The following is a 144,179-nucleotide window of genomic DNA, read 5'->3' on the forward strand; positions in this document are numbered from 1 at the left end:
GTTTGTATGGAGAGAGTTCCGAGGCCTAGACGGGAGGGGGCAGAAGGTAGAGCGGGCGCAGCTCTGTTTTTCTTTCTGAGGTCTCTTGTAGCTCCGGAGCACCTGCCACCTATCAATTTCGGGTAGTTCCCCAAAAACTTTTGACCTCTGAAATATTCTCACAGAGCGCGCCCCCCATGCAAGACAAAACGTAGCCTATCATATGAGTTGCATTTCGAAAGAGCTTATAATTTGGACAAACAATGGGCAAAATGCGTTAGCATGTATATCAATTCTGATATATTCTGATATATTAAATGCTAGTAAAAAACACTATTTTATTTAGCTTTAGAAAGATGGAAACTGAGACTTATTTTTCAACTGAATTAAAGCAAATTTACATTTCACAAGAGGAGCATATGCAAGGTTTCAAAACGTTTAACCCTTACCTACTAAGAAATGAATCAAGGCCAATATTAGAGATCATTTTAGATACATTGTGGTCTACACTTTCAGTGTTATTGTCAAGGTACACAGGCTAGGCCTAATAGATGTATGTTTCATTCAGATACGGGCATGCATTACGGCTATGGTTATAGTAACGGAGTGCACTCTTATCTGGAACATAATTTTGAGTTTATAAGGCCAGATGTGACAGATCATCATCATAATCATCATCATCATCATCTTCATTAATAATGAAGTAAACTTTTAACATGAGTCTATTTATTTTACCCTGGTCAATACAAGTTTAACCACACAGTTACCTAAATCATGTTAACGGACTTACCGAGTATCCTAAAACTTTGGTCAATAACTTTAGAGTAATTTGCTGGTAAAGTTTGAGTTTGTGAGGTAGCCTGGCCTGGCAGTTTCAGACTATCAACCCTAATACAACAATGTATAGGCTACGTTATTGATTGATAGTTCAAACAAGGGTAATCTACTAATTTGCTTGCCTACTGCACATGCTGTCATAACAGAAACAACCACGACATTTGGAGTTGTACTGAGAGACTATCCTAATTGCACTTACATGAAATCCCGGTCTGGTTAAATTAATCCCCCGAAAAGGCAAGCTTGATGTGGGTTAATGGTTGTCCGAATGAGATGCTGCTGACATGAAGAAAGTTCCTCTGGCTGTAAAGTAAAAAATCGTCAGTTTCCCTCTTTCAATGCTGTCAGACATGAAGGCAGTCGAAGAGTGAAAGCTTGATCCCCATACAGCGGGGGGACTGACTTTATGCTAAATATCTTGTGCGACAGGTCCACTACAGAAAGGACTGCCCACTTCACCGCTTTTACTTGCCTGGTACCAACTTCACAGTGCGCGCTCGTGCGCAAGCAACCCGCACACACATACGCACACACACACACACACACACACACACACACACACACACACACACTCGCTCTCCCTTTCTCTCTCTCCCTCTATCTTGCAGCCATGCACTCTCACATGAATGCGTCCTCTCCCCGCCACTTTTCTCTGTAGCCTCGGCTTGCGTTGCTTTTCGCTTCGCTTTGTCCAGCTGATATCGATGTCCAGCTGATATAGATCTGAGTCAAAATAGCCAATAATTGTATTGTATTTCAATTTCAACATTACAACAAACGCATGGCGACAATTACTTTAGAATAATGAAGTCTTTCTTGGATGTATCATTATTGATATGTGAATAAGGTCCCGTGTAGCTCAGTTGGTAGAGCATGGCGTTTGCAACGCCAGGGTTGTGGGTTCGATTCCCACCGGGGGCCAGTATGAAAAAATAATGTATGCACTCACTAGCTGTAAGTCGCTCTGGATAAGAGCTTCTGCTAAATTGCAAATGAATAACCTGTAGGCTATAACGTGACAGTTACGTGTAGGCTAAACAGGTATTGAGGGTTGTCAACCATCCACGCACTGAAGAACGCCCAACTCAGGTTATTAACACTGGGGTTATTTTACACCACTGAGTGTTCATTTAACTCTTACACAGTTAATGTAACTCCTGAATGAAAACTAGAAATGTTACACTGAAAAATCAACACTAGTTAACACTGGCCAATTTGCTGTGTGTGTCCTTTGTCATTATTTATTTATTTATTTATTTATTTATTTCACCTTTATTTAACCAGGTAAGCCAGTTGAGAACAAGTTCTCATTTACAACTGCGACCTGGCCAAGATAAAGCAAAGCAGTGCGATAAAAACAACAACAACACAGAGTTACATATGGAGTAAACAAAACTGCTCTGACAACTGATGCTTAAAGTTAATGAGGGAGAGTCTCCAGCTTCAGAGATTTTTGCCCAATGGCATTCCAAACTATATAGAAGGCGTACCTTGTACATATTCATCATTTTATGTCAATTAGCCAATATTGATGAATCAAGGTGTCTCACCATATGATTTAGTCACTGGCGAAAGCTAATGGATTTGAAGGTCCATCACCATTTTACAACGAGTATTGTTTTCAGAAATCCCAATCTGTCTTTAGCTTGTAGTCACAAATCCCTTTAATAATAGCCTAAGCTATATACTGTTTCTTATTACAACACCTATAGGCTTACTGTGCCTTAAACCTGATTTTGTCAGATTTCTTACAACCGCCTGGCAGGCAAGGCTACTGTAGGCCTATGCCGAACTCCATCAAATGAGGCCACCAGCAAACGGCTGCCTTAAAATGAAGACATAATCAAAACACATGAGTTAGATTCAATCGCCTGAGAAATATGACATCAAAGGAATCCTATAACTAACTCTGCAATGGAAAACATCCTAGGTTTCATTGTCAACTGATTCCAAATGTTTGCATTAGTTTTAGCAGTCTGTAATAGTGTAACTATGAATAATGCTTAGTATTACGTACATAACATATGACATTTAGCAGACGCTTTTACCCAAAGCGACTTACAGTCATGCGTGCATACATTGGGAATCGAACCCAATACCCTGGCGTTACAAGCGCCATGCTCTACCAACTGAGCTACAAAGGACCACTTCCCAGATATCTTGAGTAAATATTTGCAGTTTGGATGAAGTAAATGTAATCAAAAGAAATCCAGATGTTTCACATAGTGTGGAGAAGAAGTGTGGAAACAGAATGACGGGGACATTCAGTCAAAACATATCACACTATGGGTCAGATGAGGACACATCATATTACACAGATAGCGCAACATACCATCATAAATTATCATTCAATAGCCTACTTCTTTCACATTGTCGTCCATTATTATGGAAGAATGATTCTGCTGTTTGATGAATAAATCAACACATTGTTTCAATGTGCAAACTGTTGAACAATTTTAGTTTTGTTGATGAAATACGATCATCTAAAAGGTTCCAGGTTTTTATTTGTACTAATTTGACAGATGTTCACTACAATTTGTACAAAATATAACCATACACCTGTACATACCACAAATGTCATGTAGGTACAGGTGTATGACTGACATCCATAAAGACATCTGTCTTGTTATTGCTTCAGTGGGGTTGGCGTGTATATGACGTGCATTTATTTGCAGATGAAATGTTGCAATTACAAACCTCACAGGTGATCAAACACTTAGCAAAAAAGCAAATAGAGGGCTTTTGATTGTAAGGAGTTGCTGCTGCATGTTTGAAACAGAAAGTAATACTTTCAGGTTAGAAACGGGCCACTGACTTCACACAGCGAGATAAGGGTTTTGATATACTGTACATTCCATTTGGATAAATTATAGAAAACCCTACAAAATCTTTACACGGCACATAGAAACATAAATGCTTTCATTTTCCAAAAACAATCGATTTATGCTGCACTGTAGCCTAACGTTACATTTTATTTTGAATATTTTTACATTAAGTTGTCCTTCCCTACACGGTTAATAGGCCTATCTATTGATTAATCAACCATTATGGAAATAACTACAGTGCCTACATTTTCTAATGCTAAAGAATAGCACAGCCATAAATGCATAAGGAAGCATTGGCTCCAGAAATAATTTTGTATGATAATTTCATCATAATGGGCCACCAACAGAATCAATCAACCAAAACCTTCATACATGTGTATGAACAGATGAACCAACCATATAAATCAAATCAAATAAGTATTGGGAACATAGGCTACAATTACAGTTTGTGTTGTTGTTAATATCAGATTACAAAAACGTAGCCTAGTGCTGCAGTCTTTTGCAATGCCAAGGATGCTGACCATAATGCTTTAGTCATCACGAACACTCAATCAACCTTGCTTACGGTTAGTCCCGCCCATTTAGATTCCTTGATTTCAGGTAGCTAGAAAACATTCGCTTATGGATAAGTCAACAGAAGTTTATGTAGCTAGTTATGATAAATGTAAAAAAAACTTCCGTCTTCTAGTGATTGGAGATATTTTTCCCAATAAGAATTATATTTCATCGGCTTAGAGAGCTGTCAAACATAACAGGCGATTGGCTTAGTTAGAGAGCTGTCAAAGGGTCTAACCATCCCAGTGCAGCAAGCTTGGTTGTGAAGACCCAGGTTTTCCACGTCAGTGTGTTTACCAAGAACAGATTGACAGCCGGTTTATGTGTTTCATTTATCCATATTAGGAACAATTTAGCTTTTGAATCAATAGTTGTGGGTTTTAATGTGTCTCACGTACTGGGATGTCAAAATATTTTAATTGTCCTATATGTTGTAATTGATTTTTGGTCACCACTGTTGGCCAGTTAGCTTGCTAGCTAACTAGCAGTTGAAATTGTACAGGACTCCATCTTGGAACTGCAAACATACAGGTAGGCTATTTTCGCAGTTCAGTTTGGACTACACAGTTTTGTGCAATGTTAGTTTGCTAGTTGATGAGTCATAAATCTAGTAACAGCTAAATTCACACAGTCATTGTTTCACCCCGACTGTGTGTTGTCAACAATGTAAACTACGGCAGAACTAGCTAGCCGACCTGTCAAATTTGTGACTTAGCCTAGCTAGCTAGCTACGTTAACTTGATAGCTAACGTTAGCTAGCTTGTTGTCACACCAAGTTAATGTTAGTTTAATCGTTGGCCGTGAAATATCTAACGTTGGGTAGGTAGCTAGCTAATATAAAGCATATCGATAGCTGTTTAAAATGATTCCCCAAGCCACTTATCGATGTAACTAGTTAGTTATGTAGCTAGCTAGAATGTAACATTGGTGTCAAGCCAATTACCCTAGTTAGTTAGCTACTTAACTAGCTAGCTAACTTGTATGACCATCACATGATTGGTGATCAAAACTAAATTCACTGCAGCATTAGGAATATTCTTTGTTGTAAATTAGCAGTTCATGTTGAAAATGAAGATAATCCCAACATGTAAACAAGCCTTTATTAATTCTCAGGCAACTAACTAGCTGGGCTAGCCTAATCATCGTAGCTATGTCAGGCCTGTAAATTACCAGGCTAGCTGAGTAGCTAGCTTGCTAGTGAGACTAATGTTAGGTTATCAATCCATCCACAGTTGACACAGTAACATAGTTATCAAAATGACAGGTAGCCAGCCACGCGGATGTGTGTTACTGTTACTGAGTCTAAAACGTGGGGATTTTCATGTAACTAACTAATTTCAGTTGAGAAGTGAGCTAGCTAACTACACTGCACCAAATACCCTAGTTTCAGACTCATAATTATCCTTACCTCTGAAGACTCTAGCCACTTCCATGCCAGTCAGAAGAACTTAGGTGTTTTATCTCTGAACACTCAAGCTGGTTTCTCCACCGACTGTTGGATAAGGGGAACCATGGGGCGTTAACAACACTCGGTGGAGACTAGAGATCCTGACTGCCAATGTGTCCAGCCCGAGACATGCCATGTAGTTATCCTGACACTCACACCTCACCATTGTCACACACACACACACACCAATGGTTGCTAATTCAGTCAGTGTGGTGTATTAGCAATGGTTATATGCATCAAAATCCTTCAGAAAATTGTAAGCTGTAGAACTATGTTACAGTCAGTCCATGTCTTTCTGGGACTACTCACCTTCAAACTCTGCCATGCTCCACTCTCCATCTGTGTACCTTAATCTCAGCTGGCTGACCAACAGACAGTACACAGGTGTTGTGAGGACTGTTTTTCCTGAGACATGACAAAGAAAAAACCTAAAATGAAGTTTATGCATGAAATTCGCACCACTATTTAATGTAACATATTTGAGAATGCTAAGATAGCCATCATACAACAACCTACCCTGCATTGCTTGGTTGGACTTTTTTTTTGGTCAAATTCAAAGTCATAAACAAATACAAATTTGTCCTTACTTTTCTTGAGGCATATATTTGTCCTTGCCAGCATAATGTGTAGATCCCTTACTGCCCACTATTAAAACACCATCATTAGCAAATTTACAGGATTCAAATATTCAACATTAGCTACCACCAATGTGCAAATTGTAGAAGTAAACATTGAACTTACGGATAGCTCATTCCGTCTTGCCCGACAAATGCCCGTTCTGGGGCAGTCACTGGAGAAGAGCTCTGCTGTAGCTGCTGTTGTTGTTGGAATAGTTTAGCTACTTGTGTTAGCATTTCGTTCATATCAGCCACTGTGTTGTAGACCGGCATCTGATTCAACCTGGCCATGAGTTGTTGGAAATCCATGCCCTCGTTTGATGATGCATCGTTCCCTCGCACTAAGAGATTCCTGGTGGGTCCCACAAGCTAATTGTATCAATGAAAAAAATTAACGGTCAATAGCCGCTTGTCTCCTTTGCTGTATTTTACTAGGCTTGGTTAGCTAGCTAACATTAATTAGCTAGCTACCAAGCTATCTGTGGGGTAGCTAACATTAGCCAACTATGTTTTGGTAGCTAGCTAGCAAACTTTGCTTGCCAGCTAACATTACCCCCTAAAAAATATAAAAATAATGTAACAATTGCTTAACACTATGGGCTACTGTATGTTTAAGCTTAAACTCTATTGGACCAGTTAGGTTTGCTACTGGAGCAGTAGGTAGAAATGAAAACAGAACAACTGAATAATTTAGGAAAAGAATGCCGGCTTGTATTTTGTAAATAAAAATACTTACAAAAAAATGAATCACCTTGAGTAAAAATGGATATGTGAAATTTGTACAATGAGCTCCAATATGAATTCAATACATCAACAGTACAATGAGCTCAATATGTTTTCAATACATCAACAGTACAATAGACTTGAATATCGGCCATATATCCCGCCTATAGTTTATTAGGGTGCACCCAACTCTATTTTAATCTGAGGGTATCTCGGCGTTCAATGTCCAATGCAAATACAATAAACATGAATCCACAGGAAAACACAACCCAATTCACAAATACTGACTTATAAAACACAATGAGATGGAATCAAATGTGAGTGACTGTGCATATCAATAAACACTGTAAGGTGTTTAAATGTGGTATGTGCTTATGACAGTTCCACTACAATGTATGGCGCTATGATGTCTTGCAACAAAGATTCTACCACACCATGGTAGGGCAGTGCAAATTCAGTATCCTCTAAGGAAAAGGAAAAATAAATCTTTGCGTGCAAATATTTGTATGGATGTCCTGGGTTCGGGTGGCTCACCATCCTTGGTGGAACTGAATCCATACAAAAAAAACCTGACCTGTTTTACAAACAGGATCACACAATATATATACCATGAGTATCTTTCATATAAACATTAATATAGCTCTTAGCTTTAATTTCTTACAGGAATAAGAAAATAAAACTTAGTCAAAATGCTTTACACTTTAACTACAGCACCAGGCTCACATGGACTAAACAATAAACTAGCCTGGGCAATGCAAAGGACTTTACACAACTACAGCACCGAGCTCACGTGGACTGAACAATAAACTAGCCTGGGCAATGCAAAGGACTTTACACAACTACAGCACCGAGCTCACGTGGACTAAACAATAAACTAGCCTGGGCAATGCAAAGGACTTTACACAACTACAGCACCGAGCTCACGTGGACTAAACAATAAACTAGCCTGGGCAATGCAAAGGACTTTACACAACTACAGCACCGAGCTCACGTGGACTAAACAATAAACTAGCCTGGGCAATGCAAAGGACTTTACACAACTACAGCACCGAGCTCACGTGGACTGAACAATAGACTAGCCTGGGCAAATGGAAAGTACTAGTGCTTACACCTATACACCATTTCTTATAAAGTAATCTTACACCATTTCTTATAAAGTAATCTAAAACATAACTGTGTACCCAAATGGATTATGATAATAGCTAATCACATTTTATAAAAGTAGCATGATCACTAATGTTTGCTATTTCAATTGATCGAAAGCTAAGCTAGCCTAAATGTTAACAGCTTGTGCATATGCTTGGTTCAATATGAACACGCACAAAATGCTAGCAATAGCTTAGCTAGCCTAATTGCTAGCGGCTCGTTCTCCTTATGAGAACTCGTCAATCTTTCCCTCAACCACTTCACAGCACGTTCGGATAGATAAGTGAGTTATTATCAGTTTTTCTCTTTTTAGTTCAGTGTTATACAACGATTTGGAACAGTTTTTCTTCCATAGAATGGCGGTAGCTCTTCATGTTCCGTTCTAGCTCCTTTTTAACATGTTGGCACCCACTGGTGTAGAATGTGAAGTTAGGAGAGGCACTAAGAATATTGAGTTTTGATTGGCTCAACATATACTGCTCGTCATGCAGCTTCTGACAGCTGATTTGTAATAGCTGTCAACTTTTAAACATATCACAATATAATATAATTGGTTACTGGAATCTCACTAGTAACAATAAGTATTCAACATTAGTTGACCTGCGGTACAATTAGCTAGCTTGTTTTTTGGTCAAAACAACATGCAATTTCTTACTCTTATAACTAAAATCCATGTAACATGATCCTGTTAACTACAAAGTTTAACTAGCTAGTAACGTTAGTTATTGACTATATTGGCTGTAGTCATTTAACTTAGTGATCTAGCTGGATTGCTTTGTTGACAAATAATAGGACTGCTTCTTACCTTGTTGCGGATTCGGAAGGTTGTGGGTGTGGGGGGTAGAGTATTGCTGACTCTGAGTACCGTTATAAACATTATCCGTAACCATTTCCTTGGCTTGGGGTGACGAGTAAAAATTCCAGGAGGAGTTCATGATTTAAAATGACCGCCAGTATAAAACATCCCCAAGGAAGTGGTATGGCAGAGCTTTTAAATAGTGTTTATTTGATTGGGCATTTTCAACCATCACGTCCTCACTTCTGGTTTTGTTTGTTTGATTGGAATATTTACCTTTCAATCACTACGCCACTCCCTTTTATTACTGTGCATTTGATTGGCTGAGTTTGTGCCGGTGTTTCATGAAACTACACTTCCTGTCCCATCAAAACAGAACCTCTGATACAAGTGCGTTGCTCACAATGACTTTATATTGTCACTCCAGCAGAGACGGAAGAGGAAGCGAGACATCTCACTGGCTAATTTTTCCTGGTTCATATACAAGTAGACCAGACCCAGCTACTATCGCAGTGGTGTCTATGGGAGAACCACCCCTTAAGTATACCGAAACTGTGACACATTTGTTTTTCAGTGGTAAATGGCCTGAGTAAGACATTTTTAATTTATCCACCATCTTTGGGTCTAGGTGCTCAGATCCACAAGACTTCGCTCAAAGCCAGTATCGGTAGTTCTACGTACAGTTGAAGTCGGAAGTTTACATACACTTAGGTTGGAGTCATTAAAACTTTTTCAACCACTCCACAAATGTCTTGTTAACAAACTATAGTTTTGGCAAGTCGGTTAGGACATCTACTTTGTGCATGACACAAGTAATTTTTCCAACAATTGTTTACAGACAGATTATTTCACTTATAATTCACTGTATCACAATTCCAGTGGGTCAGAAGTTTACATACACTAAGTTGACTGTGCCTTTAAACAGCTTGGAAAATTCCAGAAAATGTCATGGCTTTAGAAGCTTTGGATAGGCTAATTGACATAATTTGAGTCAATTGGAGGTGTACCTGTGGATGTATTTCAAGGCCTACCTTCAAACTCAGTGCCTCTTTGCTTGACATCATGGGAAAATCAAAATAAATCAGCCAAAAATTGTAGACCTCCACAAGTCTGGTTCATTCTTGGGAGCAATTTCCAAACACCTGAAGGTACCACGTTCATCTGTACAAACAATAGTACGCAAGTATAAACACCATGGGACCACGCAGCCGTCATACTGCTCAGGAAGGAGACGCGTTCTGTCTCCTAGAGATGAACGTACTTTGGTGCGAAAAGTGCAAATCAATCCCAGAACAACAGCAAAGGACCTTGTGAAGATGCTGGAGGAAACAGGTACAACATTTTCTATATCCACAGTAAAACGAGTCCTATCTCGACATAACCTGAAAGGCCACTCAGCAAGGAAGAAGCAAGGAACCGCCATAAAAAGCCAGACTACGGTTTGCAACTGCACATTGGGACAAAGATTGTACTTTTTGGAGAAATGTCCTCTGGTCTGATGAAACAAAAATAAAACGGTTTGGCCATAATGACCATCGTTATGTTTGGAGGAAAAAGGGGGCTGCTTGCAAGCCGAAGAACATCATCTCTTCTGTGAAGCACGGGGGTGGCAGCATCATGCTGTGGGGGTGCTTTGCTGCAGGAGGGACTGGTGCACTTCACAAATAGATGGCATCATGAGGAAGGAAAATTATGTGGATATATTGAAGCAACATCTCAAGACATCAGTCAGGAAGTTAAAGCTAGGTCGCAAATGGGTCTTCCAAATGGACAATGACCCCAAGCATACTTCCAAAGTTGTTGCAAAATGGCTTAAGGACAACAAAGTCAAGGTATTGGAGTGGCCATCACAAAGCCCTGACCTCAATCCTGTAGAAAATTTGTGGGCAGAACTGAAAAAGCGTCTGAGAGAAAGGAGGCCTACAAACCTGACTCAGTTACACCAGCTCTGTCAGGAGGAATGGGCCAAAATGCACCCAACTTATTGTGGGAAGCTTGTGTAAGGCTACCCAAAACGTTTGACCCAAGTTAAACAATTTAAAGGCAATGCTACCAAATACTAATTGAGTGTATATAAACTTCTGACCCACTGGGAATGTGATGAAAGAAATAAAAGCTGAAATAATTCTCGCTACTATTATTCTGACAATTCACATTCTTAAAATAAAGTGGTGATCCTAACTGACCTAAGACAGGGAATTTTTACTAGGATTAAATGTCAGGAATTGTGAAAAACTGAGTTGAAATGTATTTGGCTAAGGTGTATGTAAACTTCGACTTCAACTGTATATCTCTGCCTCACATATTATTTATTGATGATTGGCTGTAAAAATGGTTTTAGTGTCACTATCATGTCAAAGCGCAAGGCAGATGATCTAAAACCCAGGACGGCCCATGAAAGTGTGTCCACTGCCACAGACTTTTGGGAAAGACGGCATACTGTGAACATAATGCTAAGTTCTATGATAAATTCACTCATCAATGGACAGTTGAACGGCAAAACACAGACTCCTTTCCCGAGGAATTGTCATTGTAGCAAGAACGGACGCAGGACCTATTTTGGCAGGATGAACATGGTACGTGTGTGTTTATTATTACGGAGTTGGTTGTGTCTCCTCTGTAAAAGCATTCATAATCTTGTCTCCCAGTAGCTTATTCTCCAACTAACAACTAGTGTACATTGATAACATATCATAATTTATAAAGTTGTCTACTTTATTGCCGGGCCTTTCAGGCCCCTGTTTATTTTCAATGTCATTCTATTATAAACTTTTATTAGAAACGTTTTTTTGTTAGTGTAATGTTTTTAACTTTCATGTAGCCTACTTGGGATTTCACCATCTTTTTATCTGTTCAACAACACAGATCCAGGTCCGGCTCACACAGGTTGCAACAAGTGGCTACAGACATGTCCATGGAAATGGGGTGAAAAAGCTGATTACTTCATCATGCACTGGACAGACAACCATGTACTGCAACGTCAGAAGGAAGTTTACAAAATGCAAGGCACTATGTGGACACAGGCGAAGACCAAGGCAGAGAGGAAAACAATAAAGACTGAAACTGGGGCCAGATTCTCTGAGCTATTTAAATTGCCATATTTCAAGCCCATAGACATGGCTGTAGTAGACCCTATGCATAATCTTTCACCGGGGAGAGCAAAACACTTTTTTACCATCTGGAAGAATATTGGTGTGCTGGATGATGGAATACTAAGAAATATTCCTTAAAATGGATGCTCTGAAAGCACCTGCAGACATACGCCAACTACACGCTAAAATCTCATCAGGATTTTCTTATTTCAATGTACACGAATGGAGAAATTGGACATTATTATTTACTCCTTATTTGCTCTTAAGGGACTTGGAGGATGCCCATTATGATTGCTGGGCCCATTTTGTCAAAGCCTGTACCGTCTTATGTACAAGATAACAATGGAGCGATTTGAAGAGGCTCATTGCCACTTGCACCAGTTCTGTGTGAGCTTTGCAAGGTTCCATAGCCACTTGAAGAAATGTGTTTTGAACTATGGTCCAGTATATGGTTTCTGGTGCTTTCCATTTGAGCGAGCAAATGGTTTCATAGGTAACAAAAGACCAACAATCATAGCATCTGAGTTCAGTTAATGAGAGGTTTTAACTGCCCAAGAGGTTAAGAGCATGTTCTGGCCAACTGACTTTAATGATATGAGAAACATGTTAGCAGGCGGTGATGAGAGATATGACAGTGCATTCGGAAAGTATTCAGACCCCTTTACTTTTTCCTGATTTTGTTACGTTACATTCTAAAATGGATTAAATGTTTTTTTCCCCCCTCATTAATCAACACACAATTACCCCATAATGACAAAGCAAAAACAGGTTTTAAGTAATCTTCGCAAATGTATTAAAAATAAAAAATCAGATCACTTTTCCATAAGTATTCAGACCCTTTACTCAGCACCTTTTGGCAGTGATTACAGCCTTGAGTCTTGGGTATGATGCTACAAGTTTGGCACACCTGTATTTGGGAAGTTTATCCCATTCTTCTTTGCAGATCCTCTCAAGCTCTGTCATGTTGGATGGGGAGCGTCGCTGCACAGCTATTTTCAGGTCTCTCAAGATGTTCGATCGGGTTCAAGTCTGTGCTCTGGCTGGGCCACTCAAGGACATTCAGAGACTTAGCCCGAAGCCACTCCTGGGTTCTCTTGGCTGTGTGCTTAGGGTCGTTGTCCTGTTGGAAGGTGAACCTTCGCCCCAGTCTGAGGTCTTGAGTGCTCTGGAGCAGGTTTTTATCAAGGATCTCTCTGTACTTTTCTCCGTTCATCTTTCCCTCGATCCTGACTAGTCTCCCAGTCCCTGCCGCTGAAAAACATCCCCACAGCATGATGCTGCCACCACCATGCTTCACCGTAGGGATGGTATTGGCCAGGTGATGAGCGATGCCTGGTTTCCTCAAGACGTGATGCTTGGCATTCAGGCCAATGAGTTCAATCTTGGTTTCATTAGACCAGAGAATCTTGTTTGTCATGGTCTGAGAGTCCTTTAGGTGCCTTTTGGCAAACTCCAAGCGGGCTGTCTTGTGCCTTTTTACTGAGGAGTGGCTTCCGTTTGGCCACTCTACAATTAAGGCCTGATTGGTGGAGTGCTGCAGAGATGGTTGTCCTTTTGGAACGTTTTCCCATCTCTACAGAGGAACTCTGGAGCTCTGTCAGAGTGACCATCGGGTTCTTGGTCACCTCCCTGACCAAGGCCCTTCTCCCCCATTTGCTCAGTTTGGCCGGGCGGCCAGTTCTAGGAAGAGTCTTGGTGGTTCCAAACTTCTTCCGTTTAAGAATGATGTAGGCCACTGTGTTCTTGGGGACCTTCAATGCTGCAGAAATGTTTTTGTACCCTTTCCCAGATCTACGGGCAATTCCTTTGACCTCATGGCATGGTTTTTGCTCTGACATGGACTGTCAGCTGTGGGACCTTTATATTGACAGGTGTGTGCCTTTTCCAAATCATGTCCATTCAATTGAATTTACCACAGGTGGACTCCAATCAAGTTGTAGAAACATCTCAAGGATGATCAATGGAAACGGGATGCACCTGAACTCAATTTCGAGTCTCATAGCAAAGGGTCTGAATACTTTACGTTTTTTATTTGTAATAAAAATTTGCAAAACATTTCTAAACCTGTTTTCGCTTTGTCATTATGGGGTATCGTGTGTAGATTGAGAAAAAAATATTTACTCAATTTTAGAATAAGGCTGTAACGTAACAAAATGTGGAAAAAGTGAATACTTTCCGAATGCACTGTACATGTAGGTCCTGATGGTACCAAGTACTTTGATCAGAGTGAGAATAAGAATCGGACCAGTGTTGAATTTGCATTGAGCTCAGACATGATTTGCCTGCCCCCTAAACAGCTGTTTGTTATAGCAAGTGAACATAGGCATTTGAATGATCTGAATATAGTGTCTTCACATTAATGTATCCAAACAAGGTTCTCACCATTGTGCAGCTGACAGTACAACATAAGGTAGACATGCTCAGTGATTTTATAAGCACTGATCAAAGTAGACGTTTTCGCTCATCATGTCTACTTGCAAAGTGGTTCACCACTGACAGACGGGCCTACCACACATTCAACCAGATGCAGAGCTAACACCAGGCATAGTAACACAGTTGTTCTTTGCTGATTTGCTTGTTTGGTCCAGCACACGAAAACACACACATTTCTCATGTCATGGCTCGTGTAAATCGGTTCCAGAAACATCCGCCTCCTGTTGGAATCTGGAGTCTGGAGGCACAGTTTATTCCAGTTCAGAGAATTATGAAGCGCTGTGCATATTGCCGGTATAAAGTGCAGTTTGCCAGGACTACAGAGACAGTAACTGTGGTAGTACCAGTTTCAAACAGGGCTGCTTTTTGGGCGTTAGGCTATTTGGAGGTGAAACAATGAGAAATCAAGGGGCCTAGCATTGGGAATTTGAGAGCAAAGGTACTGTTTATTTCTTAAATTCTAACGGAAAAAACGTTTGAAAATTCATCATTGTGTTTATTTGATAAAACAAAAGTATGAAACTATCAGTTTTTTTATATGGAACTTTGCATTGTACTGTGAAACTGCTTGAGGTCTTAAAATCCCATTTGTCAACCAGCCTTTTTAGCTTGGCCTTTAATCAATCACATTTATTTATAAAGCGCTTTTTACATCAGCAGATGCCACAAAGTGCTATACAGAAATCAGTGACGCCTTGACTTAATGTTCTTTAATAACATTTGACCTCATTTGTTGCCGTGCTTGTTTTTTCAATGTATTGATTTAAGTGTGTTGCTATTTTAAATGCACTTCAAATCATTTTAATTGAAGTTTTATTTGATATTGGATCTTTGATTTTACTAATATAAACTCCATTAACTTTATAGTCTATCGTTCTTATTAAGACGTTTTTTTAAATGTAATGAACTAGGTTATAGGCCTACTAAATAAATGTTTGGAGTAGATTGCCTGCTGAGCTGGGGTGTGATATGAGACAATAGGCAAGGTGTTGTCTCATATTAGCATGTATAAAGATCATTGACCTTCCAGAGCAGACTAATCAAGACTGGTCAAGCTCTGTTTTTATTCTGATTTCTCAATACTGAGCTTCTAATTCTATTCATTAAAGATATTCTGACTTAAATGTACACACTCGGAAACAAGCCATTTTACCCAGTGCTAGCTAACATTGAGCCGCCCACAGACGAATCCACTTCAGGTCAAAACTGAAGAAAGGTAGGCCTAGAATAGCTAGCTAGCTAACCTATTTTTAAATCTGTATGATATGAGCCAGCCCACAGGTAAAACATTTGTAAGTGGTAGCTGCTTTTTATACCTCAATGGGGGGACCTTCACTCAGATTTAGGCTATTTGGCTAGCTATAGCCTATGTGCTTTATGGTTTTGCATCAATTACAATTTTCATTAATTTATAAGTTGTCAGTGGCTAATATAAATTAATTTTGTGAGTTAGCCAAATAGTAATACAAGAGAAGGCCTAAGCCCAAATATCAATAGTAACTGTACACTGTATTTTTACTATATTTAACATTTCAATTCATGAATGTAGCTAGCTACATTCTTATAACTTAAGGCCCAGATTTGTATTAAAGCAATAGCACTGTGTGAATTGAAATGAGACTTGGAGGATCACAGCAAATCTTATGGTCTTCTACAGAGTTGCACAATTTTCTACATGCTCACTAAATGTGTTGTGGCAGAGGGTTAACACTATTTAAAACAAGTGTGAATACATTTCTGTTGATGCAGTTAAGTCAACTGAGTCTAAAGCCTTGTTCACACTGGCAGTTTTATTTTTTTCTGCGGTCTGAACAGCCAAAAAGCACATGGAATCGGATATTTCAAGCTACTTACAAATCTGATTCCTGGCCATGCGATTTGTCTGAACGGTGAAATCTAATGTATTTGCCATCAAGGTTTTTTAAACTGTTATTTGGCATATCGTGTTGCTTAATAGCTACTCTGTTGACAGTTTGACAAGAACATGTGGTAGCTAACTAGCTTGTTAATTGTTTACAAACAAATTAGTGAATGTGTTAGAACGCTATACCTAGCTAGTTAGTTGACTGCTGTGGCTAGCCAAAAAGGACTTATCCTTTTGAGGCTTTATTAAACATTTTCTTACACTATAATTTTGAACATTGAAAGCAACTGGGAAACGTCCATGGCTTTCATTGTTCTCAGCTTAGCTTGCTACATAACTTCTGAGTGATCGGAAGCACGAGCACCACCACCAATCAGCCTACACCACTGCGCACACGCACCGTTACTATGACAACTAGCGTAGCCATATCAGCTAATGACTACTGTCTGAACACACACACATTCGATTTGGCCACTTGTAACTTGCTGTTTTGGACAGTCAGTATTCTAAAACAGATTTGGAAGAAAAAAAAACTGATTTGAGCATTAAGGCCTGCAGTGTGAACAAGGCTTAAGTCCATAATTCAAAGCTTGCATTTCAGCACTCCTACCCCCCTGTACCAATAACATCTCCATGCAAAGACAGGGTATTATCTTTCTACAGTACCTTTCTCTGGCCGGCTTAAAGGTTAATTCAACCGTTTTGAGGTACATGGGGAAACTGCTTCTCAAATATTTACATACGTCAATCTGATAATGTTCCGCTTGCTTGATTTTTGTCTTGAGGTGGTGTCCAGAGAACCTCTGCTTTATGCTGATTTAGCTGTAGGATCAAATAGTTACATTAATTCATTTTCTTGCTTTAGAGTAAGAAGTAGGCCTATTGCAAATTGATATCAAATTTTGTATTTTTTATGTTTGTCTTCTCAGATATCAGGATGGTCGACAAGAATATATACATTGTCCAAGGGGAGATTTGTACTGTTGTAAGTTCCATCAAGAGGAATTCAAGGTGGAATACCCACACTCCTTTGGTAAGTTGATTTGTCTTGGTAAAGAAAAATGGAGTAACACAATGATATTTACCAATCTAGGCTTAGTTTGACATAAGACAACAGTTTAGTTTATTTTTAATTGATGAACTACCGCTCCAGGAAGTAATGTAACAGACTTGGTACAAAAGAAAGAAAGATTAAAAAGAAGATGAGAGATGGGGAAAATTGTTTTCATAATGTGTCATGGATGTGTTTGTTTGTGTAGTGTTAAGGCCTAATCTTCATTTAAAAAAAACTACTGAAGCTCTATACATATGAACATACTCTGAGTAGAAGACAGCCAATGTATTACAATTGTAGGCAGTGTGTTCATTTGGTCAAATCTGCAGCGTTTGAATGGAGTTTCACTTTGAATTTCAAAGTCCTCTCATAAATGTTTGTTGGTGCTGATATTGTTTATTGTTTTACCTTTGTACAGGATGAAGAACAAGATCCATTGCTTAACAGCTTCAGCCACCTGAAGGAGACTCTCAACAATATAAAAGGTAATTACGTCATAATGACAAGCACAATACATCACATGTGTTGTTGTGTTTTGGAATTTTTTTCTATAGAACTACAGAATATTAGTGTATATCTAAGGTAAGTACCTATCTCCAAATTGTCATGCCACAGACAGATACCTGCAGCGAAGTCTCCTTTACTAATTCCTGACTAGCCCTCTTCTCTGCAAATCTTCTCTGTATAGTTAACCCATGAGGTCACCATTTCCTCCCTAACAGCATTTCATACAATGAATATTATACAGAGATACAGAGGATATGATAACACATGAAAGTGTATAACAATTATTCAATATACCAATTGTCATTGTCCATGGAAGCGGACAAGCTTAAAACAAAAGCCATATTTTCATTTTCAATTTTCCCTTCGCCAATACGTTACATGGATAAACCTCAGTCAGTCGGGACCTTGGGGCTAAACACATTCAGATTGTTATCACAAAGTACCTTCTCCAGCCTGAAGAGTAAGAGCATATTTAATCAGGTGTGCAGCAGATTTCCACAGAGAAATAGGCTGGCCTTTCACGTTTGTCAATATTATCTCTCACAATGTCTTACTGGGGGGACTACTCGGCTTAATAATTTTAAGAAGTCCCATTGAAACGATATCACTGTTTGTTAATCTTTTATCCAAATTCCTCATTATGAACAAGACGGCGAAGGTAAATGTTACGCCGAGTTGTGCAAGTGTTCTCCTCTGCACAAAGACGGGAAGATGTGTGCAACTATGAGGTGATGCACAACTCTTCAAGACACTCTGTTACCTTGGAGCTCTTCTCACAACATGCAATTCAGTAAAAAAAATATAATATACTGTATATCAATTTGATTTCCCTGCATTTCTTAATTTTCTTGTCAAGAATTCCTTGATGGGTTTTGGTTGTGACAATACTTGGTTCTTAATATGTACTACTTCTATCAACTAGATTTCCTCTGCAGGGCAACCTTCTCCTTGTACTCAGACATATGAATATTCTATTCTTTATACTTACTTAGTCCACTTATTCCGGGGTGGATATAATGCCCTGTCCCATGAGACGCCTCTCTTCCAGTTCAGCCACCACTGTCCATCGCCAAATTATATTTGGCCTGCCTCGCTTGTGCTTTCCCGTAGATGTCCATCCGACGTAGACATTTTCTTGAGGCTTCCTCAGCAGTGCACGTATCTGCGCCGTCGTATCCTGCCCGTCTTGATCTATACTATGCTGGTGGAATAAACCTTTTATAGGCCTACTGAGTTTGCAAAACTATCCTCCATGTTGGCAACATTCGATGATGTCACTTTGCATTCTTTGCAGAATGGTTGGCAACATGATGCATTTGACAATTTTAAATCTCATACAGTTTGCTGAGCAAAAGAGGTTTAGTTGTTTCACATTACTTGGTTGGTTAGTCTACCTAGTCTACTACAGTGACATACAGTGCCGTCAGAAAGTATTCATACCCCTTGATTTTGTTGCCTGATTTCAAAATGGGTTAAATCGTTTTTTTTCCTCACCCATCTACACACAGTACCCTATAAGGACGAAGTGAAAACATGTTTATTTTTTATCAAATGTATTGAAAATAAAATATCTAATTTACATAAGGATTCACATCCCTGAGTCAATACATGTTAGAATCACTTTAGGCAGCGATTACAACTGAGTCTTTCTGGGTAAGTCTCTAGGAGCTTTGCACACCTGAATTGTACAATATTTGCACATTTTAAAGCTCTGTCAAGTTGGTGGTTGATTGTTGCTAGACAGCCATTTTAATGCCGATTTTAAGTCAAAACTGTAACTAGGCCACTCAGGAACATTCAATGTCATCTTGGTAAGCATCTCCAGTGTATATTTGGCCTTGTGTTTTAAATCAAATCAAATAACATTTTATTTGTCACATGCGCCGAATACAACAGGTGTAGACATTAAAGTGAAATGCTTACTTACAAGCCCTTAACCAACAATGCAGTTTTTTAAAATAAAAAGTAAAATAAAATAAAAAGATAAAAGTGTTAAGTAAAAAAATACAAGTAGGGAGGCTATTTACAGGGGGGTACCGGTACAGAGTCAATGTGCGGGGGCACCGGCTAGTCGAGGTAAGGGTAATTGAGGTAATATGTACATGTGGGTAGAGTTCAAGTGACTATGCATAAATAATAAACAGAGTAGCAGCAGTGTAAAAAGATGGGGTGGGGGGCAGGGCAAATAGTCTGGGTAGCCATGATTAGCTGTTCAGGAGTCTTATGGCTTGGGGGTAGAAGCCTTTTGGACCTAGACTTGGCGCTCCGGTACCGCTTGCCGTGCGGTAGCAGAGAGAAGGTTTTAGTTTATTGTCCTGCTGGAAGGTGAATTTGTCTCCCAAGTTTTCCTCTAGGATTTTGCCTGTGCTTGGCTCTATTCTGTTTCCTAAAAAAAACTCCCTAGTCCTTGCCGATGACAAGCATACCCATAACATGATGCAGCCACCACCATGCTTGAAACTATGAAGAGTGGTACTCCGTGATGTGTTGGATTTGCCACAAACATAACGCTTTGTAATCAGGACATTAAAGTAAATTTCTTTGCCACATTCTTTGCAGTTTTACTTTAGTGCCTTATTACAAACAGGATGCATGTTTTGGAATATTTTTTATTCTGTACAGGCTTCCTTCTTTTCACTCTGTCATTTACAGTGAGGGAAAAAAGTATTTGATCCCTTGCTGATTTTGTACGTTTGCCCACTGACAAAGAAATGATCAATCTATCATTTTAATGGTAGATTTATTTGAACAGTGAAAGACAGAATAAATAAAAAAAATTCAGAAAAACACATGTCAAAAATGTTATAAATTGATTTGCATTTTAATGAGGGAAATAAGTATACGTACTGTAGTTCTTAGCAGAATTACAGTACGCTAACTTCATCCGATTGTTTTCTGGTCAGAATCTTAAAATGTCCCTTTCATTTTGCCAACTAAGTTATCCTAGTGTAAATTCACATCAAATTCAAGAGTTGATCTGATTATCAAAAAAGCAAGCATGTTTTGAACCCTTGTTTTACCATGTAAGTTGATTAGGAACATATTATACTTTTCATATTTGTTTTACAAATATGTTGGGAGAAGGATGGAAAATGTTGCATGAAGTCATATTTTCAAAGTGCCATTCCAGATGGTCTACAAGAGATTGTATCTTCACAGGTGTGTTTGGATTGCCCTTCTCATAGATATTCATGGGTAAGGTCAGCAGGTGGTAGCCATGTGGGTATATGTTCAAGCAATCAGCTTAGACTGTGAGTGGTGTATGTATGGCTTTGCTCATATCCGTCATCTTGGGGCTATAGTTTGGAAATGCTAGACTTAAAGAAGACTAGGAATCTGGTTATTTTGGCTGTCCTGAGTTCACTTGTTTCCAGCAGTGATTTTGTTTTCCCTACTCTACTGATCAGTCGATCAATTAACTGTAAGGCATGGGATGGCAAGTTGCTTTCAAGTTATACAAACGCTTATGGTAACTAGTCAATGGCATCTCTATTAAACGGGTATCTCTAGTGCCATATAGGGTTCACATGCAACAACTCCATTAGAACCCCTGACCCCCATTCTCTGTCTCTCTATCAACATCTGTAATGATTGATCATTTGGAGTGGCTGTGTTGTGTGTATTAATGGAGTGGTGCTAGCTGATGGTCTCCGGTGAGCCAACTCTGCAGTCAAGCCTTTGTGTCGTCATGCCTTTGCAATGGGAGTCCTGGCAGCTCCACAGCCCCAGCCGCAGCAGCAGTAGTAGCAGCTAGTGGAGAGACAGAACACATGGAGCCTGCGGCCACGGTCTCAGCCCCCTCCAGGCATAGCGCTTCCTCAAGGGAATGCCACTGCCTCGAGATGGACAGGCACGGCTGCGCCAGAGGCCTGGGAGGAATCCGCCACGCTTTTTCATCCTCCTCCTCCAACCCCCCCCCCGAACACCAAAGGCCTTGTTAGTGCTCCACAGCTATCATTGGCAAGTGTTATATTATGTTCAGCTACTTTGATTCTACAGAGGTAGCTGCTCTAGTCTCTTGGTTGCCGGTTAGATTAGTTTACAGAAGTTCAGCCCAAGTTGCCATTCTTAAAACAATTTTTGGGAAACTTCTGACAATGCTGGAATATTATTCTAATGGTTGAATATTTTTTTCTTATCCCATGTCGTGACTTCCATTTTTGTTTGAGCAGACTGACTTAATTGTACAGTATTTGTTATTCCATCTTGTTTTGTGGTTCTAATGTGGTTTGATATGAAATTTGCAATGGACAAACAGTAGGGGGGTTAAGAGATGTTATTGCCTATTTAACCCCCAATCTCGTGCGTATTTGGCTCTTACACGGTATGTCCTTGTCCTGGTGAGAGATGAAAGCCTGAAAAAGCAGATCAAATAACCAGGCCAAAGCCCAACTCTGTGTTTGACAGACTGATCAATTTGTTTTTGTTTCTGTGTGAATTCTTCTGGGTGGGCTGTGTAGTGGTGCTCTGAGGCTGCAGTGGCCCAGCTGTCTGCTTATTGAAAGCCCAGTAATTCCATTCACACTGTGTATCTTAGCTCCTCTAACAACAAAAGCAACCAGCGAAGGAAATGTGGATTAGTCCCGAAAGGTTTCTCAGCCACTTTCTCCCTGTTAAAGGTTCTGTTCTCCTTCCTCTGTTCTGCCAGCGTGATTGGCAGGGCCATGTGCCATGGCACAGTGCAGCTGGAAGTATATCATCTGCAATTTTAGTTGGGTAAATATAGCAGGGAGTCTTGTCAAGCACAGAGATGAATTGTTCTGGGAAAGGAAGTGTTGTCTCTCTTTTTGAAAAAATAAGAAGTTTCCTACAACTTCTGGAAGGAGGGTTTCTCTTTATTTCAAACAAAGAGGATACAGTTATGGAGCCTGGGCCAGTGGGGAAGCATTTGCCATGCCACCCCCCTCCACCCCACCTCACCCTGTCACCCCACCTTCTCACCCCCCCCCCCCCCCTTCCCTAGAGGATGTAGGCCCAATATCCTCTTTGGATGGGATGTTTTGGATTGCTCCAAATGCTTAATCTTCCATCACTAAGCTCATTCAACCCATATAATTTAGTGCTTTCCACAGATTTATGATCTGCATCTGCGTCCTTTAGATTTGAACTGCTTGTTTGCAAACAATGAAAGGGTAGACTTTCCCCCTTTGTCTCATAGGATATGTCTTATAAAAATTAATAAAACACAGCATGACCTGTTGAATCTAGAGTTTCTAGGAGGGTAATGATTTGTGCTTGAGTATCTCAATAAGGACTCTATATTTAACCAATGTCTTTCCAAACTGGCCCTGCTTACTATTCAAAATGTCATTCATTATATATCATGTAAAAAAATTATGAAAGGCAGCAGTTTCAGTCTCTACTGAAACACTGTCACTACCGCAAGAAAATACAATTTTGTGTTGGCATTGACTGTTTTGGGTATGACATTTTATGTCTCTCCAGTGGTCATTGTAGATCATATTTGCATGTTAAATTGGAATGTTCTATATTCACTCCAAAGCCTGGTTTGGGATCTTGTCTGCCTTAATGCCTATGAGATGTAGCTATGGTTTGCCAGTGCTGTCCACTAATCATTGAACTTCTGGGTAAGTAAGTGGACCAGTGATGACAGGGATAACCATGAGGACGTGTTGGGTAATCCCGGCACTACACTGGAATTACAAACAAACAACTAATAGTGACAAATTGGCATTGTGACATATCTGGTAAAGCCTATTACGATGAGCTGTCCATATTTTCTAATTGAAGCCATAGGCAGTGGATGTTTTACAACATCCAAAAATGCAAAAATAATTGTTTTGATGTGTAGATTGAATTGGATCTCTCCCCTGACATTGGCAGGGACGTGTTCTATAAAGGATCTATGTTTAACATCAAACAGACAAATCTGTCTCAATCCCCTGTTGAATAATTCTGTGGATTTATATGGGTTGTACAGTGGTCGACTATACCTCAGAGGTAGGAAAGAAGAGAGCAGGGTGAACGCATTCATTCACATGTTTCCCCCCCCTTCTCATCTATCTTTCTTATTTTCTATATTTTGTAATGCACAAGTCAGTCCCAGCCTCAGCTTTTTAAATCTTTAAATCTTTTTTTGTTCATCTCCCCTTTCCTTTACAGCGAAGGTCAGATTTTTGACAAGTCTTCAGAGAAAGCAGTCGGCCTAAATCTCCTCATTTTTATTCATACAAATACAGGTTTAGAGATTCCGACACCCACAAGATCCAAAGCCAGAGCGGCCTTTGACTGACAGCTCTTTCCCTTTTTTCCAAACACTAACGAAATTCACAAGCACACCTCTAATTGACTGGAATCACCAGAAAGGCACCAGTGGTTGATATTAGGTGGCATGGCAGTGGAAGCGTAGAGTGAATGTCGTAGCGATGATTTGATCACTCACATACTGACCTTTTCGATAATTATCTTGCTGTCCCCTGAGCAAAGGACAATGCAGAGACAATTTCGCTAGGAGTGGCAAAATTAGGCAAGAGAGCACGTTTTAATCATGTTATTTTAGTCTAAAACACATCATGTTCATGATGATTTCATCCCTTTAATAGTAATTGGGAAGTGAATACTGAAGAAATAAAATTTGTCACAGATTAATTTTTTTATAAAGTGTCTTAACAAGCTACAATCAGGGTCCACTGGTTAGTTGTTTTGTAAGTTCATTATTGAAGGATTAACAGTCGTGTGTGTTTACTTTATCCATGAAATGCCTGCGACCCCACACATGTACCTCAATCAGTGTTTCCCTTCGTTTTTTTTGTTGTGGTTGTGGGTGGGTGGGGGGGGTGAAGTTGGTGTTAGACCCCACACATGTACCTCAATCAGTGTTTCCCCTTGTTTTTTTTGTTGCAGCAGTGGCAATGGTTGTGAGGGGGGGGGGGGGGGGGGGGGGGTGAAGTTGGTGTTAGGCGCACCTTAAATCAGTCCAGAATTGGCTGCAGAGAAACTTTGTTTTTATGAATTTTTCTATGAAGCTGAGAGAATGTTGCAGTTTGAAAGTACATTTTCTGCAATTCTACGCATTTTGCCATTGCCAATTCTGTGTTCTTATGCTCAAACACAAACATTATAACAAATCAGGGCCCGTGGGCATGTACCCTGAGTTACCGGTCAGTAATCCAGCCATGCCAAAAATACTCCTAAATTAATGGTTTTTCGAATTTTCGATTCTCCCTGAATGTCTAGTTTTTGTTTTGGTGATTTCTAGTTCTCAAAGATTATATTATTTAAAAATATATAGGTCAATTATATTTTCTACGTACTTTGTCAGGTGTTCGTCTTTGAAGTTAATACTGAAAGCGTTTTTCCATCCCGCCGCTGTATGAATTTCTGTGTTCATTTAGCACCGCTTTTAAATTAATACAGGGTAACACTCATTGTACAGTCTCGTCCATCAATAAGTAGGAACACACACACACTCATAGTTCAAGGTCAAGTGTGTGCGTGTGTGCCGTCTTGGCCACACAGCTGTGCTCAGGCAGCCGTGGCCAGGCCTCTGAGGGCCATAGCCTGTGCACGTGGGAACCGACTGTGCCCTTTAGGTCCTCTGCACTACTCTGCCATCTGATATCCGCACATATATCATACTCAATTGAACCGCCAGAATGCAGTTAGCAAATGCCAAGTAAGAAGAAGAGCCATAATTCATATCGCTCAGTCACTTATGCAAATATGTTTACATATGAAAGCATTTTGCCCGGTGGAATTGCCCGCGTGAACTTCATTACATGTCCCCAGTGTTTCCCCAGTACGCTGTGGGCTTACCACTGAGATTGTGATGAGGGAGGGTTTTATTCTCAATCCCAGCTTTGAAGTTATTTTTATTGCTCAGTCAAAAAGCCAATAATTTCTAAGGATAGTGTTGTCAGAGCCATTAATACTCTGGTCATTTCCCTGATGCTTGATATTATACCTATTTATAACACCCAATCCACTACTCTTCTTGAGTGTAGGTATTTTGAAGACTGGTTGTGTGCTATTGAAATTAATTCTGTAAAGTTGCCTATATTTGCTAACCCCATCCCTTCAGAGCATGTGGATTCTCATTAACCCCTGTGCTATACCAGGGACTTAAAGGTAAGGGGAAGATTTGACTCTTTGACTGTGAATGTCACAAGGAAACATTGTGTGGGCCCAGACCTGAATTACAGCAAGTGTTCGACCCTGTGAGGAATTTACAACTGCTGTCCCCTGAGGAGCGAGGCTTCCTTTCCATTGCGCCAAAAACTTGAGACCCGGGTTTCCATTACCGAGAGATGGTGTCCTGTCCGCTACTTCTCCCAACCTTTCATCTGTCCCTGTCCATGGGAAAGGTGGGACGCTTAGCACCCCCGTAGGGTTAATGCCCCAGTCCGGGATGGGATGGGCATAGGGTTAAACCTTTTTAGGAACAGTACTCAAGCTTTCATTATTGGGTGCGTGGGGAAGTTTATCGGGTTCACTATTAAGCCAAAGAAATGGCAAAATGTTGGACAACTTTCACAATATGTCATCAATACAGTGCAAAAGTCATATGGGACATTTTATGTTTAGACCCTGTAAGCAAGCTGACTATGACCAGCAGAGCAGTGGTCGTCGGGATGTGGTCCATTGTGGGTGCGTTAGGCCTTTGGTCCATCGTCGTTAAAGCGCCCATCAAATGGCCATGATTAATCGGGGTCCTCTCCCCAGACAGGCTGCCACCTAGTGCTGGTTAGTAGCTGTAAATCTGGCCAGTTAACAGTGCTCTAACCGGGGACTGACAGGCAGGGCTTAGGCAACTGTTGTCCTGTTTCAGAGCCTCAACAATGTGCTGAGTGGATGGAGAGTCCCAGCAAAGGGCCATTAATCATATTGGCCTGGGACAGTGGGGGGGTGGGGTGGGGGGGGCATCGGCTGGGGTGGATGGGTGAGGGTGGTGTGGAGGATCCGGATGTGCTGACAGGAACAGAGGGCAAGACGGGAGCAAAACAACAGACCCAAAAGAGAGGAGGGGGGCAGGAGTACACTGTTAGGCCTTCTGCCAGCAAGGTTAAGCGAGAGGAGTAGAGCCAGAGATCTGGATATAATGACAAAATGCTTGTCTCCGCCCTAAAAATGGATGTCGTTGTCCCAAAGGTGGGAAGGCAGGCGACAAGCTTAAGTCCAAAATAAGCCGATAGAAACGCATTGGGCTTATTTTGGTCAGATTTTGGCGAGAGTGAAACCTCTCGCTTCGCCTCTTCCTCTCTGGTAGAGCATTGCTTCCTGAAACTTTGCATCAGTACATTTGTCATTGACTTTTCATGCCAAGTTCTCTGATTGTGCTTCAAAAGAACTCACTAGGGATGTGAATAACATATGTTCTTGTCACCGAAATAGCCGACATCCTCAATCAATTATTACCAATTTACCGTAGAACCTGTTTGGTGCGAGTATTCCAATCCTATGCAGCTCATTGAAGGGCAAAGGCAATAAAATGTACTTCGATGCACAGCTTTTGTTTTGAAAGGTGCAGTCTATGATAGGGAAACATGGCTGGTTAATAAATTTTTGCCTTCGGCATTAATGGTGGCCTGAGACAAACATTGCTCTGGCTAGAAAAAGCTGTTTCTACCCACTTCAGGCATTATGTCATAAGAGGGACAAATAAGATGGCATAATGGCAGTAGATATTCAGGTAAAGATAACATTGTTAAGTGTCATGTGGTATAGCCAACAGTTAATGTCTAAGCAAACCTATAGGGTCCTCTTCATTCCTCTAGGTTTAGCTGTGGCCCACAGAGTCTAGAGTGGATCAATTGAATTCAGGTCTAGGCCCACCTAATGTGTGTTGTCAGCTGTGAACCAATGCTGAGGATTTAGTGTTTTCCAGTCTGCTACCTGGATTGTGTTTTAATGTTTCGTTAAGCATATTCTTATGAGGTGGTAATTGGCTCGGTGTGGGGCAGATCTCCAACAGGACCTCCCCTGCCTTTGTTCACCCTGGAGGTAATAGGTTTTAAGTTCAATGTTGCTTTAATGACTCCACACTGGGAACTGAGAACATTATTAAAGCAGGGGGTATTAAGGTGGGGTTTGGGGCATTTCAACACCTCTGCCTCCTGCACCCGTCCACACTGGAGGTCTGCTCTAAAAACAACCCGGGCCCGCATGTGGTGACACTTTGATGGGGCGGACAGCATTTTGCAGATTGACAATATGACCCGGTATTGACAAGTTTTGGAGGTGCCAAGTGTTCGCTTTCAATGTGTAAATGAGCGCATCGCTATGTATAGCCCAACACAAGGCTGAAACCATTTTAAACAAGTCTCCGAATTGTGTTTGCGTGGCGGAGGTTTATGTCCCAAGTATTGTTGGCGCCTCACGGACAGCATTTTTTCACCTTTAATTAGTCATTCTATAGCAGGTCACTTTTCAGCGTGATGTTATTTGCATTTCTGTTGGGTGGCTGGAATGTCCCCTGGCTCATCACAATCCCAATAAATCTCAGGGATGCCTGGTAAAACGGGATCCGTGCTCTAGTCTAGTTCACCTACAGTGTGTTGAGACTGTTTCTCATGTATATATTAAAATGATAGGTCTATATAGTACATCAACTCAATCTTCTAGATGAATATTTACCCCATTTCATTTAGCCTATATCTTCTACATTTCTTTCCGATATAGCCTAAACTTGAACCTTATCTCTAAGTTCTGTGCATTGTTAACACGCAGGGAGAACAACAGAAAGGTAACTTATGGTTATGAGGTCAAGTCAAGACGGTTACCCGTCTGAAAACAAACCAACATAAAAGGCTAAGCATGTTGATGCCAAGGGCTGTAGTTAGGCGCTGGCTGGTCTTGTCAGGTGTTCTGTTATGTGGACAGTACATAATTCATAGGCACTATTAGTGTTTTCCTCTTCATTCTGAGTGAGTCGGTCTGCTATAGGGCATGCCTGGTTGTAAAACCTGTTTTGTCAGTCATAGCATGGACAAATATAGAGGCTCAACCCCGAACACCTTTGACAGACTGACTATAATTTCATATGGGAAGTTATGTCGAGTAGAATGTGAAATATTGCATTCAATTGATTAACGGTGGACACCAAGGTTGTTTACTGGAAGGGTACATTGGAAAGTCAGAAATAAAGCAGTGGACCACTGACTGTCAGTGGCCAGGATAATCTCCTCAGTAGGACAGCAAAGCTGGAGAAATCAAACTGCACACTCGACTAGCTGTGGAAGCGGCCCTGCTATTGGGTGTTGGGGGGGTTGGTGGAATGTGATTTTTTTGTTGTAGAAAATAAGGGCCGATATTAGTATTGCGAGGAGGCAGTGTCTTGCTTGTGTGGCGCTCACATCTTAAGCCTTGGGCGTCCCAGTGCGAATCCCAGACTGCCTTGATGGACTGTGTTAATAAACCTCCCTGCAGACCTACACCCCCCCCCCCCCCCCCCCCCCTCACACACACACATGCAGTCTCTCCACACACAGCTGCTTGTTATTTCATGCCCCATAATGGCCCTGTGACCACGGACATTCTAATACACATATCCAATTAGATAAGCATTGCTGTGTGCTTCAGCTTTCAACTGTGATTCTCACACATACATGCACACATATTGATACATAGAATTCAATTATTTTTGTTTTTGTCAGTCTTTTGCTAAATAAGACCGTAAATCAAGGTCACCCTCATTCCCAATCCTTGAATTCTATTGTACTAATTTAGGAGTAACATTTTTAAAGAACATTTTATTCTACGAACATTTGGTAACTTCCTGTATTGACGCTTTTGGAAAACCTAATGTAGTTTCCAGAAGAGACTAAGTTGCTGTTGAGTCTTCAAGTTTATGCCAACTTGTGTGTGATAGGGGAGTTTAAGATCATTGCCTTGTTCATTGAACATGAAGCCGATACTCGATTACATTTCAATGAAGTCACCTTTCAAAACTCTTGAGTACATCCATAGGGTTGTCAACTCCCCTCCTGTTTCGGCATGGAACAGAGGCACTGGCAAAAGGCAATAGCTTCCAAGTGGACGCCAGAAATTAAAAAAAGACAACCTATTTTTGGGACGCAGCTGGGTTTTGAAGGGAGTATGTGCTGTAAAGGTGAAATGGGTCAACTTTCTTGTCGCGGGATGACTGGGGGGAATGGCTGAGAGGCGGCGAGGAGGGGTGGAACAGTCCTGGGGAGGGGCGATTTAAACAACTGGCAGTGTTTCAGGGTTCATAAATATTTAATCTAAAAAGAGGTGACATGTGTGGCGAGCATTTTAAACTTGTTGACGCGTCCTTCTAAAATAGAATGGGATCAGCACTGCCGATTTACAAATTTTGACAAAAGCCGTCCTGCTGACAGGGGAGGGAGCCGGCCGGGCGGCCCACGCAGCTGACGAGGAGACATGCTAACAACCTGGGACAACAAGGAGGTGTTGATTGGTCTGAAAGCAAAATAGAACTGCCGATATACTGCCAGTCTACCCCTCCCTCTCTCCGGCTCCCTTTGTTATGGCCATGGCGCTCCTCTGGCTGACGGATGTGACTGTGACATGGACACAAGGGACGAGGTGGTCCTGGGTAATTCATGTATTGAATAAAGCCTCACCTTGCCGAAAGAAGCCCTCCTTTGCCCCTCCCCTCATCTCTCTCGTAAATACACAGACCTCTATTTCGCTCACTTTTTTAGTCATTATACACTGAAGTTTCTGAGACATTTTAAAGTTAGAGGAGGTGAGTTTTTCTTTGGAAACTGGACTTCCCGATTTAATGTAAAATATCGTGGATATATCGTTTTAGATCCATTGTTTTGTCACTGTATAACGTGTCTTTGCCTCTTAAACACTCTCTAAGGTGTTGATGTAGTGCAGTGGTCACCAACCGGTCGATCACACTCGATTGGTAGGTCTCCAAGGCATTACTAGTCGATCACCAAACATTTCTGTAAAAAAATAAATAATAATAAAGCCTTGCGTTCCTATTTTTTAAATTCATTTCACACTGTTGGCAGTAGGTGCACTTGATTCAGCAGCCCTAGTGCCGGGAAGGCAAAGTGTTCCCATTTTAAACAATTTCATGTGTCTGAAGGCAGAACTCCGTCTACCCGGCAGGCCCAGAGACCAAATCAAGTGCACCTATAGGCCTACCGCTGGCCAATCAGATAGCTCAGATCTCTCTGTCTGCACAGTTTCCTCGAGCCGTAGACTGTAAAAATAAGTCTCGAACGCACAGCAAAGTTGATACTGTGAGATTTAAAAACTTTAAAAACCATGACTAGAGCGACTCAATGAATACAGCAAAGAGCTGCTGTTTTTATGAGTAAGTTCATGTTTAAGTTGTTATTCAGCACTGTCAACACTGTTAAACACTTTTAGAAGACATAAAATGTGTGTTCTCCCTACTTCCAGTCACGCTACAACCAGCACTGCAGCTGCAATGAATGAGTATAGCAAAGTGTTCCGATAAACTTGCGTTGTTATTATTAGCGGCTTGTCTTTTTTAATATCAAGGAATAATTCACTTTCTCTGGTCATGGGAGTAACATGAATTGGTGCATGAGGCAGAAATAATGCAGTGCGACTTGAGTTGCGCCATCAGCTGGAAGACTGTGTCCCCTTTTCTGAGCAGAGGGAGGGAGAGTGGAGGAACGATGTGTCTGGTGAGGCAGCCTCACTGCTGCTCCCTCCCTCCCCTCAGACTGACCATCAGATGCAGGCCATCAGTCCTGTAAAAAAAAAAATATATATATATATATGTTCACTCAGCTGAGCCTCACGAGTAATACAACAAATTATCTATTACCAGTGTGATCATATACCAATTTAAAAATCTATATAATTTCAAAATGGTCTGAAGAACGACATTGGCAGGCCAATTCAAGCATAGCCAATGCATGCAGTGATAACATATCGGACCTATAGCCTACTGCACAAACCTCATTGCTACAGAACTGTTTTTAATTGGTTAATGTTGCATAGGCTTACATTTTTTAATTCATCCTGAAAAAAAACATGAGCGGTAGATCTCCGCTTGCATTTTGACTCAGTGATCTTGACTCAAAAGGTTGGTGACCACTGATGTAGTGAAAAGCAGCGTGAGATAAATATACCCAGATTTGTCTGTGGTGGTCTAATCCCTGTGTGAGAGGGGTGGGTGGCTCCAACTCTGTAGCCCCTCCTCTCTTCAGTCAGAGGAGGGTTTGTATGCACAAAGCAGACTACAGCCATCCCAGCTATGCACATAAGCCCATGTTGGTTTTAAATAGTAAAAATGCCTGCTAAACTGGCAGTAGTGGAGCAGGTTATGAGTGGTGAAATGCCGTCCCTGAATTTACGACCTGGGAACACTTGCGGCATAGTATTGCGTCTTGTTTTTAGGGTGTGTGTGTGAAGAGAAGGGGGGTTGGTGCTGCTCTGCATCTCAGACACTGAGGTCAGGGGGGGAACTGAACTTGTGAACCAGTGGGCAGCACTGTTACTGTTGAGTCAAGTATTGGTCAAACTAATCCAGGGCTCAAAGCACAGATTCCTCTGAACTCAACAGATGTATAGGTTTACTCTTTATATGGACACGCCACACGCTGACAATTCCCTCCACTCCTTCAAAGGAAAATAAATGGCTAGAAAAAAGAAATACAGACAGTGACTAATGTATAGTTAGTTTTGTTGGTAGGTATAATGGCAGTAAAGTGAAGGTTGGCAGTTTAACCAACCTATATGGTACAGATAAGAAAGCAAAATCCTGAAATCTAGGGTTTGCTTTCTCAAGACTCGGATCACCCATAACGTTGTCTGGCCCTCATGTCTTTTGACTTTCACATTTTCTTTTCATCATTGCGTTGTTTTGTATGGTTTATTGTCACATTTACCTTATGGAGTTTTATGAAGCGCCTTAGGCAATCGTAGTAGTTTTACAGATTTTGGGCTAAATACATATTTGTTCGTGATATTGTAATGTGGTTTACTAATCCATCATTCAAGTCGTCTTTACTCTGGTGTGATATATGGATGTAGTTCAAGAACAGTGTCTGTATTTGTGTCAGCATTAGCGTCGGCCATTTTTATATGTCAAACATTTACATCATTGGACACCCTTGAGCCACTAGCTAATGTACAGCTGTATAGTAGATAATCCAACCGATTCAGCCATCTCTCAACACGCATGTATGCTGGGCAATTACAGGACAAATTGAAGAGGATCATCTCTAGGGACATTGAAGTTGTGACAGATTCTTTCATAATTACAGGTTAACAGTCCTTTATCATTGTGTGAATGTAGTATCAGGTGCTGTCAGGTCAGGGGAGTAGAGATGGATAGAAGGCACGTTTAGCCAACGACCCATTGCAGTTGTGTACACAGAGAGATGCCCCACCTCTGTCTACTCGACACACACACACACACACACACACACACACACACACACACACACACACACACACACACACACACACACACACACACACACACACACACACACACACAGCCACACACACACACACACACACACACACACAGCCATTTTCTTTAAAGGTGACAAAAGGGATTGCCAATTGTTTTTCTGTTTATCAGAGGTGACATGACCAGTGGCGCAAGGGGGTGAGGAGGCCCTGTGTTGCCATAGCTAAATATACATCCCTGACAGCTCCATAATAGGTTTCAGGAAGTTCAGTGGAAAATAAAAACAAAGCAACATTTCTAGCTGATTGGTTTTGAAAGGCCGTTTTTCCTTGCTGAATGGGAAAAATGTGGACTTCAGCATTCCATGGCAGTGATGCCAGTCGGATCGGATAGGCTCAGCCTTGCGTGTGCAGAACGAGCAGGGAGCGATGGAGAAGCAGTGCGCTGCAGAAACACACTTTATGGGAAAGAATTTGGCCATGGGTTTGAAAGAGCAAACAACAACAAATGGAGAAAAAACAGATAATATATTGTGCAACACACATTTTTTAAAATTGGCTTTATTTTGTCCCCGACCGTTCATTCGTTAAATGTTGGTTGGGCTTTAAACACTTTTAACCTGATATAGCCTTGTTTGGAAAATGTTGTTGTAAAAGTACTGGTATACTCACTTTATTTCTACAGTTGGACAAGTGGAAGAGTGTAAAATAGTGTGGGGAGCTCCATTTAGTGGTTTGGAGCTAATCCCTGTAAAGCCGGTAATGTAAGCAACATTCTCAGCTTTGCTCTGTGTTCCAAATGATGTCGTACGTTACCAACTGAACTGGCAAGACCATACTCTTAAATACCCTGTTATATTGTTTTTGTGCCACATTATTTTGAAGTTAATAAAAATAGACCATTGGCACTCTTTTCCCTTGCCTAGGAGGGACCAACCCAAAGCTGTCTGTTTTAGACTAAAGCATTTTTTCCTGATCAAGGCATTTTGTGGTATAAAACATATGGAGAAAAGAAAGAACATAAACTTGAAAGCTTGGTAGATTCCATTTTACAATGTTGAATGTTTTGATTCTCTAAATAAATACTGATCAAGTCAGAGCCTAGTGTATTGTGGATGAAAGCAAGGGCCTTCTAATGAATTAAAAGGCTAGAGAGCATTATCATCCACTCAAGCAGCATTGAGGCTGACAAGGCGGAAGATAAGTGAGACGAGAAGAGGCCACAAATCGTATGTATGGAAGTACTGTAGCTCTCCGTTAGATCTACATTTTTGATCCTGTACTTTCTCATGTGAGAGCAGCCTCAAGTGTTTACAAACACCTAGCCCGCCGCCGCTATCGGAGCAGAATTTTGTCATGAATTCATAAAGATAATGCACTTGCTGGATCCAATCCCATTTGCTCAGCTGTCCGACAGTACCCCACAGTATCTTGGAGGAGCCACTTAACGCGGCATGGTTTAAAATTACTGCACTCCTGGCAAACGGCCTCGGTATTAAACTCAAACACCACTTTTGTAAATTGTGTTTGTATTCCTTTTTTCCCTTTGCCTCTCCGGTTTGGGTAAATTATGTGCTGAGAGATGTTTTATGACAAACAGCAAGCCTCAGGGAAGTGCACTTTATACATCACTAGAAAGGCCTGCCATCTGAACTGCGATAGAGTAGCTCAGTTTTTGGCTCTTCAACCTCTCAGCCCCCCTGCACAAATGCTGAGAGAAACTTGAAGGATTGCATCTCCTGGTAGCTGTAGAGAAGACTGGAGGGTTAGTTTCTCTATCTCGCTGACACCCACCTATAGGAGAAGGGGCATTGAGCCTAAAGCCATGCCAAGAGCCTAAAGCCATTCCAAGAGCCTCGCTGCGGGATGGCGGGACATATAGCGTATCCTCTCGGCCCTTGGCCCACCCCTGGCCTCTGCATTTACCCAAAGCTGGTTACAGTATCGCAAACATGTGGACCCACAGGGGAGTAATTTATGACAGTTGTCGCCTTGGTCTGCTAAGCCAGCCAGGGCATATCCAGGCACTCTGAGCGGGCCATTTCAGAGCCCCAGTGGGGATAAACCCGATAGGCTTTAATGTTTCCCCACCATGGAGCCCATGTGGCATCACTGGACAGAAATGTTCCCCGGCCCCAAAGCCTCTGTTGTGTAAAGTCAAGGAGAACTGCTGCACATGGAGGCTACGTGACACTTTGGACAGGACGCAATGTATATGTATTTTGTTATGAAATCAAATTTGCACATTCTTTGTTGGATGAACATTATGGTGTAAGAAAACCTCTGTCATATCGCTGGATAATATTAGACTTAGTGACAAAGTGAAGTGGTCTAAGTCAACACGGTAAAAAAAAAAAGTTTAAGTACACACTTGAACCTTAATTTCTGTGTTTGGCTATATGACCCACTTCATCCCTCATCCATATTCCCCTGTAGACTTGTTTATGGTGCTGTTAGCAGAATGAGCTGACCCTGTGCAAAAGCCTCAGGGATAACTCTCAGCTCTGTCAATGGGCTGCAGATCTGACGGCTAGATGGACTGAAGAGGCTTTTAGCTCTGTGTACAGTCTCCAACCTCTGTTTGTTTGGGAGTTTATTCCAGCTGTACAGTGTTTACTGCTAGCCGAGAAGGGAGTTGTCTGCACTAGTTAATCATGTGTGCGCCACAGACTGGCTAAACAGTATACTAGCCGAGTGAGAGTGATAGTGTATTGGCTAGTGCAGAGCAAGAGAGGCACCATAGGGAAGTGCTCATTAATATGCTTTTGCTGTGTTTAGGAGCTGACTGGCTGGGGCGCGGCGGTCCGCTGTCCTCTCGACCCACCCACCCTCCAGCCCAGGGTAAACTGAAACAGCCAAGATTAGTATTAATCCCTCTTAATGCTGCGGCTCATAATATAGTCATTAGGTGACTTGAGAATAATCCGTCCAACCTAACTGCTGCGATTTATTAAACACACACAGAGGATTTTAGGATTTTCGGTCAATGCAGGGCGGGTATAAAGAGTGCATCACGTCTAAATACAGTGGTATCAGACTATTAATACTGATTAAGCTGGGGCTGAATGGTACATTCAAATGACTGGGCAGGGGGATGAAAGGATGACTGGCCTTTCCATTGAATCATATTTTCCTGCATGTTGTCTCTGTTACAAATCCCCACAGTCTGTTTTACCTGCAGCTGAAATAGTGACTTTTAATAGGGGTGACAATTAGAATCTTTGGTCAGACTTTAAGGTAACGCTTTCGCTATTGATAAATCAAAGCCCACACTAGTTATTTCAAAGATTTTGTAAACATATTTCCAGATTTGCTCAGTGCCCAACACCTTGCATATATTTTCCTGAAGAGAGTTGACATCTTTAAACACACTGACGTGAATAGGAAAAAACTAAATCCTTTACCTTCTAAAATGATGACCATATAGCTTAACGATCATAGTTTAGGCATAACACGCAAGACCTCTTGTAGATCCAGTATTAGAATGTATTCTTTGTGGTGATTTATCCACCCATTCATTCATGGTTTACCCATTGCTCCGTTGTGTGAGCACAGCAGCAGAAGCACAGCTGGTCCTTCCAGTAATGTCAAGGTGGCAGAGGAAGTTTCCATGCTCTGGAGATAATTCAACAGTAGTCCTTGGGAATTCTATCTGGAGAGCAGCCAGAGCTCTGACTGTGTAATGGCACCTTGAAGGGCTCATGCTGGCAGACAGTAGGTTTTCTTGTCATGCCGCAACTCCTCTACAGTGTACTCCTCTGTCCTAAACATTCACTGGCTACTGCTTCCTTCACTTGGGGTGTTAGATTTATACTCTAGCCCTAAATTCTACCTTTATGGACTGAGAAAGAGGGAGAGGAAAAGTGAGATAAAGAGTAAAGGGGAGTGAGAAGTTTGAGAGATTGCAATGCTTGTATTAGATCACTGGTCCTTTTCCTCTAATCAGTTCATCTTGCTCAGATTTTCACTAAACAGCAGGTAAATCATTTGTTTCCTCCAGTAGAGCTAACAGGCTAAATGTAGGCTATGCCTTTTACAAAGCGATGCATCTTTTGAGAACAGACCAAAAAGATTGACACAATGTATTTCGAGGTTGTCATCATTGATGGTTTTATCATAATCTTTTTTTAAATGGCAGTTTTTGGCACAGTAGAGAATATTTATTAAGATAATCAAACTCTCTCTTTGCCACTGATGTGAAATGGAAAAGAGAAGTACAGGACTGATTTCAGAATAGAAGCGAGTTCAAAATAAAGCCTTTGAAAGATGCTCTTATTCAACAGCACTCCTCATTTAAAAAGCATAGGTCTCTGTGAGTCCACACTGCTCGGCTGAATTCCAGGCGGTCTCTGATTCAGTATGCTCCTGTGTGACGGTGAGTATTGTGTCTTGCTAACACAGTAGCCAGGGCCTGTTGTCTAAATCTACAGTGCGTGGTTGCAGGATTCCTTCAGACCCCAGGGAATGCCATTAGTTGGGAGCTGAAGGAATGCAGCAGGTGAAAAAGAGGGGAGTCCCCTCCCCCCTGTCTTTCTCTCTCTTTCTCCATCTCTCTCCACCCCTCATTCTTTCCATGCAGTTGTGGATGGTAGTACTCATCAGGATGGGTGTGAAATCTAGTCCGAGCCGGAGCATGTGTGCCGATTTATCCTGCCGAGCTGACCGCCATCTGCAGCTTAACCCCTTACTGTACCAAACAGAGAGCCCCATCCTGCCCCCGTCCCGACTCCCACCCCCATTCAAACCCCATCCTTTCCTTGTTCCTCACCCTCACCCCCCCACGTCTTTCCCATGATTCGCACCAGGATCGGCAAGGGTTCATGGTCAAAGGATCGGATGGAAATTCTGTGTTGCTCTCTGTTTGTTTTTCTGGAAATAGAAGTGATAATACCAGGCCACCTCGTCTGAAGGGCAGCTATGACTGCGCAAGCACTTAGAAATAAAATGGATTGAATTGGATTAGATAATGTGGGCCGTATTTGCCTTGAGGTATGTCATTGGGAGAAAACGGTTTAAGATAATCCATTTGAAATGAGATGTGTCGCGAGACCTTAAAACGTTGGACTTAAGGAATCTTTTCATGAGTTTTGGAGCCTTTATTACACAATCAATACAGTGAATGACAGAGACACACACACACAGGAACTGAACTCGATGTCCTTCATCCTACCTTCCACCTCTTTCTCTCAAATGTTTTAATTCAGCATGATAAAACATCCGTTATTTATAAGTTGATTGAGTGTAAAGTATGTCCATCCATCATAGTGGCGACGGCAGGCTGTGAAACACATTAACTGGACGCAGGGGCCTGGCCAGCCCTCGGCTGGAATAATACGCCTTCTGTGCAAAGTATGCAGCATAGAAAATACATTTTATGTACAGGATAACAGGTGCAAGGCAGCGCAGCGCCGGTTCCCTGGGCCGGGAAGGTTTACTAATGAAGTCATGCTTTTTGAATGCGGTTGGCAGGGCATTATTTTTGTTGTTTCCATTTTTATATCAGCAGAGCTGAGTTTATCTGTTTAAGAGTATTTTAGCTACAGGTCATCTGAGAACATGGGTATTTTTGGTTGTTTAGCCTAAACTAATGGCAATACAACTTTATTTGAGTATACATATGAGGTTAGGGCTTGATTGATGATGGAATAGTGTGGTTTAATTAGTAGCCCACATTCCTCAAGCCTTTGTCCACTGCCTGGCTTACCGTAGCTGTATGCCCCTCCAATGCCAAGAGTGTGCAAAGCTGTCATCAAGGCAAATGGTGGCTATTTGAAGAATCTCAAATATAAAACATATTTTGATTTGTTTAACACTTTTTTGGTTACTACATGATTCCATATGTGTTATTTCATAGTTTTGATGTCTTCACTATTATTCTACAATGTAAAAAATAGTAAAAATAAAGAAAAACCCTTGAATGAGTAGGTGTGTCCAAACTTTGGACTGGTAGTGTATAAACAGGGGTATTTCCTAGCGAGGTCCTCTCTTGTTTGTGGTCGTTATAAGTCCAGAGGGCAGTTTCAACAGATCCCCGTGGTTCAGCGGTGCTTGCCAGACTGTGTGTATGTGTTTGGTCTTTAGCACTGCCTTTTTTAATCTGTCCCAAGGTGTGGCAAACAAATCCTTGGTGGCCAGCGGCCCTCCGTTTCAGTGACCTGCTGAAAGAGTGATTGAGCGATTATGAAGAGGAGGAGAGCGCATGAAAGACTGCCTGGATTAGGAGACCATACAGGCCTCTTGTTTATCTGTGTGAATGAAAGTTTATGCTGTGCGGTCTCTTTCGCAGCCCCCTATGCACGCACGGACACACACACACACACACACACACACATTTATGCACACTCAAACTGTGTGCCTCCACCTCTGTCCCCAGCCAGCAGTGAGGGGACAAGTAGGCAAGCAGTGACACAAAGCCACCACCAGGCACAAAGGGTTTCCCTCTAGACTAGATGATAATAATAATCACATGCTTTGACTTCTCTGTTCACAATAACCATGTTGGTGGTTAAGACCTACAGTAGTCGATGTGTTTAAAATGGGCAGCATGACTGAGGGTTCCCTTTGAATCCAAGAGTTTACAGCAAATACTGCAACAAGCCTCTTGTTAATATCAGAGAAACATTTTATATATATTGGCCAACTTTGTTGTTTAAGGTTCTACACAGGATTTTTTTGAATTTTTGCGTTGTAATTTCAGAAATAATATATCTGCAGTAATAGTGGAATGATAGTGTTTCACAGTATTACATACCCGCCAGTGTTGTGATTGGCTGTGATATTCGCCTATTGATATCTCCCGCCGGAGCGGCATCTGTTGTCAAAATGGGAAAGCTGTTTTGACTTTGTGGCGGTGTTATCTAGTGTAAATCAGGTCCAAGTGGCCAATGTAGAAATCACTCTGCCATTTCCTGGTTGCTAAAATTCTACACTGTTTGCTCAATTTCAGTTGATGTGAGAAAACAAGCACTGAATAGTGTAAGGAATCATTGTACCATCTAAATCGCTGTGAAATATATTTTCTATAACAAAACATATTGTTTTTCCAGCTGTTTTGAAGCTGGTTGACCAGACCAAAAGTAAAAGGCTCAAGCGCGAGTGTCCACCTGGGAAATGGGATGCAGGGGAGGGGGAGATTTGTTTTGAATGTTGCAATTCACCTAGCTTCCATATAGGCAAGAAATGATTTAACTAATCTCTGAAGTATTGGCGCTACGACTAGTGTGGACAATACTTTGGCAAATATGCTAAACATTTCTGTTGCAATTGAGAAAATGCTGGAATTCCTACTGTAGATCTGCCTCATAACAAATTATTGATTTTCTGTGAAAATAATTGATTAACACTATGGTAGCAAATAAAATAAAATCTAACTTTATTTGTCAAATGCGCCAAATACAACAGGTGTAGACCTTACCGTGAAATGCTAACTTACAAGCCCTTAACCAACAATGCAGTTCAAGAAAGAGTTAAGAAAATATTTACCAAATAAACTAAAGTAAAAAATAATAAAAAGTAACACAATAAAATATCAATAACGAGGCTATATACAGGGGGTACCGGTACCGAGTCAATGTGCAGGGATACAGGTTAGTCGAGGTAATTTGTACATGTAGGTAGGAGTAAAGTGACTATACATAGATAATAGACAGCGGTTAGCAGCAGTGTGAAAACAAATGGGGGGGGGGGGGGGGTCCATGTAAATAGTCCGGGTGGCCATTTGATTAATTGTTCAGCAGTCTTATGGCTTGGGGGTAGAAGCTGTTAAGGAGCCCTTTGGTCCTAATTGAAAACACTTGAAATGAAGGCCACTTCCATTCGTCCTTATTCTCACAATATTGGCTCTATCTTACCTTAGCTGGCCCCTAAGCAACCTAAGACAAGGTGTGTGTATATATACAAATGCAAACTATATTCCATTCCCCACTAGAAAACACTCCTGTTGTAGCCCTGCAAAAGCGAGTTATTTCCGAAGGACTTGGAAAAGTTTTAATTTCTCTGGGGCTTTTAAATTGGCTGTTTAGGTTGTGCCGAGGCATTGTTCAAAGCATGTATAAAATACCGCTGCGGGTTGGACGAAACAACCATATGGAGTTTCATAACATTGTTACATCCTAATTGCCCCCTTTCGACAAGTGCCAATTTCCTTCAAGAGAAGGGGGGGGGGGGGGGGGAATGGAAGGAGGGAGGGCTTGCCAAGTTGACATGCATCAAACTTCTCCCGACAGATGGATAAGACTGTCGTCCAGGACTTGCCGGCGCGAGATGAAAATTCTCCCTGGATTTCATTTAGCCTTACTGGCCTTGTTAAAACGTCCCCTCTCCCCCAGCATTAAGAGCTGGCCGCTGGAAGGCCCCTGACTCTAATTCCAGGAGCGGAGCTCCAGATCAATAACCATCAGTGTTTGGTTTTAGGCCGCTGCGCCGGTCACGGGGGAGACTAACCCCCCCCCCTCCCCACACACCTCAACCCCCCCTCCTCCCTCACGCACCCCATGGTGTCATTTTGTTTTGAGGTAATTTTCACTGTGAGATCGTGGACTGTGTCTGAATTGGAGTGTGTGTGGTAGTAGAACCTCAGGGATTTGACAGGTCTGCTGTTGCACATTTATTTTTCTCCCTCTGTCTGTTACTGTGAGGGCACATTAGCCTCCGGTTGTGTTGTGTGCAGGGCATGCTCTACAATATGAGCGTGCTCATACACATGCACGCACGCACACACACACACACACGCACACAACGGTCCTGTTCAGCTCATGAAAGGCGTAACATGAAATGAACATTTTTAACTGTGGAGCCAAGAGTCTTAAAATGTCAGGACATGGAGGGGAAGAGCAGAATGTGTACAATGCCCATGTCATAAATCTAGCACATATCATACACACATTCTTCACTTCACGTTTTTGGCTCTCTCCTCTCCCATTCACAAACAGGAACCATTGGCAACTCTCCGTATCCTACTTCCTTTAGAATGTACAGTATGCATTTTCTCTCAAGTCTGCGCAATACAGTCATAGTCTTCAGTTTTCCACATTTAACCATTGTTACTTTATAACTTTTTTTGCTTCTAAACAGATACATTTGTGTAAGTACAAATATTTTAAATGAATAAAAAATGCTTTTAATTGGGGAGAGTTGTCAGTGACTAACAGAGAGGGTCTTAAAGGAAAGGTGGAGAGGGTCCTGTTTTAGACTGGGCAGAGGGCACCAAGCCTGTGTGATTGTATAAAATATGTGACACAGCAGTCTGACAAATTAAGTTATTCATCCTTTTGTGATTAAATTAAGCAAATACAAAGGGGCTGCCAGCCCCAGTGCCCACAGTCAAGCAGTGTTTGTATTGCTGGTGTTGTAATCATGTGCTGCTCTGAATAGCTGTCCCCCTCCCTCCCCCCGCCTGTCTCTCTCTCGCGTGCACTCTCTCACTCACACACACACGTTTTGGAAAATTGGCTTTGTGTTTGTAGAGCGAAATGCTTAGTTCTCATGGAATTCAGATTTATCTTTGTTGGTTCAGTTGCATGCACAACAAGGGGGAAATCTAGCACAATTAATGAAACTGGATATGATGGCTATTGGAGCTCTGAGTTGATGTTTTATACACTGTGAAGTTGGATATTAAAATCATGAACAAATACCTATTCCCAAAGTGTTAAAGGAAATGTTCACCCCATGTTGATTGTTATATTGTTTTTGTGCATTTTTGATTGATGTTCTGTCGATTTCCCTGGGTCATTTAATGTTTTCAGGTATATCTGAGTTATTGGTGTTCAAGTAGGCTAAAATCTGTCCGTGTGACGTAGAACTGTGATAGTCGCTCTCACTACACTGGAAGTTAATAGGAATACGACTTTTAGCTCGAAAACGTCTATCATGCAGGTCAGATTTCAATACTGGCCGATGTCATAACTCGGGAGGATGTCTTCTCTTGAATGAGCCATTTATCATATTTTTGCGATATTCCTACCTCGATACATTTGTAATTTAACGGAGGATGTAGCAACTTTTTCCTATTTGTCTGCGTCTTTAGTCCAGGGTGCAGTTGCCAGAGATTTTATAGAAAGGAGATAGAAATCCGATGAATGAAGGAACGTATAACGCCCCAACCAGTAGACTGTCGACTAATCGCGTTCACGTTGTCATGCTGCTAATCGTCACGCAATCCCATCTCAAAGTCAGTGTATATGTCGAGAAACGTGCCTATTTTCCTCGAAAGTACTTAATGTCACGATTCCAAAGCTATACGATATTACAGATAGCAAGTTAATTATCTTACATCTCAGAAAATAGTTGTATTTTGTCGAAATTTGTGCTAATGTTCTGTTTTTGAGCTAGCGCCCAATAGACTCCTATTCACTCCTTGGAGAGCTCTCCTTGACCCAGAATCGCCCAGAATGCACCGCGCGGTCCATTGACGTAGCATGGGCAACGTTTCCCATCTCCTCTGTTGCGAATGTCAGACTCCGTGAGGCACATCGATCTGAAGGTTGAACATGGTGAGATTGTAGACTCCTAAATTGATAGTGCAGTTTGTTTAGGCGATTTTATAGCTAACTACTTTACATGCTGATATTGTCTTTGGTATTGTTGTGTAGCTACGTTTGCTAGCTACCTAGCCAGCCAGCCCATAGAGAGAGCATTGCATTGTGGATTTTGTAGTCGATTTGAGCTGAAACAGGTTTCCACAACGATTTTCTATGTTGCTACCAACCTTATTATAAAGCCAAAATGAAACATTTTTTCACAAACATTTTTCTCGCATATTAGGTTTTGAGTGGATTTTTCCTTTAACACAGCAATTCTCATGGCAATGTGATATGGATGTCCTATCAGTTTGCTGTGCTGTGTAGCCGTAAAGCATACGTTTTAGGCTATGTTATTTTGATTCTGTGGCAGAATCGTGTAACTTTTTTGTAATTTTCTTTAGATGATAACCAATGTATTTATTTGTTTAAAGGTCCAATGCAGCCTATTTTTTTAAATTTCAATTTCAAATAATTTCTGGGTAAGAATTAAGTACCTAACTGTGATTGTTTTCAATTAAAATTGTAAAAAATATACAAATAGCTTCATAGCAAAGGGCAATTTCTCAAGCAAGAATTTTGTAGGACTGTCTGGAAGTGGTCTGAGAGGGGAGGGGGGAAACTGGAAATTAGCGGTTATTGGCAGAGAGGTTTGGAATGCACGGTGATGTCACCATGGAAGGCCAAAACTCCATCCCTCCAAAACAGGCTGAAATTTCAGGTGGTCTTTTCAAACAGCTCTTACACTAAAAGGGCATTATCATAATTTTCACAATTTGACTGTATTAAATCGATATTGTAGTTGCCTGTGTGTGTGCTATTTTCACTGTCTTCACTTCTGAAGCAGCCCTCTCAGAGATAAAGTTCTGCCTTGATTTTGCGCTGCACTCTGCTGATAAAGCATAGCAGTTTTTCTACTTGACTTCACCATATACAGTATGATTCACCATAAGAAATCAGCAACAAACAGGTAGACTGATACATTAAAGAAAACAAAAACTGATATGAATGTTTATCAAGACATTCTCTTAGTGGTCTTGTGAATATCTTCTACTGGAGTCTACATTACAGTGCCAGTTTTACAGTTGGCGCACAGCTCCTCGTCCCTCCTAGTATTCCTGTTTTAAGCCCTTTCGGCTCCACTGCCAATGGATGTGCATATGTTAGATGGCGTGGACTGAGGTGCTCTCCTGGGGGCAAAGGTTCAGGCTCTCCCTGTCTCTGCTGTGGTCGTTTGCAGAGGTAGGCCACACATGGCAGCACACACCAGGCAGTGTGGTTTTTATGTAGAAGGACTGAGAAACTCAGTTATGGTTACTTTTTAAAAGGACTTTCTACTCCAAAATGAATGAAAATAAAATAATGCTGACACCATCTAAAATATAATTTCCACCTCCAGAAATGAGCGAAATAACATATTGGTAAAATTATTTGTTAAAATGATTTTTACATATTGGACCATGCATATAGCCTATGCATGGTCGATATTGTCAGGTATGCGATTAGCAATAAGTATTATCACCTGTAGCCCAACTGATGCAGCATAGTGTCTATAAATAAATAGGCTGAAGCATGCGGTTGCCTTTCTGCATTTAACCTACATTACTTACATTTTTTAGTCATTTAGCAGACGCTCTTATCCAGAGCGACTTACATGAGCAATTAGGGTTAAGTGCCTTGCTCAAGGGCACATCGACAGATTTTTCATCTAGTCGGCCCGGGGACTAGAACCAGCGACCTTTCGGTTACTGGCACAACGCTCTTAACCACTAAGCTACCTGCCGCCCTATTGGGCTAATCATTAGCTAGATCCCAAATGTGATCTTTTAACTAGTTTGCATACTATTGATGAATTTTATGGCCCAAAAAACTTGCCTAAACAGAGTGAATACAATATTAGGGTAACTTGAGGTATTCTGCCACCCGGGGTAATACGCCCCCTGCCTGTACTTCTCACAGAAACCACTTCATGTCACAATTTCCACCCCCCCAACACTTTCCCTGGTTGCCACTACTTTAAGTCACTCCCCCAAAATATATGTATGTAGGTAGGCGTTTTACCCTAAGTTACCCACCAATTGACCCATGTTACATTTAGCCCCACTCTCCCCAATGCACTCACAGCAACCATGCCACTGCTCAAAACTCAGGGTTTAAAATGGTTCAGTTCGTGCATATTTAGGAGTTGAGAAATAAATAAAGAAGGAATTCAAAGCTGGGATCCCCCTTTTTAACAAAGGCCATTAGAACTTCTGTTTTCCCTGAGATTGCAAGAATTGTTGTGCATTGACTGCTTGTCAGAATGCATGTTTCCCTCCCTATGGCACTCGTAACTTGAATGTGTCTCGAGAGGAATATTTATCTTGAATAGAACACACAACAACAAGCCGACTAGGTAAATAAATAAGCTGTTCTACTTTGGGGTTGTCTGATTTTTCTATTCATTACTTGTTTTATTTGCAGAGGAAAAGTAAATGTGGACTGTTTTAGCACGTTCAAAGTGCGCCTCGGCAGAAATATTTGTTCATGTTGCATATTTTTCTGGCCTGTCGCGGCAATGATTTTGACTTGGCGCAGAGCCACAGCTAAATGAATGCAGTGGAAACACTGGGGCTATGGTTCCAACATGGCCAAATGTCCTCTGCCAGCCTCTGAAAAATGTTCTAGCTGTACATTTTTGTATTTGACAAATAGGACTTAAACAATGGTAAAATCTATTATGCCAAACGTATTTAATGTGGCTGATATTTAACGCGCACGCACACACACAGTTGGGAGGCAATAGGTTATACATGGATGGGTGAGGGACTTGAATCCCCTTTTTATATTGGCCAATGTCAGCCAGAGGTCAACCTGGTTATGGTGTGATTGTCTCACCGTGGCCGTCTTTATTTATTTCACTTCACATGCCCTGGAGATTGAGCTGAAGTACAGAGCTATATTTAGACTTTATTTAAGAAGATTGGGCTGGCCTGCCAGAAGAGAGCTGTCTGATGGACTGGCCCCTACTCACCGATGGCCAGCCAGATCAATACAACACAATTTAGTTCTCCAATTTGAGGGTCTTTGAGACGTAGCCGTGGCACTTACAGGGTGATCGCTTCTGATGAAGTCTTTATCAGCCTCCTATTGACGGATTCATTTGAGCACCCTCCTCCCCCGTTCCCTTCTCCTCTCCCAACTGTAAAGTAATGGATACTAAGCCCCCTCCTTTAAAAGTTTCTAAGAGCTGATGGAATGATTGATAGAAACACAACTGAGGTCGCCTTCTCTTTTTGGAGTTTACACAACCTCTTCTTTTAAGTTTGTTTTTGTTATTTCTGCCTTGATATCTGATGGGGGGAAATTACTTTTCAGCAGCGTTCAGGTGACCTTGTGGTTCTTTGAGACCATTGTTCAGGCAGGTACTTCAGCATTGTGGCAAAATTTATACCAAATGGAACTTCTCCATCAACGGAGTATTGAAGGTTTTCATGGAGAATACAAAGAAAACATCAGATCCCCCCCCCCCCCCCCCCCAAAAAAAAATGAAGAAAAATAAAATGCAAGCGGGAGAAGATTTACTTTCAGAAGCAAGTCCGTAAGAGCATCCTGGCGTCCGATGAAGGAGTGTGGAAATTTCCAAATTATTAAATATTTCATTTCCAAACAAGCCGCGGGGATATTGGATATCACAAGCTAATGCGCGGTGGTCACGTGCAATCTTGGAAATTGGTTGAGGCTCGTCTCAGCCTTTGAAGTCACAAGTAGTTTTTTCGAGTTTAGAGTAGCTGCTCTAGAGGAAGCCTAATCCGTGTGGTATTGCTATGGCAAGCAGTATTTCTACAACACTCCAAACGGCGTTCGTGACTCCACTAATTTGCCCGTTTGTTGTTTTACCTGGTTTGTATTTTGCAGCCCCTCTCGACCCCCAACTCTTTCTCTGGGTTACCCTCAGAGGGAGCGGTTACCCAAGCCTCCTCGGATTGGACCGAGGTGGTTTCCCAGTGCGAAAGACGCAAAGTGATCTTTGTTTTTCTGTGAATTGATTAAGAGGAATATTTGGAGCATCTTCCTCTCCAGCTGTGTTTTGTTGTCTTTGGTGTAACCCGACTTTAGTCCTTAATTTATACACCACAATCTGCCTCTTGTGGGGGCTTTAGGATACGCTTGTTCATTGTCTTTCACTCAATGTCTTTTGGGCATATGTTTTGTCATTGTCATGGAATATGTAAACATACAAACACTGTGGTCGGTCGTTATGGGATTTCTTCCAGTCGCTGTGACCCCACTGAGCCACCAGCAACCCTCACCCCGACACCAAGCCCAGTCACTCTCCAGTCATTTTCATTAATGCTAAATCCCACATCCTACACAGCTGCCTTAAAAAAAAGCTTTTGGAAATTGAGTTGTAATAAGATACCGTGCGCTGCCAAGGTGAATAAGAGGCGGCTCTTGAATGCCTCTCACTCTCTCTGTCTTTCTCTCTCACACACACACACACACACACACACACACACACACACACACACACACACACTTCGCTCCATGTTGTTCTCATCTCTTACTGTGCTGCAGCAGTGGGAGAAGGTTACAACCTCCTGAGCAGCTAATTCCCCATTGATCTGCCCTGGGGCACCAGAGCTGTTTACACAGACCTTTATAGAGAGCAAAGCATATTAAAGGCAGAGAAAAGTACTCACGCTGCTGTTGACCACTCTGTTCTGGATGTTTGTGCACAACAGCAGAACTGAGGGCTAAGGCCCTACCGAGACATCCCACACTTGGGATTTGAAGATGCCGCTGCCATGATCAGGGAAGATATCTGAGAGCATTAAGATATTGGGAAAAATATTGCTCAATAGTAGAGACCAGACCATGTGATCTGTAACACTGAAAAAAGAAAGACAAATCTATTTGATACAGTACACTGCTGTCTAATCATGTAATGTAATATATATATATATATTTTTTTTTTTACGGGTATGGTTTTAATTGATCCACCAAGCACAAACCTATCAATACATTTAAAGCTGTTTGTATCCAGTGTTGGTTAATTGTGAGTGTTGACTGACCTACCCCTTCTAGCCACACACAGCTCTCTCGCCAGGTGATGGTGTCCTGTATGCAGTATCAGTGTTCAGGGTTGAATATGTTGACTGACCTGTCCTCTCTCTCTGTCTCCACAGAGCTGTCAGATGTGGAGCCCAACGTATTCCTGCGGCCCTTCCTGGAGGTGGTACGGTCTGAAGACACCACCGGACCAATCACAGGCCTGGCCCTCACCTCTGTCAACAAGTTCCTGTCCTATGGCCTCATAGGTGAGCAGCAGAGCTGTCCTCATACAAACAGACCGACAGGTCAGGGCAAAAAACCCCACTGTTGTCCAATTGGTAAGCATTGATGATACATACACAGATGACACTGTAAGGTCTTATGTCAGTTATTTAGCCTAAATATGGTAAGTAATGTAACACTGACATAGATTTATGTGTGGGACCACTACATTGTTCTTAAAAGACAGCTTTCCATGAAGAAGGTGAGTTGGTTATATTGTCAGTGTTTCCCCTATAATTTCTTTATCAGCAGTGGTGGCAAACGTAGCGGGGGGGTCTCCCCTGGGTGTTTTTTTTTTTTTTTGTAGAACGACAGTGTAGGTCACTTCTTGTGACTTTTTGAATGGACATTCTACTCCAAAATGCATTAAAATTATATAATGTTGACACCATCTGAAATATAACTGATAGGGATATGAGGAGGAACTGCACTGTACGGAGATGAGTAGCCACTGCTCGCTCTGTTTGCTTTTTCCACTTACACAGAGTCAGATGAACTCATAGTTTTTATGTCTACGTGCAGTTTCAAGGAAGTTGAAGGTAGTTTCATGAGCCATGGCTAACTAGTGTTAGCACAATGACTGGAACTCTCTGGGAACAGCCAGCATGACTTCCAGTCATTGCGCTAACGCTAGTTAGCAACTTCCTTCAATCTGCACGCAGTGACATAAACATTGTCTCCGTGAGTTCATTTGACTCTGGGTAAGTAGAAAAAGGCCTTAATTGCTGAAATCTCGCACTATCCTTTTAAAAGCGCGTCTCGGTAAAAATATAAAAAAATATACAGTACCAGTCAAAAGTTTGGACACACCTACTCAGTCCAGGGTTTTTCTTAATTTTTACTATTTTCTACATTGTAGAATAATAATGAAGACATCAATACTATAAAATAACGCATATGGAATCATGTAGTAAACAAAAAAGTGTTAAACAAATCAAAATATATTTTAAATTTGAGGTTCTTCAAAGTAGCCACCCTTTGCCTTGATGACAGCTTTGCACACTCTTGGCATTCTCTCAACCAGCTTCATGAGGTAGTCACCTGGAATGCATTTAAATTAACAGGTGTGCCTTGTTAAAAGTTAATTTAAACTTAATGCGTTTGAGCCAATCAGTTGTGTTGTGACAAGGTAGGGGTGGTATACAGAAGATAGCCCTATTTGGTAAAAGACCAAGTCCATATTAAGGCAAGAACAGCTCAAATAAGCAAAGAGAAACGACAGTCCATCATTACTTTAAGACAGGAAGGTCAGTCAATACGGAAAAGTTCAAGAACTTTGAAAGTTTCTTCAAGTGCAGTCACAAAAACCATCAAGCGCTATGATGAAACTGGCTCTCATGAGGACCACCACAGGAATGGAAGACCCAGAGTTACCTCTGCTGCAGAGGATACGTTCATTAGAGTTACCAGCCTCAGAAATTGCAGCCCAAATAAATGCTTCACAAAGTTCAAGTAACAGACACATCTCAACATCAACTGTTCAGAGGGGACTGTGTGAATCAGGCCTTCATGGTCGAATTGCTGCAAAGAAACGACTACTAAAGGACACCAATAAGAAGACGAGACCTGCTTGGGCTAAGAAACACGAGCAATGGACATTAGACCGGTGGAAATGTGTCCTTTGGTCTGGAGTCCAAATTGGAGATTTTTGGTTCCAACTGCCGTGTCTTTGTGAGACGCGGTGTAGGTGAACGGATGATCTCTGCATGTGTATTTCCCACCGTAAAGCATGGAGGACGAGGTGTTATGGTGTGGGGGTGCTTTGCTGGTGACACTGTCTGTGATTTATTTAGAATTGAAGGCACACTTAACCAGCATGGCTACCACAGCATTCTGCAGCGATACGCCATCCCATCTGATTTGGGCTTAGTGGGACTATCATTTGTTTTTCAACAGGACAATGACCCAACACACCTCCAGGCTGTGTAAGGGCTATCTTACCAAGAAGGAGAGTGCTGGAGTGCTGCATCAGATGACCTGGCCTCCACAATCCCCCGACCTCAACCCAATTGAGATGGTTTGGGATGAGTCAGACCACAGAGTGAAGGAAAAGCAGCCAACAAGTGCTCAGCATGTGGGAACTCCTTCAAGACTGTTGGAAAAGCATTCCAGGTGAAGCTGGTTGAGAGAATGCCAAGAGTGTGCAAAGCTGTCATCAAGGCAAAGGGTGGCTATTTTGAAGAATGTCAAATATAAAATATATTTTGATTTGTTTAACACTTTGTGTTATTTCCTAGTTTTGATGTCTTCACTATTATTCTACAATGTAGAAAATAAGGAAAAACCCTTGAATGTGTAGGAAGGCGTGTCCAAACCTTTGTCTGGTACTGTATATTTTATTTTTGGAGTGGCGGTAACGATATAGCAGCGACATTGCGCCACTGCTAAATGAATATTGGGAAAACACTTTTGTCAATCTGTGAGAACTGTCATCATGGACTCCCTCTGGCTTTAGGCATACCAATAATGACGGGTTCTCACTATCAATTCCTAAATATACTTTTTTTTCACCACACAAATGGCACAGCCTGTCCTTGCTAGCATCATCATGGAAATATGGCAGGCGTCCGCCAGTTGTTGTTAAAAGTGTTAAATAAGCATGCATCACCAGATGTTATTCTAAATAGCAGGGGTTGAATAAATGTTACAGTACATCTCTGTCCGTTGAAACAGCTGCAACCTCTCTCTAAACTAAATAAGCTCCGTTGTGACATTGAATAACACCATAATTTATCGCATCCCTGTCCTGAACATGTTGTTTTTATTGAGCTGTATTTTTATCATTCAGCTGTTACGTTGTCCAATATTCAGTTAATAAAACATATTTGAAGGGTAGGCTGTGTAATTTGATTTCAGCTCCATGACCATTGCTATTGGCATGTGTCTTGAGGTGTACCGTAGTTGTCTTTTTCTGACTGATCCCACAAGCCCTTAGAATACCTGGCAAACTGAATCTAGACACACGCACGCATGAACGCACACACACACACAGACTGCACACACACACACCACACGCACCTCACTCACACGCACAACACTCACAAGCACACACCATCACAGATCACCCCCTCACAAATCACTCCCCGGCTTCCAGAGCCGCTGTCCGTAGCCGCTGTCCGTCACTCCAAACCCAACGCCTGCTTCCTAATCCTATAACCCCCCCCCCCCCCCCCTTCCCCACACACACACCTCATCAGTGGGGTTGAAAGGGACAGGTAACCATGGCAACGTGACCCAGCGGCCCTCAAGACAATGGCCCTCCAGCGCAGAATGAAGAGAAAGATATGACACGCTCAGAAATTACCCTCCGTTTGAATTCAACCCGTGTTCCTCAAATGCTGTGAGGTCTTTCCCAGGTTGTTAACACACTGAAGTCAACGGCATCTTTTTCCCCTAGCCTCCATCTTAGTCTGCTCACACAGCGAGCGGTCGTTGGATATATTAAGAAACTGATAATGGTTATGAGGTACTGGTTGTATTGGTCTCTGTACATCAATACATTCGTTTTTCAACTGCATATTACCGTACAGTAAATGTAGTGGAGCTGTAGTTAAATACTTGGAAACGTTTTACTGAAATGCGAAATCAGAGTTGCGACAGAGATTTTATCTATAAAGTATTATGATTTAAATTGTAAAATAAATTCTAGAGCTTTGATTAAATTAAATAGATACATTCTAAGCCTTCCTGAAAAGGTTGTAACCTACTGAAATTGATTTATAATTGTAATCAATTTAGATATTAACATTATTCACTAGAATAACTTATTCACTTCACTACTATAATATCTACTTAGAATCTCAGATAAGAACAAAGGCAGGTAATCAAGTTGGTTCTGAGGTCTCGTTGATTGGCCAGTAAGTAGTGCCAAATTACACGGCTTAATTACCATTTCAGCCCAAATAGTTCCTAATACTACCCAGGTTGTTTTCTGGTACTTACGACACGGTCATTTAGAGGAAGTGCCAGTAGCTAGTCGTTTTGAATTGACTGCCAAGTCAGAGAGCAACATGTTACCTTAATAACCAGGTGAACAACAGACGGTCTGTATCATGTTCATAGTGTAATGTGAGATTGAATGAATGACCTTTCAGAGTCAATGGGCTTTTATACTAATGAGACTGCGCCACCAGTTTATTCTGATTATCTCCAGTGAAATGTCAGCTTATTATCCCTCTGTAGTTCAGACATTTATGAGAGCTGGCTGTCTATATTAGCTAAAGATATGTCAAGTAGCATGCATTAGTACTGCACATGTAGGCCTACTCCATCTATCAAAACTTTGGGAAAATGCATCTTGCTTTCAAAACCCCAGCCAAAGGAAACATCTCAAATAAAGTAATTTTTACTCAATTGTCCATTTGTCACTCCGTTGTACAAGTGGGGTAGTTGAGGTAAGAGGTTTAAAATAACTTCTGTTGGTAGTGAATTACTGATACAAAGACAGGCAGAGGGCTGATCCTGATAAACACTGCCATCTGCTGGCTGCAGTGGCAAAGATGATGTTCAGATTTACTGGTCCGTCACTCGTTTCTGATCATTTCTTTTATGGGAATTTGTAATAATTTATATTTTTTCACATTAGATGTATGGTAAAACTAACACTAAATAGAATCTCTCATTTAATTTCTCAACATCAGCTTACATTGAGTAGGGATGGATTCACTGAGTTTTTCACTATACAGTATATAGGGCAACAAAGAAAATAGTTGTTTAATAGTATCACGACTGAAAAGTCCAATTGCCAAAACATGTTAATAACAGGGATAATGTGGCCACTGGTGGCATGCTAAATACATCGCTCTTAGTCGGTCTGCTTTCTTGTATAGACGTAGTGGTTTTTCTTTGTCTTTGAATGATTACAGACCTCTGCTGTCTCCCGTGCCTGCAACGTGGTGAAGAGGGCTCAGTGCAAGTTTGCACACATTACTTAATATCCCCTCCGAGGCTCCTCTCAGGAGAACCACACCACAGCATGTAGCCCTGTTCCTTTAACCCTGTGTGTCACTGAACATGTTCCCCCTCGCGTCGTCCCTTTGTCCCCATGTCTCCCTTCCCCTGTTTGCAATGGGCCCTGCCTGACCCCCTCTGTCACCCTGGGGGGTCCGGAGGAGAAGAGAAGAAAAGAGGGAGACATTTAATTTCATTTAGTGAGGGCTAATTCCGCTCAATCTGTGGCCTGAGGTCTGCTGGCACGGAGGGACTGCTGGCCTAAGCCCTTCTACTGACAGACATCCCAATCCCTACCCCTCTCTTCTCCTCTCCGCTCCTCAACCACATCCCTCAGAGCCCAGAGGCAGCTCCACTCAGCCTGTGGAAAGCAGCCATGGCCACACCAGCCTTATAGGGCTCATAGGATGGCTCAACTGAGCTTTTGCCATCATTACCCGCTTAAAAGAGAGGCGTAAAATATCACACTGTTTTTTTTATGTGTTTACATCATATAGGCATTTATAGGACTTCACATTTGTTTTACCTAAAGGCCAGTAAAGTAAACTTTGAATGCAGCGAAACTATTATTGCAACATTTGGAGATCTGATAGAGGTATTTTATTAAAATGTTACCTGGGGCTGTCTGACAATGGGTTGTAGTGGCACTCAGAAGGGGAACAAGTGAGCAAACCTGACTTGACTTAGACCAGGGGAGAGCACCAGTCCTTTTGTTTTGTTTGAGGAGATGTATTGGTCGTTGTATAGTACGTGGAGTTAATGTGTGTGACATTCTGAAAGCCACTCTCCTCTCTTTCACTCGGCAGTTCTTTTGAATATGGGAGAGTTATTTTGAACTTCTTACTACAAGTCAGCATTTCCAGCCCCTCTACAACCACACACACACACACACAAACATTTTGCTCCACACACAGCCAGTCTCTGGTGTTATTTTAACAATGGTCCTCCCCTCCTTAGGCCATCCTCTGTAGACTCTGCCAAGAGGGATTAGTATTCTATATCACTTCTGACATTCTGCTGGATAGCCCGTAGCTCCAGTTTCTGTGGTGGGATGAGACGTTTTCAGCGCAACTTCCACGGTTGTTGTCGCCCTCGCCTCTTGAGGGACGTTGGCATTACTCAGTTTCACTCTGCTAAACGCGTTCCACCGTTTCTTGGCGAACTCGGTGACTCGTATCATTCACTCATTCTCACAGCATTGACAAATGCTCCAAGTCTTTACACACACTCATTCGCTAAGCATCTCAACTGGAAAGTCACTTCTCCCTCTTCATTTTGCTAATGACAGCGATTATTGACGGTCGGTGGGATGAGTGGCACCAGGCTAAACCTCTCCCCCTCCTCCTCCCCCGCCTAAACCCCTCCTATTGTTTCTGTCAATAGATGGAATGTTGTGTGGCGTCATGGCGCTACCTGGAAAAGCTTTCACTTATTATCCCACTCCTTCCCCTAGTATGCTCTGCACTTATTAGGCCTAGTTAATGAAATGCTCCTTTAAGAGCGATGGGAAAGAAAAACATGCTGGCTCCAGGCTGCTATCTGGCCCCGGTTGGGTTTCAAAACACTGGCTCCCATTGCCTTGACAGCCAATTGGCCAGCAGTACCCACAAAAGGCCACATCTGGTGATTAGATCTCCAGGCTTTGAAGGACCTTCTGGATTGACCGGCTATATTGGTGTGTGTGTGTGTGACCATGAGATGTGTAAGACTTATTGGATCAACAGTCCAATCATGCAGTGCTATCACTTGTCAGAAAACCTGCGTTCTCGCTGCATTATCTCTTTGACAGCAGCTGTCTCGGCATCAAACATGCGTTCATGTATTGATTCACTCCTAGATAGTTTAGTTTCCCCTCTTGCCTTAGAATGGTATTTTACTTGGCTTTTTAGCCATTTTAATGATTCAATTGTTTCAATTGACCAAAATGTGTCCTCTGGTCATATTGGAGCAGATTTGTGGTTTAGTTGGTCTGGAAAACAATGTCTCCAGGTTAAAGGACACATGAGGATTTCGTGAACATCAAACGTTTCACAGGTTGGCTTGTTGCACAGTGCTGGCATCTGTTAAAAAGAGGATAATATCAATGTGCATTCCTCTCAATAATACTGTCCTCGACCTGCCTGCTTTGAACTGGCCTCCATGCAGGGGATACTGCAACACTCTCTCTTTCCCTTTCTCCGTTCTATCTTGTTTTGAAGGACAATGCTATCCATATTTGAATAGGGTAATGTGCCTCTCACACAGCTTCAGATGGAGTTGTCACTTTAATTCAGCTAAATAGTTGTGAGGGAAGCTTGGCAACTTGAATTACATTTACATTTTAGTCATTTAGCAGACGCTCTTATCCAGAGCGACTTACAGTTAGTGAATACATATCTTTTTTTTATACTGCCCCCCCCCCCCGTGGGAATCGAACCCACAACCCTGACGTTGCAAACGCCATTCTCTATCAACTGAGCTACATCCCTGCCGGCCATTCCCTCCCCTACCCTGGACGACGCTGGGCCAATTGTGCGCCGCCCATGGGTCTCCCGGTCGCGGCCGGCTGCGACAGAGCCTGGATTCGAACCAGGATCTCTAGTGGCACAGTTAGCACTGCGATGCAGTGCCTTAGACCACTGCGCCACTCAGGAGGCGCCACTCAGGAGAGCAGTGTATGAAATGAGCTGTTTATCAAATGTCTGCTGAAAAAGATGATGATGACAGCGGACTTCTTGTTGTCTGTCCTGTGCAGATGCTAACCATGAGGCAGCAGCGGAGGCCATCGAGAACATGGCGGACGCCGTCACACACGCCAGATTCGTAGGGACAGATCCCGCCAGCGATGAAGTAGTGCTCATGAAAATCCTACAGGTAATCTTACAGCAGAAAATGATTAATCAAACATGTTTATTTCAAATGTCACCCTATTCCCTGTTTACAGTAGTGCGCTGTCATAGTATGACACGGCACTATATGGGGGATGGGTTGTCATTTGAAAATGTATGCAAGTGTGTTACATGCATGAATACCCTTTTTGAAGTCGAACATTTACTTCATGATACCTCGTAAAAGCCCATGTAGAACTGAGATGGCCACCCTGAATGTTACGCACACACTCACACGTACACACACACTGTCTGCCGTGACAGGTCCTGAGGACTTTGCTGCTCACGCCCGTAGGAGCCCACCTGACCAACGAGTCTGTGTGCGAGATCATGCAGTCGTGTTTCCGCATCTGCTTCGAGATGCGCCTCAGCGGTGAGTTCTCTATCTCTGTAATTCTCCTAGAACTGCTTCTAGTCCACATGCTTTGCTAGAAAGGCACTCTAAGCTGTATTTTATGAAGCTTTTCCAGGGAAAAAATAAAGATATGAACCCGATTCCTACGTTAAGCTTCCATGGCCTCGGGTCCTCCATCACACCAGCCTAACATTATGATGAGCTCTCCCGCTCAACTCCAACTCTCACCCCTCCAGACCTTCAGCCCTTAGTGAACTAACACCCTTTACCCCTCCCCCAGTCCCTGAGATGTGCATTAACAGAACACCCTCCTAATCCTGGCCAAACACATACAGACAAGAGGTCCCAGCCTGGCCTCTCTCCTCTTGTCCTCCGGGCTCTAATGGCACCTGCCCTGTTTGTTTTGCCCTCTCCACAGAGCTCCTGAGGAAATCAGCCGAACACACACTGGTGGACATGGTGCAGCTGCTGTTCTCCAGGTAACGGGGGTGGGGTGGGGTGGATGTGTGTGTGACAAGCGCAATCACTGGGACTGGAAACCTTCAGGAAATTAACTTCCCGTTTGTCTATAAAGACCCATTTCTATTAGGTTATTGGATTAGAGCACCTACCCAGAAACCACTGGGAGGGAAAGGTGTAGAATTAGGGCTTACTTCACTGTGCTCTGTGTAAATTGCAAATCTGTTTAATTATACAAGTATGGGACTTTTTCATTTGAAGATAATTTAGTAAATTTAAACTCCAAATGAAAATCCCTGTCCTTGTCATCAGACCTGCGAACCAATGTTTTTGTAAACAACAATGGTAAACTGTAGTGTAGTGGTACCTAGAGAAGTGGGTATACTCTAATTTTGCCACAGAATTCCCAAACGGCCTTCCCGGCAAAGGAAGGGGCCCTGTGTGAAAACAACGTTTGTTTTCCTATAGATTTATCAGGGTTTCACTCTCAAAATCAAACTTTTTTATTATGTTCTAAGTCTACAACAATTCTTAAACCACATCAGGAGACACTTTTTTAGGTACTGTACAATATCCTACATGTGATGGCAGAGTTTGCAAAAGAAATGCCCTCCCGATTGATACAAATCATCACAATATAATTTTGACAGGGTAGGCTTACTTCAGTCAACATTACATTTGGGAAGGTTTTTGGGGAAATCCTTTAGACATTTTCATTCAAACAGCCCATGATGACTGAATTGCGCATCGCAAAGATTCAACCAAGACTTCGGACCAAACTTTTTCAATACCTTGTTTGCATACACATTGTTGCCTTAGTTATTAGCATTTACTGGTAGATATAAGTTGAAACGTCTTTTCCACCTACCGTACCGGCTACCAATGTCGTTCTTCTGTGAGCTGCTCAATGCAACAACCAGTTGAGAGCTGCGTGCTCTTGCTGCACACAGATTATATTCCACTGAAACTAGGCTACCGGTATGTGTGTAGCGCACGTGAATATATTTCACGTGCTTTGCGTTTGTGTTAGCTACTTTGTGCATGATTTTTCTATTGTACTAAATAATTGATAGGCATATGTCTCCACTTTGATACGAATCAGTGGGGATTAAGAAGTGAGTATACGCAATGCCCACTGCGTATTTCCTCCACTACACCACTGATGTTAAAGCACCAATGATAATCATTCAAGTTTTTTATACTAAAGTCAGTTTACCATCTATTGGTGATGCCTTGGAAGCCTCAATAGGAATTATCATTAAATACATTTAACATCCTCAGCAACACTTTGCGTCTTAATTTTCCTCTGCATTCAGAGGTCACTGGTTCACTAATGCAATAACATGTTTTTCTACTGACATTTAGCATAGGGTGGCAACACATCGCTCCCTCAGCTCCCGTACATTAGACTTCCAGTCACATCGTCTCACAGACGAGGGGATGAGCCTGCAGAGCGCCAGACTGTATGATCTGCATATAGATGAAGCGGAGCGTCTCCCCCATAAACACACACACAGAATTAGAATGGCCATTAATCCCTGCCAGAAATGATCAGAAAATCATCCAGAATAGAGTAGTCTCATTCTCTAAATGTATTACGCCTCCCCCTCGCAACCGCAAGAACAAACAGAGCTCAATATAAAGTAATGGTGTAATTCTGTCTTGGAGGCGCGTGGATCTCAGACGAGGCTATTTGATGCAGGATTTGTTAAAAAACATGGTGTTGTCTTTCACAATAAAGCCAGTTGATATCACCAAGTCACCATCAGCACGTTCTTAGTCCATTTGTGTCGGTGCTGGGAGTTGTGTTACGCACTGTACCAGCTTGTTATCATATTTCTTACAGCTCTGTTTATTGGTTGTTGGATATTGAAATGGAAAATAATGACAGCCATTGCAGTAAAAGGAGGCATCTATGTCCGTGGTAAAAAGATGTAGGCCTATTACTAGAACATCCCTTTTCACAACATGCAAGTACCTTGAGGATGCCTATAACACCACACACACACACACACTATCACAGCCCTCATTTGTCGGCGTCTTTATTGGCTGGCCAGCCCCCCTCTTGTCCACGGCTCGTCCATAATAAAGATGTGAGCGCCTTGGGCATAATGAGCAGCGGATCTCATCGAGTGCTCAGGAGGAGGCTTAGATTGCCTGCTGAAAGTATTAGGGATGTTAATCTGTTGAACCCACAGATCATCCAATAATCGAGCTTGCAAGACAACACTCTATTAACGCGGGAGTTAACGTCAGGGGCCCGTCTCCCCCTGTGTGTGTGTGTGTATATATGTGTGTGTGTGAGACAGCCAGTGACATCTCATTCGCCGCAAAGCCCAAGAATCTACAGAGCACAGGGCGCTCAGACAATGTGTGATGAATACAGAACATTACGCTGCACAGCTCATCTAATCAAGCCACTGAGAAGCTCATCATCTGGGTCCGGAAAGAAGATGTAGGGCCCTCCAAGACAGATTGCTTCTGTCAGCCTAGTGCCTCATAAGCATTGTTCTCTCTCTCTGTTCATGATTATTTTCATGGAATTTTGGTTAGTTCAAAAAAGTACTTTTGTTAAGCAATTGTCAACTTGTACACCAGCTGTTTCTCTTCTACTGTCTGCAAGCCTTTGAGAGATTTCATATTATTTCAGCTAAGATGAACAACAATTTCAGGGTTCTTTGTCCCTGCTTGGATATTGACATACGAGGTTACACAATACAGATTTTTTTTCAGTGTGGTCTTTATGAACATTCAGAGTAGTCGCCATGTTAGTCTAAACGGTGTTATGCAAGTAGCTACTTCCCTTGGCGTCACAAAGTTTGCTAGGGCTTAAAGCCATCTGTGCTCTCGCTCTGCATATTCAGTGTGCAGGTTGAAATGAAAGTGACTCATCTTTAAATATCCTCTGCAAATGGACAGAAATGACTGTGTGGATATCAGGTTTTCATGTCACCTCACGGTGGCTGATGAATGAATTACCTTGAATTGACGGTAGAGGTTGAGAAGGCACAGGGGCTCAACACAGAGGGAGGAGAGGATAGGACCATTTATCACATACCTACATTAATGAATGTATTTGTCAGATAATTGACATCTATTTTCCCTTTTTCTTCCAGACTACCCCAATTTAAAGAGGAGGCCAAAAGTTTTGTGGGTGCCAACATGAAGAAGGTAAACTCAAATTAGGCCTAGTTGTTGAATGTGTCACTATCTGGCTATGACTAATTTGCTTGCATCACCCCCTCCCCTTGTCTCCCCTGGTTCCTGTCATCCCCATGGTGCTGTGAATAGTCATTGTACTCTGCAGGGATGGCCACCGCAACAAACCCTCTATTGGTTCTGATACTGCAGAGTGCATGAAGTATCCAACAGGGAAAAAGTAAACCTTTTTTGGTCTCTGCTCCCTCACAGCTAAAAATAAAAGTGTCTTTACACAATAATAATATCTTGTCTTGTGGTACAGGGTTGAAACTGGATACCCAATATGCCCTTTCCTCCCTCTGCTTCCACCCATCAAGGTGGCGTTCTTTTCCCAATATCACCTCTCTCATCAGATGCTGCCTTTTTATTTTCTTGTCCTTGTTGATTTTCTTTGAGTTCCTCCTTTCAAACTGCACATTTGCCTGTGTTCCCTCCCACAGATCCCATCCTGTATCCTGGACACACAGGATCTTATTTGTGCAGAGCAGCCTATAAACACCAATCAGAGGGGCTTAGAGAGGGTACTTGATAAAGACATAACTTTCAATTGGCTCTCGGCTAGTGCATTGAAATGGGCCAGGATAGCATGGCTTTCTGGAGTGAATGCATGAAGGCGCATTTGAGGGCTATTTCAGCATTTTCTTAGAACTTGGGTTTCAAGGAATTTCATATTTCCATAACAAATATTTTACATCCATTATTAAAATTGTTTATCCCACTTAACAACTCAATTCAACTTAATTTAATGGAAAATAAATGTTGGTTAATGGTTTCAGGCTGTATGACAAAATAAGTTACTTCTTCTTTTAGTTTTTGTGTTCATACCCATTTGTATATTTGCATTGTGTAGCTTAAATTGGACATTTCTGGTTTTAGCCTCATACCACAAAAAACCCCACATAAGTGGCACTTTTGTTTCACAATCGTACCCCATCAAACCTAGACTCCAAATGTACAAATACAAATATTAATGGGCACCAGCTTGGAGCAGTTCAAATATGAAGCCTGCCATTCTGTCTGATTGCCTACCCTTCACTGTTTTGTCTGCGCATTCTTGAATGTCTTCGTATGGAGCCTGAGCCCCCCCCCACCACTTCCCCTTCCCCAAACAAGCCCATCCCTGGGGAGTTTGCATGGTGCTCTGTTCGGACTCCCCCATGCATCACTGAGTCTCTTGTCTGTATGCTGCTGCTAAAATGTCATCCATCACTAATCACGGGCACCTGCCCCCTTCTCTCCTGAGGCTTACAATATCTTGTGGAAAAACAAACGAGTGCAGGTAAGGAGACTCTGGTGACTGTTGGAGAATGACCATCCCTCCATTCCTATCCCCCGTGCCCCTCCTCCCCTCTTATTCAGAACCCACTTGCCGCCCCCTTTTTGAAGATTCATACATGATGCGAAGGGGTCAAAATTTTTACAATATTTCTCTACCATTTTGTAGATGCATTTATTTGATAGATGTATTGATTTAGTTAGATGATATCTACAATGTAGAGTACACAAACAAACCCATGCCATGGGGTTAGTTTGTAGAATGAAACAGATCTTACTGTGTGCATTTTTTGGTGGTTGCTTGAATTTGTTTCTTGTGATTTGTCATTTTTGTTGTAGGGTCTTATTCACCCTCTTACATATATTGTATCTTGCCATTGGGGGATTTGCTGAACAGGATGGAGCATGTGGCTGCATTTTTGTGTATGGTGACTGTCTTGTGTTTGTCTGTCTATTACTTTCTGTTTTAAGATGGGCATTGTCCAAATGTGTAAATGATCCAAAAGGATCCTATTGCCTTTAAAAGTCCAACCTGATGCAATACCCTCGTCTGTACAATGTGATATTACAACACCCCCTAGCCAAGAGCATACTCAGCGGTTGTGTGTGAATATGTGAACTGAGTGTGTTGTACCGGTTCCAGCTAAAGATGCGTGCTGGTGGGATGAGCGAGTCGTCAAAGTGGAAGAAGCAGAAGCGCTCGCCCCGGCCCCCCCATCACATGGTACGAAGCGCCTCGGGTGGATTGGAGCAGGCCCCTCCCACCACCCTCAGCAACAACAACCTCTCTGGTGAGACCCCATCTTCTAAATATCTTTTCATTCTTTTTTAGATCGGAGTTACGAACATCTTTTACATTTTATTCGTTTTTCAGACGGCATTAGAAACATGATAGTGGGGATAGACATAGGAGGTGGTACATTAAGGAAGGACAGTCGGCCGAGCAGAGGCTTGGACCCATGTCGCCGTGGGTGCAAATGTGGTCAGAAGTCGGGAGCTTGACTGCTATGCCACACTCCAGCACTTCTATGATCTATAAATTAACTTTTGATCTATTATTACTACCACGTTGTAATAACCGGAAGACCGACCATTGACCGAACATATCAATGCATGCCACGCCACATCAATAACAAATGCTTCCTTAGTAATGACCAAATACCTCTTTGGTAAATATAATCACATTTGGTCCAGGGGGGCTTCATTTTATGTCTATCAAACTTAAACCTCATAGATATATCAAAGTTTATACTGTCATGCACTCTAAAGCGGAAAAATGTATATTGCATATCTTCAACAACAACTAAATCTGATGTAGGTAACCATGGTCTGTGTGTGTCTACCAGGTGGTGTCCTGTTCATCGAGCAGGGTAGTTTGTCTGTCCCAGACAGCGTGGCCTCCTCCATGTCTAGCCCCACAGACAGCGGCCTGGACACTTGCTCCAAAGCCACCTCCAGGGAGGACCTGACAGACCTGGACCAGAGCAGCTCCGCCGCCACCACCCCAGGCACGGCAACTAGCCCTTCCACAGAGCCTGGACGCCTGGACACTCAGGTCAGGGGGGGACACACAGACACTGGAACCAGCTATGTTGTCTTTCATTTTGTGCATATTTTTTGTCTCTGTTAGAGCTCATTAATGTTCATACACTGATGTTTCTGTTTCCGCTGCCAGTCTGAGGGGAAGCAGGTGGATCGTGCCCAGTCAGCCTCGGTGGAGTCCATCCCTGAGGTCCTGGAGGACAGAGATTCTGTGACGGAACATTCAGACTCAGCCTCAATACACGACATGGACTACGTCAACCCACGAGGAGTCCGCTTCACACCACAGCAAACACAGAGAGACGGTGAGGATGGTGAGCCCTCTCATCACCACCACCACCAACCAGCGTTCAGTTTGGATTTCACCATGCCTCAACCTGTTCCACTTTGCGTCTCACCCTCTGTCTCACCTTGTGTCTCCTTATGTCTTCTCATGTCTGTTCATATGTATCAACACGTCTCACCCCATGTCTCAACCTATTTCCCACAACTTGTCTCTGCTTGGGTGTCCTTCAGTCTTAGCTCAGCTGGTAGAGCACGGCGCTTGTAACGCCAAGGTAGTGGGTTCGATCCCCGGGACCACCCATACACAAAAATGTATGCACGCATGACTGTAAGTCGCTTTGGATAAAAGCGTCTGCTAAATGGCATATTATTATTATTATTACCCATGTCTTATTTAATATCTCATGTCTAGGGTTGCAAAATGCAGGTAACTTTCCCAATATTCCCCGGTTTTCCAGAAATTCTGGTTGGAATTTACCTGGAATTACGAGGGAATAAGCAGGAAATCCAGGATTCTTCCAACCAGGATTTCTGGGAAACCATGGAATTTGGGGAAAGTTACAGAAATGTTGCAACCCTACTTGTGTTTGATGCCACCAGAGGGCTACACTACAAAGCAGGATCAAGGCGTTGCCTAAATATTGTGAAACAATCTTATTGACTCAACAACCAAAAACATATTTATAGGTTTAGCTTTCTTATTGAATCAGAAAATCAACAGTTATTTCTGGTTATTTATCGAAGTTAGCTGGCTAACCCATTGATCCTGCTTTGTAGTGTACCCCTCTGGAGTCTCACCCTATGTCCCCAAATTATGGCTTTGAATAATTTCCTGTTATGTTTCTTCCAGGTGCGGCTCTCATCCCCTACGGTCTGCCCTGTCTGCGGGAGCTCTTCCGCTTCCTCATCTCGCTGACCAACCCCCATGACCGCCACAACACGGACGCCATGATGCACATGGGCCTGCAGCTGCTGACCGTGGCTCTGGAGGCGGCCCACATCGCCCCTTACCAGTCACTGCTGGGCCTGGTCAAAGATGAGCTCTGCAGACACCTCTTCCAGGTACTGTACACCACAGGCTTGGTGGGGAAAATTAGCCTTCTATTGTGTCTTCTATACAATATGACATAACTAACATGTTTTCTTTTTCAGTTGCTAAGTGTGGACCGTATGAACCTGTATACCGCCTCCATACGAGCCTACTTCTTGCTCTTTGAGAGCATGCGAGGACATTTGAAGTTTCAGCTTGAGGTATTTGTAGTGTTTCTTTTAATTTGTTTTCGATATTGTCACACAGTTGTTTGCACACTAATGACTAGTTTGACACAACCACACGAGTCGTTGTAAAACAACCAACTAAACCGAATGACCTGGGTTGTGTGCAGATGTATCTGAAGAAGCTGATGGACATCATCACGTCAGAGAACATGAAGATGCCTTATGAGATTAAGGAGATGGCCCTGGAGGCCCTGGTGCAGCTCTGGAGGATCCCCAGCTTCGTCACCGAGCTCTACATCAACCACGACTGTGACTTCTACTGCTCCAACCTGTTTGAAGACCTCACCAAGCTGCTCTCCAAGGTGGGAACTGGGACGCCTGCTCTTTGGCCACTGTCACTCCGGAGATCTTAGGGTTTTATTTACTTTCAAAAAATCTGCATTAGAAGAGTGTCAACTGTCCCATTCAGTCAAGGCTTAATAGTTTATATATTTCAATTTGATGCATATCATCATGCTCCATGCTTTACATTTTCAGCGGAACAATGTTCTCTTTTGTTGACCTATGGTGTGTTTGTATCATGTTGTCTTGCAGAATGCCTTCCCTGTGTCTGGACAGCTCTACACAACCCACCTTCTCTCACTAGAGGCCCTACTTACTGTGATTGACAGCACTGAGGCCCACTGCCAGGCTAAGGTGCTCAACAGCACCACTCAGCAGGACCAATCAGCAGAAACTGTGTTGGCGGAAGGGGAGGGCTCAACCAATGACTGTGTAGACACAACCACAGGTATGCAGATTTCTCTCAGAAATGTGATGTACTTTCTGCTATGATAGTCTCATACTAGAATGGGCTTTGTCCATCATTGACTATAGTTGTATCAGATGTGGATAGAGGGGTAGTCATTAATATTTTTCTCATGTGGTTATAGAAGCGAGCAGGCAGGTGAACAGTGCCAACGGTCAGAATGTTCCAGAGGCTGACAGCGTGCCCCTTCCACCTACCAGCGGGCACCTGATGGCAGAGAAGATGAGACTGGGCAGACAAGACCAGGAGGAGACAGAACCAGGTAGGTTTGCTTTTACTAACCAGTGGTCAGGTCTCCTCAAGAACTGGGTTAGCATTTCGGTCTATAGCCATGAATGAAATAGAATAAAAGTGAAAATTGTTGTATATATATTTTTTCAGCTGAGAAGAAAGAACCGACAAAGCCTCAACGCTTCTCGTCTTGTTTACCTGATTCTCAGGAGCTGTTGGACATCAGAAATAAAAAGAAGGTATGTTTTATGATTTTGTTGTATATCTGTTTTAAATAACTTTCATTGCCGTTGAACGGCGTTTGAGTCTCAAGTTAGGATTCAACGCTTTGTGTCTTTAAGGTGAAGTGATAGTATTTATTTGTATGATTACAGCTGCTGAACTGCGGCACAGAGCAGTTCAATCAGAAGCCTAAGAAGGGCATCCAGTTCCTGCAGGAGAAGGGTCTGCTCAGCAGCCCCATGGACAACAACGAGGTGGCCCAGTGGCTCCGGGAGAACCCCCGCCTCGACAAGAAGCAGATCGGAGAGTTCATCAGTGACCGCAAACACATGGAGCTACTGGACAGCTTCGTCAAGTAGGAGTCTTCTTATCCTTACCCGGCAGCGTGATGTACAACCAGTTGGTTTTAAAAGAATACTATTTTCTGGATCTTCTCCTTCATTTAATTGTAGTGAAACTTGGTTTTGTCAGTTACTAGTGAAGTAATGAATGGTGAAGCAGTGAAATGTGTTTACTTGAACCCTAGGAGTTTGTCTTCAATCCCTAACAATTAGTGCATACAGTTGTGTACTGCATTTTATGAGTATACAAAACATTAAGAACAACCGACATAGACTGACCAGGTGAAAGCTATGATCCCTTATTGATGTCACTTGTTGAATCCACTTCAGTCAGTGTAGATGAAGGGGAGGAGACAGGTTAAAGAAGGATTTCTAAGCCTTGAGACGACTGTGGGATGCATTGGCGACAACATGGGCCAGCATCCCTGTGGAATGCTTTCGTCACGTTGTAGAGTCATGCCCTGACGAATTGAGGCTGTTCTGAGGGTGCAACTCAATATTAGGAAGGTGTTCCTAATGTTTGGTATACTCAGTGTATGTATAGTTGTGTAAAAAAAGACCTGACAGGAAATATACTTCAAAATAGAAATATTAGTGCTTTCTACTTATTCTCCCATTCCCACGTGCAGCACGTTCACCTTCCAAGGACTGCGTATTGATGAGGCGCTGCGTCTGTATCTGGAGGCCTTCAGACTGCCAGGAGAGGCTCCGGTCATTCATCGACTTTTGGAAACCTTCACAGACACCTGGCATGTAAGTCAGCTTCCTTACCCCCTTGAAAGGATTTCTCTCTTGTTCTTTCTCTCTTGCTCTCTCTCCCGCTCTCTCTCTTTCTCTCACACACACACGCATGCACTGGGGCACACAGAGGGACACACACACTTCTTCCATTACCGCATGGCAAGGCAATCCTTGCCACCAACTGTCCCTATCCTTTTCACCAACTGTCCCTATCCTTGCCACCAACTGCCCCTATCATCAGGTAATTACGTCCAGTGGAATGCCGACCCAGATCTGAATCAAGGACAGGGACATTAATCACTCAAGTAATTAGGGGAATAGGAAAATGTAGCAGTGCCAATGGCAAGGCTGGCATAACAGGGCCAGCCTGTTGATCGAAGGCATGGGGGCTGCTCCTTAAATAACCGGAGAGGGTCGTCCTCGTGACCTGGAAAGTATTCCTAGTCATTTATTTTCCTAGTCTCTCTCCCATATACAATCACCTTGAATGAGTTTACAGATATTCTTAATGCACACGCGTGTCTTTTTCCACTATTGAGCAGTCATGCGTCGTGACTTCACTTTCAGCAGTCAGAACATATTTATTTTTTGGGACGTTATGCCAACGGTAGTTATATTGATGAGTGTGTATCTGGAACTATACCTGAAATAGTACCTGGAACTCAGCTGTTGATGTAGATATTGATTGACAGAGGGTTATATTAGCGTGTTCCCCTGTGTGTGTAGAAAGTGAATGGCTCTCCCTTCATGACCAACGACGCGGGCTTCGCCTTGGCCTACGCTGTCATCATGCTCAACACAGACCAGCACAACAACAACGTGCGCAAGCAGAACATCCCCATGACTGTTGAGGTAAACACACACAATTTATTTCCCATGAAGACGCATCACAATAAAATATGATTTATTTGTATTGAAATAAAATGGAAAATAACTTACTATACTTACCATTTTTAAGTTTTCTATTACCACTACATATTGTCTTATCCTAAGTTGAAATTCTCAGAAATGCACCCATCACCCACATATGTTAGATATGATTTCAATCACTTCTTATGAGAGCTTTTGTGCCATGCAGTGATGGGTTTTGCCAGAGACCCTGTTAAGACCCTTTTAGACACCCTACATTAGTATGTTGTACTAGTTCTTTGAGACCCTCTGATGGTCTGAAAAAGCCGACCTCCAGTAACAGCTGTGCCCAGTGGTGGTCTGTGGGATGAGATCATCCTGGTTAGTCATGTGAACAGGCGACAGGGGTGGGAGAAGTGAGCGGGGAGTGGACGGGAGGGGGGCGTCCTCTGCTGTCCTGGCTCCCTCTCTCTGTGTGAGTGACAGCGCCTGAAGACTAAACACAAGTCCCATCGGCAGGGTTCTGAAGAGAGCGCGGGTGGGCCACAAACACACACAACATTTTGTTTGAAGTAGTACAAGTTGCCATTTTGGAATTATAAGCTGGAATGAGAGCAACTGATTTGTTTAACCTTATATCTTTCTAGAGGGCAATGAAATGCCTACTGTTCAGTTTACTGGCTGTTTACGGCACAGTATATCATTTGAGATTAAAGTCCTTACGATGTGATGTCTCCAAGTGTCATACAAATGCCACGATATGATATTCTGTGGGATAAAATGGACTCGGAGCATCATGGCAAGATTCTATTGCTCTGAATTGTGCAATCAGCTACCGCATAGCACAACATTGTAGCTCCCCAACAAAACCTTCAGTGTGGAACAGCTCTGCTCTCTGGATGTCAGTCCCATGATGACTTGGCAGGCAACACGGCCAGCTGCTTTGTCTGTGGCGGCTATTATTACCGTCGTCTGCTCCGCTCTGGGGTGAAGGGTGGAGGGGGATTGGTATGACAAACACAACCCTGAGCCTGTGGCCCCTGAGCCCTCATTGTGTTTATTTATCTGTCTGTCCATCCCACTGCAAAGCATCTCGTGTTTCCCCTCTGCTTTACCTGCCATCAGCCAACAAGGAGCCTTGATTGGATCAGTCAGCACACGGTGGATGTGTTTATTCGCTGTGTCTCTTGGCCTTGATCCTGTATGTCTAACATCACACATAACCGTGTTAAGTGACACATACGTCGGTGAAGCTCTTTGGCCCCCACCGCCTTAATTGGTGGACACTCAATTAGCAAGAGCATTGCATGCCTAAGGGTTGGATACCAGAGCCAGGCTAGCTGGCAGAGCTCCGCAATGATTGATGTGTTGATGGTGCCCTGATTCCCGTATTGTCAGTATTAACAGTCTTTCTTTTCCCCCTTTATGTAGCAATTCAAGAAGAATCTGAAGGGTGTGAATGGAAATACAGACTTCGATCAGGATATGCTGGAGGACATCTACAATGCAATCAAGTAAGCCATAGTCTTATCTAGATCTTATATAGAAATATTTGTGACGTACACACACACACACACACAAGATTAAGAAAATCTATCTTATTTCAAGAGAATATGCTACTGTTTTTTTTCATGTCAAATGAGCCACCCTAGATGATCAGGGTTACCTTAGCATTCACACACTCATGGTATTCTCTGTCCTGTAGGAATGATGAGATAGTGATGCCAGACGAGCAGTCCGGCCTGGTCAAGGAGAACTATGTGTGGAGCGTGCTGCTCCACCGGGGGGCCACCTCCGAGGGGGTCTTCCTCCATGTGCCCGCCGGCAGCTACGACCACGACCTGTTCACCATGACCTGGGGGCCCACTATCGCCGCCCTCTCCTACGTCTTCGACAAGAGCCTGGATGACACCATCATCCAGAAGGCCATCGCTGGCTTCAGGTACGCTAGGCCTCCCCAGGGGGTTCTGGACCCAGCGCTGTGGTTCTGAGGAGATGCTGAAGAAGCATCCATTGGGGAAAGCAATGAATGAGAGCGAGTCTTGATGATAATCTGCTTGTCGCTCTCCTTTTAGGAAATGTGCCATGATATCAGCTCATTATGGATTCAGTGACGTGTTTGATAATTTGATCATCTCCCTCTGCAAGTTTACAACGCTCAGCAGCGAGGTAAGTGCTTAATTTCAAATGTGGGAATCTTTTGCATTTCACCTACTAGAGTATTCTAAGGTGTTCCACTGGATGTGTTCAATACAGTCAGTGGAGAACCTGCCCACAGTGTTTGGGAGTAACGGGAAGGCCCAGGTAGCTGCTAAGACTGTGTTCCACCTGGCCCACCGGCACGGTGACATCCTGAGGGAGGGCTGGAAGAACATCATGGACTCCATGCTGCAGCTGTTCAGAGCCGAGCTGTTGCCCAAGGCCATGGTGGAGGTCAGAACTGCTTCTTTATTAATGGCAATAGTCATGGACAGGGACAGGCGTAACCAGGATAGGCTGAGTGGTTTTTCATGGTCCGGAAAAACAAATGGCCTCAATCGTGTTTGAGTACCTCTGGAACACTCAAACCTTCCATTCATTTTTCTGGGTGAAATGGGTCTATGTTTGAATTTGGGTGTTATACTGCCACCTGATGGTATAAAACCAGATATAACTTCCATTTTGTGGCATTTGTTTGCTTATGTCCATACAGGTGGAGGATTTTGTGGAGCCAAATGGAAAGATATCCCTTCAAAGAGAAGAGACGCCTTCAAATCGGTACCAGTCACCTCACAATCATGTCACACAATCTGTTACGCTCAAATAGCAGGCTGATATCTTTGACTTGTGAAACCTCTGGGAGTTTTTCAAACATTTAAACCCAGTTCCAGTAATATTGTGAAATGGGTGGCTATCATTAAACATGAAATGTGTTTTAAAAGTATTTGACATCTCCTCTCTGCCTCCCTCTCTCCCAGGGGCGAATCTGCGGTGCTGAGCTTTGTAAACTGGCTGACTCTGAGTGGAGCGGAGCAGTCTGGTCTACGTGGGCCCTCTACTGAGAACCAGGAGGCCAAGCAGGCAGCAATGCTCTGTATCAAGGTACCAGAACTACACCAATCACCTCTCATCCTACTGCTTTCTCTCTATCACACTCATCCAAATAGCCTCTGGTGACGTTATATTTCTATGGTTCATATAGTGCAGATTTTATTTATTAATACATTTTTGTGGCTTTTTGTATACACGGTCAGTCTGGTATAGTGATTTATTACCTGTCACTCCCCCGCCAGCAATGTGACCCAGAGAAGCTGATCACAGAGAGTAAATTCCTGCAGCTGGAGTCTCTACAGGAGCTGATGAAGGTAATCATAAGAGTCCAGGCAAATATTGTCCAACTAAACGTGATTGGCTGAATATGAATTTCTGAAATACAGGAAGTATAAAATGTTATAGTATTGTTTACTAAGAGCTGTTTCTTGTGGACAGGCTCTGATCTCAGTCACACCTGACGAGGAGACGTATGATGAGGAGGATGCTGCTTTCTGCCTGGAGATGCTGCTACGCATCGTCATGGAGAACAGGTACAGCAGGAGGGAAGAAACGGTGCAATGTTTGCTTTGAGTCGGAGAACAGTGTGATCGCCCGTTTGTTTTGTCCCAAGTCCATTAGGAATTACAGCAGTCAAATCAGCTGTTTGAACATCAGGCTTTGTCTTGTGTGTGTGTGCCTGTGTGTGTATTAACTTGCGTGTGTGTGTTTAGGGACCGCGTGTCGTCTGTATGGCAGACGGTGCGGGACCACCTGTGCCACTTGTGTGTCCAGGCCACAGAGAGCTGCTTCCTGGTGGAGAGGGCTGTGGTGGGCCTCATCAGACTGGCCATCCGCCTGCTGCGCAGAGAGGACATCAGCTCCCAGGTACACACACACACACGAGAGGGGAAACCAAACTATCTAGGAGTGCATCATTGCTTTAATGCTGTCAAACAGATAATGCAGAGATGACGCAGGTTTTCTGACAAGTGATAACACTGAGTGATTGGATGATTGGACTGTTGATCCAATGAGATTTACATCTGATGGTCACACACACACACACACACACACACACACTGCTTTGTTAGGTCAATGTCCTTTAGCCATTGCAATCGGTCTTATCTGGCCTAGTCTTAACAGCAATTATAAAGGAGGCTTAAATTTGTTATATAACAAGTGAAAAAGGATGTTTCATGTGATAGTTGTTTGCTGGTATCAGATGTTTAATGTTCTCTGGCTTAAATGCACACGATGCACTACCTATCAGTATTCTTAGTCTGTGTTGATCAGTGGGACAATTTAATTAGCCAAGTCTTTACTGATCTAATCTTTTTTTCCAAGAGGGACCTGGTTTCTTGGTGACCTGGCCTGTAACCTAAATAGCCTTTATTATGTGACTGTCCTATTGACCTTGAACTGCTTTATCATTGCAGTTTCTCGCGATTGCTTGAACACTTTTCTCAGCAATGTAAAAAAAATAGGAATGTGATCTACTTTATAACCCATGGGAAACCAAACAAGTCCCTAGTGAACACTTTCATATGTATTTATGGATTGATTGTGAAGGAGTTAAAAACTCCCAGTTATGCAAAAGTGGGTTTACATGTTGGTTGTAAAAACATACTATTATGGGAGTGATTTGTTGTTAACCGCAAACATAATTTTTTATTTATTTTTTGCTTAAAAAAATATGATTTATGTCTTATGTACAGAGTTGTCTGCTGTTTTGCAAAAAGTGTCTTGTGATGGAGAGTTGCGTCTACTGTTTTGCAAAAAAAGTGTTTAGCATTTGCATTGGTGTGAAAACAAGGAGAAATGACTGTTGTGCAAAAAAGGTTATAGTTTTGGCCATGCGGATCCCAGTTTCGCTCACATGGATCACATGGTGTTTAAGAAATCGAGAAAAACTAAATGGAGCATCAACTTTTGCTCCCATTTCTTCTATAAGGTCTTTAATTGGCTTTCAGTCTGATCTCTAACACAGATGGACATTGTTACAACCAACTAATAGTGTATTCTCCTTCTTCCTTTTCTGTGAACTGGGGCGATAAGGGCAAACATCTTATGTTGCAGGGACTTGAATCCACAACGTGCTTGTCACAAATCCCACATTAGTTATTCTAATCTTCTTTTCCATTCAAATGTGCAGTGAGACCTAGAACTGTGAGACCTAGCAGAACAGTGAGACCTAGCGGAACTGTGAGACCTAGCGGAACTGTGAGACCTAGCGGAACTGTGAGACCTAGCGGAACTGTGAGACCCTCTGCCACCCTATCTCTAGGTGCTGCTGTCCCTGCGTCTCCTGCTGATGATGAAACCACACGTCCTGGCCCGGGTTAGCCGGGAGGTGGCCTACGGCCTCCATGAGCTGCTCAAGACCAACGCTGCCAACATCCACTGCACAGACGACTGGTTCACCCTCTTCTCCCTAATCGAGTGCATCGGGGCCGGGATCAAACCCCCCGCCTCCTTCCAGGTCACCTCCACCAGTCCCGACATCGACACAGGTCAGCCTCTTACACGCACACCATCACGTGGAATGGTAGCCTACTTTGTTGGCCTTAGCTGCTGAGAAACCATACGATCACCTAGTTTACGGTCAATTGTATTGACTTTATACAAACAGCTCAGATGTTATATAACAGAGCACACATCCACACTGTTAGTGGTGTGTTTTAATGTCTGGTAAAATGTTGTTTCAATGTCCTGTTTCCACCTTTGTTCCAGGTGCCCAGTCGGACAGTGAGCTGTCGTCCCATCACCACAGTGAGGTGAGTCTGGACCGGGGCTACACCTCCGACTCTGAGGTCTACACGGAGCACGGAAAGTCCAGGATGCCCCGCTCTGTCACTGACGTGGACGTGGCCAGCAGCGGATGGCTGGTGGTGAGAGCCCACACAGTCTCACGTCACCTGCACACACTTTTCTTTCGAGTGTTCAGATGATCAACTCCAGAGATCTTCATAGCGTTAATACTATTTTACGCTGTTTATTGTGGAAGGCCCCAGAGTAATAGTAAAGCTTGTGTTATTTTGTCATATCAATGTCAGTCAATGCCTCAACATACGGTACATCTCACACAGTGTTTATATTGGCAGGTTGGTAAAGATGACCTGGACATCAACAAGGTACCAGCCTCTGGCTCCAAGCCCCTGCTCAACCCTCTAGTGAACCAGTACAGCCTGACCCTGGGCCAAGACATGGGCTTCCACGACACCAAGTCCCTCATCAAGTGTGTGGAGTCCCTCTCCTTCATAGTACGCGATGCTGCACATGTCACCCCTGAAAACTTTGAGCTGTGCGTCAAGGCCATCCGGGTGTTTGTGGAGGCCAGCCTTAACGGAGGTACGACTTCCTCTTTCATCACTTCCTGTTGACTGACAAATCAATTCCTATTTCTTTGAGGTCCATTTTATATTCAGTCTTTTTCTAAAGTGTTTCTTGTTTTTTTCATAACAACTACAAATCTTCCAACAATGAATTCGGCATTGTATTTGCGTTTACATCAATGCTGTTTTCCAAGCTAACACATGTCATCAAACTATGCTAGAGTAATTCCTAAATTAAGCTTTGATAGTTCTGCATTTTTGGTGGTTAGTCTCAAAAGCCTTTGGAAGTGGATCTCAAGGCATGTCTATATAGTGACTAACATGACTCTGGGCTCCCTGTCTCCCCACACCAACCCTCTAATTGAGGACTGTGTCACTCGGCTGCCTTTCTCCCTCATTCATTCAGCAACAGCAGTCTGTTAGTGATCTAGACTCTAGAGTAAAGCAGGGATTACAGTGGGAGGTGGTGCTGGTGCACTCTGCAGGCCTGGCACCACTGATAGCCTTTTTATTTCTCCCAGCGCTCCAGGCCCTTAGATACCTGCTGTCAACACGGCTTTACACACTTAACAATAAAGTTTGGTCGATCAAAGACATCACGCTAAGCACAGCTCTAATCTATATGGGAAGCAAATGGAAACCGCACAGCCCTAAAACCTGCTATTACTCAATTAGAGTTGATATACAGGGGCTTGCGAAAGTATTCACCCCCCTTGGCATTTTTCCTTTTTTGTTGCCTTACAACCTGGAATTTAAATGGATTTTTGGGGGGTTTGTATCGTTTGATTTACACAACATGCCTACCACTTTGAAGATGCAAAGTATGTTTTATTGTGAAACAAACAAGAAATAAGACAGAAAAACACGGAAACTTGAGCGTGCATAACTATTCACCTCCCCCAAAGTCAATACTTTGTATAGCCACCTTTTGCAGCAATTACTGCTGTAAGTCTCTTGGGGTATGTCTCTATAAGCTTGGCACATCTAGCCACTGGGATTTTTGCCCATTCTTCAAGGCAAAACTGCTCCAGCTCCTTCAAGTTGGATGGGTTCCGCTGTTGTACAGCAATCTTTAAGTCATACCACAGATTCTCAATTGGATTGAGGTCTGGGCTTTGACTAGGCCATTCCAAGACATTTAAATGTTTCCCCTTAAACCACTCAAGTGTTGCTTTAGCAGTATGCTTAGGGTCACACTCCTGCTGGAAGGTGAACCTCCGTCCCAGTCTCAAATATCTGGTAGACTGAAACAGGTTTCCCTCAAGAATTTCCCTGTATTTAGCGCCATCCATCATTCCTTCAATTCTGACCAGTTTCCCAGTCCCTGCCGATGAAAAACATCCCCACAGCATGATGCTGCCACCACCATGCTTCACTGTGGGGATGGTGTTCTCGGGGTGATGAGAGGTGTTGGGTTTGCGCCAGACATAGCGTTTTCCTTGATGGCCAAAAAGCTCAATTTTAGTCTCATCTGACCACCAAATGTATTTGCTTATTTTTTTCTTTAAGCAATGGCTTTTTTCTGGCCACTCTTCCGTAAAGCCCAGCTCTGTGGAGTGTACGGCTTAAAGTGGTCCTATGGAGAGATACTCTAATCTCCGCTGTGGGGCTTTGCAGCTCCTTCAAGGTTATCTTTGGTCTCTTTGTTGCCTCTGATTAATGCCCTCCTTGCCTGGTCTGTGAGTTTTGGTGGGCGGCCCTCTCTTGGCAGGTTTGTTGTGGTGCCATATTCTTTCAATTTTTTAATAATGGATTTAATGGTGCTCTGTGGGATGTTCAAAGTTTTGATGTTCAAATGTTTTGATATTTTTTTAGAACCCAACCCTGATCTGTACTTCTCCACAACTTTGTCCCTGACCTGTTTGGAGAGCTCCTTGGTCTTCATGGTGCCGCTTGCTTGGTGGTGCCCCTTTCTTAGTGGTGTTGCAGACTCTGTTGCCTTTCAGAACAGGTGTACACTACCGTTCAAAAGTTTGGGGTCACTTAGAAATGTCCTTGTTTTCGAAAGAAAAGCAATTTTTTTCTCCATTAAAATAACATCAAATTGATCAGAAATACAGTGTAGACATTGTTAATGTTGTAAATGGCTATTATAGCTGGAAATGGCTCATTTTAATGGAATATCTACATAGGCGTACAGAGGACCATTATCAGCAACCATCAGTCCTGTGTTCCAATGGCACGTTGTGTTTGCTAATTCAAGTTTATAATTTTAAAAGGCTAATTGATCATTAGAAAACCCTTTTGCAATTATGTTAGCACAGCTGAAAACTGTTGTGCTGATTAAAGAAGCAATAAAACTGGCCTTCTTGAGACTAGTTGAGTATCTGGAGCATCAGCAATTGTGGGTTCGATTACAGAATCAAAATGGCCAGAAACAAATAACTTTCTTCTGAAACTCGTTCTATTCTTGTTCTGAGAAATGAAGGCTATTCCATGCGAGAAATTGCCAAGAAACTGAAGATCTCGTACAACGCTGTGTACTACTCCCTTCACAGAACAGCGCAAACTGGCTCTAACCAGAATAGAAAGAGGAGTGGGAGACCCCGGTGCACAACTGAGCAAGAGGACAAATACATGAGTGTTTAGTTTGAGAAACAGACGCCTCACAGGTCCTCAACTGGCAGCTTCATTAAATAGTACCCGCAAAACACCAGTCTCAACGTCAACAGTGAAGAGGCGACTCCGGGATGCTGACCTAGGCGGAGTTGCAAAGAAAAAGCCATATCTCAGACTGGCCAATAAAAAGAAAAGATTAAGATGGGCAAAAGAACACAGACGCTGGACAGAGGAAGATTGGAAAAAGGTGTTATGGACAGACGAATCAAAGTTTGAGGTGTTCGGATCACAAAGAAGAACATTTGTGAGACGCAGACCAAATGAAAAGATGCTGGAGGAGTGCTTGATGCCCTCTGTCAAGCATGGTGGAGGCAATATGATGGTCTGGGGGTGCTTTGGTGGTGGTAAAGTGGGAGATTTGTACAGGGTAAAAGGGATCTTGAAGAAGGAAGGCCATCACTCCATTTTGCAACGCCATGCCATACCCTGTGGACGGCGCTTGATTGGAGCCAATTTCCACCTACAACAGGACAATGACTCAAAGCACAGCTCCAAACTATGCAATAACTATTTAGGTAAGAAGCAGTCAGCTGGTATTCTGTCTATAATGGAGTGGCCAGCACAGTCACCGGATCTCAACCCTATTGATCTGTTGTGGGAGCAGCTTGACCGTATGGTACGTAAGAAGTGCCCATCAAGCCAATCCAACTTGTGGGAGGTGCTTCAGGAAGCATGGGGTGAAATCTCTTCAGATTACCTCAACAAATTGACAACTAGAATGGCAAAGGTCTGCAAGGCTGTAATTGCTGCAAATGGAGGATTCTTTGACGAAGGCAAAGTTTGAAGGACACAATTATTATTTATATAAAAAATAATTATTTATAACCTTGTCAATGACTACATTTCCTATGCATTTTGCTATATTTCCTATTCAAACTCATTTCTAAGTGAACCCAAACTTTTGAACGGTAGTGTATATATATATATATATATATATATATATATATATATATATATATATATATATATATATATATATATATATATATATATATATATATATATACTGAGATCATGTGACAGATCATGTGACACTTAGATTGCACACAGGTGGACTTTATTTAACCAATCATGTGACTTCTGAAGGTAATTGATTGCACCAGATCTTATTTAGGGGCTTCATAGCAAAGGGGGTGAATACATATGCACGTATCACTTTTCTGTTATTTATTTTTTAGAATTTTTGGAAACAAGTAATTTTTTTTCATTTCACTTCACCAATTTGGACTATTTTGTGTATGTCCATTACATGAAATCCAAATAAAAATCCATTTAAATTACAGGTTGTAATGCAACAAAATAGGAAAAACACCAAGGGGGATGAATACTTTTGCAAGGCACTGTAGCCTTTTGGGTTTAAAATAAAAGGAATGCATTCTTTCCTGGAGTTTCCCAAGCGCTAAGTCATACCCGTCAAAATATGACATCTATAGACATATCAATTAAGATCATTACTATCATACTGCACAATGTCTTACACTAGAATGGCCAGTCCTAAACTCATTCAGGTCTTGGTGCTGTAGGCAGCCTTAGGGTAAAGACATGAGTCACATGGACATGACTCTCTGCTAAAATAGATTACCCTTGGGAGCAGCAAACAGTGGGCATTCAAGTGGGCATTCATTCTCTTTTCAGAGATATCAGTCAACTATTTGGAGCACATTTCACCCTCAGGATATATATCTGTAACAGTGGCTAAAAACGGTCCCTTCATCTCCACTGACTTACAGGCTACAGGACCCATGAGAAGAAGAAGAACCACAAGTACGACTCTCAGAAGTCCCGTGTGAGGAGGAAACCTCGGGAGAAAGAAGGTGCATCCCGCCGCGCCAAGGCCTCCAGCCAGAGGCCCTCCCGTTCCCATAGCGACGACGAGGAGGACGAGGGGGTCCCGGCCAGCTACCACACAGTGTCATTACAGGTTAGTCAGGACGTAAGTACCGCAGCCCTCTTTCCCTTCTACCTTGGTCTCTGTGCTGCTCAGGGGCTCTGTTCAGTTGGGTGAAACGTTCAGAACTACAAGACAGACAATCATGTCTGTTCTACACAATATATTTATCTATCTGAAAGTTCTGCAACGTTGGACCCTCCTGAATATGCCCCAGGTTTGCTCTGCCTCAGGTGTGTGTGGGCGGGAGGTGGGGTTGAAGAGGAAAGGTGGGGATTTGGGGAGATTTCAGCTATATCTTTTCCCTCTCTTGTCACATTATGGTTGTCATGGCAATTAAGCAATGTTGTGGCGGTGTTTAATCCTATTCTTCTTGAACTACTATTTTCATTTCCTGTAATTTATATGAGTGATTAAAAGTGACCTTGTCTGCCATCTCTTTTCAGAACTAATTTGGCACTAATCAGGTATTCATGCTCAGTCGACTAATGCTATTATTCACCTCTTATATTGCCTATTTACAAATGAACTGTCTCAATGATCATTGCTCTAGCTACTCTAAATGAAATGAAACTTGCAAACCTCGACTAATTAATTGCTTGAAAAGGTATATTGTTATTAGATATTTAGGGCAGTGTAGGGTTGCAAAGAGTGGGAATATTACCAGTAACTTTAGGAATTTTGGAAACTTTCAAGGCTTTTAGGGAATTTTCATGAAATGTAAAAGATATTCCCCCAAAAAAGAACACGTTTTTTAATATAAAAATATAATCATAAGACTGTAAAACATTATCCTAAATGTAACCCATCAACTTAGTGAAAAAAGTTGCTATTTAAAATGAGCATGGAAAACCCTTCATATTTTTTTTTTTTTTGTGTACCATGTCAATATATATATTTGTTGTAAATGTTTTTGGGTCAAACCGGTGCCAGTTGTGAAAAAAGTCAATAGTTGGAAGAGCTGTAGAGTTCATTTAATATTATATCATTAGATGTCCCCCCCCCCCCCCCCCCATTAATTAGGGCATTTTCTCCAGAACCATATGGGAAATCTAGTAGAAACTCATGGAACGGATCAGATGGACACGTATATTAAGAATAGTAAATCAAAAGATTAATAGTTATGTTGTAAAATAGATTTCCAAACTTTCCTAAATGTCTTTGGTAAATTACAGGGAGTTTTGCAACTCTAGATCTGTGTAACATGAATCATTTAGACATCACAGATCATAACCCAAATATATTGTCTGCATTAGAATAAAATACTTAGACATGTAAGTTATATTTTAATACATGTTATTGAGGAAATGTCTTGCAGCCATCAAGACACTACAGACATTAAGTCATACTCATGTTTAGAATCAAGCTGTATTGTGATTAGAATAGCTATGACCACATCATATTGACATGGAGTTCCATGGTTCCCCTGGCTCAGCTGTTAGACCTGATGCACACGCTGCACACGAGGGCCGCCAGCATCTACAGCTCCTGGGCAGAGGAACAGCGCCATCTGGAGGCCGCAGGGAAGAAGATTGAGGCCGACTCCCAGACACTGTGGACCAGCTGCTGGTGCCCTCTGCTCCAAGGTCAGAGACTTTACCCCCTAGCTATCTATAAAACATATTTACATATAGGCACCACTCAACTCTGGGTTAAACACAATTTATAATTGTTTTGTAGTCATGTTTTCAATGTCATTGTGCGTTATTGTGTGGAACCAAAGGAACATTTCCTGTTTTCGTGGACAATATGTTTTTCACATGTTAATCCTTTTCTGCTTATATTGGAACTGATGACTATTATTTAGAGGAGAGTCATATACACTGATCAAAAATGTAAACGCAACATGTAAAGTTTTGTTCCCATGTTTAATGAGCTGAAATAAAAGATCCCAGAAGTGTTCCATATGCACAAAAAGCTTATTTCTCTCAAATGTTGTGCACAAATTTGTTTACGTCCCTGTTAGTGAGCATTTCTCCTTTGCCAAGATAATTCATCCGCCTGACAGGTGTGGCATATCAAGAAGCTGATTAAACAGCATGATCATTACACAGGTGCACCTTGTGCTGGGGACAATAACAAAATTCCAACAAATTCCTTGCCAGAAGATTGGAGGCTGTTATAGCAGCAGCTACTGAAATGACCTCCTGATACTACTGAACATGACCTCTCCTGATACTACTGAACATGACCTCTCCTGATACTACTGAACATGACCTCTCCTGATACTACTGAAAATGACCTCTCCTGATTCTACTGAACATGACCTCTCCTGATTCTACTGAACATGCCCTCTCCTGATTCTACTGAACATGACCTCTCCTGATACTACTGAACATGACCTCTCCTGGTACTACTGAACATGCACTGAAAACAATGGGTACAAAAGCCATAGTAACATTGAAAAATAGTAATCAATATATATAAAAGCACAGAATCCCAAACACCAAACATAATGTCCATAAATCTGAGCGTTGTCAATGTCATTCCACAGACTCGTGTGACGTATTTCTTCTTGGCGCAGGGAATTGTAGCTATCGTTATCTTCTTAGGCACAGTCTTCTTTTTCTGTTTGGTCTGTTGGGACAGGAAGGACACTGGGCATGCATGTTTTACTGTAACTTCTGTTGTACTGTAACTTCTAGAACGTATGCTGAAGCGTTAAGATTTCCCTTCATGGAGTCATCTTTGCTCTCTGTGTATTGTTTTTGTTAAAATATTTTGTTCTTTAAAATAATGTACACTACCGGTCAAAAGTTTTAGAACACCTCAACATTCAAGGGTTTTCCTTTATTTTTACTATTTTCTACATTGTAGAATAATAGTGAAGACATCAAAACTATGAAATAACACATTTGGAATCATGTAGTAATCAAAAAAGTGTTAAACATTCTTTAAGTAGCCACCCTTTGCCTTGATGACAGCTTTGCACACTCTTTGCATTCTCTCAACCAGCTTCACCTGGAATGCTTTTCCAACAGTCTTGAAGGAGTTCCCACATATGCTGAACACTTGTTGGCTGCTTTTCCTTCACTCTGCGGTCCGTCTCATCCCAAACCATCTCAATTGGGTTGAGGTCCGGGGATTGTGGAGGCCAGGTCATCTGATGCAGCACTCCATCACTCTCCTTCTTGGTCAAATAGCCCTTACACAGCCTGGAGGTGTGTTGGGTCATTGTCCTGTTGAAAAACAAATGATAGTCCCACTAAGCCCAAATCAGATGGGATGGCGTATCACTGCAGAATGCTGTGGTAGCCATGCTGGTTAAGTGTGCCTTGAATTCTAAATAAATCACAGACAGTGTCACCAGCAAAGCACCCCCACACCATAACACCACCTCCTCCATGCTTTACGGTGGGAACTACACATGTGGAGATCATCCGTTCACCAACACCGCGTCTCACAAAGACACAACGGTTGGAACCAAAAATCTCCAATTTGGACTCCAGACCAAAAAACACATTTCCACCGGTCTAATGTCTATTGCTCGTGTTTCTTGGCCCAAGCAAGTGTCTTCTTCTTATTGGTGTCCTTTAGTAGTGGTTTCTTTGCAGCAATTCGACCATGATGGCCGGATTCACACAGTCTCCTCTGAACAGTTGATGTTGAGATGCTTCTGTTACTTAAAGTCTGTGAAGCATTTATTTGGGCTGCAATTTCCGAGGCTGGTAACTCTAATGAACTTATCCTCTGAAGCAGAGGTAACTCTTGGTCTTCCATTCCTGTGGCGGTCCTCATGAGAGCCAGTTTAATCATAGCGCTTGATGGTTTTTGCGACTGCACTTGAATAAACTTTCAAAGTTCTTGAAATGTTCCGTATTGACTGACCTTCATGTCTTAAAGTAATGATGGACTGTAATTTCTCTTTGCTTATTTGAGCTGTTCTTGCCATAATATGGACTTGGTCTTTTACCAAATAGGGCTATTTTCTCAAACACATTAAGAAGGAAAGAAATTCCACAAGTTAACTTTTAAGAAGGCACACCTGTTAATTGAAATGCATTCCAGGTGACTACCCCATGAAGCTGGTTGAGAGAATGCCAAGAGTGTGCAAAGCTGTCATCAAGGCAAAGGGTGGCAATTTGAAGAATCTCAAATATAAAATATAATTTGATTTGTTTAACACTTTTTTGTTTACTACATGATTCCATATGTGTTATTTCATAGTATTGATGTCTTCACTATTCTACAATGTAGAAAATAGTAAAAATCAAGAAAAACCCTTGAATGAGTTGGTGATCTAAAACTTTTGACCGGTAGTGTATGTCAAAGACTTGACTCCACCTAGTGATGTCCTTTATCCTAGTAATTTAACCTACTGATGTACTTTATCCTGGTCATTTAACCTAGTGATGTCCTTTATCCTGGTCAGTTTGGCGTCTAAGTTTGAACATTAGTCATGAAGATTATGCTATTCTTTTAATGCACAAAAATACAGTGAAGAGATCCTGAGGCCCATTGTGTTTTTTAAGGTATCTGTGACCAACAGATGCATATCTGTATTCCCAGTCATGTGAAATCCATAGATTAGGGCCTAATGAATTTAATTCAATTGACTGATTTCCTCATATGAACTGTAACTTAGTAAAATCAATGAAATTGTTGCATATTGCGTTATATTTTTGTTCAGTATAAATATAAGCTTGAAGGTAAAATGCACTTAGTGTCTTCAGAAAGTATTCACACCCCTTGACTTTTTCCACATTTTGTTGTGTTACAGCCTGAATTTACAATTTATTAAATGGAGATTTTTTAGATCATGGTCTACACACAATACCCCATATTGTCAAAGTGGAATTATGTTTTTAAAAATTAGTACAAATTAATTAAAAATTAAAAGCTGAAATGTCTTGAGTCAATAAGTATTCAGCCCCTTTGTTATGGCAATACTAAATAAGTTCAGGAGTAACAATTTGCTTAACAAGTCACATAATAAGTTGCATGGACTCACTCTGCGTCCAATAGTTAGTGTTTAACATGGTTTTTGAATGACTACCTCATCTCTGTACCCTACAAATACAATTATCTGTAAGGTCCCTCAGTCGAGCAGGGAATTTCAAACACAGATTCAACCACTAAGAACAGGGAGGTTTTCCAATGCCTCGCAAAGAAGGTCACCTATTGGTAGATTAAAATTTAAAATAAATAAAAAAGCAGACATTGAATATCCCTTTGAGCATGGTGAAGTTATTAATTACACTTTGGATGGTGTATCAATACACCCAGTCACTACAACGATACAGGCGTCCTTCCTAACTCAGTTGCCGGAGAGGAAGGAAACCGCTCAGGGAGTTCACCATGAGGCCAATGGTGACTTTAAAACAGTTACTGAGTTTAATGGGAGAAAACTGAGGATGGATCCACATTGTAGTTGCTCCACAATACTAACCTAATTGACAGAGTGAAAAGAAGGAAGCCTGTACAGAATAAAGATATTCCAAACATTGCATCATGTTTGCAACAAGGCACTAAAGTAAAACTGCAAAAAATAAGGCAAAGCAATTCACTTTTTGTCCTGAATACGAGGTGTTATGTTTGGGGCAAATCCAATACAACACATTACTGAATACCACTCTCCATATTTTCAAGCATAGTGGTTGAATGTTATGGGTATGCTTGTAATCGTTAAGGACTGGGGAGTTTTTCAGGATAAAAAATAAACGGAATGGAGCTAAGCACAAGCAAAATCCTAGAGGAAAACCTGGTTCAGTCAGCTTTCCACCAGACACTGGGAAATTAATTCACCTTTCAGCAGGACAATAACCTAAAACACTAGGCCAAATCTTCACTGGAGTTCCTTTCTAAGAAGACCGTGAATGTTCCTGAGTGGCCAAGTTACAGTTTTGACTTACCTGCTTGAAAAACTATGGCAAGACCTGAATATGGTTTACTAGCAATGATTAACAACCAATTTGACAGGGCTGGAAGAATTTTTGAAACGAATAATAGGCAAATGTTGCACAATCCAGGTGTGGAAAGCTCTGCCAAAGGTGATTCTAACATGTATTGACTCAGGGGGTTGAATACTTATTTAATCAAGATATATTAGTGTTTTATTTTTATTTCTTTACAAATGTCATACATTTTTCTTCCACTTTGACACTGAGTATTTTGTGTAGATCATTGACAAAAAATGACAAATCCATTTGAATCCCACTTTGTAATGCAACAAAATGTGGAAAAGGTCAATGGGTGTGAAGGCACTGTAATTCACTGAGATGACCTCTGAGAGAGTGGACTTAGTGGTCTTGTTCTCACTACACTATAGCATTCCACTTAACACTCTTGCCAGTCTTAGCTCTTTATATCTGACATAAGTATCCATACATTGTGTGAATCCCATAGGGATAGCCTGGCTGTGCTGTGATGCCAGGCGGCAGGTGCGAATGCAGGCCCTGACCTACCTCCAGAGGGCACTGTTGGTTCATGACCTGCAGACACTAGATGCTGTGGAGTGGGAGTCCTGCTTCAACAAGGTGAGAGGAGGATGCTGAACATCATATTTAACATTATAGGAGGACCACTGGGAATATATAGTGAAATATATGATTAATTAAAAGAGTAGGCACTTGGGGCCAAATCCTAGCTTGACATGGGCATTTATTTGGAATTCTATAGGCAAATATCCCATTGAAAACAATGCAGTATTATGCAAAAAAACATTGCCTATCTCAAGTCTGAAAATAAGTGGGAAATAATTAGGGTGTCTGTCTAATGTGAGCATTGTCAGTGTTAACTGTGTTCTAATTACTGTATACTGTGTTGCCAGGTCCTGTTCCCCCTGCTGACCAAGCTGCTGGACAATATTAGCCCTGCAGATGTGGGCGGCATGGAGGAGACCAGGATGAGGGCCTGCACCCTGCTGTCAAAGGTCAGAGTTCAATAAACACACAACAGGCAGCCATTTCAAAGTGTTCAGACCGTAGGGTTAGACTCTTCTACAACGGTGTCTGTTGAATTGTGGTGTTCTTTTTTAGAGAAATTGACAAAGTTGCTAAATCCTTCCGCTGTCTAGCATTGCTTATCCGTCTGAAGAGTGATAGTATAATATGCAGTGTCAGGTAGTGCCTGTCTACCCATGTAATCTCTGAATATCTCACTGTTTTCCATTGCTTTGCTCTACCCTAGGTGTTCTTGCAGCACCTCTCTCCCCTGTTGTCTCTGCCCACCTTCGCTGCCCTGTGGCTCACCATCCTGGATTTCATGGACAAGTACATGCACGCTGGCTCCAGTGACCTGCTGGTAACGATGCCTAATATTACACAGTATCACAAGTATCACATGTTGATTTTAACTCCTATTAGCTCAGATGCTTCTACAGGTAACTGCCAAAATATTGGAAACACTTCAGTAAATGAGGGATACAAAGTATATTGAAAGCACAGGTGTGGATCCTGAGTTAATTAAGCAATTAACATCCCATGCTTAGGGTCATGTATAAAAATGCTGGGCAGGCCATTATTTTGGCCATTATTTTGGCTACCATGACTATGCCCCCAAAGGATGACAATGCCCCCATCCACAGGGCACGAGTGGTCACTGGATTGTTTGATGAGCATGAAAACGATGTAAACCATATGCCATGGCCGTCTCAGTCACCAGATCTCAACCCAATCGAACACTTGTGGGAGATTCTGGAGTGGCGACTGAGACAGCGTTTTCCACGACCATCAACATAACATCAAATAATGGAATTTCTCGTGGAAGAATGGTGTCGCATCCTTCCAATAGAGTTCCAGACACTTGTAGAATCTATGCCAAGGTGCATTGAAGCTGTTCTGGCTCGTGGTGGCCCAACGCCCTATTAAGACACTTTATGTTGGTGTTTCCTTTATTTTGGCAGTTAACTGTAGCTAGTCTAGAACATCTACCACTTTAGAACTTTCCAACGAGTGGTCAAATGCAAAGGAGGGCACACTCAAGAAAAGTAGTAGTTAATGTTCATTCCTATTCAGCTCAGGTCAATCAGTGTTTTTTCCATCTGTGTGTGATTGCATGGCTGATTGGTTGGTGGTTATCCCCACGACCCCAGCTGGAGGCCATTCCAGAGTCTCTGAAGAACATGCTGCTGGTGATGGACACAGCAGGAATCTTCCACAGCGCCGACTCTCGTACGGGATACTCTGACCTGTGGGAGATCACCTGGGAACGCATCAACTGCTTCCTGCCTAACCTCCGGGAGGAGCTCTTCAAACAGACAGTCATACCACAACCAGGTACTGGACCACACACTACACCTGCATCTATTAAGGTGTTGTTTTCTCCGATATGTACTCTGCTTTGAGTATGAACAATATATGAATGTAGGTTAGTTAGAATCCACTTCCTACATGTTTTTCATGATTTGTACTTACCCTTATTTCAGTGTTCTTTCTGCTATATAGCTACATAAAGCCAGATCACTGAAATGTAATGGCTGTCTGTGCTCTGTGTCCATAGATCCTGCTCCCAGTCCCCCAGTGGAACTTGCCCAGCCAGCTGCCCCATCCCCCCCAGCCTCGCCACCCCCAGCCCCATCTCCCGTGCCAGCTGCCCCCACAGAGCCAAAGACCTCCAGCAGACCAGCGTCGCCCCAAAATCACCCACCACCTAGTGCCAACGGTAACCATGTTAACATGGCCAGTCAAATATGAAATCTGGCCAAAGCCAATGATCAATGAATCAATCAATGTCAGTTTCATAGCCAACAATAAATGAATGAATCAATGTCCTCTCTTCTTCTCTTCCAGGAACTGACAGATCATCTCCAGTGCCCCCATCGACTCCCCCCATGCCCACCCCAGTGAAGATGTCCCCCCTGAGTCACTCCCCCATGAGTCAGTCCCCCCTCATCCTGCAGCCCCTGGCCTCCCATCTGCAGGTGGGGGGCGTGCCCCCCATGTCCCTCCCCATCATCCTCAACCCCACCCTCATTGAGGCCAGCTCCCCTGTCCCCCTGCTCCCTGCCCCCAGGCCCACTGACCTTAGTGACACCCCGGAGATAAAATAGAGCCACCATAGCCCTATGCCTACTCTCACAGGAGGACACTGTCCCCTACCTGTCCCCTAAACAACATAGCTGTCTCCTTAGGCTCTGCACCCCTTTGCAGGGGGGGATAGACCAACTCTAACACAGGGAGACCCTGGACATGCATGGTCACCTCTCAGACAACACTAAACAACCACAGACACATCTAGCTTTGGTCTTATCTAACATCCTGGGGACCTGCTGTCCTTCAATATTCACGTATTCATCAGAAAATACATATTTATGATATACATATACGATGCTACATGGATATTAAGGACAGCACCTATTTGACTGGCTTCGATCTTTCCGACTTCTCCTACCGAGTCAGTTTCAACTTGAGCCCTACAAAGTTGACTACGTTGTTAGTATGCCTGTGCTTAACAATAATCTAGAGATCCTGACAGGAATAAAATCATAGTGAATAACTTATTTGGTTTTAGGTACTGCATGTTGTTTACTGAATAGGATGTACAGAGATGAATTTACTCCAGTCAAAGTATCAGGGCACTGTGTCTTACAACAAAAAAAGAGCGAAATACTAGCTATATCATAACTCTTGTATCTGAAGGTCGAAATATAAATGTACAGTAATATAAAGCATACAGTTTATATATTTCCATTATAAAATTGTCAGAGGTTTTTGAAAATAATTATATTATATGATATCCTGGGATGTCCAAAGAGGGAGACATTTGCCTACATGTTGTCATGAGCTTGTTCGCAAAAAGTTGATTACAATGGCCCTAAAACATTATTTGCCCCAAATAACAAAAATATGTTTTAAAAGGACACTTTACGTATTCTTAAGTCCTCTAAATACTGTTATACCCAAGCGGGACAGAGGTGTGCATGGTTTGGCTTGTAAAGATGGATTTGAGATGCTGCCATTGCTAACAAGGGCAGCACCTAGAACATTCCGAATGTGACGACTGGTCTGGCCTAGGCGTCAGCTTTTATCGATCAGGTTAGGGGAGTTGTATAGGAAGGTCTTAATGAGATTATTTAAACGAGTACAGTATTGACTTACTTTTGTCATGTGTATCAGGGTGTATTGGTCACGTTTGTGTAACATGGTGCATACATCAGCTGTGGCCACTTAGCACTTGAGTAACCATATTGCCATATTATATGACTTAACTGGAGCAGATTGAGCACAGTCAATCTGGGACAAGCTGATCTGAAATTCATTTCCAAGTGATGAGATGATTGGTCCAGATCATCTTTGCAAGTTTTCATATGGGACTACTTTATTCCACTTGACACAGTGAAAGTATTCTTGCATGTCACTGTCTGTACAGTAAGCAGTACAGTTATTTATTGATTGCAGAGGAGTTTGATATTGGTAGGTTGAAGTTAGAGCCTTGATCTTCTATCAAATTATACCCAAACCAGATACCCATACCAGACATCTCACTGCATGTGATGATGGAAGAAGAATCGTTTTCAAAAGCCTCAACCACTTAGAACAGGGATGGGCAACTGGCGGCGTCCCGCGGCCCCCGTTTGTAAAGCCCATGTCAGCTAAATTTTTTTGATTGCGAAGTTAGTTTAGCGGCCAGCTATCTAAACTTGTTATCATGGTCAAATTACCGTCCGGGGCGCCCCCATTGATTTTGTTAATCAGTCTCACTCGGATATCATATTAAAAACTGCTAATCCATTCCCACGGGGGGCCAGTATGAAAAATGTATGCACTCACTAATTGTAAGTCGCTCTGGATAAGAGCGTCTGCTAAATGACTAAAATGTAAAATCTAACATAGAATTTCAGGAAATCTGCTGTAAAACAGCTTATTTTCCTCTCTGCCTCATGGCAAAATGAGTAGAATTGCATGAAATGAGTTATATAATGCAAAATCTTCTCTCCACCCCATGGCAAAATCTGTAGAATTGCAGCAAACGTGCTTTAAAACTGCAACATTTTCTCTACACCCCATTTTTAAATGTGTAGAATAGCATTAAATTAACTCAAACTAAAATGATCTCTCCGCTGTCAAGAGGGGGGCCACTAAAATGTTTTGCTCGCAATGGGGGGGTACGCAGACCCGCGAGCAACTGCGTCCCCTCATGAGGAGTTAAGATTCTTTGTGGCCCCCACCCCTATCATTTCAGAGGGTATACTACAAAGCAAGATCAATGACTTAGACAGCTAACTTGCCTAAATATTCTGAAATAACTTTTTATTTTGCAAAAGATTAGCATGAAATGGGCATGGTCTAATTGACTCAACAACCAGAAAATGCATATGCAAGTTTAGGTTTCTTAATAAAACAGAAAGTTAATAGTTATTTCTGGTTGCTTATTAAGGTTATCTGGCTAACTCATTGATCCTGCTTTGTAGTATACCCCTCTGGTGTCTATTTCGAATGCCCAACCTTGTGATTGGTGTAACCTTCAGTTCAGTTTATTTCTCGTCCGTTGCCTTTATCAGTCTATAATATTGTAATCTTATTTATTCAGCTAGGAATGGAATGGGGTGTTGGGGAATGAATACTCTTGTTGAAGCACAGTTGGGAACAACCGCTTTCAGGTCAGGTTATATTACTCTCCTAATCCACTGCCTTATGTCAGAGAAATTAGAAACGCATTAGTCTGTCTGTGCACCAACACTACTATACAATACAATGAAGTGGAGCCCCTCTGTGTAAGGGGTGTTAAGTCTTTTTGTAAGCTGTTCATTTGTTGTACTGCATTGTTAGGTATACCAGGCGCTATTTCTTGAGTGAACAGGAAATTACATGAATATAATGTGTATATATATATAAATAAAAGGTCATGTACTTTTTACAATGTAATAAATTAATGTAATGAAACTGTGTTGCTGTGCTATTCATGGGTGTTGGTAAATCAAATTGGATCTGTGGTGTAAAACATCTGGATTTTTATTTGAAAGCAGAATGAGAAACACTTTTTTTTCTTAGTAAACTAACTGTATCTAGCAGAATAAATCTAGCAGAAAAAACAACTGTCAAAATTGTCTTTGTACATGGAATGTAAAAACAATATCAGTAAATAAGGGATAAGAATGACAAGCCATGGGGATTATTAATTTAATCTAGTCTAAAAAGAAAGAATGCAATCCTGTAAAAGGAAGACAGTGTAACATAAATGCGTACAGTACTTCACTCACATTTTTTTTTTTACGCCTTCCGGGGGCTATCCAATGTTGTCAAAAACGCCTAATGACAGCACCTTGATCACACTATACCAGCTGCAAAAAACAAAGATCCATCTGAAATACAACTGCAACCGTTTAAAAAACACCTCAAATCGAGCATTTCTCCAGCTTGTCTTCACTTGGCATCCAGCTTGGCCATTTCCTGAAGGTATATTCCGATGCTCTCGCTGTCAAACAGTACAAAGTAAATGTTTTTCAGGGAGGAGGTCGTCGCAGAGACAAAATGGTTGGAGATGGCCTTGAGGATCAGCTGGGCGGCTGTTTGCTTTGGGAATCCATTCCTACAACCAGAAGAGATACACATGTGGGCTCAATCTCAATTTGACTTTCTACAATTCCTCACTCTCTCTTTTATTGGAGGAGATAGGTTCGTTTCCCTCCTTTGACCTTCTTCAATGCATTTTGAGAAGGAATCAAGGAAAGATGAATTAAGAAAGAGCTCTGGTTCAGCCTGCTGAGCTGCTGTGTTCATTTAGTCAACAATAACGGACAAAAAATGTCAACGACCAATTTTTCCTGACGAAAACTAATGACAACAAGACGAGATGCCATGAAAATGACGATAACCGTAACTAACAAGTTTACATTTTAGTTGACGAAAATGTGACAACGAGAATTCCACATCCAATCATAAGCATGCATGCCGTTGCAGAATATTTAATGCAATCCTCTCATTAGCAGAATTAACATTTTTTAAGTTGCTCGGTCTGATTGAGCTGATCTGCCCGGCTCTCCCACACAGCTCCCGGGTGGTCACTTCAGTCACTCGTGAATCTTTTTAACTGGCAGCAAGGACACTTAAATTGTAACTAACCTAAAGTAGAAACAATGTTTACTCTCTCATACTTTAATGATCACATCAAAGCTCTATTTTCCCATGTGCGCTGTTATTCATCTGTGTTACAACTCTCGTGGTCCGCAAATGCGAGTGCAGTTGTTTTTTCCAGGGAAATATGAATGCTATTTGCTGAATATTAGGAGTACAATAATATTTCTGGCATTGTTGGAAAGCTCAGATCCTCCCCTTTGTTTAACATGTAGCCAAGGCTTTGTAGCCTATATGGTAAATCGTGGCTGGTATTGGTTACAATCTGCCACAATAACAAGGTGCCAGCTATATGAGGGTATAGTAGGCCTAGTTGGACAAGGCTATCTCAATGTACACATGATGGAAGTTATAGGTATACACTAATTATTTAATGGGAAAAAATGCACTGACTAATGTGACTAAATTGTCTGACTAAAACTAGACAAATTGTCCAGAGTTTTAGTCGATTGATAACTAAAACGAAAAGGTATTTTAGTCATAAAGACAAACTAAATCTAAAATAGCTGCCAGAATTAACACGGCTGTTGAAGCCCCTTTTTACTGGAATTGCATATGTTTTTATTGTTACTGGTATAGATTTAAAGCTGCAGTTGAGTAGTCTCACCGGCCAGCAGGAAGTGAGGGGAAGGCAACGGACTTGAGTTTCTTCTCCTCTGCAGCAGAGAGACAGGCCTTGACAGTCTTCTCCAGCTGGTCCTCACACTTCTCTGAGCCCCATTGAGGGATGTTACAGTGGATGACAAAACGAGCTGGCATCCCACTGGCCTGGCTCACCGCAACTACGGGAGGAAGACACGCAAACACACACTGATGTTTCACTCTTTATTTGTAGGTTTAAATATACGCATTGACAGTGTACTGTAAATTGGCTTTTGAGGCTAGATTGGTGAATGAGGTGAGACTATCATGTGTCAATTAAGTTTATTATGTGTATGCTAAATGAGGGTCTTTGGATAAGCACATTCGGTAATTACAGTTGAAGTCGGAAGTTTACATACACCTTAGCCAAATACATTTAAACTAATGTCACAATTCCTGACATTTAATCCTAGTAAAAATTCCCTCTCTTAGGTCAGTTAGGATCACCACTTTATTTTAAGAATGTGAAATGTCAGAATAATAGTAGAGAGAATGATTTATTTCAGCTTTCATTTCTTTCATCACCATTCATCACTCAATTAGTATTTGGTAGCATTGCATTTAAATTGTTTAACTTAGGTCAAACGTTTCGGGTAGCCTTCCACAAGCTTCCCACAATAAGTTGGGTGAATTTTGGCCCATTCCTCCTGACAGAGCTGGTCTAACTGAGTCAGGTTTGTAGGCCTCCTTGCTCGCACACGCTTTTTCAGTTCTGCCCACACATTTTCTATAGGATTGAGGTCAGGGCTTTGTGATGGCCACTCCAATACCAATACAACTTTGGAAGTATGCTTGGGGTCATTGTCCATTTGAAAGACCCATTTGCGACCAAGCTTTAACTTCCTGACTGATGTCTTGAGATGTTGCTTCAATATATCCACATAACTTTCCTTCCTCATGATGCCATCTATTTTGTGAAGTGCACCAGTCCCTCCTGCAGCAAAGCACCCCCACAGCATGATGCTGCCACCCCCGTGCTTCACGGTTGGGATGGTGTTCTTCGGCTTGCAAGCCGCCCCCTTTTTCCTCCAAACATAACGATGGTCATTATGGCCAAACGGTTCTATTTTTGTTTCATCAGACAAGAGGACATTTCTCCAAAAAGTACGATCTTTGTCCCCATGTGCAGTTGCAAACCGTAGTCTGGCTTTTTTATGGCGGTTTTGGAGCAGTGGCTTCTTCCTTGCTGAGCGGCCTTTCAGGTTATGTCGATATAGGACTCGTTTTACTGTGGATATAGATACTTTTGTACCTGTTTCCTCCAGCATCTTCACAAGGTCCTTTACTGTTGTTCTGGGATTGATTCGCATGTTCATCTCTAGGAGACAGAACGCGTCTCCTTCCTGAGCGGTATGACGGCTGCGTGGTCCCATGGTGTTTATACTTGCGTACTATTGTTTGTACAGATGAACGTGGTACCTTCAGGCGTTTGGAAATTGCTCCCAAGGATGAACCAGACTTGTGGAGGTCTACAATTTTTTTCCTGAGGTCTTGGCTGATTTCTTTAGATTTTCCCATGGTGTCAAGCAAAGAGGCACTGAGTTTGAAGGTAGGCATTGAAATACATTCACAGGTACACCTCCAATTGACTCAAATTATGTCAATTAGCGTATCAGAAGCTTCTAAAGCCATGGAATTGTCCAAGCTGTTTAAAGGCACAGTCAACTTAGTGTATGTAAACTTCTGCCACACTGGAATTGTGATGCAGTGAATTATAAGTGAAATAATCTGTAAACAATTGTTGGAAAAATTGCACAAAGTAGATGTCCTAACCGACTTGCCAAAACTATAGTTTGTAAACAAGAAATTTGTGGAGTGGTTGAAAAATGAGTTTTAATGACTCCAACCTAAGTGTATGTAAACTTCCGACTTCAACTGTACATCATTTCATTACCATTGCATGCAAAACTTCTCAAACCTCTCATCCAGCAGATTTTACTCTAGTTTCCAGATCTCCATACCTGATGCTACCTCCAAAGGTCCCTGTGCTTTCCGCAGTTCTTTCACTGCCTCCAAGAAGTCCCGCCCCCCTGCCTTCTCCAGGGCACTGCCTGTAGACGAGCACACATCCGGTAAGAGGGATAATTATAATGGGCTGTGGGCCTTTCATAAGTCTAGGATGAAAAGACGAGCAGGTCTGGTATTCTCACCCACTCCCTCTTTGAGGTCCATCTCTGCATTTGTGGGGTTGATGATTCCCTCCACCTTAATGGTTCCAATTTTGCTAATTTCACTCTCTGTTAGTGAAAGCTGTTTAGGGGATGTAGAGTTGAAGTTATAACAAAATTACTTAGAAACTTGACGCATATGTGTCACTTATTTCCAAGGTGTATGACTGAGGTATCTTTACAAAAGGCGTCATAGAATGACATGTCATTACTGACATGAGACTACATTTCATGATACCTTTTGTCCAAGGAACAGGCTTTTCGCTGAGAGGATAGTGAATCCATCACCTGGTCCATCTTCCACTGTTGAGTTGGCTACAACAGTTTCTTTGTCGTTTTCTGTGTTCTTCTTTAAATAGAATCAATGAAAAACAGAACTTACTCATGCTTCTTATAGCACTATTTGACAAACACATTGACAAATATTGAGATGTTTTCTGTCATTCACGAAGCTCATTCATGTGTACTTACCCTTGGCTTGCGGCCTGGTTTACCTTTGCCTTTTTTGGTGGTGGGTTTCTTGATGCTCTTAACACGTTCCGCCCTCTTCTCTGGCACTGTCACCTGAGTGTCCACTTTCACTCGGCTGCCCCTCTTCTTGGACAGCAGCTCAGGATGGATGCGAGGCAGGACCCCTCCGTTTGATATGGTCACCCCTCTGAGAAGCTGAGTGAGGCCACAGAACCGGTGAATTAGTTGACTATTTAATATGTATTCAGTTTATCATTGGTCAATTTCATCCCTCTATGAAATACTAGGCAAGTGGTAAAAATCCTGCGAAAATGATAAAGCTCATTGTCTATTAAATGTAATTAGTTAATTACTGTATTTTCTCCCAACTTATTTGAATACAAGCTGAATGTACCCACTGCCTAAAAAAAAGTACATATTTTTGAGTGCATTGAGCATCTAACCTCTTACAGTTATATGTCTTGTCAGGATTTGGGGCCTCAATAAAACCGTTTTCCACTCGGGGTTAACCACAAAGCGGTGGCAGTTCATGTCTGATGAAATCCTACCTGGTACAGATGCCATATGGCGTCAACTGCACCTTCCTGAACACTTAGACAATGGTACTACCTTCATCATTATAGTTTCATGCAGTAGCAACCCGTCATTCAGGGCCATTGAGCCCCACATTTTTAGCAAAAATAATAATTATACTAAGTGTATGTTGTTGTAGTACGCTGTTAGTAGCCCATGTGCCTCACCCTAATAATTTGGTATATTTTCCCCTCTTAATTTCACCTTCTGTTCTGACTTGGTGGTGCACATGTAGCCTATAACCTGTTTTAGAGAAATGTAATCATCAAATATTGTAAGAGCTTTCATTGTCTGCTTATATGCCCCCTTTATTTATCCTACGGTTCTGACTTGGTGTGCAGGGAGAATACTGTAAGAACGGCCCATGTTCTGAATTCTGTCGCTGTACATTTCAAAAGTGCTGAACAAATAGTTATATTGACTACGTCCGTCCTAGCTCGCTCATTAATGTCTTAATCGAAATTACGGATTGCCTCTTATCCAATTGTCAGTAGAAACCACATTTATTTCAGCCATATCAGCTATGTTTTTTTTTTAAAGGCAGTAAATTAGGCTGAATTAACTGTTTCGCTGTCAGACAAGGCTCCGCTGATAGCCAGGTGTAGCAGTGGTATGGTGTTGGGACAGCTTTATGTAGGCCCTAACAGTTTGTGGGCCCCGTTTGTCACCGTTATAGTGCAATTAATGTATTGTTTAGTGTAGTGTAGTGGCTTTGCTGGCATGCATCCCCCAATTTTTTGTTTTGTTTGCCCCACCAAGATTGACATGCTAAAATCGCCACTGGTTTCATAGATCCCTATTGGGCACTAAAATCTACTGTAATATAATATGGTGTAACAATGATGCAAGTGAAGTGGAACAACATGAAAAACTGACTTTGCTGAGTTCATTATAGGAAATTTTCTAAATATCAGTTTCAAGGGGAATAATACTGTACCTGGTTGAGCTCCTCGTCGTTGGCTACAGCCAGTTTAATGTGCCGAGGAGTTATTCTTCCTTTTTTGTTGTCCCTTGCTGCATTTCCTGCCAACTCCAAAATCTCAGCTAAACAAGAAATTGTCATTAGAAAAAAATTCTGCCAGCGTTTACCAATAAAATATTAATGTTAATATATTTTACATAATCTATCCTGTTATTAATACACAAGTGAATTTAGGAACATTGTTTTTGTGTTTGCTGAAACAGGACGACACTGTGTGACATTGGTGTGTGTTTTCACTCAGGCGAGACACCAACCTGCCAGGTACTCTATGACGGCTGCCATGTAGACGGGTGCCCCCATGCCGATGCGGTACTTGTGGGTCCCTGTGCGTAGATACCTCATCATCCTCCCCACAGGAAAGATGACCCCTGCTCTGGCGGAGCGGGACAGTTTGGTGGTCTTCTTCTTTCCTCCTCGGGCTGACATCTTGCCTCAGCTACGTCTACCTGGGGAGGACAACAGTCATATTACCATGGTTAGTGTTCAGGATGGAGATTGCGACTACATTAAATTGGTTATTTGTACTATACATGCAACGATGAACCAATTGAAATACACTAGACCCTATTGTGCAAAACTGTTTTTATAATGCCCACTTTTTTTTTTTTTTTTTACAATCACACTATAGTACTTAATTGTTACCCAGAAATGTTTTGATATTGAGATAGAAACGGCTGCATTGGAACTTTAAGAATTCAATTCAATTGCCAAATACAAAGCATTGTTCAGAGGAATTGTAAAGTTGTGCATGAGTATTTGTTCATGATTTTCAAGATGGGAAGGTTACTTTGCCAGAGGTTGTAAACAAACTCAATAATACTAGTACAGAAGAGGTCCGCGGTGGCCAACAGTAGACTCCAGATTTGGAAATGCCATTTGCAATCTGAGACCCGATATATTATTTCGGATATCTATGTCCTATTGCATTGAATGCATTGCATTTTCTTGTGCATCTTGAATGCGTTTTGTATCCTCGATTGCTCCCATGCACTGGAAAAATAAAAGAACAGGGAAAAGATCGTGACACTTACTGTAGCCTACAGTAGGCTACTATACTCGACGTATATCATTTAATTAATGTTTTTCGTAAAATGTGACGTCTTATAATTACAGATCCTAACCGACATAGCCATACTTAATGTACAAATCACCATGAATATAGACCAAATTACATAAATGTGTATAAATAGACGTTCTATTCTACAGGAATAAAAATAGACTCGCTGGTAGGCCTACGTGCATTTTTCGGATAGGGTACGCGTATGGAAAAAGCATTATGCAGACCTATCTAATCAAGGGCCTCGCTTCAGTTGGTCGCCTGTCCACTAGAAATACGCGGCTGTTCTCTAGAAATACGCGGCTGTTCTCAAATAGAAAGGTCTGGGACATCGGGCCATAACCTTTCTTGTAATTCTGTTGCTCACATGCTACAGCGCAACCCCCATTTTGTTTTCATTGCATTGGATGTGTAATCTCATCAGACATGGAAAGGAACATTCTTTCGGAGACGGAGCTCGCCACAAAACGCAATAAACCGGATATGCGTGAGCGTGAAATGTGTACCTGTTTGTCGTCCTTTACACGAATAAATGCAGACCTGAGTTTCCCTTTCACAAATCCCCGAGGAATGGCTATGTTTTTTTCCTTCGCTGTCGTTATGCGTATCCTGTTCCTAAAAAACTACAGCCACAACCACCGTACATTCACAGGAGGCTGGCTCTACGCTACTACTGATGCTGCAAAGTGGAAAAAAATAATTCCAGGGGAAAATAGAATGAAACGCCCCCTTAACATGGCTTCCAGGGGAGAAGAATGTTGGTTGAAATGAACGCGATGTGCTTGAAGGTATAAAACAGAATTTGGCTTTGTATACCTATAGATCAGTTTGGGCTATAGGTACATCATAAATTGTGGATATATACATAGACACTCCAGTCCAGCCTAGTGTAAAGGCTACTGTGTAGACCAAGAAATATGCATCATGGTTGCCCACCTTCATTGTGTAAATTCTGCACAGTAGGCAACAAAAAAAAAACTCAGGAGTATACTGTAAAGGCCAACACTAGCCACCCCCTCCACAGTAGGCCTACCTTCCTGGAGCATCGCAGTGCGATGGCAGACACATTTATTTTACCCAGGTCCAAAACGGAACGTTTCCGCAGATCCTTTTTACCATATGCTATGAGACTTTTTTAACACGAACACTTAGTTTATTTATTGATGATGTGCTGCTTTTAGTGTCTGTGTGTCCTTGTTGTGTTTTTATGGCGTATTTATTAGTAATGTATGTTTTGCCTGGTGCAATCAAATCCCATGGGGATTAATAAAGTACTATATTATCTTGTTATTGGCCATTTGCTTATTCTGTGTAATCACATGTTGCCATGATGTTGCACATGTTCATATTCCTAAAATAATTAGTCAATAGTCATAAAACATATGTTAAATTTACATTTACAGGCTATTGAAAATGTGAAAATATATGAGCCTGCAATTACTGGCATGAGAGAAAGTTTCAGTTCATAAAAAATGAATGAAGGCAGTTGAAACCATATTACAGCCTGTTTGACTAGCTATTTTATGCATCAAGGGGAAATCACATGGGACTAGGCTGTCAGATGAACCAATCAGAATCCTTGACTCCATCTTTGATCTGCCAAAGTCAATTGCTAAATGGAGGGTAATGCCAGCCATGTCTGAATTAACTTCCAAACAACTCGCAGGCTTGATTTGTCTCATCTCATAATACCTTGACACCTTACAGACAATTTATTGAGTTAGAAAGTGTCAATACTGTATATGTTCAAATTAAACTGGAAATGTTTTAGTAAGCACCTTTGCTTGTCTGTGATCATGAACAGTGCCAGCCTTATTCTAATGGTATTTTATCTTCTCTTGTTCCCAAGGTCAAGATTAGACTTGTGTCTGTCACAAGACCAATGCCCTGCAGCCACCTGGAGCTACGTCATGTCCATTTACAATCAATGGGAAGGATGGATGCAAACCATTAAACTCATCAGCCCTGCCATCCTCAGAGTGCATCCTCCACCCTGGCCTATTATAATGTAGGTAAGTAAGTGATAAGTTAATTTGTATGGTGATACTGTACCAATGACCTATATTAAATTATTACCTTCTTCCTCGTTCTAAATATTAATGGGACCTTGTATTGCCACTATTTAATTATTTTAACCCACACATGTTCACCATATGTCCTTATTGCTTAGAGTTGATGCATCTCAATGAACAATCCCTGAGCTGAATTATGGCAGTCGATATAGTCGTCACAAATTATGTTTGAAATGATGAAAAGATCTGAAACATTGTACAATAGTGTTCATGAAATTATGCTATTACCGGCACACATTGGAGAAATGACTTCCCTTTGCAGTGCCCATTACTTATCCTTCAACAGATGGCAGTAAAATACAATTTGTGCTCTATCATTCCTATTCCTCTTGTGCTATATAACAGTTGAGGAAGCAATGGTGTTGTTATTGATACAGCTTTATGTAAAAATAATCTCAGGTAGTGTGAAGTTATGATATTGTGAATAAGAGCTAGCAAGAGATTCACATACAGATGGAAAGAATGCTTTTCTCTCTTCTTGTCCTGCCCTGTTGTATCTTGCTTGCTACCCAGTAGAGGTCAGCATCTGCATGTCTACTTTGATTCATTCAATGTAATTGTCTCAATCATCGGGGCACAGCAGACTGGTTCAACTCTCAAATTAATCTATTGATTTAAGGCCTTGAGATTGTGATGGAAGTTTTGATCTGGTATGCACATTGCACAGGCTTTATTAATGTATTTACATTTTACATGTCTTACACACTCCTCCTGTACTCCCTGTTCACCCATGACTGCGTAGCCATGCACACCTCCAACTCAATCATCAAGTTTGCAGACGACACAACGGTAGTAGGCTTGATTACCAACATCGATAAGACAGCCTGCAGGGAGGAGGTGAGGGCTCTCGGAGTGTGGTGTCAGGAAAATGACCTCTCACTCAATGTCAACAAAACAAAGGAGATGATCGTGGACTTCAGGAAACAGCAGAGGGAGTACCCCCCTATCCACATCGACGGGACAGCAGTGGAGAAGGTGGAAAGTTTTAAGTTCCTCGGCGTACATATCACTGACAAACTGAAATGGTCCACCCACACAGACAGTGTGGTGAAGAAGGTGCAACAGCGTCTCTTCAACCTCAGGAGGCTGAAGGAATTTGGCTTGGCACCTAAAACCCTCACAAACTTTTACAGATGCACAATTGAGAGCATCCTGTCGGTCTGTATCACCGCCTGGTACGGCAACTGCACCGCTCACAACCACAGGGCTCTCCAGAGGGTGGTGCGGTCTGCACAACGCATCACCGGGGGCAAACTACCTGCCCTCCAGGACACCTACAGCACCCGATGTCACAGGAAGGCCAAAAAGATAATCAAGGACAACTACCACCCGATCCACTGCCTGTTCACCCCGCTATCATCCAAAAGGCGAGGTCAGTATAGGTGCATCAAAGCTGGGACTGAGAGACTGAAAAACAGCTTCTATCTCAAGGCCATCAGACTGTTAAACAGCCATCACTAGCACAGGGAGGCTGCTGCCTACATACAGACTTGAAAATCACTAGCCACTTTAATAAATGGATCACTAGTCAATTTAATAATGCCACTTTAATAATGTTTACATATCTTGCATTACCCATCTCATATGTTTATACTGTATTCTATACTATCTACTGCATCTTAGCCTATGCCGCTCTGACAATGACATTGCTCATCCATATATTTATATATTCTTATTCCATTCCTTTACTTAGATTTGTGTGTATTAGATATTTGTTGTGGAACTGTTAGATATTACGTGCTAGATATTACTGCACTGTCGGAACTAGAAGCACAAGCATTTCGCTACAGTCGCAATAACATCTGCTAACCATGTGTATGTGACCAATACATTTGATTTGATTTGAGATATGTATGTACTACCTGTTCACCCACGACTGCGTGGCCGCGCACGACTCCAACACCATCATTAAGTTTGCCGACGACACAACGGTGGTAGGCCTGATCACCGACGACAATGAGACAGCCTACAGGGAGGAGGTCAGAGACCTGGCAATGTGGTGCCAGGACAACAACCTCTCCCTCAACGTCAGCAAGACAAAGGAGCTGATTGTGGACTACAGGAATCGGAGGACCGACCACGCCTGTCGAGGAAATTCTAATCAAGTGAGAGAGACTGTCATTTCTTCAAACAATCAATCTCTATTTGATATCTATTAATTATTGCAATAATGGAACTGGTCAACAAACCCCCATAGGTGATTAGTTGAGAGCCCAACGAACAGGAAATGCTGACGTGTTATATAGTGGACCTAAAAATGCTTAGTCTTGGCTGGTTCCACCCCTCCCCGGCACATCAGGAGCTACCTTTTTTTCTTCTTGTGGCTATGTGTATCGGGTCATAGCGCACAAACAAGTGATAATGTTAGTTCCGTTTCACCTCATATCTCTACACAGCTGTGCCCTTGGAAGATAGTAAAAGACCGGATGAACTGAAAAACTGTGGTCACTCCGAGGCTCTTTCTCTTGACCGTGTGACCAAGTTGAACAGAAGCAAAGATGAGGGGAGACGATACAGGTCTGTTCTGTTAATAAAACTATCTCTAAACTCGAGTCACACCATGTCCTTGACAGTACACCCAGACCAGCTGCAGGGAGCTAGAGGGAACCATCCTTATGAAAAGCACATCATTGGTAGTTAAGAAATCCCCTAGCAATAGAAAGAGATCTATCAATATTCATACAGCTATAATCAACAAAGCAGGTAAATACATTAATTTTCCCCTGACATTCCACCCTTTTGATAATCCCTTATCAACCTTAAAGGAAAAATAACAAGCAATCACACAGTGGTCCATTCTTCATTACAACAAAGTGGGCAATCGTCCCTCTTCTAGTGAGGTGTCAAAACAACAGGAAACACTCTAGACAGTTACTTCTAATGTCTGATGCGGCGCTCTTGGCAGCTCGCCTAGAACATAGATATCAAACGTTTACACAAGCAATTTTCACTCACGCAGGTAAGGGAAAAGGGGGCTCGCCTTCCACGATGACCATCTTCTCCACTAATACATTTACACAAATCATTTCATCTAACCCATAACAAATTCATTGCTCCCTACTTATAGTTTGTGGCAGACCAGGTCAAGACGTTTACACAGGTCAGACACGGACAGAATTGTATTAGCTCGGTTTCAAGGGTGTTTATTAAATAATAAACAAAGAGAAAAGAACAGGTCCTCCGGGATACCGTCTTCTGGGCTCCGGGGTCTTGCTTTATCCTGTGGGGAACAAAACCAAGCTCCCTCCGTTGTCTCTAGTACTGAGCGCGACTGTACGAGAGTAACCTCTCTTCCCCAGTCCCCACTCCTGTGTGCTGCCCTTCTGACAGTTTTATGGGACTCGTCCAGCTGGTGAGCAATCAGCCCCTTGATTACTCACCAACCCCAATCAGCTCCAATTAGTCCTGGCCAGAGAGCCTGTCGAGACCTGGCACATCCAGCAGAGGGAGCCATCGCTGTGTGATGTAGACTCTGTCTGTCACCAGGCCTCCGCGAGTCTTCCCCTGGTGGCTAACCCGCTGTACACCACAAGTTATAAACCTAAAAAATAAAAACAATTGCTCAAGTCAATCAGTCAGTTTACAAATTATAATGAAAACAAATTAATTATCCAACCCAAATTTAGAATGACATTGCTCAGCGATTCACTCAAAGTTAAAACCCTCAACTTAGCACACATCTCTTTATTGTCTTCTTCAGATAGCTTCAAGTTCGTCTTCCCAATGGCGCAAATGTTCAAAGTGGATGGACCATGATAATGTCTCACCTGGGCCGCCACCACCTTTACCACCCATTATGTCTTGTCCATTTGCCAACCAGTATACCAGCAACATGAGAGAAGTTTGGAACGGATCGCTCACCATGCTCACTCCACGTGGACTCCTGTCACACTCCTGAGAGAAAAGGCATGAGAGAAAAGGCAGTTGATAGCTTCGACTGGATGCCGTGTACAGGTGGCCGGCTCGGACTCAGGTCTCACGGTAGAAGTGGTGAAGGACCATACTGAAGACCATATTCGCCATTAGTTCAGCCGGTCAGAGGGGGTTTGAGATCCACAGTGTTTGGTTAAATTGTCCCTTCCATGCATCTAGATACCATCTGTGGTCACCTTCGCCATTACCTCGAGAGATGACAGATCAGAACAACTGTTTAGTTTAGGGTATTTCTGTTTCAGGAAATCCAGATAATTATTCACTGTATGAGAAATTATTACGTCTACCAATATTCTTAATACACATTTCGAAGACAAAAGTCAAAGAAAATAACAACACATTCTGTTGAAACAATTTGTTCAAATTGGCTTATACTCCCCTATCACACTGTCGACCTCACTGCAGAGTCACAGGATCAGGAAGTTAGACGGATAATCCTTAGGGATTAATCTCGATCATCCAGTTGACCCAATCTGGTGAGATTTGGATCAAAACTAAACAGGACAAACAACAAAAATACACTCCTTCATATATCACACCATACACTTCTATATATCACTCGAGTGGTGTAGAACTTCAATCCAAATGAAAACCCTCAAAGGACTGGTAATTCCCCCATTTTGACACATGACTCACGTCGTGATAAATGTGTAAAAACAACAACACTACTGGTGAAATAAAAATAAAACTATTCCAAATAACAAATTGAATTAGAATCACTACCCTTAACTCCAGAAATATATATATTTTTACCCATACGGTCATAGGAAAATAGACTTAAGACAGCCTACCCTTATTGAAAGGCAACTCCCTCTCCTCCTTCCCATGGTCCGAATCACAAATAGGGCTATGAACTATAAACTTGTTAATAATTATCAGTATTACAAATGACCTTCAAATCAGTATTACACATGACCTTTAAATCATCACCCAATGTCTCTCGGCTTTACAGTGAGGGTGATCAAACCACACTAGAAAGTCAGGACAGAGGTCAGAGGTCATTCAAACCCTTCAAATAAGTGTTTCTTTCTAAATTAGACTATTTAAAAACAAACATTGAATACATTTCGTATCCCAGGTTTACAGTAAGTTTTTCAGTACATTTCTTATCAAAATAATTCACATGTGTGTGATTAAAACTCAGAAAATATAAACTTCTGAAAATTTTATTTGTGTGCCCCTTTAAGGTGCAGTCTTACTAACCGGTGAAAAACCAACTGAAACCAAATGAAATGGACCACACAATAAACAGACATGGTATTAAAAACACAAACAAATAATCATAACAAGGTGTGTTGTGTGTGTATTTGCAAACCATAGGGTAAACTTAAAACACATCAGATGATACAGCGTCCCTTTAAGCAGAACAAACACCTTCCAAAGTAAACAAACCCAGAACCCCTTTCCAGTAATCTTATCATTGTAATCTGTTGCATTGATTTAGTGTAAAGATAAACCTGTTGATTAACAAATCTAGAACCTTCAAAAAGTTGGTGCTGTCTTATCAGCTTAATATACAATAATAAAACATGTACTTCAATCTACTTTAAAATCTGGACACTGTTCCCCGTAATGGAAATAGATTCTCATTTTAGAATACATTAACTGTTTGTTTAAATCACTGGTGTTACTCAAGCTATAGAATTGAGTAATAATAATTAGAAATTGTCAAAAACATTTCACATTCAACTTATTCATGCCTCTGCTACAACACCCCACTTCGTCCCTTACAGCCCGCTCGAGTTCAGCGAGCACCCGCGGACTAAAACATGGCATTATTAGAGTGCTATGCAAAGACCACTAATAACATATTACCATTCACATACTGTCAACACTCATTAAACTTTACATCAACCTTCTTTATCAACATCCTTGTCACATTCACTAGTCTATATCTGTTTCCTTCAACTAAAACTCTTCTATTCTTTCCAGTAGTAAAAAAACATTCTCCATTTACCTCTATCTTAAGGTTAAAAAACAAACTTGACAACTTTCTCTTCTCTTTCTGCTTCACACTTAAATTAACATGTAATGCACCAAATTTATAAAATACATCTGTCTTTTTCATAATGAAAAATATACATTTTGGAGGGAGCTAAAATAGTTCACAATACTAGAGCCTCTTTCTGCCAACTTCAATTCATTGCTATTGTAGCCTTCTTTTATCATGCAATAAGTAATACCCATGTTTAGATACAGTTGAAGTCGGAAGTTTACATACACCTTAGCCAAATACATTTAAACTCAGTTTTTCACAAATCCTGACATTTAATCCTAGTAAAAAGTCCCTGTCAGTTAGGATCACTGCTTTATTTTAAGAATGTGAAATGTCAGAATAGTAGTAGAGAGAATTATTTATTTCAGCCGGAATTCTTACTGTTTGGTAGGTGATCAAATACTTATGTCATGCAATAAATGCAAATGAATTACTTAAAAATCATACAATGTGATTTTCTGGAATTTTGTTTTAGATTCCGTCTCTCACAGTTGATGTGTACCTATGATACAAATTACAGACCTCTACATGCTTTGTAAGTAGGAAAACCTGCAAAATCGGCAGTGTATCACATATTTGTTCTCCCCACTGTGTATATATATATATATATATATACAATCCAGAAAATCACATTGTATGATTTTTAAGTAATTCATTTGCATTTTATTGCATGACATAAGTATTTGATCACCTACCAACCAGTAAGAATTCCGGCTCTCACAGACCTGTTAGTTTTTCTTTAAGAAGCCCTCCTGTTCTCCACTCATTACCTGTATTAACTGCACCTGTTTGAACTAGTTACCTGTATAAAAGACACCTGTCCACACACTCAATCAAACAGACTCCAACCTCTCCACAATGGCCAAGACCAGAGAGCTGTGTAAGGACATCAGGGATAAAATTGTAGACCTGCACAAGGCTGGGATGGGCTACAGGACAATAGGCAAGCAGCTTGGTGAGAAGGCAACAACTCTTGCTGCAATTATTAGAAAATGGAAGTAGTTCAAGATGACGGTCAATCACCCTCGGTCTGGGGCTCCATGCAAGATCTCACCTCGTGGGGCATCAATGATCATGAGGAAGGTGAGGGATCAGCCCAGAACTACACGGCAAGACCTGGTCAATGACCTGAAGAGAGCTGAGACCACAGTCTCAAAGAAAACCATTAGTAACACACTACGCCGTCATGGATTAAAATCCTGCAGCGCACGCAAGGTCCCCCTGCTCAAGCCAGCGCATGTCCAGGCCCGTCTGAAGTTTGCCAATGACCATCTGGATGATCCAGAGGAGGAATGGGAGAAGGTCATGTGGTCTGATGAGACAAAAATAGAGCTTTTTGGTCTAAACTCCACTCGCCGTGTTTGGAGGAAGAAGAAGGATGAGTACAACCCCAAGAACACCATCCCAACCGTGAAGCATGGAGGTGGAAACATCATTCTTTGGGGATGCTTTTCTACAAAGGGGACAGGACGACTGCACCGTATTGAGGGGAGGATGGATGGGGCCATGTATCGCAAGATCTTGGCCAACAACCTCCTTCCCTCAGTAAGAGCATTGAAGATGGGTCGTGGCTGGGTCTTCCAGCATGACAACGTCCCGAAACACAGAGCCAGGGCAACTAAGGAGTGGCTCCGTTAGAAGCATCTCAAGGTCCTGGAGTGGCCTAGCCAGTCTCCAGACCTGAACCCAATAGAAAATCTTTGGAGGGAGCTGAAAGTCCGTATTGCCCAGCGACAGCCCAGAAACCTGAAGGATCTGTAGAAGGTCTGTATGGCGGAGTGGGCCAAAATCCCTGCTGCAGTGTGTGCAAACCTGGTCAAGACCTACAGGAAATGTATGATCTCTGTAATTGCAAACAAAGGTTTCTGTACCAAATATTAAGTTCTGCTTTTTTTTTTGTCATGCAATAAAATGCAAATTAATTGCTTAAAAATCATAGAATGTGATTTTCTGGATTTTTGTTTTAGATTCAGTCTCTCACAGTTGAAGTGTCGCTATGATAAAAATTACAAACCTCTACATGCTTTGTAAGTAGGAAAACCTGCAAGATCGGCAGTGTATCAAATACTTGTTCTCCCCACTGTATATATATATACACATACATACATACAGTGGGGAGAACAAGTATTTGATACACTGCCGATTTTGCAGGTTTTCCTACTTACAAAGCATGTAGAGGTCTGTAATTTTTATCATAGGTACACTTCAACTGTGAGAGACGGAATCTAAAACAAAAATCCAGAAAATCACATTGTATGATTTTTAAGTAATTAATTTGCATTTTATTGCATGACATAAGTATTTGATACATCAGAAAAGCAGAACTTAATATTTGGTACAGAAACCTTTGTTTGCAATTACAGAGATCATACGTTTCCTGTAGGTCTTGACCTGGTTTGCACACACTGCAGCAGGGATTTTGGCCCACTCCTCCATACAGACCTTCTCCAGATCTTTCAGGTTTCGGGGCTGTCGCTGGGCAATACGTACTTTCAGCTCCCTCCAAAGATTTTCTATTGGGTTCAGGTCTGGAGACTGGCTAGGCCACTCCAGGACCTTGATATGCTTCTTACAGAGCCACTCCTTAGTTGCCCTGGCTGTGTGTTTCGGGTCGTTGTCATGCTGGAAGACCCAGCCACGACCCATCTTCAATGCTCTTACTGAGGGATGGAGGTTGTTGGCCAAGATCTCACGATACATGGCCCCATCCATCCTCCCCTCAATACGGTGCAGTCGTCCTGTCCCCTTTGCAGAAAAGCATCCCCAAAGAATGATGTTTTCACCTCCATGCTTCACAGTTGGGATGGTGTTCTTGGGGTTGTACTCATCCTTCTTCTACCTCCAAACACGGCGAGTGGAGTTTAGACCAAAAAGCTCTATTTTTGTCTCATCAGACCACATGACCTTCTCCCATTCCTCCTCTGGATCATCCGGATGGTCATTGGCAAACTTCAGACGGGCCTGGACATGCGCTGGCTTGAGCAGGAGGACCTTGCGTGCGCTGTAGGATTTTAATCCATGATGGCGTAGTGTGTTACTAATGGTTTTCTTTGAGACTGTGGTCCCAGCTCTCTTCAGGTCATTGACCAGGTCCTGCCGTGTAGTTCTGGGCTGATCCCTCACCTTCCTCATGATCATTGATGCCCCACGAGGTGAGATCTTGCATGAAGCCCCAGACCAAGGGTGATTGACCGTCATCTTGAACATCCTCCATTTTATAATAATTGTGCCAACAGTTGTTGCCTTCTCACCAAGCTGCTTGCCTATTGTCCTGTAGCCCATCTCAGCCTTGTGCAGGTCTACAATTTTATGCCTGATGTCCTTACACAGCTCTCTGGTCTTGGCCATTGTGGAGAGGTTGGAGTCTGTTTGATTGAGTGTGTGGACAGGTGTCTTTTATACAGGTAACGAGTTCAAACAGGTGCAGTTAATACAGGTAATGAGTGGAGAACAGGAGGGCTTCTTAAAGAAAAACTAACAGGTCTGTGAGAGCCGGAATTCTTACTGGTTGGTAGGTGATCAAATACTTATGTCATGCAATAAAATGCAAATTAATTACTTAAAAATCATACAATGTGATTTTCTGGATTTTTGTTTTAGATTCCGTCTCTCACAGTTGAAGTGTATCTATGATAAAAATTACAGACCTCTACATGCTTTGTAAGTAGGAAAACCTGCAAAATCGGCAGTGTATCAAATACTTGTTCTCCCCACTGTACATACATACATACATACATACATACATACATACATACATACATACATACATACATACATACATACATACACATATCCTTAAACATTTTTTTTCTTCCCTTTATTACTTTCCAACCCCACCACCCCTTCCCTAATTGGAGTAAACTAGTTAACAACAATGCTTAGGCCTCTACTTCCAGCTTATACATACTATATACATTTATGGACACAGTCAATTTTACAATAATTCTATTTTGTTTGTTTTTACTCCTGAACTTCCTCTACCCTCAACCTCTCCGATCATTTTCATAATGTCCATCCGGTTTGCATCTATATGCCATATCTTTCTAACTGTGCTCTTTCACAAAAGCTCTCAACCTATAACCTATATACTTATTATGGACACAGTATGCTTACATTATTAGTTATCTTGCTGTTATTAGTTGTTGTTAGTTGATATTAGTCCCATCCTTCAACTCCATTCAACACCACCCATCTGTCCCTTAACACCATCCATATTGGATTTCTATTTGCCATATATTTTTCAACTGTACTGTGATGTTTTACAAACGTTCTGAACCCTTCTATTCTCATTGTTTCTACAGATTGTAAGTTGAAAATAAACATTTTTGCTAAAAGTATTATTATATTATTGATCGATTGACTATGACATTTCAGATCACCCAGTAATGCTATCTGCAGGGTTAGCTCCAGGTAAATATTGCAATCCTTTAGCCATTCCTGAACCTGTGTCCAAAAACAAGCTACAAATGGACAGTACCAAAACAAATGATCTAATGATTCTGTCTCTTCGCAGCAAAATCTGCAGAGCTGGGAAGATTGTATCCGCCATATAAATAACATTCTATTGGTAGCAAGAATTTTATATAATAATTAAAATTGAAAAATTATACGTTTTGAATCCGGCGTCGTTTTGCGTATCAGTTCATAAACACTATGCCATGGGATTGGTACATCAAAAATCTCTTCCCAACTATTTTGCAATCTACAGTGAGGGAAAAAAGTATTTGATCCCCTGCTGATTTTGTACGTTTGCCAACTGACAAAGAAATGATCTGTCTATAATTTTAATGGTAGGTTTATTTGAACAGTGAGAGACAGAATAACAACATAAAAATCCAGAAAAACGCATGTCAAAAATGTTATAAATTGATTTGCATTTTAATGAGGGAAATAAGTATTTGACCCCTTGTCAATCAGAAAGATTTCTAGCTCCCAGGTGTCTTTTATACAGGTAACGAGCTGAGATTAGGAGCACACTCTTAAAGGGAGTGCTCCTAATCTCAGCTTGTTACCTGTATAAAAGACACCTGTCCACAGAAGCAATCAATCAATCAGATTCCAAACTCTCCACCATGGCCAAGACCTATGAGGATGTCAGGGACAAGATTGTAGACCTACACAAGGCTGGAATGGGCTACAAGACCTCTCCGAGGATGTCAGGGACAAGATTGTAGACCTACACAAGGCTGGAATGGGCTACAAGACCATCGCCAAGCAGCTTGGTGAGAAGGTGACAACAGTTGGTGCGATTATTCACAAATGGAAGAAACACAAAATAACTGTCAATCTCCCTTGACCTGGGGCTCCATGCATGTTCTCACCTCGTGGAGTTGCAATGATCATGAGAACGGTGAGGAATCAGCCCAGAACTACACGGGAGGATCTTGTCAATGATCTCAAGGCAGCTGGGACCATAGTCACCAAGAAAACAATTGGTAACAAACTACGCTGTGAAGGACTGAAATCCTGCAGCGCCCGCAAGGTCCCCCTGCTCAAGAAAGCACATATACATGCCCGTCTGAAGTTTGCCAATGAACATCTGAATGATTCAGAGGAGAACTGGGTGAAAGTGTTGTGGTCAGATGAGACCAAAATGGAGCTCTTTGGCATCAACTCAACTCGCCATGTTTGGAGGAGGAGGAATGACCCCAAGAACACCATCCCCACCGTCAAACATGGAGGTGGAAACATTATGCTTTGGGGGTGTTTTTCTGCTAAGGGGACAGGACAACTTCACCGCATCAAAGGGTTGATGGACGGGGCCATGTACCGTCAAATCTTGGGTGAGAACCTCCTTCCCTCAGCCAGGGCATTGAAAATGGGTCGTGGATGGGTATTCCAGCATGACAATGACCCAAAACACACGGCCAAGGCAACAAAGGAGTGGCTCAAGAAGAGGCACATTAAGGTCCTGGAGTGGCCTAGCCAGTCTCCAGACCTTAATCCCATAGGAAATCTGTGGAGGGAGCTGAAGGTTCGGGTTGCCAAACGTCAGCCTCGCAACCTTAATGACTTGGAGAAGATCTGCAAAGAGGAGTGGGACAAAATCCCTCCTGAGATGTGTGCAAACCTGGTGGCCAACTACAAGAAACGTCTGACCTCTGTGATTGCCAACAAGGGTTTTGCCACAAAGTACTAAGTCATGTTTTGCAGAGGGGTCAAATACTTATTTCCCTCATTAAAATGCAAATCAATTTATAACATTCTTGACATGCGTTTTTCTGGATTATTCTTTTGTTATTCTGTCTCTCACTGTTCAAATAAACCTACCATTAAAATTATAGACTGATCATTTCTTTGTCAGTGGGCAAACGTACAAAATCAGCAGGGTATCAAATACTTTTTTCCCTCACTGTATAGGGGACGGCTGTCAATCCTTTGGTCCTTAAATGAGACTGGTATACTTTTTTATTTATCACAGTTTTCTTTAACCAATTATGTTCTTTAATGCAAGGCCGACAGACAAGTTCCTTACTTTTTCCCCCTTCCACTTTCCTCTTCCATTTTTGCAGTAATGCCGCAATTATTTGGTTGTAATTTTGGGTAGAGCAGACATTTCCATATGTTTTTGTTAGCTGCATGTGCGACATACAGTGGGGAAAAAAAGTATTTAGTCAGCCACCAATTGTGCAAGTTCTCCCACTTAAAAAGATGAGAGAGGCCTGTAATTTTCATCATAGGTACACGTCAACTGTGACAGACAAATTTAGATTTTCTTTCTCCAGAAAATCACATTGTAGGATTTTTAATGAATTTATTTGCAAATTATGGTGGAAAATAAGTATTTGGTCACCTACAAACAAGCAAGATTTCTGGCTCTCACAGACCTGTAACTTCTTCTTTAAGAGGCTCCTCTGTCCTCCACTCGTTACCTGGATTAATGGCACCTGTTTGAACTTGTTATCAGTATAAAAGACACCTGTCCACAACCTCAAACAGTCACACTCCAAACTCCACTATGGCCAAGACCAAAGAGCTGTCAAAGGACACCAGAAACAAAATTGTAGACCTGCACCAGGCTGGGAAGACTGAATCTGCAATAGGTAAGCAGCTTGGTTTGAAGAAATCAATTGTGGGAGCAATTATTAGGAAATGGAAGACATACAAGACCACTGATAATCTCCCTCGATCTGGGGCTCCACGCAAGATCTCACCCCGTGGGGTCAAAATGATCACAAGAACGGTGAGCAAAAATCCCAGAACCGCACGGGGGGACCTAGTGAATGACCTGCAGAGAGCTGGGACCAAAGTAACAAAGCCTACCATCAGTAACACACTACGCCGCCAGGGACTCAAATCCTGCAGTGCCAGACGTGTCCCCCTGCTTAAGCCAGTACATGTCCAGGCCCGTCTGAAGTTTGCTAGAGTGCATGTGGATGATCCAGAAGAGGATTGGGAGAATGTCATATGGTCAGATGAAACCAAAATAGAACTTTTTGGTAAAAACTCAACTCGTCGTGTTTGGAGGACAAAGAATGCTGAGTTGCATCCAAAGAACACCATACCTACTGTGAAGCATGGGGGTGGAAACATCATGCTTTGGGGCTGTTTTTCTGCAAAGGGACCAGGACGACTGATCCGTGTAAAGGAAAGAATGAATGGGGCCATGTAACGTGAGATTTTGAGTGAAAACCTCCTTCCATCAGCAAGGGCATTGAAGATGAAACGTGGCTGGGTCTTTCAGCATGACAATGATCCCAAACACTCCACCCGGGCAACGAAGGAGTGGCTTCGTAAGAAGCATTTCAAGGTCCTGGAGTGGCCTAGCCAGTCTCCAGATCTCAACCCCATAGAAAATCTTTGGAAGGAGTTGAAAGTCTGTGTTGCCCAGCGACAGCCCCAAAACATCACTGCTCTAGAGGAGATATCCATGGAGGAATGGGCCAAAATACCAGCAACAGAGTGTGAAAACCTTGTGAAGACTTACAGAAAACGTTTGACCTGTGTCATTGCCAACAAAGGGTATATAACAAAGTATTGAGAAACTTTTGTTATTGACCAAATACTTATTTTCCACCATAATTTGCAAATTAATTAATTAAAAATCCTACAATGTGATTTTCTGGATTTTTTTTTCTCATTTTGTCTGTCATAGTTGACGTGTACCTATGATGAAAATTACAGTCCCCTCTCATCTTTTTAAGTGGGAGAACTTGCACAATTGGTGGCTGACTAAATACTTTTTTCCCCACTGTAACTCCACCAGTCCTACCGATGATATCATTTACGAAGATTATACCTTTTTTAAACATTTTGTCAAAAAAATAGGTTTTTTATCAATTAGTATATTTGAGTTTAACCACAATATTCATTGCATTATTTGTTCTGTCGTTTCTGGAGGATTAAGTTGAAATTGCAACCAACTTTCTATGGCTTGTTTTAGAAATAGTGATATTTGGGAGATGATTTCCTTTTCAAATAACTGAAAGTGAGAGGTTGTAATCTGAATAAAGGGGAAAAAGGCCATTCTTGAACATTGGGTGAGACAATCTTACTAATTTGCTAGAGAACCAGTTCGGATTTAAGTATAACTTTTGCATGACTATAGATTTTAGTGATAGGTCTAATGCTTTAATATTTAATAATTTCTGTCCTCCGAATTCATATTCATTATATAAATAGGCCCGTTTAATTTTGTCTGGCTTGCCGTTCCAAATAAAATTGAATATTTTTTTCTCATATAATTTAAAAAACTGTTCACTAGGCGTAGGCAAGACCATAAGCAAATAGGTGAACTGGGATAATACTAAAGAGTTAATCAGGGTGATTTTTCCACAAATTGACAGGTATTTACCTTTCCATGGTAGCAAGATCTTATCTATTTTTGCTAACTTTCTATTAAAATGAATTGGAATGAGATCATTTATTTCATTTGGGATATGTATTCCGAGTCCACATCACCATCAGACCATTTTATTGGTAAACTACATGGTCATGTAAATTTTTTATTTTTTAGTGATCCAATACGTAATATAGTACATTTATCATAATTTGGTTGTAATCCAGAGAGGTTAGAAAATGTATCTAGATCCTCTATGAGGCTGTGGAGGGATTCAAGTTGTGGATTTAAAAGAAAACATGAATCATCAGCGTACAATGACACCTTTGTTTTTAAGCCCTGGATTTCTAATCCTTTGATATTATTGTTGGATCTGATTTTAATAGCTAACATCTCGATGGCAATAATAAATAGATATGCTGATAGTGGACAACCTTGTTTCACTCCTCTTGACAGTTTAAAACGTTCTGAGAAATAGCCATTATTTACTATTTTACACCTAGGGTTACTATACATGATTTTAACCCATTTTATAAGAGATTGTCCAAAATTGAAATGCTCCAGGCATTTATATATAAGTAGTACTTTACCAATGTCTTTTCGAAGTCTGCTATGAATAGCAGGCCTGGTGTCCCAGATTTTTCATAGTGTTCTATTGTTTCCAGTACTTGCCTTATATTATATCCAATGTATCTTCCATGTAAAAAACCTGTCTGATTAGTATTAATAATGTCCGACAATACCTTTTTAATTCTATGCGCTACACATTTTGCTAGAATTTTTGCATCACAACACTGAAGTGTAAGGGGACTCCAATTTTTTAAATGGACTGGATCTTTATATATTAATAATGACATCAGACCTTCTTCTTGAGTGTCTGATAATCTACCATTTACATAGGAGTGGTTAAAACATGCTAATAACGGTCCTCTGAGTATAATCTATTTTCCTTGAAGATTGGGTACAGAACTTTGCGCCGTTCTGCAATCTCCCTCGGGAACTGATCATTCATGCCAATTTTCGTGCCAGCAAGTCTTTTACCTAGGCTTTTAACAATTACTTTGTCCTTAAAAAAAGCAAATTTGACAACGATTGGACGCTCATATCTCTGTCCTCTTTGTCCGAAACGGTGTACACGTTCGAGTTGGATTTTGTCGACAGCCTCGAGTGGAATTTGAAGCGCTGTAAGAAAGAAGTCCTTCACAATTATTTCTGTAATCTCTCCCTCTTTTTCCTGAATATCCATAAGTACTAGATTTTCTCTCATCGATCTAGTTTGTATGTCTAGTAAGGCTTCTCTCAGAAAGTTGTTCTCCTTTTTAAGTTCCTTAACGTCCGTTTCCATCCTAGTGACTTTTAGTTTTTTGTATCGCTCTCCATTATCGCAGCTTTTCCTTCACTCATTTCAAGACTCGCCTTCAACTCTTTTACATCATTACTGACCAACTCTAGTATACCCAGTTTGTCATTTATCGACTTCAACAGGTCGCTTTCCACACTTACCAGTCCCAGTGGTGAAAAGCATAAATCATCTGTATCAGTCGAGGAGTCGCGTTTTCTCTTGGAGATTGATTCTCCTCGTTTATCTTCCGCCATGTTTGGGTGTTGCGTGTTGTTGTAATATTTGTTGATACATTTCTCTAGCCTTATAATTTGTTTTGTGTTATTATCCAGATTGAATGTTATTACCCTCGAATATATGAAATGTTAATATTTAGTCTAACTTACTGATATAGAATATTATGTTTTTATCTTGAGGTGATTTGTACCGGTGTGTATTCAATACGCAATCTTGTATACCTGGACTTACTGTAATTCAGTGGGTTGTCCTGTTCAAATTCGTGAATGTGGTGTGTTCCCCCAGGCAGTCATCAGTGGAGGTCTGGTCAGGGCGGGTCCACGTCGTCTTTGGTCGGACAGGAATTTCCCTCACTCTCCCACGTAGAGTGCCGCCGGTGTCTCCTTCGCAGACCTTCACTGATGTTCTCCCCTGACAGAATCACACATCCTTTTTTGTGACGCCATTAAACTCGGTCCACCGACATCTCACTATGCGGTAGAGCATCCCACTTCTGACACCAATCCCATCTTGAGTCCCTATCTCACTCATACTCACACTCACACACACAAAATAGAGGAGGTATCAGTTCCTACAACCTAAATCATGTAATTGCATGGCTGCTAAAATATTGCCTAATTCGTCATTGAATCACTGGAGAACTAATCCAACTTGGTATCTTACCCACATAAAAAGTAAACACAGTTTTGCTATGATAGTTAGTTTCAACTGTATGAGAAACAGTTCTTCCTGTCCACTGATCTCTTAGGGCTGTCTGTTGGCTGTGGGCTTCAATTCTACAGAATCATTTTCTTATTTCTAAAATGGAGTTTGGTTTATAGCTATCACAGGTGCACCTTACTATTTTATACCATATCATTTCAATGCATTTCTACCAATGTTTTATAGCGTTTTTCTTTCCTTTAATGGCAGTACCATGCAGGACTCAGTTTGTTAATTAAATGACAGTGCCATGCAGGACTTCAAATAATTATCCTTACTACCTATGACAGTACCACGCAGGACTTCATAGTTCTTAACCACAGTCTCCGTAAGACTTTGTCCTTCTAATACATTCTTAACGACAGTCTCCGTAAGACTTCGTCTTTCTTAATTGAGTGGCAGTCCCCTTAGAACCCCAAACAATTATTCTCACTATCCATGACAGCTCCCCTTAGGACTACAAAGATTCTTAACGGCAGTCTCCGTAAGACTTCGTCTTTCTTTAATTAAGTGGCCGTGCCCTTAGGACCCCAAATAATTCTCTATGATGGCACCCCGTAGGTCCACATAGATTCACAGCAGCCCCCTTAGGACCCCATGATTTCTTTATCAATTGTTTCTAAGAAATGTCAGTCTCACTGTTTATTTATCTATGTTCGAGATCCCGTATTCGCCCGTCAACGCCCCTCTCCTTTAACCTTAGGCAGGTATCAGCTTCTCCTCAGTGGAGTGTGAGTTTCCTTGAGTCACTTTGGTGTAACCCCTGTCCACAGTTTAACCCAGGTCCTCAGGAGTGGTCAGCAGGTGAAGGTCGGGATCCCCTTCCTCGTCGCCAAGAATGTCGTGGAAATTCTAATCAAGTGAGAGAGACTGTCATTTCTTCAAACAATCAATCTTTATTTGATATTGATTAATTATTGCAATAATGGAGCTGGTCAACGAACCCCCCATAGGTGATTAGTTGAGAGCCCAACGAACAGGAAATGCTGATGTGTTATATAGTGGACCTAAAAATGCTTAGTCATGGCTGGTTCCACCCCTCCCCGGCAGATCAGGAGCTACCTTGTTTTCTTCTTGTGGCTATGTGTATCGGGTCATAGTGCACAAACAAGTGATAATGTTAGTTCCGTTTCACCTCATATCTCCACACAGCTGTGCCCTTGGAAGATAGTAAAAGAAAGGACGAACTGAAAAACTGTGGTCACTCCGAGGCTCTTTCTCTTGACCGTGTGACCAAGTTGAACAGAAGCAAAGATGAGTGGAGACGATACAGGTCTGTTCTGTTAATAAAACTATCTCTAAACTGGAGTCACACCATGTCCTTGACGATACACCCAGACCAGCTGCAGGGAGCTAGAGGGAACCATCCTTATGAAAAGCACATCATTGGTAGTTAATAAATCCCCTAGCAATAGAAAGAGATCTATCAATATTCATACAGATATAATCAACAAAGCAGGTAAATACGTACATTTTTCCCTGACACGCCCCCATGCACATCGACGGGGCTGTAGTGGAGTGGGTCGAGAGCTTCAAGTTCCTCGGTGTGCACATCACTAAGGATCTATCATGGTCCACACACACAAACACAGTCGTGAAGAGGGCACGACAACGCCTCTTTCCCCTCAGGAGGCTGAAAATATTTTGCGTGGGCCCTCAGATCCTCAAAAAGCTGCACCATTGAGAGCATCTTGACCTTCTGCATCACCGCTTGGTATGGTAATTTCTTGGCATCCGACCGCAAGGCGCTACAGAGGGTAGTGCGGACGGCCCAGTACATCACTAGGGCCAAGCTCCCTGCCATCCAGGACCTCAGAGGAAGGCCCTAAAAATTGTTAGACTCCAGCCGCCCATGTCATAGACAGTTCTGTCTGCTACCACAAGGCAAGCGTTACCGATGCACCAAGTCTGGAACCAACAGGACCCTGAGCAGCTTCTACCCCCAAACCATAAGACTGCTAAATAGTTAGTCTGGGTAGCTATTTGGTTAACTATTTAACTATCTTCATTGATCCTTTTTGCACTAACTTTTTTTGACTCATCACGTACGCTGCTGCTACTCTTTACTATCTGTCACTTTATTCGTAGCTATATGTACGTACCAACCTCAATTACCTCGTACCTCTGCACATAGACTTGGTACTGACTTGGTGAACAACATTGTAGTGGGAGGAGGTCGTCGAATAAGCTTGGCGTCGGGTAAGTTTGGCTTTATACATAGCTTGGGCTTTGTCGAGTAAGGCTTAAACTATGTATTTAGATTGTAGTTAGGTATTGTAGGTAGGTATCGTGGGTTGTTGTAGGTAGTTGTTGTATGTAATTATTGTAGGTTAGTATTGTATTCGGCGGTGCCGGGTGTAGCACGAAGCTAGCTAGCTAGCTAACTCACCACCTGGACTAGCTGGCGAGTAGCTATTAGCAACGGTATAGTTGTTTCACGCCTGAGAGTGCCTGTAATTACGCCAGCTGGCTGCCTACAATGGTTACATACAATAACTGCCTACCATTCAGCTGTTTTCTAACCTCATTGTCTGAACCGTTAACGTTAGGTAGCAAGTGGCTACTGTGCTTGAAAATTAGCAAGCTTGTTGCAACCTGGATAGCTACTTGTAAACAATAGCTGGAACGAACGAGCGAACAGACGCGAACTGGCTGAGTCAATTCAGTGGCTAGCTTTGCACTTGGCTAGCTAACAGTAGCTGCTAGGGGTAAGTCATAACCTACACTTGTGTTTTGTTTTTTACATATTGATAGCCCGAGTCGCTCAAGGAATTCGGGACATGGGTGACTAGTTAACGTTAGTTTGGCTCTCTCTCTGTGTTCGTGCCGTGAAAGGAGGGGTTCTTCTTTGTCTGAAAGCAATGGCTAGCTAGTTTGCTAACTATTCTAGCTAACTAACTGGCTGAATAAGTTGACGACGGACTCGCTCAAGCTGTCGGGACTAACCCAAAACGTTAGACACGGACACGAACGATCTGCTTGTGTGTTGATACACTGGTAGTTGTTGTGGCTGAGTATTGGCGCTAAACCCGCTGCTGGAGACCGGCATGCTAGCTGGCTGTGGCGTCTTATGACCAGGTGCCCGGACGTTTTTCACGGAATAATACTGCACCTAGTTAGCTAGCTGAATAAACTAGGTTAGTCTATTCCTAGAAAACATTGAACCGCTGTAGTTTACAACAATTATAGTTTCTGAGGTGGAAGTTGGGAGAGTTATATTTGGGAGTTGTGGTGAAGGAGGCCCCGCTTTCTCCATTCCCAGATGTTTAGTTCATTTTATTCCGATCTCCTCTGCATTATTGTAGCCATCTGCTGCAGCCTGTCAACTATGCCTCTGCCTATCCCTGTTCTCTCCTCTCCGCACAGGCTACACAAACGCCTCACACCGCGTGGCTGCTGCCTCTCTAACCTGGTGGTCCCTGCACGCACGACCCACGTGGAGTTCCAGGTCTCAGGCTGCCTCTGGAACTGCCGTTCTGCTGCCAACAAGGCAGACTTCATCCCAGCCTATGCTACCCTCCAGTCCCTCGACTTCTTGGCGCTGACGGAAACATGGATTACCACTGAAAACACTGCTACTCCTGCTGCTCTCTCCTTGTCTGACCATGTGTTCTCGCATACCCCGAGAGCATCTGGTCAGCGGGGTGGTGGCACAGGAATCCTCATCTCTCCCAAGTGGACATTCTCAATTTTTCCCCTGACCCATCTGTCTATCTCCTCATTTGAATTCCATGCTGTCACAGTCACTAGCCCATTTAAGCTTAATATCCTTGTCATCTATCGCCCTCCAGGTTCCCTTGGAGAGTTCATCAATGAGCTTGACGCCTTGATAAGTTCCTTTCCTGAGGATGGCTCACCCCTCACAGTTCTGGGGGATTTCAACCTCCCTACGTCTACATTTGACTCATTTCTCTCTGCCTCCTTCTTTCCACTCCTCTCCTCTTTTGACCTCACCCTCTCACCGTCCCCCCCTACTCACAAGGCAGGCAATACGCTTGACCTCATCTTTACTAGATGCTGTTCTTCTACTAATCTCACTGCAACTCCCCTCCAAGTCTCCGACCACTACTTTGTATCCTTTTCTCTCTCCCTCTCCTCCAACACTACTCACTCTGCCCCTACACAGATGGTAATGCGCCGTCGCAACCTTCGCTCTCTCTCTCCCGCTACTCTCTCCTCTTCCATCCTATCATCTCTTCCCTCTGCTCAATCCTTCTCCCTCCAATCTCCTGATTCTGCCTCCTCAACCCTCCTCTCCTCCCTTTCTGCATCCTTTGACTCTCTATGTCCCCTATCCTCCCGGCCGGCTCGGTCCTCCCCTCCAGCTCCGTGGCTTGATGACTCATTGCGAGCTCACAGAACAGAGCTCCGGGCAGCTGAGCGGAAATGGAAGAAAACTAGACTCCCTGCAGACCTGGCATCTTTTCACTCCCTCCTCTCTACATTTTCTTCATCTGTTTCTGCTGCTAAGGCCACTTTCTACCACTCTAAATTCCAAGCATCCGCCTCTAACCCTAGGAAGCTCTTTGCCACATTCTCCTCCCTGCTGAATCCCCCCCCCCCCCCCCCCTCCCTCTCTGTGGATGACTTCGTCAACCATTTTGAAAAGAAGGTTGACGACATCCGATCCTCGTTTGTTAAGTCAAATGACACTGCTGGTCCTGCTCACACTGCCCTACCCTATGCTTTGACTTCTTTCTCTCCTCTCTCTCCAGATAAAATCTTGCGACTTGTGACTGCAGGCCGCCCAACAACCTGCCCGCTTGACCCTATCCCCTCCTCTCTTCTCCAGACCATCTCCGGTGACCTTCTCCCCTACCTCACCTCGCTGATCAACTCATCCTTGACCGCTGGCTATGTCCCTTCCGTCTTCAAGAGAGCGAGAGTTGCACCCCTTCTCAAAAAACCAACACTCGATCCCTCTGATGTCAACAACTACAGACCAGTATCCCTTCTTTCTTTTCTTTCCAAAACTATTGAGCGTGCCGTCTTTAACCAACTCTCTTGCTATCTCTCTCAGAATGACCTTCTTGATCCAAACCAGTCAGGTTTCAGGACTGGTCATTCAACTGAGACTGCTCTTCTCTGTGTCACGGAGGCTCTCCGCACTGCTAAAGCTAACTCTCTCTCCTCTGCTCTTGTCCTTCTAGACCTGTCTGCTGCCTTTGATACTGTGAACCATCAGATCCTCCTCTCCACCCTCTCCGAGCTGGGCATCTCCGGCGCGGCTCACTCTTGGATTGCGTCCTACCTGACCGGTCGCTCCTACCAAGTGGCGTGGCGAGAAGCTGTCTCCGCACCACGTGCTCTCACCACTGGTGTCCCCCAGGGCTCAGTTCTAGGCCCTCTCCTATTCTCGCTATACACCAAGTCACTTGGCTCTGTCATATCCTCACATGGCCTCTCCTATCATTGCTACGCTGACGATACACAACTAATCTTCTCCTTTCCCCCTTCTGATAACCAGGTGGCGAATCGCATCTCTGCATGTCTGGCAGACATATCAGTATGGATGACGGATCACCACCTCAAGCTGAACCTTGGCAAGACGGAGCTGCTCTTCCTCCCGGGGAAGGACTGCCCGTTCCATGATCTCGCCATCACGGTTGACAACTCCGTTGTGTCCTCCTCCCAGAGTGCGAAGAGCCTTGGCGTGACCCTGGACAACACCCTGTCGTTCTCTGCTAACATCAAGGCGGTGACCCGATCCTGTAGGTTCATGCTCTACAACATTCGGAGAGTACGACCCTGCCTTACACAGGAAGCGGCACAGGTCCTAATCCAGGCACTTGTCATCTCCCGTCTGGATTACTGCAACTCGCTGTTGGCTGGGCTCCCTGCCTGTGCCATTAAACCCCTACAACTCATCCAGAATGCCGCAGCCCGTCTGGTGTTCAACCTTCCCAAGTTCTCTCACGTCACCCCGCTCCTCCGCACACTCCACTGGCTTCCAGTTGAAGCTCGCATCTGTTACAAGACCATGGTGCTTGCCTATGGAGCTGTGAGGGGAACGGCACCTCCGTACCTTCAGGCTCTGATCAGTCCCTACACCCAAACGAGGGCATTGCGTTCATCCACCTCTGGCCTGCTGGCTCCCCTTCCTCTGCAGAAGCATAGTTCCCACTCAGCCCAGTCAAAACTGTTCGCTGCTCTGGCACCCCAATGGTGGAACAAGCTCCCTCACGACGCCAGGACAGCGGAGTCACTCACCACCTTCCGGAGACATTTGAAACCCCACCTCTTTAAGGAATACCTGGGATAGGATAAAGTAATCCTTCAACCCCCCCCCCCCCCCAAAAAAAAATGTATGTAATGTAATTTACTGGTACCCCTTGTATATAGGGAAGTTATCATTACTCATTGTATATCTATTATTACTTTTATTATTATGTGTTTTACTTTTCTATTATTTATTTCTCTCTGTATTGTTGGGAAGGGCCCCTAAGGAAGCATTTCACTGTTAGTCCATGCAAAGTTTACGAAGCATGTGACAAATAAAATTCAATTTGACATGATAAGACGTAAACTTAAAATATTTTTGGGTTACCTTTTGTGTTACTTTGAAAACGTTTAACACATGAGAATCAATATAATAACACTTATGTGATGACCTGATTTTGTTTATTATACAGTACCAGTCAAAAATGTGGACACACCTACTCATTCAAGGGTTTTTCTTTATTTTTACTATTTTCTACATTGTAGAATAATAGAGAACATCAAAACTATGAAATAACACATATGGAATCATGAAGTAACCAAAAAAGTGTTAAACCAATCAAAATATATTTTAGATTATTCAAAGTAGCCACCCTTTGCCTTGATGACAGCTTTGCACACGCTTGGCATTCTCTCAACCAGCTTCATGAGGAATGCTTTTCCAACAGTCTTAAAGGAGTTCCCACATATGCTGAGCTGCTTTTCCTTCACTCTGCGGTCCAACTCATCCCAAACCATCTCAATTGGGTTGAGGTCGGGTGATTGTGGAGGCCAGGTCATCTGATGCAGCGCTCCATCACTCTCGTTCTTGGTCAAAAAGCCCTTACACAGCCTGGAGGTGTGTTTTGGGTCATTGTCTTGTTGAAAAACAAATGATAGTCCCACTAAGCACAAACCAGATGGGATGGCGTATCGCTGCAGAATGCTGTGGTAGCCATGCTGGTTAAGTGTGCCTTGAATTCTAAATAAATCAGCAAAGCACCCCCACACCATCACACCTCCTCCTTCATGCTTCACGGTGGGAACCACACATGCAGAGATCATCTGTTCACCTACTCTGCATCTCACAAAGACATGGTGGTTGGATCCAAAAATCTCCAATTTGTACTCATCAGACCAAAGGACAGATTTCCACCGGTCTAATGTCCATTGCTCGTGTTTCTTGGCCCAAGCAAGTCTCTTCTTATTTGTGTCCTTTAGTAGTGGTTTCTTTGCAGCAATTCGACCATGAAGGCCTGATTCACACAGTCTCCTCTGAACAGTTGATGTTGATGTGTCGGTTACTTGAACTCTATGAAGCATTTATTTGGGCTGCAATCTGAGGTGCAGTTAACTCTAATGAACTTATCCTCTGCAGCAGAGGTAACTCTGGGTCTTCCTTTCCTGTGGCGGTCCTCATGAGAGCCAGTTTCATAATAGTGCTTGATGGTTTTTGTGACTGCACTTGAAGAAACGTTCAAAGTTCTTGACATTTTCCGTATTGACTGACCTTCATGTCTTAAAGTAATGATGGACTGTCGCTTCTCTTTGCTAATTTGCTTGTTCTTGCCATAATATGGACTTTGTCTTTTACCAAATAGGGCTATCTTCTGTATGCCACCCCTACCTTGTCAGAACACAACTGATTGGCTCAAACGCATTAAGAAGGAAAGAAATTCTACAAATTAACTTTTAACAAGGCACACCTGTTAATTGAAATGCATTCCAGGTGACTACCTCATGAAGCTGGTTGAGAGAATGCCAAAAGTGTGCAAAGCTGTCAAGGCAAAGGGTGGCTACTGTGAAGAATCTCACATGTAAAATATATTTTGATTTGTTTAACACTTTTTTGGTTGCTACATGATTCCATATGTGTTATTTCATAGTTTTGATGTCTTCACTATTATTCTACAATGTAGAAAACTGTAAAGATAAAGAAAAACACTGGAATGAGTAGGTGTGTCCAAACTTTTGACTGGTACTGTATATCTTTCACTATTATGTTTCTCATGTGTGCCATCACTGTGAGGGAAACGGGTGTTACCAAGAGCATTTTTACTGTGGAATAAAGCAGGACCAGATGGCAGATATATGGATAGAAGCAGAGAGGATGCAGACACTTCTGTGCGTTAAAATTGGCCTTATTCACAGAAAAGGATGCTGGATCTCGTTTAATGATCTAACCCAGGGATGGGTAACTGGTGGCTCTGTGAATCAACCCCCCCCCCCCCCCCCCCCCCAAAAAAAAAAAGAAGGTTAATTTATCGTTGAGAGTTAGAATAGTAGAATACACAAGGTGCAATAACATTTCACTTAGGGCACCCAAAAGGCTAGGGCAGGCATTTTTTGTGGACCCCACCCCCATCAATGTTTCCCATCCCTGACCTAACCTATACTGTAGCCAGCTCACAGGATGGTCCTGTCTGTAATAGCCATAGCATGCCAGATGCCTGTTGCATCCTCAGGAGGAGCAGAAGAGATGGTTTCCCCAGGCCTGTCTGTCTGGGCTGTTAGAGGAAGCTTCGGTGGGGAAGAACAGGCCCCAGAGTATCTGCACAACAGAGGCATGTACAGTCTTAGTCAGCATTCACCAGCAGAATGGTGAAAACACCTGGATGCAACCATCCAAACAGACCCTGTGCCTGGTGATGAGACAACTGGACCTGCTCCTATTGGGCTAGACTTCACGAATGAGTGCCTCTGATTGATAGGGTCAATTCATTAATTAAATTTCATGTCCTCAGTTTCATTTCAATGAATTTAATTAACTGGAATTGACCTTAAAACTTCACCCATTTACTGACTAAAGTTAAGTACAGTAGTACCGGAAATGACTCATTTTGTACAGCATTACAGAGTAATGCAAATTATTTGACAGCTATTCTTTCAAAATAATATTTATTTATTTTAAGACACATATTGATGTCATAAGTGTATGGTGCCACTGCCACCTGTCAATGATTTTCCCAGGCGAGATAATGATTTAAATGGCTTCCATGTACAGAATTCATGTTTTCCAAGTTGGATCACGAACATTGACGCAGAACATGAACCTGAACACAACTATACAGGCTTGATAAATGAGTGCCTACTGAGGATACCAACAGGTAGAAAATGAAGTGCCAATAAGTTTATATAGTGGAGGTCCTATTAGCTCACTTAGGTGTCTGGCCAACCAATTAGCATGTAGATTACCTTTTCACCTGTTTGATTTTGTCTCAATTCCAAGCAATACACAACTGCTCAGGGACTTGTCTGTTGAGGTGTGGAGGGGGTTATTTATTGAGCAAACCTGTCAGTGGTCTTGTGTCGGTCACATCCATTGGAGGACCTGTGCTGATTACAGGAGCTTTGGCGAGTATTCACATGAGCGACATTAGTGGAGATTATACAGTGAGATCACAGTTACTTTCTTTCACTTAGATTTTACTGTCAGTGTCAGGTGGAGTTTGAACACAAAACAGCTGAATTTGTATGTCTGAATTAATAACTTGAATTACAGCTTTTGCTTACCCAGGGGGGAAAAAACATGGTCAAGTTAAGACTATGGTCAGTTGTTTTACCTGTCAGAATATCTTCTGGAGTACCTGTTTGAGCTCATGGATGACATACTGTATGACAGTGGTGTTTTGTATGATTCAATTCCTGCTCTAGATACAGCATAAAGCTGAACAGGAATCTGACTTTGTGTATCATGATTCTAGACCCTCACCCTGGGAAAGTGACCCTCTGTACCAAGGTGTGGCTTCCCTTCGCATCCCTTCCCCTCGCTGTCACCCTACTCATTTCCCTTTGTCTAATCTGCACAGTCTTTATCTGTCATGTAAGGGTGGGGGGAGATGATGTTTACTCCAATGGCTTTGTACTTTTTTCCCCCCACATGACCTGCTGTAAGGTGCAGGAAGAGTGTGATGGCAAATTTGTCAGTTCCTACTTCTGCTGAGGTCAGAAAGGCTTTAAAGAGACTTTGTAATTGGAAGACTTGGAAGGTTTTTGATCAACAACAGAAAACGTGGGTTGATTTATGAATTCTGATAGCTTGACGTTTGTAACTTCCTTTTGTGGTTGCTGCTGCTCCATTCCTCTAACCACTTGTTGCATATAACTGATGTGTGTTTCCCCTTCTGCTGACCCTCTTTGCCCTCATCAAGGCTCTGCTTAGTTTAGCCCCCCTGTGGTGGAAAGAGAGACGTACATATCATGGGCAGATTCTCAGTGTTCCTTATTACCTGACTGGCCTGTCATTTTTTAATCACTAAATCTGACCACAGCTGACTCCCTGTAAATCAAAGGAGCCTGAACACTTGAGGACTTATTTTTTTCCCTGTGTTTGTCTGCTGTCTGCAGTCAGACAAAACCATGGAATAATTCCCTGGATAAATTAACAAGGGGGTTTGGGACAGCAGAGACTTATCATTTCCAATACAGTCTGATAGTCAGAGAAGTGAAATTCATATTGTGTTGTTTCTGTATTACTTGACAGGTTCTATTATCCCTTGGATAATTAGCCAGCAGAGACATATGGTAATACAATGTTTTCATGTTTAATCTTTCTAACATCCTGAGGTTTTGTTGTGCCCATTTTCATAATCCAGTGTCAGGTGATTCAGACCTGTGACAAACACATCAACAGCACATGGATGGGAGGGAGTTCAAGTTATTTCCCAGCAACCACCATAAAAGAGCCTCCAAACCCCAAACCGCACACTGGAAAAGAAACTACGGCTGTTTGACTGCTTTCCTCATGCATTTATGACTCATATGTTAAGTAACAATGCCCTGTAAATTAGGATTCGTTTGAGGAGAATATTTAGTTGGTATACCGTTATGCCTGTTAGGTCATGACCATCTGTGGGAAGCAGTCAAAGCTCTATCTTTCCAAAGCATTCCAAATGCAATAACCTTCACCTTTCTTGTGGTCGGAAATTACATACAAATTAGACCTATTGTGAATGCCATTGGTGGGCTCAGTCACGAGAAGGCAGCCCAAATAGCAGCCCCTTCCTCTGCTGAGACTGTTAAAGGTAATGTCAGTTCCATTCATCCATTCAATTCCATCCTCATAGGGCTCACAAAGGTCCTGATGGCGTGACAGTAGGAGATATAGTATGCAGGTATCATTACTGGGATGAAAAAAATCTATACAATATCCCTCACATGCCACGCTATGATTCCTATAAAACCCTGTCTTCAGTAATTAGGACTTAATAGCTTTAATAGCTCAAGCTTAGCTCAGTCTAGACCAGATCGTTCCTCCAGAAATACACTCCCAGCTCTTCCGTTAGAGAATGAGAAACATCCTAAATGAGACTACAATGAAGGGGGGGGGGGGGGGTGAAGGCCTGAGGGAAATGGCCTAATAGAGAATAGGATAGAGATTAAGACTGTGGAGGGAAACCCGCGGTCTGTGATATACCCCGCTGAATTGGAGAGGCACAGTGTCGTGGATCAACATTTATTTCAGTTGGAATCAGTCGACACCTGATTGTTTAATTTGCCATACATCATGTCTTGACACTGTAGAACTTCTCCTCCTCTGAAGTTCAGTACGTCGTCGAGCAACATTCAGAATGAGAGCCTTGGGAAGAATTGGAGAGGAACTGCTAAAGGGCTTGAATTTGAAATGATAAAACATGTTTTGACAAGTGCTCAGAAACATTTAGATGAATTAGCCTTTTTACATAATACTATGAATTAAAAGGAGGGCAGAGCAATATAAGAATACATTTTATAGTCCCCTCTATGAAATTATAAATAAAAGAAAGTCCATAAGAAATGCCTCTAGTCCACATTCCCAAAATGGCTTTAGAAAAGTGTCAAATCATGCTAGAAGCCATTACACATTTGTGACACGTGTCACCAGAGCTGGAGGAAGCAGTGGGGGGGGGGGGGGGGCAAGTTGGGGGACAGGGACAGGCTGTCCCACCAGTGCAACGATAAAAACATGCTAAAAAAATAGACCTATCATGGGTTAGAGTCCATGCCGTCTCAGCATGGGCACCTTTGGCAGGTATTTATAGGACCCAGACAAGTGGGCGATAGTGCCTCTCCCAAAACCCGGGGTAAATAGGACACTCCCCAGGGGCCACAGGAATAGCACCCAAATACCCCTCATCCGCCCTTGTAACCCGGCAAGTTGTCCCAAAAAGAGTTTCCGAACAGAAATAAGGCTTTAAAGTGAAGGAGCTGAACAGAGGAGCCGGCTTCAGGTTTCGCTCAGACGGCGCTGTCGTGTCAAAATAGGCCCGCAGAGTGGCGAAAAGGCCCAGGCCACTGAGTTAACCCCGCTGCCAAGCCCCGCATTCCACATTGGTATTTTTAGCGGTGGCATTTAAACTTGGCAGAGCGTCATCTCTCAGGCATCTGTAGTATTTCCTGTTCCTGTGAAAGATGGAGGTCTGAGGACACAAACAACCACCAAGGTAGGCCAAGTCTAAAAATAAAACTTTTCATCTATCCTTATTTCCAATTTTGTCTCGTCATCTTAATGTCTTCTGTAATACTTTTCAACCACAATTTCTGTCTTCCATACTTTGACGCTCGCCGAGGCCCGTTATTTATGTGCTACACATACATGAAATACTAGGACACCCAAACGAACAGACATCACGATATGTCAGCCATTTCATAAATGTAATCTGACGCTGAGTTCAAAACGAAGAGGAGACAAAATATTTCTCTGTCCAGTAGCCCCACCCTTCAGATCTTGAAGGGAGACCTTTGGGGAAAAAGGAGAATTTCTCTCCATTTGATACCCAGGCATGGTGGCTTCTTTCACTTCATTATAGACCAAAACAAGATTGAAGAGGAGTGGAGGGAGGACAGGGACAGACAGCTGGGTGGATGAAATCCAGCCTGCTCTGTCTTAAAGCAATTCATAAATCACAACATAACTGTGGAGTTACTGAATGATAGGCTAGCATGAGAAGATTGCATCTGTCATCTGTGTTTTGTCCTCAACACAAATCTGTTGCTAACGTCTGTATTTGCTAAGGACTGACAAATGGGTTGTGAACCGTTGCTGTGCTGTAGGATCATTTGGGGTATTGCTCTGGTGCTCGAATAATCACTCCTATGAGGACAAGACATTTAGTTCTCCTTCCAGACTTATCATGGACAGAAAAATATTTGTTGAAGTTGGCCTAATGCTTTTTAAATAGCATTGGACACCAAATGACCACACTAGCTAGCTAATGGTCAGATGACTTGTAATGATCTTCAGGACAGAAAAAATATGTGTATAAATGTTGTACATTAGCTTTATAATGGCCGTCTAGTTTCCACTCTGTTCTCTCAACAGTATGTAAATCATGGAGTCCCAGTTGGGGACAGTTGGAGTTTCTGTTTCCATTACAGACCTATTCATCAGAGAGCGCAGAACAGTGGATAAGTTCTGTCTACACTATCTAGTTGCTTGTCACTTATCACTCACATTAATGTTGGTGCCGCTGTATTAAAAGCACACCCTTGACTCTCTGAAAGATCAGCGCTGCCAGACAGCATGAATGGCTTGAAATGTGTAAAACACATAAGAATGTTTCCACGCTAACAAGGGAAAATATTACTGAGACCGTCTCCAAAATGTCACAGATTCTTTAATAGGTGCCTGATTTTCAGACTGTGGAGTGTGCAGAGGGGTTGACAGGGCGTTTCCTAAAGACACTGTTTTCCATGACACAGATTAAGTACAGATGAAAGCCTGAACAAGGGTTGCCACAAGCAAATCTCATTTTATGGCCCCTGGCTCGATCGAGGGAGCTTTCCATATTTCCCCCATAGAAAAAGTGTTATATTCATCATTAAAAAAAACATTACGACGCCAGTACGTCAAATGGAGGTTTGAGTTAAAAGTAAAGGTGGATTTTCCATTGCTTAATACCTGAAAACAAGTGGAAATGCAAACGTGAACTTTGACTCAATCCACAAGGACAAGTCACCATGTTGTTTAGTATAGGAGCACATCGGGTGATTTAATGTTGACTATTTACTACTCTTGCATTGGTGAGTAACATGGTTTATAGTCTTCTAATCCTCTCTGTATTACTGTTTTTGTGTTTGCTGAAACATCTGCTTCTTATGAGAGAATACATAAAACACCTACCCAATGTCTAAACTCTACACTAGCAAGGAGGTAAATCTGCAGACAATTTCCCTCTGCGGCACTCTGCTACTTGACAGCAAAAGGTGGATACACTTTCTTAACAAACACTTGATACCTGAGTGACTCGGTAAGTATTCAGCATCTACAGCTAAGGCTGGGCTGGACCTACAGTAGCTGTGCATCCATCTGGAAAAGGAGTCAAGCTCATAAATCACAACATCCAGCACCATGGGTTGGCAAAGGACTCTACCATAAATGTGTGTCTATTGTAAAAAAGAATTAAAGAATTAACTTTTCAATGACATACAGTAGAATTGTCCTCTTACAAATACAGATGTTACTCAAAGTACAGGAGCTCCTTTCCCAGCAGGGTAGTGCTGCCTGTAGAAGTGTTTAGCTTGCCTACCATATTCAGCTCTATGGTATTGACCTGGTTTCATGAGGGCCTGCAAATTAAAAATAGATTATAATTTTCCTAAATATGCTGTCCCGAACACAGTGCACCAACTGCATTCATGCACCAACACATGCATCCATGCATAGCTAGGACACACACACACACACACACACACACACACACACACACACACACACACACACACACACACACACACACACAGTATTGTGGGGACACACAATTCAGTCCCATTCAAAATCCTATTTTCCCTAACCCCTAACTCTAACCCTTACCCTAACACTAACCTTAACCCCAAAACCTAACCTTTACCTTAAACCTAACCCTAGCTCCTAAAACTTAAAACTAACCATAGCTCCTAACCCTAAAGCTAATTCTAACCCTAACACTAATTCTAACCTTAACCCTAAACTCCCTAGAAATAGCATCTGACCTTGTGGGGACTAACAAAATGTCCCCAGTTGGTCGAATATTTGTTAGTTTTACTATTTTTGTGGGGAATTCTGGTTCACACAAGTATAGGTAAACACACACACACACACACATCTACACACACACATCTACGCACATGCACCTACACACCAACACCTACGCACACATCTTCATCACAATCTGCTAGACCACATAGTCAGTATGATATTCCACATATATTATATTCAACAGCAGGTGTCCTCGTGAGTTAGTACACATTAGTACACATTGCTTATATCAATTACATGTTCTTAGCAATCTAATTGATTTCATATGTTCATATGGTAATGTCATGGGAGAGCGAGCACATTTAAAAAGGATTACTAACTACCTCTTGACATGTCTGCATTACCCTATTTAGGGCTCTTGTTTATTGGTCTGTCACTTTGACGGACAGTCACCCCAACAACATCCCATAACAGTGTTGGATTTCAAAGGCCCGTTGGCTCGCAAACCTGTCATGTGTGCATCCCTTTGAAGCTCATGTCAGGTTTTGGATACAAAACAATATCAGGTAAACATAGAGCCCACAGGATCAGGTGTTAGGCTGAAACCAGCTTTTCAGATAGGATTAAATGCAATGAAATATAATGAACAAAGCAGGAGTCCCCATCCGTTCTATTCATTCTATTTCTATGGATTTCATCCTATCTGATAAGCAAAATCCAGATAACTTTTGAAAAACTGGGCCCGGAGCAGGAATCACCACTGCTTCTCTCTAAGTAGAAGATTGAGGGTATCAAACATATATATGTAATTACTACAGTATATGCTTTAATTAGAAGTTACCAAGTGAAACCTATGCAGTGCAATGTCATGCGAATAACATGCATGAAGATATTTAGTTTGATCTATTCACTGATATTAGAAATAGCAGTATTTAAGCTATGAAGTCAAATGCATTACTCCTTATAATAATAATGGGTTATGATGAGTTGAATTTATATAGCACTGATCTGAAATTATTTTACATTTAACCCAATACACCAATTTGCAAAACACCATATTCACCAGTTAAATAACACCCAATCAACACATTTATTATTATTGGAAAATATTAATTATTTAGGACATTAGAATATGGGTTGTACACATTTTCCAAAGGTCACAATGTTTCCAAGAGAAATAAGTATGAGTGTCTGTGTCAGCCATTGTCCCTGGGCCAGCAGGTGTCATTCTTCCATCAGCACAGAGCCACTGTGAATGTGTCCTGGTCCACGTGACAAAGGCCACAAGCGAATCTCTCTCTCTCTCTCTCTCTCTCTCTCTCTCTCTCTCTCTCTCTCTCTCTCTCTCTCTCTCTCTCTCTCTCTCTCTCTCTTTCTCTTTTTTTCTTCCTCTTTTTCTCTCTCTCTCTTACTCACTGTTTCCTTTTCTCTCCCTCCCTTCCTGTCAGTCCCTTTATCTATTTCTGAGTTCCTCTCCTCTCTTTAAGCTCGACAAGAGGCCTACCAGAAGCCTATGTCATCGCAATGGTACAGAGGCAATGTAATATATGCATAGTCCCTGAGTTTACAGTGAGGGAAAAAAAGTATTTGATCCCCTGCTGATTTTGTATGTTTGCCCACTGACAAAGAAATGATCAGTGTATAATTTTAATGGTAGGTTTATTTGAACAGTGAGAGACAGAATAACAACAAAAAAATCCAGAAAAACGCATGTCAAAAATGTTATAAATGGCCAAGACCAAAGAGCTCTCCAAGGATGTCAGGGACAAGATTGTAGACCTAAACAAGGCTGGAATGGGCTACAAGACCATCGCCAAGCAGCTTGGTGAGAAGGTGATAACATTTGGTGCGATTATTCACAAATGGAAGTAACACAAAAGAACTGTCAATCTCCCTCGGCCTGGGGCTCCATGCAAGATCTCATCTCGTGGAGTTGCAATGATCATGAGAACGGTGAGGAATCAGCCCAGAACTACACGGGAGGATCTTGTCAATGATCTCAAGGCAGCTGGGACCATAGTCACCAAGAAAACAATTGGTAACACACTACGCCGTGAAGGACTGAAATCCTGCAGCGCCCGCAAGGTCCCCCTGCTCAAGAAAGCACATATACAGGCCCGTCTAAAGTTTGCCAATGAACATCTGAATGATTCAGAGGAGAACTGGGTGAAAGTGTTGTGGTCAGATGAGACCAAAATGGAGCTCTTTGGCATCAACTCAACTCGCCGTGTTTGGAGGAGGAGGAATGCTGCCTACGACCCCAAGAACACCATCCCCACCGTCAAACATGGAGGTGGAAACATTATGATTTAGGGGTGTTTTTCTGCTAAGGGTACAGGACAACTTCACCGCATCAAAGGGACGATGGACGGGGCCATGTACCGTCAAATCTTGGGTGAGAACCTCTTTCCCTCAGCCAGGGCATTGAAAATGGGTCGTGGATGGGTATTCCAGCATGACAATGACCCAAAACACATGGCCAAGGCAACAAAGGAGTGGCTCAAGAAGAAGCACATTAAGGTCCTGGAGTGGCCTAGCCAGTCTCCAGACCTTAATCCCACAGAAAATCTGTGGAGGAAGCTGAAGGTTCGAGTTGCCAAACGTCAGCCTCGAAACCTTAATGACTTGGAGAAGATCTGCAAAGAGGAGTGGGACAAAATCCCTCCTGAGATGTGTGCAAACCTGGTGGCCAACTTCAAGAAAGGTCTGACCTCTGTGAGGTTTTGCCACCAAGTACTAAGTCATGTTTTGCGGAGGGGTCAAATACTTATTTCCCTCATTAAAATGCAAATCAATTTATAACATTTTTGACATGCGTTTTTCTGGATTTTGTTGTTGTTATTCTGTCTCTCACTGTTCAAATAAACCTACCATTAAAATTATAGACTGATCATGTCTTTGTCAGTGGGCAAACGTACAAAATCAGCAGGGGATCAAATACTTTTTTCCCTCACTGTATATACGTGCCAGGGTCGTCACTTCAACAGTACAGCCACTCCAGTCACCAGTCCGGACATCAGGTGTGTCACCTCGCCTTTAAAGGCCTACCTGGAGGCAATGAAAGGACTTAATGCTGGGTCTTTATTTAGCTCACAAAAACCCTGTCCGTGTGGAAACTAAGCCCCTGTCACCTAGCACCGAAGAAGGGTTTGTTACATAAACACTCGTCGAGCTATCTAATCTATAATATCCCCCTGTGAATGCATCTAAATGTTGCAAGCTGAGTTGCTGAGAAGGAACACAACTTTATGTCCTCAGCTAGATATCTGACATGGCAAGTTGGTGTATTGGTGAACAGAAACCTCTGTCCAGTTCTGCTGGACAACATATTTTTAGATCACTGCAACATACTGCTGCTTCAGCTCAAACGTTATCAGCCAACACTACTTTCTTTGACAATCCCTGATATCATCACAACGTTTGGTAGGGAAGAAGTACAGACTGAAACAGAAAAGGGTTGATCTAATCTCGGGCCGCTGCCTGCCCACAATATAAGCCTACTGTCCTCATCGGTATCATGTTCACCAGTGCTCCACTGTCATGATAGAGAGGCTGCTTTTGTGGTTTTGCATATCATGGTGCAACACGTCATAAGCTCCCCCAACCCCTAAGCCCTGGTCCTAAAACATTCCCCCTGTAGTGTTGCAGCTTCTGACTGCTGGGCCTTAGCAACACTGATTTATGGTTACAGCTGTGGATTAGCGATAAAGACACCTGTCCTGCCCTCCATCTCCAGACATTCCCACACTGAGGAGTCCTGTGCTAACCTGGGCTGGAATGTCACCTCACCGACCCCTGGTGGTCAAAGGGACCATGTCCTATTGACAGCCCTACTCACTACACTCTTAGAGAGAAGAGTTCCAAAAGGGTTCTTCGGCTGTCTCCATAGGAGTACCGTTTTTGGTTACAGGTAGAACTCTTTTGGGTTCCATGTAGAACCCTCTGTGTAAAGGGTTCTACATGGAACTCAAAAGGGTTCTACCTCGAATCAAAATGGTTCTACCTGGAATCAAAAAGGGTTCTTCAAAGGGTTCTCCTATGGGGACAGCTGAAGAACCCTTTTAGGTTTTAGATAGCACCTTTTTTTCTAAGAGTGTACAGCCTTGTTCCCCCAAGTATGTTCCCCTGAACGATGTGCCAATGTTGGCAAACCTACATCAATAACTTTTACTGAGGAATGGCAACTTTAAGAAACAATGTCACTGATGATTGGTGATTGAACCTGACTATTTGTTGTTGTCTAACAGTATGGAGGAGATGCAGAGATACTGAGTCAGATGTGAAATTGTCCATTGGTTCTTCTCAATTAATTATATGTTGGGTTAGGGTAAGAACTAATAGGTCAATGGCTATTCAATACAGTTACCCCAACAGACCCACAGAAGTTGAACTCCAGCCCCTGTGGCAGACACATACTGTAGCTGACATGTGACTGATTTGTGGTTCTTCCAGGTAGGTAAGGTTATGGTCCTCTGCCACCCTGGAAGAGCAGATTGTTATGGCATGGCATTCTCCAAATGCCTGGGTGGTCTTAATGGGTGAGACACACTGGCATACCTTCTTACCTGTGTCACCATGGGGCCATAACATGATACCACACCACCCTGGTCGCTACCACAGCTATTTCATTGCAAAGACAGATCTTTATGTCACTGCAAGGACAGGACTTTATGTCACTGCAAAGACAGATCTTTATGTCACTGCAAGGACGTTGTTATTTTAATCACTTACTGGAAGGATCATCAGTCTCTAAAATAACACTAACAAGATGTGCTGCTGACCTCACAAGAAGCACAATGTAGCCTTTGACTAGGACATGCGAGGGTATCAAAGAATGGCATAGTATGAAAACAGTATGGTTTGCTGCACTTAAGCTCAAATTGATATGGAAGTAGTATAGTACAGTGCTATAGGAGAGCATTACAGTCAAAAGGTAATTTAATCCATTATTGATTATTACAAATTGATCAATGTAGCTTTTATTTTATAACTCACCATAAAGCCTAGGCTGAATACAACCTAGAATGACCTTTTTCTTGCTATTGTGCTATAGTGGCAAACCACTTTCCATGGTCTGTACATCAACAACATAGCCCATCAGCAGACACATCGAATTACCTTTGTAAAAAATTACAAGAACACACGTGAACTAAGCTGCTTCCAATTTAGGATGGGGGAAGGATCCAACAAAGTAAGAGGGCCTTGGAATGTTGGGTTCTTTCCATAATCATATCCTTGTCATTATAGAGCCTGCCGGGCCCTCTGAAGTCTTTGTGTTGCTAACCCCCCATAGAGGAGCGCCAATGAGAGACAGATAGTGGTCTGAGAACCCTGGGTAGCACACTGTGTAGCACCGGCCTGTTGGACTCCACTGTGTTAAATCTATTGAGCTTGTGCAACCTGGTCACAGGGTGTCCCTCTTTGCTCCTGACCCCAGCCCAACATTATCTAATGGAACAGAATTCATTAGACCGAATGAACAGATCATCATTTAACAGAAGGAGCAGTTTGGGGGGAACCTGCTATGAGACCGATCTGGTTTCCATCTACTGTAGTTATACTCTGCTTGGGATAATCGTATCCTCTCTGTCAAATAGCTAAACCTTTCACAGAACCCTAGTGGCAGTTAGTTTTTAAAATAACAAGCCATCTATCTGTCTGGAGCACATGGATAGAATTGATCTACATTCTTTACAACTGAATGAATAAAATATATCATTTGAGATTATAGTCCCGAGTGGCGCAGGGGTCTAAGGCACTGCATCGCAGTGCTAGCTGTGCCACTAGAGATCCTGGTTCGAATCCAGGCTCTGTCGTAGCCGGCCGCGACCGGGAGACCAATGCGACGGCGCACAATTGGCCCAGGGTAGGGGAGGGAATGGCCGGCAGGGATGTAGCTCAGTTGGTAGAGCATGGCGTTTGCAATGCCAGGGTTGTGGGTTCGTTTCCCACGGGGGGCCAGTATGAAAAAAAAAAATGAAAATAAATAAATAAATATATATATATATATAAATAAAAATTATGAATGCACTCACTAACTGTAAGTCGCTCTGGATAAGAGCGTCTGCTAAATGACTAAAATGTAAATGTAAATAGTCGAATGCCAATGATGCGTTAGTAATAGAGAACCAGATTGATTATATGACTCCTTGCACCAGGTTCACTGACCTGGTTTCCATGACTACCGTCTTCTACTGCACATTGGTATTATTGACAGAGTGAATTTGTCAAAAATAATTCTGAAGAGAGATGATTTTCTCTGCAATTACTATAATCATTTTTTGGGAAAAAGAGCTCTGTGGGATTAATTGTTTTTCAGATATGGCTGCACTGACTGATCAATCTGGTTAACATTAAGTTTATTTGTTTTAATTTGTGTGTCCCACCGCATTCTGAGATGACTCCTCCAGACACCCAGGCTTTGAAAACCACGCATCGTATGAAAAAAGTATTCTAGTCACAGATGTTAAAAAGGTTTCTGATTCAAGTCTGTGGATGACTAATTTGAGCCACTGTTTTGAAATCAGATTAGACTGACAGTATTGAAACGTCCTGCAGCAGTGCTTCCAGCTTTTGTCATATCGCTCAACTATAATAAAGCTATAACCTTTACAGCAGCTTCCGCCATGAACATATTATATCCTATGCAATCTACACAATAAATGGTCATTAGATCATGCAACTTAGATTTTCATATCTTTCCTCCCTGTATGGAAAAGTATACTTGAGACCAGACCTGCCATGAAGAAAGTACTCACCATATCCCCTTTTCCCGGCTGTTGTGCATGCGTTGTCCCCAACTCTGCTCTCCCTCCCCAGAGCTCTGAACATCCCAACCACCGCAGTGACCCACTGCACATCTCAAAGCAACCCATCAACCCCACGCTGTAATTACGGCTGGGTAACATTTCAAGGGACATGCTCACTTGAAAGCTTTGACTCTTCTTTTTGAAATGATATACTGCCTGTCTTGTGGCTCTCAGAGCTAAGAGGGAGATGAAAGGTGGAAGCTAAGAATGCGCTTCTTGTCAGAGGGGAGCCCTGGCCGGAGAGGCTACGTAGCTGTGACATTATTCAGGATTGACCAACTCCGATGGGCGGTACCTCTACCTGGCTGAAACTATTGGACGTGAGAATGTTGGAAACCAGTTTAGGAAATGACATTTTGTTTTGCCACACTGTCAAATGGTATCAGCTTACCTGACAGGTATTTACATAAATGTTGATTTATAAAATATGTGTAGGATACTGATGTTTCAGAGGACACATCTGGAGGTACAGTATATGCTTGTAGTGTGGTCTTGTTAGTCTTTTAGCAACAAATGGCATTCAAAATATACCCATTAGTGGATTTTGTAATCCCTGAAATACTGTACATACGTAGGCCTGTCCACAACTGAACAAAGTTGCAACAACACAAAGAAAGATACACTGCACAACAAAAGGGCAAAATGATGTTGTGTACAGAGGAGAAGAGGTGGCATGCCATGCTGCTATTTTATGGGTAAATGGGGTGTAAGCTAACCCCGGAGGGTAAGAGCCAGTGGCTTGCAGTGCCGCTGCAGACGATGGTCCGCAGAGGGAGGGCTGGACGTTTTGCTCTGCCTAGCCACTTTGAAGACTATGCGTGTCTCGCATGCCTCACATTGAAGACAAGTCCTTGGAGAAGGTGTGAATAACTCGTCCGATGAAGAGATGAGAAAAGCAGCCTGGTCTGTCAAGCTTTGACTCCTTTGCTGTATAGAGTTGCATGCTATAGAATTGCTATACTATTGTTTTACCACAATCGGTTCTGATGGTGAGAACCAGCTTCTATACAGGGCTGCTGGCATCCTTGTTTTAAAAGGCAATGTTTTACTGATATACACTATAATCCCTGTGACATTCCTGAAACTGATCTTAATGGGTTAGGTAACTTCTGCAGAAGATACATGCACAAGATGAGTGACCAGCAACACAGGCATCACAATTGCATGTTCTTGTAATTGTTGGACAGTGTTGTGCTTCATGGCAAATTGTACCCACAAACTTCAGACGGGCATGTATATGTGCTTTCTAGAGCAGGGGGACCTTGCGGGCACTGCATTATTTCAGTCCTTCACAGCGTAGTGTGTTACCGATTGTTTTCTTGGTGACTATGGTCCCAGCTGCCTTGAGATCATTGACAAGATCCTCCCTTGTAGTTCTGGGCTGATTCCTCACCGTTCTCATGATCATTGCAACTCCACGAGGTGAGATCTTGCATGGAGCCCCAGGCCGAGGGAGATTGACAGTTCTTTTGTGTTTCTTCCATTTGCGAATAATCGCACCAACTGTTGTCACCTTCTCATCAAGCTGCTTGGCGATGGTCTTGTAGCCCATTCCAGCCTTGTGTAGGTCTACAATCTTGTCCCTGACATCCTTGGAGAGCTCTTTGGTCTTGGCCATGGTGGAGAGTTTGGAATCTGATTGATTGATTGCTTCTGTGGACCGGTGTCTTTTATACAGGTAACAAACTCCCTTTAAGAGTGTGCTCCTAATCTCAGCTCATTACCTGTATAAAAGACACCTGGGAGCCAGACATCTTTCTGATTGAGAGGGGGTCAAATACTTATTTCCCTCATTAAAATGCAAATCAATTTATAACATTTTTGACATGCGTTTTTCTGGATTTTTTTGTTGTTATTCCTTCTCTCACTGTTCAAATAAACCTACCATAAAAATTATAGACTGATAATTTCTTTGTCAGTGGGCAAACGTACAAAATCAGCAGGGGATCAAATACTTTTTTCCCTCACTGTAGATGGATGAGTTTGGACTTTCGGCCAGTCTATTTTCTTTATTTTTGATAAGTAATCCCTCAATGTAGCATGGGAGTGTATGCCTTAAATCAATGGTATTTTGCTATACACAGGAAAACAAAGGTATATATCGCAACCAGTGTACAATGTTTTCTTCCTACTGTAGATGGTTTAACATGTCTTACTTTTCTGAGTAATATGTACAGTAAACTTTGAAGAAAATGTATTCCAATAAAAAAAAAATCAGACTCCAGAAGCCATTTGACGTGATACCTGTGCTGTTAAATTGAGAAAACATATTCTATGAGACACTGGCCACTGTGCCCCAAATATGATACCCAAAACAGACATTGGGAAATAAATAATGCACTAAAACTGTATGCGCTGAAATTCCATGACATGTTTTGTAAAGCGAAAAAGATAAACGCTTAAAAATCGCAGACGTCCTGCGATTGAAAGAGAAAAGAAACATGGAGGAATTTCCTTTTGCTGAGGACGCAGTATCTGGTTATTTTGTTCTCTCTGGGTAGCAGGGATGTCTATCTTGAGGAGAGAGCCATGATCATGGATTTCCCATTGGGAATGCCTGAGGTAGGACTTGGCTCCAGGGACAATCCATTACCCTAAACACAACAGTGTGATTAATTCTGTACACCACCCTGTCACTGGCAACGATAATGGCATAGGTGCAGATTGATGGGTTGAGTGAACACCATTACATTTATTGACTCTGAAGTTCCTCACTATAATATTATTCCTCACTGTAATGGTATAACATTGACTGATTATTATTCCTGGAGGTATTGTACCTTAGATAATTGAAAATGTCCCTTAGGTTCGATTCAGCCAACACTGTTTATGTTCCGGGTCAATCTTGACCCGTACAGTAAGTACATCAAGATCATAAATATATTTAACCTCCCAACATGTATTTTCCAGTAGCTGGGAATGTCCTCTTTCATGTACTTTTCCCTCCTGAGTTGATAGACCCAACTGTTCAAAATGTAGAGCTAAATGTTTGATTACTGTACCAAAGTCATAAATCAATCACTTTAAGACAATGTATTACATTTATGACATTTTTAGCTCATTTTTGGCAAAATGTCTGATCACTGTCCCTCTGCCTATGAACATCACAGGGAAAATATACCGGTACTTATATCTTTGTAATCAGTGATAGAGCTTTTCTAGCACAATGGTCAAGTTCAAATTGACTTCAAATTGACTTCAGATCAGTGTTTCTCAGCCTCATACGTATATCTTTGCGATCAGCATGGTTGCACCATTCCTGTGCAGAAAGCAGCTTGTTTCTAGGACACACCGTTCAGAAGTTATAGACCAAGGTCAAATTGCGGCGGTCAAATGGCGGGTCAAGTTGACTTCAGATCTGTGCTGCTCAGCCTCTGAGAATCGTAGGGATATCATACCTATGTCTATGTGATCAGCATGGTTGCACCATTCCTGTGCAGAAAGCATTTTGAGGGGGTCAAATTGTGGGTCAAATTGACCCAGAACATCATGGATGTCACTATTCAGGTACCGAGCCTATTTTGTATTTATTTTTATTATGTGTTTTACAAAGTAGATGAAGGATCATGTTGGGAAAATTATTTTAAATAGTTTTTTAGTGATTTCAAACTGTTTTCTGGGTCAAATTGACCCGGGACAGAAGGGAAAGGGTTAACAACTGCTTGAACACTTAAATGTTTGCTCTAATTTTGTTATGGTTCTTGTACTTCATGAAAAAGCAAAGGCTATGAATGTCCATCTTACATGGCATACATTTGGGCCCGTCTTTCTTCAGACAAGAGTGGTTCAGCTTAAAACCTTATACTGCCTGCATGGGAACCATCCATCACAGTGCCTCAGGACTCTGGGGGCCGGTTGTGCACTGCACCCCCTTTGGAAAAGGATGTTTGTGTTGACTGTCCCTTTTCTGGACAAGTGTTTCCTGACTTGCCCTGAGAACCTGCTTATTTCATGGTAAGGGGAGTAAGTAATTCCCCATGGACAATGTAAACTATCAGTGGTATAGCAGATTCCTTCATCCTTATAGTTTCATATGTATTTTAAGATGAAGTGGTTGTGGAAGGGGCTACTTAGTTCCCAGGATTGGGAATAACATGTTGTGTATGAGTTATGTTGTATTTATATTTGACATCATTTTTACCTACCTACACAACTGAGGGTTTGAACCATACACACTATAAACACCTGTTTCTCTTCACACTTTAGAGTAGCCTATACTCCACAAACAAGCTAGTATAATGGTAACTTGGGAGAGAGTGCATCATCACCAAAATGTATTTAGCATCATGCATCAAATTGCATCTTGGCTAAGCTATATATGGCCCTCACATCCAGCACATCCAGCCTCCCTCCAACACCAACCTCCATGCTCCACCATCTCTCTTCTTACAACACCAACCTCAGCCTGGCCTGGAGCTGCAGGGTGGCTGCTAAAGCCAGATAAATCACCTTGCAATAACAGACGTCAGCAGGTAAGGGGGGTTCGAGCTGTCTGCTGTATGTCTCCTGCAATGCTGTCCCCTAAATGTCCACTTTGGTGTGGGGAGCAGCGTGTAATTTGTTCTACTGCTGGAGTTGCCCCCCACCCCCACGCCCACCCTTGCCCCAAACCACCACCCCAACCCCCTGTTTGAGGGCTGTGAGAAATGTTGAGGTGCCTCTTCCCATTGTACCCACCCTTTCCTTTTTTTTAAGGAGGTTGTTTGTTTAGGGTGTTTTGTTTTGTGTCACTGTACAGTGCTATTGTACCTGAAACACTTTTTTTGTGAAGTCTTACATTAGGTTAGCCTCCTGCTAAAACATTAGGCCTACAAAAAAATAAGGAACAGTACATCAATTTCTAACCCACTGTGCAAAAAAAGTCAGCTGACTGCCCAACAAAGGTATAGCAGATACATGTAATCATTTTCTATCCCTATTCATAACTAGAAATAAAATCTGCATCGTCTGGGAGGAAATGGAAGACAACCAATGGTTTACAGAAGTTGTGATGTCATCCCCAAGATGGCCTCT

At 42.2% G+C, this 144,179-nt stretch overlaps 2 protein-coding genes across 4 annotated transcripts; one reads left to right on the forward strand and one right to left on the reverse strand.

Moving 5' to 3' along the window:
• Positions 1 to 4,443: 4,443 nt before the first annotated feature.
• On the forward strand, positions 4,444 to 91,038 carry LOC311110629 (Golgi-specific brefeldin A-resistance guanine nucleotide exchange factor 1-like). 3 transcript variants are annotated; one of them, XM_084153160.1, is made up of 40 exons: positions 4,444 to 4,727; positions 17,244 to 17,347; positions 17,787 to 17,853; positions 48,915 to 49,046; positions 56,747 to 56,865; positions 57,144 to 57,252; positions 57,653 to 57,713; positions 60,810 to 60,864; positions 62,813 to 62,960; positions 63,516 to 63,724; positions 63,845 to 64,025; positions 64,847 to 65,058; positions 65,149 to 65,247; positions 65,382 to 65,576; positions 65,809 to 66,004; positions 66,147 to 66,284; positions 66,404 to 66,492; positions 66,628 to 66,830; positions 67,446 to 67,569; positions 68,284 to 68,409; positions 69,838 to 69,920; positions 70,112 to 70,348; positions 70,482 to 70,575; positions 70,663 to 70,839; positions 71,099 to 71,163; positions 71,364 to 71,487; positions 71,679 to 71,750; positions 71,875 to 71,969; positions 72,150 to 72,303; positions 73,703 to 73,928; positions 74,149 to 74,306; positions 74,520 to 74,766; positions 79,100 to 79,302; positions 80,693 to 80,843; positions 85,603 to 85,733; positions 86,027 to 86,128; positions 86,386 to 86,499; positions 87,290 to 87,473; positions 87,697 to 87,858; positions 87,987 to 91,038. In XM_084153160.1, the coding sequence occupies exons 2-40, from the start codon at positions 17,252 to 17,254 to the stop codon at positions 88,244 to 88,246; spliced, it is 5,598 nt and encodes a 1,865-aa protein (XP_084009286.1). In that variant the 5' UTR covers positions 4,444 to 4,727; positions 17,244 to 17,251; the 3' UTR covers positions 88,247 to 91,038. The 3 variants fall into 3 exon arrangements, with proteins under 3 accessions (XP_084009286.1, XP_084009287.1, XP_084009288.1); XM_084153161.1 differs by having other exon boundaries at positions 4,461 to 4,727; positions 63,845 to 64,016; XM_084153162.1 differs by having other exon boundaries at positions 4,461 to 4,727; positions 63,845 to 64,016; positions 79,100 to 79,290.
• Positions 91,039 to 91,127: 89 nt separating this feature from the next.
• On the reverse strand, positions 91,128 to 98,872 carry LOC311110630 (core histone macro-H2A.2-like). The gene is made up of 9 exons (XM_084153163.1): positions 98,670 to 98,872; positions 97,361 to 97,552; positions 97,062 to 97,168; positions 95,552 to 95,746; positions 95,319 to 95,429; positions 95,063 to 95,162; positions 94,874 to 94,963; positions 92,878 to 93,052; positions 91,128 to 91,725 (listed from the first exon to the last, which is right to left on the reverse strand). The coding sequence occupies exons 2-9, from the start codon at positions 97,530 to 97,532 to the stop codon at positions 91,560 to 91,562; spliced, it is 1,116 nt and encodes a 371-aa protein (XP_084009289.1). The 5' UTR covers positions 97,533 to 97,552; positions 98,670 to 98,872; the 3' UTR covers positions 91,128 to 91,559.
• Positions 98,873 to 144,179: the final 45,307 nt, after the last annotated feature.

Source organism: Coregonus lavaretus (genome assembly GCF_964263955.1).
Source record: "Coregonus lavaretus genome assembly, chromosome: 36".
Taxonomy (NCBI): Eukaryota; Metazoa; Chordata; class Actinopteri; order Salmoniformes; family Salmonidae; genus Coregonus; species Coregonus lavaretus.

Excerpts from the sequence above, each read along its gene's own strand:
- LOC311110629 (XM_084153160.1), top strand. The coding sequence starts at position 17,252 with ATGGTCGACAAGAATATATACATTGTCCAAGGGGAGATTTGTACTGTT. Across the intron at positions 63,725-63,844 it reads CTGGACGCCTGGACACTCAG|TCTGAGGGGAAGCAGGTGGA; the intron begins GTCAGGGGGGGA and ends TTCCGCTGCCAG. Across the intron at positions 80,844-85,602 it reads CTGGTGCCCTCTGCTCCAAG|GGATAGCCTGGCTGTGCTGT; the intron begins GTCAGAGACTTT and ends TGAATCCCATAG.
- LOC311110630 (XM_084153163.1), bottom strand. The coding sequence starts at position 97,532 with ATGTCAGCCCGAGGAGGAAAGAAGAAGACCACCAAACTGTCCCGCTCC. Across the intron at positions 95,163-95,318 it reads GCCTGTTCCTTGGACAAAAG|CTTTCACTAACAGAGAGTGA; the intron begins GTATCATGAAAT and ends TCCCCTAAACAG. Across the intron at positions 93,053-94,873 it reads ACCTTTGGAGGTAGCATCAG|TTGCGGTGAGCCAGGCCAGT; the intron begins GTATGGAGATCT and ends TTCCTCCCGTAG.